The 144179-nt window shown below is 32.2% G+C and overlaps 3 protein-coding genes and 1 non-coding gene across 5 annotated transcripts; 2 read left to right on the plus strand and 2 right to left on the minus strand.

The window, feature by feature from the left end:
* Positions 1–25676: 25676 nt before the first annotated feature.
* On the minus strand, positions 25677–48448 carry LOC124371913. 2 transcript variants are annotated; one of them, XM_046830284.1, is made up of 6 exons: positions 48201–48446; positions 40940–41213; positions 38875–38994; positions 30427–30501; positions 26282–26426; positions 25677–26030 (listed from the first exon to the last, which is right to left on the minus strand). In XM_046830284.1, exons 2-6 carry the CDS (start codon positions 41187–41189, stop codon positions 25787–25789), a joined length of 834 nt encoding a protein of 277 aa, XP_046686240.1. In that variant the 5' UTR covers positions 41190–41213; positions 48201–48446; the 3' UTR covers positions 25677–25786. The 2 variants fall into 2 exon arrangements, with proteins under 2 accessions (XP_046686240.1, XP_046686247.1); XM_046830291.1 differs by lacking the exon at positions 38875–38994 and having other exon boundaries at positions 48201–48448.
* On the minus strand, positions 41707–41777 carry Trnaa-ggc. Its single transcript has one exon. It is a non-coding gene; the product is annotated as a tRNA-Ala (tRNA).
* A 4900-nt stretch (positions 48449–53348) lies between the features above and the next one.
* Positions 53349–77048, plus strand: LOC124371924 (solute carrier family 25 member 44). The gene is made up of 5 exons (XM_046830298.1): positions 53349–53842; positions 59027–59313; positions 61619–61805; positions 69366–69493; positions 76682–77048. The coding sequence occupies exons 1-5, from the start codon at positions 53674–53676 to the stop codon at positions 76871–76873; spliced, it is 963 nt and encodes a 320-aa protein (XP_046686254.1). The 5' UTR covers positions 53349–53673; the 3' UTR covers positions 76874–77048.
* A 7276-nt stretch (positions 77049–84324) lies between these two features.
* LOC124371934 (probable cytochrome P450 6a14) lies at positions 84325–86597 on the plus strand. The gene has a single exon (XM_046830307.1). It carries the CDS (start codon positions 84489–84491, stop codon positions 86073–86075), a length of 1587 nt encoding a protein of 528 aa, XP_046686263.1. The 5' UTR covers positions 84325–84488; the 3' UTR covers positions 86076–86597.
* Positions 86598–144179: the final 57582 nt, after the last annotated feature.

Consider the following 144179-nt stretch of genomic DNA (forward strand, 5'->3'; position numbering starts at 1 on the left):
TTTATAAGGTTGTCATTTTGTAACATATGTATTATAATAATAGTGTCCATGGAATAACTAATGTGGTGGGTATAATATGGAGACATAATGTTTTCACAAATTTCTTTAAAACTTATTTATACGTGTTAGAACTTCACTGTAAAGTAATGAAGTATACGGCAAATTGAATCGGAATTGTATTAACGAGTCTTCTTTTAACTACCTGTAAATTTCAAAGCTTCAAACACTTCATGGACAATTAAGTTAGCTGCTTTATCAACAAATTCTATACTGAAATAAAATAAATTTGAAAATTAAATTTAATGTAATATATGAAGTTTTGAAATCAAAGTGGTGTCCAAAATGTACGATTAACAATTTTGTTCCTAATTTAGTCTTTGCCTTCAAATGGAAGTCGGAACAAATTCTAAAGAGCGTATAAATATATAAAATAACAAATATTTGCAATAAAATACGAACACTTATATTTGATTTCCTTATGCTATTATTACTCCCTATCTAATACTTAAAAGTCTCGTGCCACGGTGTTTATGGTCCCTTCGAAACAGGAAGAATAATTATTATAATAGTTTGTGTGTTGGTTTGTATAAGTGGCCGTAAAGTATATTTAATTTCCCTAGCAATCCGGGTATCTAAAGTTGTGATAAAAATCCCACCTTGGTCTCTAAAGTTGCATTACAGCACAGAAATGTTATTATTTTAAAGAGCCTGTTAAATGTAATCAACTGTTCTCTGTGTAAACATTGCTTTATGACACTGCAAAAATGTCTTTAGTTAATTTAACAACTATTTTAAATTTGTTTACATTAATTTATAGTCTTGATAGCATAGAACAAGATTAATGGTAATAAAACTTATTATTTAAACCTTTCCTGTAACCGGCGTTGAGCATAGTGTAAGAAAACATCAACATAATAAAGTTAAAAGTTTTAGTAAAGAATACACTTTTAACTTATACTCTTTATAAAATATTAAGTATCCAGAGTTTAGTAAAAATATACTTTTAACTATACTCTTATACTCACGTGCAAAGCCGCGGGTAAAGAATTCCTTTCTAATAGAACTATCTTTGTTATAGGTTTAATGTTGTGTTAAGCGCAGAGTAAGAAATTATCCACACAATAAAGTAAAAAAAAATAGTACAACTATACTTTTAACGATACTCTTTGTAAAATATTAAGTATCCAGTGCTTATTCAATACTTTAATGTATATATTAATTACAAAAAACAAAGTTACTAGTTTTTACTATACATTTAAAGATTGTAATTAAACCCATCTTTGTTTCCTTTTTTCAGAAGTAGGCTCCTCAAACCTCTCTGTGTATATACTTTTAACTATACTCTTCTACTCACGTGCAAAGCCTATACCCTATGTATATATATCCTATATATATATATATATATATATATATATAATATATATATATATATATATATATATATATATATATTCTTGATCGGGGAAATAATGCAAAATAAACTATAACCTAAAAAAGGTAAGACCTGAGTAAATTTCAAGGGCCGTAAAATATGCACTTTTTGACATATTGCCTTGAACATGTCCAAAATATAATTCACTCGAACTAGAAGTGCTCATATACATGCAAAGCCTACGACATTGAGTGCGAAGCCACGGGTACTGCACTCCTTTCTAATAAAAATATCTACGTTATAGATTTCATCTAGTAACAGGTGATATCATCGTCCAAAGGGTTTTGCTATGGTGCTATCTTTGCATTGATCGTGATGAATTTTAGCTTAGCTATGGCGGGAAAGTAGCATGACGAAGAACCTTTTGTGCTCTGCTTCTAACACAAACTTTGAAAAGTGTTGATATTTTGATAGGGATTATCTGCGTTGAGTAAAGTCAAAATAACTTTACCCATAAAGTTTTGTCTCGTTTCACCAGATAAGTATTGCTCTATCACATCTCATTTCCATTCCAGAACACAATCAAGCCTGCCTCATTAAGCCGCCTCTCCCCCTGGGTCAGATCAGGCTCAAAGATACTTCGGTTTGTTAGATTGAACATTAAACAATGTTGTCTTCAAGATGGATTTAGATAGCCTTGGGCTTAGTTCCCCTATTGTTTTCAGTTTGTTTTCATTACCTGTTTAGGGTATAGATATAAATTGCGCATTTATATTTCAACTGCAGTTCTGATTTTTAAATACAATAAATAAACTTCTTTTACAACTCTGTATTTTATGAACTTTTTAGTTTAGTTCTCATATTACTACTAGTTAATTTACATTAAATATTCTCTAAAAATTAGATATATTTGATATAGTCCTACGTGAAAACTTTACATTTGTTTACTTGTTAAACAAGTTGAATAGTTTGTATTAAACCTGTAACAGATGCAAACGTACCAATTGGTGATTGTTTTTTTTTTAGAGTAGTTCAGTTTTGTTTAGTTTCGAATAATAAACATCAATTTTTGGATAACTTAGATGTAAAATAGACTTGCATGTAATATAATCTTACGGTAGAGGATAAAGTGTAATACGGTATATCAGCTATGTTATAAGTTACTTAATTTTAAAAAAGTTATTTGAAACTGTTGTGATAGACAGAGGATAGCTAGCGATACATAAAAAAGTAAAAAGCCCTGTGTGGATGAAGGTTATAATTTGGAATATGTCAGTAAAATAATTATATACCCAGATAAAAACTATGCCTTAACGTATATCCGTTACCAACGTCTATCTATTCAGAAAACCCCGGTATGATATTTGTATATTACTAATGTTTCTGTATACTGATGTTTCGTATGCCTAACGTGTACGTTGAACGGAACTGAAATGAAACAAAAATTCAATTGAAAAATGTCTTTATTAAACACAAAGAAAAACATATTCAATTGTGAGGTTAGGACTATTAGATCCTCTCTCACACCATATATACTATAATATTATAAGGCGAATCGGATTCTCCTTAAAAAAAAAAAAAAAAAAAAAAAAAAAAAAAAATACGGATTTGTTTCCGTAATGTACGCTACTCGTAGACAGAGTCACAATTGATGGAGCGTGGAAGACTCCTTCACTGGTCACAGACTGTTCTTAATTTTCAAGTAGGCGTGAATACAATTTTTATACTGTATTGTATGTAGTTAATATCCTCCCTATTCAACTCATTTTATCAGTCATTCCTTGGATAACAAGAAGATAGGCCAGTTTTACACTTTCCTAAGTTTGTTAGGATTGAAGGTGGCACATTCTGAAGCCTAATTAGATAATTTTTGTTTTTATTAGTATTACAATAAATTAAAATTATTTACTACTACTTTAATTTTCATTGTTGACTCTATGTTCGAGACTGACTACAAATATCCATAGCAACAATGAGTTTTATTAAAAAACTTAGCAAACATTTTGATTTTCGGACTTATTTTAAATATGCTTTTCATGAAAATAAGTCTTGCAGAGATGTGCCGTGCCCTGTGATATATATAAAACATAATAAATCTTAGAAATAGTACTAAAATAATGTGAGAATGTTTTAATAGTCTTATGGCTAGAAGTATACCAATGTGATGTTACGTGAGATACAGGCGCATCGAATATGAAAGAATTAATTGAAGCAGATGCTGTAGCTGCTAATGTGGTTGCGCTCAGCTTTTATTGCAATAACAGTCGTGAGAAAACCAACTGGGTGCAATAAACGTTAAAGGTCAAATAAAAATACAAAAAGGCAGACTGCTATGACAAAGGATGCTCGCACAAAAGTGGCTATAACTCTGCTGTTACCAAAACAACAGGGCTGGTTGTTTTAGTAATTTTGCAGTTATATTTAACAAAGGAGAACACATTTTAATTACGCAATTAATTCATGTTATTCCAATGACAACTTATAGAAATAATTGTGTCATTACTAATATGCTATTACATCTGTTCTATTCTGTAATACATTCCTTTCCGATGGTAAATGTTAAGGGTAGAAAAAGGGTTATAAATATGTTTGTGCGCGTGCACATTTGTAAGGTTGGTAAACAATTCTATCCTACCAAAAATACTTTTGTATTTTCAAACATTCTTTCTAAATAATTTATATTTTGAATAATTTCTAAGATTTTGCAAAGTAAATACAATGATTACTAGATATTATTACTGTTAAGTATTATTGCGTTAAATAACTTGTTTTTTATTGCCTAATATGAAAAGGCTACTTTTATTGAACAATAATTATGTATATATTTTTTTGTGCAATTTATACTCTATATTCGCCTTTATTTATTTTACTAAACTGTATATACTGCAATAATTCTATATCTCTTTCTGCGGCCTAGTGCCTACAATACCATTCCTTACTGGATTAAAATATTCACGTACAGTGACAGACCAATGAACCATTGTTTCACGAATCAGCTGTTTACTGTACACTCACCAACCAATCACAACGGTTGACTTATCAATTGCCCACCTTGCAAGCGACTGCACGCTTGCTCAGTGTACGCTCAGTCCCGCCTGGGGCACTCTAGCCACTGCTGCCAATACTTACTCAACACGTGACTTTATGCCCCATGTTCTTACTCTCTCACTTAAATATTAGTTTATCTCTATTTGTTGTACATTTACATTTACATTAACATTAAAGTCAGTGCTCTGGATTGGCAATCTCTACCAGAACGTCTCTGCTCCCGGACACCCGCGTCTACCGTGCTCTACAGGACTGGCCACAGTGTTATGAAACTATTCGTTTGCGGTCGTATTGTGCGTGAGTGAATCCGTGAAGGACATCTTCCGTCTTCACGCCTGCCTACAAGACAGCAGCCTATTTCCACACTTCCTGATCACAACCTGGCCCTCAACAACAGCAGACTACGGTTACCCTCATGAAAACAAAGGTAACTGTTTATTTTCTGCACTTTATTTGAATATGCACTGTTCATAAACTCATTATGTGTAACCTGGTAAACTCTTGTTAAAATCAGTGTGTTCGGCGTCTTCACTGCCTAGAGTGAAGTGGTCCTTGTTAATCGAGCCTCTAAAATCTTATTCCACGGTTCTCATAACCAAAATCCATTCTTTTCAATTACATTATACCATCTTTCATGGCCCATATTTATAAATCTGGCAGCAGATAAAATATATACAATTATAGCTTTACAACAATCGATGTAGTCTAAAAAATTGGTTTCAGAGCTTAGTACTAAACCGAATCATGTGTATTAAATTAAAATGTATTGGCATTGGTACAACAAGGTTTTCTCACTAGTATGTATATCTGATAACGTTCAACAGTTTTATCACCTCTGCGTTTATTTTTAACCCTCAACAGACTACATCGATTTCAAAATAGAATTTTATTGCGGTAACAGTAAACTTGCCATTCTCTCATCGTCAAATGTAAAGAATAAAAGTGTGTAAGGTTTATCATTATTCTTTAAGAGTAAACTTAAGGTCATTACACAACAACCAGCTTTTAGCGTTGGATGTGGAGAATCTCAGATTTCTCCCCCATCTTTAACATCAATTGCCATTTATTGTACTCTCGAATAATGTGATAGATATTATCATTATTATCCCTCTTTGATGGTGATATGAAAATTGTCAACGAAATCCAAAGCCAAGAGGACTGCGATAATGTATTGCAGTCTATTTGTGGATTTGGAAAATATTTGTTATATTAAATTCATGGCCTTTTAACTTTGATGAAATAGCTTGATAATCATTCTTTTGATCTTTAATAGATTCTAAAGCAACGAAAACCACCAGATACTGGATTCTGCTAGAGTCTGTGAGGTGCCAGAAAGATCTCTAACCTATGTTAGATTAAATCTATGTTTAGATATTAATCATCAGCATCTCTGACATTTTTAATATGTTGCTTTGCATGTTGACATATTAAAACACCGCATTATATTGTGTAATCTCACGTTTTATTATTGTAGGGGCTAAGAGGCAGGCTAACGTTTCCTTTGGGCTTTCCTATTGTAGATACTATTCAACGCTAATTTGTATGTGCAGGATTAATAAGAGGACCCCGTTGGGTACTAACCGTAGATTTTGGATTATAAAAGTATCGATAACTGTGACATGCTTTAATAGCAAACATCCGAAACATACAACGCTCATCTCTGATGTGAAAATAAAAATAACGTCAAAATTTATCAGACCATAAATATTCTTTGATGCAATCAATTCTTCGCTTTAAATGAGTTGTCAACATCTGCACTTTGCTCTGTGAGCAGTGAGCTCAAAACTTGGGCAATTGTAATTCTCTGAGGAAGTTTTTATTGTTCTATGTTTCAAAATAACAGCCCACAAACAAACCTCCAGATTCAGAGGTTCGCATAGAGTCAACCGATCCATTTTCCAAAAAAAGATCCACCTCAATTGGTGCATTCCTAAAATGCTGCTTGATTTCAAGTTGAATAAGTTTAAAGTTGCCTAGCATACTAACTTGATATTTATGTAATAAGCTTATACTGTCTAATTACTTTATATATTTAAATATTTTGTTGAAACAACGCCAAACCACATGTTAAGTGTCTTGATAAGTTGTACGTCTACATAATAAAACAGCCATCTTCCACTGTTTAAACACGACGAAAAACAACACAACACCTCTTGTGGTCTTACACAAACATGCCGTCGGAACTCGACTGCAATATCCGCTCAGTGCTGCAACCTGTAAGAAAAACTCTCCACGATAAATTACGCATCCAAGACAAAAATTTTAAAATTTTTGATTATAAGATATATATTATGTATATATATATATATATATATAATTTATATATGTATTATGTATATATATATATATATATATATATATATATATATTATATTAAGAATATATGTATTAAGAACCTTCGCACCAATATTGGGCTCTTTTTCCCTCTCTCAGTGCCTGTCCCCTACACGGTGGAATAAGCGAATAAGCGATGGTTGATATTCAGTATTGGTGGGGATTTTTTTCTTTATAGGGTTTTCAGTTTTTCATAGTGACATCATTAGTAAACATATTTGTTTAAGTTTTAATCCATTTTGAAAATGTGTATACTGCACTCAATCGAAATAAAACTATATCTAAATTAGTTAGTCAGTGTAGTTCTCAAAACATTAAGTCGTTGTATTCTTAGTTAAATTCAGAAATCACAGAAAAGAATATTTAATTGATAAGTAGAAAATTATTGTTATAGTATAGTCTAGTTTATTGACGCATCTAATGTTGCATTTCCATAAACAAAAACAAATCTCCTTATTTTTATCATAAATTTATTTGTTATTACCTCACTGCACGTTCACTAAATTGCCACTGTAAATCCTCCAGTAAAGATAATAAAATATTAAATAAATTTCACCGATCGTCAAAATACAGGTTTCTTTGTAAGGCACACTATAATCAAAATCCTGCATGAGTAACATTTCTAAAAGTTTTTAAGTAAAATTTACTGAGTTTTTAAAATTCTGAACACGTTACTTGAAAACACACACACGCTGTATTTATCAAAGTTATAAACTTTATTTTACACGCAACAAAAACTGAAGTAAGTGTAACCTTTAGAGTCTAGGAACTGCCCCCCTTAATCAACCTTAATATGTGTATAATCTACACGGATTTCGATTGGATCCAACAGCAATATCAACCAAGGACCAACTGCAATAACTTAAAATCGATTTCAGATTTCTTGTCTATACATTTAATTACAATCACATTTTTTATTTACTGAATATATTTTAATTTAACTTGGCCAAACAATATCTTCAAAAGCAATATACAGGGTGTCCAAAAAGTCCCGGGTCGGTTAAATATTTTTCAAAATATTTTAAATAGAGCTACAAAACCTTACACAAAGTTACTGGACATAAAAAATCTATTTTATCACATATTCAGTGATCCGCTACTTCCTCAGGGGGGCGGCCCGCTAGGAGTCAGAAGAAAATCTTAAATGTAAGCATAGGTTGATACGCATATCAAATTAAAGGTCTATATTAGTAGAGTACAGAGCCGCAAACCCGACCTCAAACGGACAACCGAGTCAAAAATGACAGCTGTTCAAAGATGGCTAAGAGTTTGCAACTTAGGTTAATGTAACAAAATACACTGATGAGCTTTTTGATTTTAACTTTACTAACCCAAAAACTGTTTACAATTTAATGAGTTATTCAAATGACCCTCAAACACCTCAAGAAACACCTCATGTCCATTTTTTAATGTTAGGATATTTATTGTAATATATATATATATATATATATATATATATATATATATATATATATATATATATACTACAATAAATATTGAATAAAATTTAATTAAATTTTTGTGGGTTTGTTCTAGCTATTGTGAATATATATTATTTATATTAATTATTGTGATCAATACAGTGAAAATACTGACATTGTCGCTAAATGATTTCAGATAACTTCCTGCAACAAAATTATTTTATGGCTTACTTTATTTACAATACATAACTCTTTTGGCAACTTTAAATCCATAAACAAACCATATCTTAAGATTATGTAGATTATTTAGAATATATTTAATATAGTCTTCGTTTCGAACTACAAGTGACATTGAAAAGTAAAAATTAATATTGTAAAAGATAACCTTATTTATTGTAATCTTATAAATAAAAATAAATAGCAAAATGTGTTGCTACCGTTAATCTCGAGTAAAGCTTTTGAACAAATCGCCAAATTGTGTATGTAAAATAATCGTTGAAAGCAAGGTTTATACGAAGAGAAAGGTTAGAAATATTACCTGGAATATCTTGGGATTCTGAAGAATTGGTAGTATTTTATTTTTATAATCCTAATTTAACTGACATGAAATAGCTGTTGACACTTTAAATTTAAATTCCGAGGCTGTAACATTTGTTGAAATTTAAAGTTTAGTACAGCGCTTGATCAGTAGTATTGTAGATAGCAAACACAAAGTTAATATCTAACTTTTACTCCACGTCGCGCTATAAACGAAATACAAACATCTTTGCATTGTAAGTAATACTACTTAAACACTGGTGTAACACCAACCTTATGAACAATGCTGAGAATATTTTCATGTAAAGTGCTCGAAACTGGTGGGACCCCTTAACATTTTGATATAGCATGTTTACAGTGGGTTGAGGGAAAACATTGAAAGGGACACTAAAATGCCTCAACGAGACATTCTTTCCAGATTAAAAACAACTAGATTTATATAAAGTAAAACCTTATAACAAGTATATTGAAATGTTGCATGAACTTAGTAAGGATTTCTCCTTATACTGGAAGTAGGTAGGATTTCCCCTAGACAGTATTAGGTTGTTAATTTCTACGTATGTATGTATATTTTATCCTTTGGGACTACAAGACAAATTCAACTATGGTACTGGAAATATATATACCGAAAGTAGACGATTGTTTACCGGAGTACGTTTCTAAGAGCTGCATACATACGAGTAGATATTTTTTATCAGGATAGTAGGCCAATTGGTTTTTAATAATATTTAGATTTAATCACCAATTTCTTACAGGACCACTTGTTATATAAAAGTTATCTTAAAAAAATGCTTTTTGTTTTAAATAAAATAAATTAAATTAAAGCCAACTTGTTGGCTCAAAATTGAAATCGAACTGAAAATTATACTTTCTATAACGTTCAAAATAATAAAAATTTATTATTGAATTAAAAATAAAATTTACTTTCTGTTTATTATAAAGAAGCTATATAAAACTGAATCAAACTTCACTAAAAATATCCTCGTACTTCATCTTTCACTTCCTGTTACTGTTGGCACAGACTCAATGTGAAAACTACAATTGAATGTTTGTATAATTAAAAAATATTTACTACAAATGTGAAATCTTGATGTATTAAACTTATTCTGACTGTTGAATATTAAATTATTAAATATTGCAAACAACGTTTTAACGTTTTAATTAAAGTTGAAAACTATATTTCACACTTTAAAAAATGTGACTACAATTTGTACTTGCGCTAAGTTTTCAGTATGATTCAGTTCCCTCTTATCCAACTTGTATCAATATAATACGATATTCTCTCTAAAAGAGGGTTAATATTAGTTGACAACAAATTTCTCATACGACAATTTTAATTCGACTATACAAGTTTTTACCCAAGCAAATACCTTACAGAATGATTTTGGAAAAATGAAGGAAGTGTCTCCTTACACCATGGGGTGCACCACTCAAGTAATCCACCGAACACTGAAAAATCGCTGAGGTTCTAGAGTTGGTGTTTTATACTGACCCCTTCCCTAACCAAGACTACCACATCACCGAAGCCCTTGATTGGCCTCTGGCTATCTTATCACAAGGCTAAAGAAATTAATTGTCAATTATTCAACCCCTATTGTAACCAGTTATCGTAGTCGACTTCCAGACAAACCTTTGCCTTTCTGTACTATTCCTACTTTGCGGACCCTTTCTTGAGATATTACATTTTTTAATTTTACCTATTTTTTGACAGATTTCTTTATAATATGAAGTATTTTTTTAACAAATTGTCATACATAGTTAGTTGTTTATTAATTTAATTTTAATTTCTCAATGCAACAAATGCTACACCTATCTTTTTTGTAAAAGTAATACGGCTCCATCATACTATAAGTGATTTTACTAAGGAGTAGGCCTATAAAGACTTCGATTTGGAAATTGCGTAATAAGTCGTGTGTAACAGCTAGTTATAAAATATATTTACATCTCCAGGATATACGATGCGTATGTTAACAATACGTAGAACTATTTTGATATTGGAGTATTTTGGTTGTTTATTTACTCTCAAATGTCGTGTATGTCGTTATTTACTCCTCATCGACCAGTGCCTACAGCACAGCTATCTGTGTAGGAGCATTCAAAAAAGATTCTTTTTATATGTAAGCTGAAAGTGAAAAGAAATTTTAAACCACTTAAACCATTTCAATCACTTAGCTTTAACAAAATTTATAAATTGAGAATATCAACCTATTAGTCATAATGAGACGGCAATAATATCCTGCCAGATAAGTTGTCTGCAAAAAGCGAAAGCGCAGTAAGCAAACCAAACACTAACAAATAACCAAACACTCCTTCTCGTAATTCTTGCACTACTAAAAATAAATATATTCCTGATGATAAAGCACTCTGGCGAAGATAATTTAAATCTCCAATGTCAAAATAATGTGAAGTAAAACATATATTGCAGTAAATTAGAAAATATTTTACCAAAATAAGATCTTACAGCCCGAAGCAAAGATAGAAAAATGAATTTGTAATATTTTGTGCCTTTAACTTGGATTTTTATGTAATATTCCTCATATTTCTATTTGACCTACGATCCTGACAAAGTTAATATAAAACATACAAGTATAGCAATTTTGTAACTTTTAAACTCTTATCTTGCTAGTATATAGTGAGGCGTGATAGTAACGGCCAGGATGATGTATCTAAATGGCTAAACACCTAAATAAAAAGTTAAACACTTTTATTTATTGATAATTTGGAAATTGCAGCAATTTAAATACAATTAGTAACTTGTCATAAGTACGTACGTACATACTATGTGTGTGTGTGTGTGTGTGTGTGTGTGTGTGTGTGTGTGTGTGTGTGTGTGTGTGTGTGTGTGTGTGTGTGTGTGTGTGTGTGTGTATGTGTGTGAACATTTATTATTGTTATTGTAGAAAATAATGTAAACATTAAGGCTAACTTATCAGAGACGGAATTACGTCGTCAATTAAAATTTTTTTAAAGTACATTAGTATTTTGAGCCTTTCTGTTAGCTCATTTCATTGTATATATATATTTGTATATATATATATATATATATATATATATATATATATATATATATATATATATATATATAATTAAATATTTTAGTATTTATTGGCCATTAATTTTATTGCACTATAGAGGGGGCCCTATAGATTGAAACTTTCAAAGAGATTTCCGCATTCCAAGGTACAGTAATGTATAAAGGAGTGATTTCTCAAAATGAAAAGAAAATTTGTTATAAAATCGTAAAACTCCGTCAATCACCTGACTATGGTAAGTACAAATGTAAATAAAGGGTGTAGACTATTTAATGTAAATAACATCTATACATATAGATACATAAATACCAACGAGTTAACACTTTTCGCTGTCAACATAAACCACCTTAAAGTGTAAATACCACCTCTTCTATGAAAGTAATCAAACCGCAATCTGTGAGGCACAGGACAAACTGGTAAGTCAACTAGCGGCAGCAACAAAGTTCAAAGCAAGGAGAATAATATTTATCACGCTCTGGCGGAGCACAGAAACACACATCGTTGGAGCATATTCATGCAGTAATATCTGTCACAAACTTTGCTAACAGTAGTTCTGATGTTAATTCACAACCACAAATCTAACATTTGCTTGCTTGCTCTAAAACCATTACCAAGATAAACGCAAAACATAGTTTTAAAACTATGTTAAGTCTTATAAATGCAAATTAAACATGTAGTAATACTTTATAATGTACTTGTACTATTTGTGATGGTTTAATGTGTTAAATGACTTCTGCAATACTTAAACACTCAAGACAATATTGCAATTAACACTTTTTTAACATCGTGTTAAAAAAGTTACACCTGATCTGAAGGTGGCTTCTATAACTATGGAAAGTAAAACAATGTAGAATTAGTAATTTACTTAATAACTAATTGGTCAGTTACTACAGAAGTGAATATTCGTATCAGAACCAAATTACCAAAACCGTACAACAATTCCAGTAACACGTGTTACTTACAATTAAATGTATAAGCGTGTGTGAGTGTGTATTCTTTAACTATCATAACGGGTTTTATTACTGACAAAATCGTTTGACCAACAACCCCACATCATATTCAGTAAAAGAATTACTGTATAAATTTCAAAAAGAAGAAGAAAGTGGAAAAAGGAAGAAGAGAAACAGACAGATAAAACGACATAAAAATAAAGAACATTAGTATCACAAGGCAAAATGAAAGTGCTATAATGAGTATTTGAATGGAAAAAAGAAAATTCTCTCCACATTTATTATATTTTTTTATCTTAAAATGGATTGTTTATCAGGTTTGCCGAATCATGACAACATTTATTTACAATACATAACAAAATGGATTAAAGTATAATATTTAAAGCCAGAAGAGTACTCAGATTCTGGTTGAAATTTGCATTTATGTCTACCGTATTATATAAATGGAAATGTAATTTGCTGGAAATGAGCTAAATGGTAATGGGTAATGTAAATGAGGATCTAAATATCACAGTCCGAATAATTTGGGGAGAAGATCGCAGGATCAATGACATTTTTATAACATTGAAGTCTATTTATGAGCTTTTTTTAAATAAAAACGTTGATTCTGAAGAATTTCATGACTGAGAACTGCAATATTTCATCTGATAACATTTTTCATATACAAATAAATTATGCCCTAATTATTTGAAAAATTACATAAAAAACCTAATTAACCACATTTTTTGAACAACTATTGCTTTTACACATTTATTCTTTATTTTATTTTTAATACTTAAGTTCTCATTAAAATACTACAACAAAGCACTTATGTATGCACTTACTTATGAAAAGTTATTAATTGTATTTAAATCGTGAATTATGAATAATTATTGTGGTTATAAGCTCAATAAAATACATGAAGTACTAAAATAAATTAATATCCATCAAAACACAATTAGTAAGTTCTGGTTACAATTAAGTTTATGGTTTGTTGTTCTGTATTTATATTCAGATGGGGTATATTGCTTTGTGCACAATCAAAATGAATCACAAGAATATCTGTCTGTATTCTAGGAATAAAAAATAAAACCTCGTCAGTTTGTTGCTGCGCTCAATTGCCAATAAACTGACGAGGAAAAATGAAAGTTATGGCTACAGCAAGTGTGTGTTAAACAACGCATGTGGAGCTCAAAAGATCTGCTGCCCGTGTTAAACAATCCCGGCTTTGTGTGCAGCTCCGCGGCTCTATCCTGAATAACGAGGTTGTTATTGCTTCATTATTCATACCCGGAATACATGTTCGTACGACATAAGTCACATGAAAAACGTATCGGTACACATCGTATTCGTGAAAATATTTACTGAGCATAAACAAACTTCCTCATACAGGTTGTCGTAAAGGATGACTCCTGTTTATTCTTTTGTTTGTTTGTTTTCAGTGCCTACATGATTTTAGTGTATTCAAACTTTATAAGCTGCAGCTCGGTGATTATGTTTTAGGATGGGAAAATAAGCAATTGTTCAAACCGTGACTACAGTGACGCTGATTTCTCAGCTAACAAGGAAGACTGTAGCGACAAGTAACTGCTAAAGAAACCAAGTTAATTTATTGAGCTTTGTTTAAAATGATGAAGGTAATACTACAAAATATTGAGATTTTCATTACTCTATAATTACTCTCAGATTATCAATACTCTACAATTGCATTTAAAAAACAATGACACCAGACCAGTTATTCGTATTATAAATTAGCATTCTACAAACTCCAAATATGTTTCAATAATATTTTTAATTTTATGGAAAAAAATATTATAGAAACATATTATTCTTAAAGCAATGTTGAAGGGATATGCTATGTTGTATGGAGAGCACCTAACCGGAGTGTGTACGGCAAAAATCAATTTCAAGCGTTCGTTAATTGATTACCGCACAGGTGGAGCCAATGATAAGGCTTGTACAAAAGATAAAGTCAATGTTTTCCTCTTTTATTTTACTGTAAAAAATGTGACGACTAATTCATTTGTAACTCTATTACTTTTACGTATAAGAAAAGTTATCACCACGCGCATGTTTAGGCTGAAATACATTTTTGGACAAAGTTCTATCAAGTGAGGCATTACAGTATAATATACTTATTTTAATTGCCATTTCAATCTATCAAACTTTAGTTTTAAAAGTTGGAAATTCTAACAGTTTTCAGGGTTTTATCCTTGTAATTATTGCACTATTACAGATAGCTTGTGACTAGTAAGAGTGTTTCTTCCTGTTTTTTTTATAACGGCAATGACATTTCTTTTCGATTCACCAAATAACCATCAAACGTATTTTTTAAATGACTAAAAATAATGAGTTTGCTTAATTCAACCTGTTTCTATAACTACACTTATCTATCGTAAGTCTAGCTATAGAAACAGTAACTTTTACAAAGTTACTAAAGCGATATTGATAAATCTTTTAACGAAAGAGGACTGCCCCAGATTGGCCCCACTCTAATTTTTTTAGAATTGGACGATAATATGACCAGGAAATTAATTAAAAAGTTTAAATATAGAAACCTTATAGAAAAACCAGATAAAGTAATTTGCCTTTTTTTAGAATTACCACCAGTTACCTCAGAATTGCCACTTTCAGAATGTTTATTCAGAATGGAGCAACGGTGTTACGTTTATTTGAAGTTTCCTAATCACTATAAATTACCTAAAAGTTGCTATGGATGCAGTTTGTAAACAGAACGTGGTTAAGTAGAACAAGTAAAAAAATATAGCTCAAATGGAGAGCACTGAGTCTCCCAGTTACAATGGAGCATGTAAAAATCCAAACGTAATGATTTCTTCCAATAACTTTGGCTGATTACAGGTAATGTCGAAGTCATCACGGTATTAAGGTAAGTATTTCTAATAAAATGTGATGAAGATCTGGAAGTTTTATGAATTTTCTACAGATAAGGAATTCGTCCTAATCAGGTACCAGTGCCTTTTTCTACTGAACAGACATCCCATCGACATCGCCTGTAATTATTTCCCGGCGTGCTTAGTTAGGTCTCTGTTATAGTCACAAACTTCTTGGTAAGGATTTGCGGTGGTAAAGTTATGTAATAAGAATAATAAAGTCCAAAATGCTATTGGGATTTAAATTAAAATAACAGTGTTGCCAAAAGCTAATCCCATCGACGGAGATTCCAACCCTGAAGCAAAAATACCTACTAGACGGATTTTGGGTAGATAGCGATTAGTCCCAATAATTCATACTTTAATTAATCAAAGGATACTAAGACACATATTGCAGTCTGAGATAGATTTTATCATTAGAGGTCTCTTTTAGAGGTTAAACACTCCCAAGCATTTTCTTTTACAGCTTATCAGCATTGCGTTTTGATTAAAGGATTTTCTTTAATTAAATTCACCAGGTACCCTCGGAGATGTTTGCGGATATATTGCAACATAAGATAGAACCACATGGGATAGTTCCCAACTATTCCCTGATAGAAGCTGCAGTTTGTTAAAGGAATAGGAAACAACGGGATGCAGAGGTGTAATTTGTCCTAATAATTCCGCATATACATTAAAATTCCTTTACATAACAGCTGGCAAGCCAGTTTCATTTTTTAACGATGATGCCGCTGGTGGATACAAGCTTGTCGATATTATAAATGGAAAGTATTGCAGTAGTGTGGGTTTATTGATATATTCTTCGTAACTTTAGGAACGTCTTAGGAGATCTCTAAGTCTAAGTTAGGGTTCTTGATAATACCCTGCTTCGGAAGTCACAAAGTCTAATATATATATATATATATATATTTTACCAATGGAGGCAATGTTTAATCCATGAACCTTACTGCGAGGTTATGACGGTAATAAAATAAATAATCAAAATACTCTAAATAATAACCAAAATAAAAGGTTCACTCGCTTGTAATATATAAAAAAGATGGAGTTGATAAAATGCTTTAAAGTTACTCAGAACCGATAACGTTCAACTTCTGATTATGGACTTTAATACGATTATAGTACTTGTTATAATCGTAACAAAATGTTGTGATATATTATTATTCCATACCATGCTTACTTATTTTGAACATTAAAAAAAACTATTCATTCTGTGTAAACAAGGTACGCCACATCACGAGCCGCGTAACAGGCTTTGCTGTGGTTGAATGTAAAATGTAAAGCTTATAGCTCATTTCATTCTTGAGATGTCCTGCGGGCAGACGAACAGACAGATAATCATCAAGAAAAGATATTTTTACATATCTCCGACAGACAAAAGAGAAATTATGCCACTGAGTGACTTCAATGACGCTCAGCTGAATACCATAGACGGACATGCAATATCAAAAAATAATAATTTTCTTTATACGAGATTCGTTAAAAATTAAAGTTTACGGATTAAATCTCATAAGATACTTTGCGAATAGTTATCATGTGTTATAATGTCACGTATTAAAATTTAATATGTTTATACTCTGTTTCCAAATTTATTTATTACTCGATGTTCTCGTTACCATAATGGCTACCCATAAGACAAATGAAGAAATGATTACTAACGCTCAACCAAATTTATGGAATGAAATGCACATATCATCAAACTCCATACCTATATCGAAATAAACCTTCATAAAAACAATTTATATGTTCTTGGGATATTGTGCGGTCAGTGATAACACTCAGTCAACTAAAAACATTTCATTCCTTTGAAGGTCATAATGTTTACTTTAATAAAATATTTGGTATAGGTGCACAACTAGCTAACAAAAACACTTGAACTTTGACAACAAAGTATATGAACACTAAAAATATCCATTCCACAAAATAGATTGGAGTATTTCTGGTACAGTTACATAACGCACAATTATTACATTTATGTAACGCTATTACAAATTTGCCAAGACAATGAAACACGCGTTATAAATAGCGGGCCGCTCGCAACTGCGGCATTCTGGCGTGGACACGGTTTAATCCCTCTCCGAGTGGAGGACGGTTTCTACGGTTACGTGGCCTAACAACAACCAAGTATTCAGAACTGACACATATCACCATCTCACTCTAAAACGAAGAACTAAGTCTAACTTTGTCTGTTCATGATATAAATTATGTTGTGCACTGAGTTATCAAGAAATGTTGTAGTCTATACAAAAAAAGTAACAGGTCAGCGGTTTTCACCGAACAATGAGCAGATTACCAATTAGATCTCAATAACTAATATACATGGTTTAAAGCATCTACAGTGTGACAGAAATGGGAGACAAAAAATATATGTGAAAAGAAGTTTCATTAGATAATTGTATAACTTTCAATACGAGTATGATTTAAAAAAATATACTTGTACACGTATGACAAACTTGTATAACGTATACTTGTACATAACGTATGGTATGAATTTTGTCAATTATAATTAATTAGGGTGCTACTAAGATATGTGATGTTTTATTGTAAATATAGCCTACTGTAGGTCTAACTATATGTTTAGAGTATTGTATATTTTTTCACATATATCTGTATTATATATTTGAATTTTGAAGATTTAAACTAATTTTATTTTGTTAACATATTATAGTATAAAATGTAACTCTTTAATTAACTGTTACGCCTGTTTTAGTTTTAAAATGATTTTATTACAAGTACAATCATATTTATTTGGTATATTAAGAGAAAGCTGAAACTAAATATATGCCAGAAAAAATTAACAGTTAATTTAAAAATTATTAGAAAGATCTTGTTCGATTAATTTTGACTGTTTAGAACTGTATTCATTCAAACTGCCAACCTAAATATTGACGAGACCTAAGTTGAAAAGTTACTTATCAGATAAATGACGTCATCTCAGCCTAGGCTGATACGGACACCATTGTGAAACATCTATCATCATAATAATCTCGCTCTTTTACATTTCTCTCGAACCATTAATGTTTATTGCCCTCCTTTTACTATGCTGATAGCTATTTTATATAACCTTGATATCTTTCAGGCACAATATGCTAAAGAACAATACAAGTAAAGCTATAAATGTCTGTAGTAATATCCAGTAATACAAACTATTTATAATTGGTTGTCAAAATCAATCTACTGAAAGTACAGGAGTTGATGATAGAATAACGATAATATCATTATATTATACTATGATATACTTCAGCCATACTCGGTTGTCAAAACCAATTTGCTGAAAGTAGAGCAATTAGTGAAATAATAATAAAAGTACTAATATTACAATATTATAATACAATAGTATTATTGTTTTATATTAATCCAATATTAGACTCCATTATCAGATTGTGTGCTCAGTTTTTATTTACGTGTGATAATTGTTTTAAATGAATTAATATTACTATTTAACCTTTTGACAAACACAAGGAAATTAAAAACGATATATAAATCAAGGGGCAGCGTATAGATATGTATCAAGTTTAAAATAAAACCAATACAGTGATATTATAAAAGTAAATAAAAGAATAATAAATAATAAACTAGTTTGAAAAATATGGTCAAGGAAAGTTTTGCAGAATATATAAGAAATTAACATAATTGCATCATCTGCGCTACATGTAGATTAGGGTGAACAGTTCCCTAACAAACAGAAAATATGGAGCAAACTACTGAACTTATTATTTCTATATCTTACGTTTCATCCTTTAACCCACTAATTTAAAGCTAAATCACGTAGAATGTTAATGTAAATAGTCATTCCGACTGAGTCGGAAAGAAGTATCCAGATTTTGTGATAAGTGAAATGTTATTAATTTATTCTCATAGGATTTAAATGTACTCTATATCTCGAAATCCGTTCGGAAAAAATGTTGTAAGTATTAAAAGACAGTTTTTAGTTTTTTTTTGGCCCATACATAATGTAGTTATGGAGTTTTTAAAGTTTTACCGCTATAACGGAAAAATGGCGTAACAAGCTGGACAGTAAATGTAGTCGAGGTATATAAGAGATCAATCTTTGTACCAAGTTTGAATTTGTTTCAGCATTCCTCTAGCCAGTAAAGTTGATAGAAAAGTTTCTATAAGATTTACATGTAATTAATATATTTAAAAAATTTGAGATACCAAAACATGTTTGTATCAACTTTAACTTGTTTGGGCTTTTTTGGACTGTTATCTTTTTTACAAGCTGCTTTTTAAGATACGCACGCACACACGCCTGCGCTCACACACACACACACACACACACACACACACACACACACACACACACACACACACACACACACACACACACACACACACCACACACACACACACACACACACACACACACACACACACAATGTCCCGTAATTAATTACCAAAACTTTACCAAGATTAAAAAAAAGTGGAAAACAAACACATTTCATCCTATCTTGCTTAGTTTTTTGTCTGTCTGGCTGTATTGTGTTTTTAACAAAATAATCTGAACCAAACTTTTTCTTAGATCTACACTAATAAGGTGATTAACATTACAAAGTTATTTTCTAAAAACACATTAAGCCAGACACAGACAATTATCTATGCAAGATATGACTATAACAATATGACGAGATTTATTTTTTCCCCTGAATTATACATTGGTAAAGTTTAGGTCATTAATTGAGGGAAAACCTCTATACTACGCTATGACTTTGTACAACCAAAAATAACCTAAATTAAGTCTAATAAATATTGAATAACAAAGATCTTATGCTCTGCCGAGACTTAAACCCGGATTTACCACTTTACCAGCCCAGCGATCTACCACTACAACACTGAGGCTTTACATTTTACGTATCAGTTATTTGTATTTGCGTTACTGTCACTTAGGTGTTTGATAACAAAATTAACATATTATGAACGTAAGACAAATACTGGTCAAATGACTTTTAACATTCAGTAAATCTTTATAAATGATAATAGTCCAATTTAATTAGAATATAGATGGTTTGTATAAGGGAATATTATAACGGGGTGGTTTGGGGCTCTGGGGGGTCATATTCGGTGAAGTTATGCAGAAATCTATTTAGAAATCAAGTAGTTTTCAATCCAGACAATCACAAACATTTAAAACTTTATACAAGAGATGAAACCTTTCGTTTCATTCTTTGACGGCTGACTACGATACTGAATTGCAAAGGAAGTACCATAGTGGATCACAGTATCGTAGTATCTGGAGGTACAATGATTAAATGCTATTTTTAAATGCATACATAACAAGAAACTTTAGAGGAAATAGTCTTTCCTATTGGCAATACTAATAAAATAACACGCAGTTTAGCACATTTAATATATATTTGCCCCCCACCCCCCCCCCCCCCCACCCCCCCCCCCCCCCACCCCCCCCCCCCCCCACCCCCCCCCCCCCCCACCCCCCCCCCCCCCCACCCCCCCCCCCCCAAAAATCTAGTATGGTACAAAACATACTTAGAACAAAGTAAATTAGAGCAACCATAAGTATACACTTTTTATAACATATTTTTTCTTGATTGTGGGAAGAAGGCAAACTCAATATTGGCATCAGAAATATAATTCACTCGAACCAGAAGTGTTCATACAGGTGCAAAACCTACAAAATTACGTGCAAAGTTGTGGGTAACTGCTAGTAATAGTATATACTTTACTTAAATAATAAACATTCTACATAACTTTGAATTATGCACAACTAACAAAATAGTGCCTACCATTTGTTTCAGAAGCTGCTCTGAGAGAAACCCCATCTTCCACAGTTCAGTTTAGTTCATTACAGGAATTTCAACAAACAGATCCATGTTAACACACTTAAATTTGTTTCTTTCAAAAGTGTTGAATTATGTTTTGTATTTTTGCATAGGTTTTTTAATTGCTGTCTAATTTTTTATATGATTTGTATTTTTTAAATTTGAAACCTGTGTCTAAAAAGATTCTTTTTAAATCATGTTTTCTATAAACTAGGATAAAAATCCACTACTACAAAGTAATAACCAACCAACAAAAAATAGTAAAATACTTATATATCTTTTACCAAATTTATTGTTGTTTTCATTTCTGATGTATGGAAAAAATTATTTCAGTAAATTTCTTGTATGTTATTGAAAAGTACATACATTTAATCTGCTTAAGTTTATACATTTTTCAAAGGTATTGTATACCTATTTCATTTATTAACAATAAGTTTTTATAATCTTTCATTTTTTTTCTATGCAGTCATAAATGCTTGTATTATTGTTTAAGCATAAATGTCCAAAACAAAAAGAATCCACAAAGTAAACACATGAAAATACCAAAATATGTATATTATATTAAAAATTTCGATAAGGATATTACCGCTTTCTACCGTTACGCCTAATAAGGGGAGGGGGAGTGATTATGTTTCTAACAAGAGAAACTTCACTATTGTGGAAATAATCTTCTTCAATAGCACTCGTTATTGGGTTTCATTCAAGAATGGTCTTAAGTGATCCAATGAGATAAAAATAAAATTTTTTAACATGGATAACAAACCATTAGAACATAAAAACATGACGAATATGTCTCAAAAAAACCGACTCAAAATATCAGTCATCAGACAGTACATTGGTGACATGACTGTATATTTCACAGTAATTAAATACTTGCTTTATACTTTGTTATGAATCAAATTACAAATAAATACTGTATTGTTTATGATTAAAACGATATAACACAAAAATATGGATTATTAAAACTTTATAGCTTCTTATTATGAGATGTACAGTGCAATTGGACACCGACACTTTTAAACTTCAATAAAAATAGATGTTGGTGCTGAATGGATTAAACAAGAATGTTAACTTTTTAAGTGCCAAGTTTTATTGGTGTTGGTAGATTTTTATTGACTATTGCCAGGTTTATTTGCTGCATACAAAACTGCTCCAGTCACTGCAAATGTAGTGTGTTTCTCGCCCAACATGATCAATTTCAGTGATATCTTCATTTACCAAACTACCATCAGAATCTCTTGATTCATCACGTTAGGTCGTGTTTGATAAATTGAGTCCGCATCCCAATCACCATCATTCTCAGATAGGTACACTGCTGAATGCCAAACTCACAACAACGCATCTGGACAAATCTAAAATCGATAAAACGTCTTTTTTTTTATTAATACAACAAATTCCTGCCATACTGACTGAACCACAATTTAAATAAATATAAAGTTAACTTGCAGTAGCATCTACATAAACAAAACTGAAAAAACTAGAAAACAATGACATTCTGTTTCTAATGTCCAGGTAAAACTTCACCATGTGCGTATGTGATATTTCCTTAGTTGACCGTAAGAGTGTAGTGGCAATTAAACAGCACTAATGTGGATTTGCAGATAAACACTACTAGAGGCCAATGTGTATAATCTTACAGCTGTCAGATTCAATGCACAGGTGTGGCAGTAAAGGGGTTAATATGTTGAAAGGTTTCTATTGGAAGTCTAATTTGAGGTTTTATGGCATATTCTAAAGCAACTGAATACATAATATTAATAAGTAAGGTAATAGAGTTTCAATAACATTTTTTCATATTGTAATACCTGAAAATGTTTTACTTGGTACGAATAGACATTAGTTAAAAACTAAAGAAACTTCCAACTAAAATATGTTATTTTTGTTGATGTAGATATATACACAACTGCCCTATGCATATATATATATATATATATATATATTGTAAAATCCTCAGTAAACAAGGAAAAACTTTATTTTGACAATCTATAAAATTTGAATGTTATTACTATTGTCTGTCTCACTATTCTCTACCATTGTTTCAGATATATTATAAGAAAGACATTGAAGAAGCTCAGACTGAAGCAAGCACTGATAAGGATACCACTTAACATGACCCATGTGCCAGTTCACAAAATGAGACAACCTCCTTGGGTCCCTTGGTGATTTAATAAATTGTTTTCATCATTTCTCTTTTACTTATCTTCCTGTTGTTCTCGCTATGAATTCTAGTAAGATGTAGAATCTTATCAAAATACGTTGTTGTGTATACTGCATTTTGGAGGAAATGAGATGTTTTACAACTCTAAATATACTTTTCCTTAATAAATTACAGTTGTGGTCTAATTGATCTATTAAATAAGCCCACACACAAGCCTCCACATGAACATGTTTCAAAATCTACAATTCACAATTTCCTTGAGAAGATTTAAATTTATTAGTTATAAACTAAAATCATTGGATGACTTTAAGTCTACTGATAATTAATAAGACATGATTTTGCAGTTGATATTCTAAAAGAAAAATAATTATAACCCAGTTTTATAATCCTTAATGTTTTCACCAATAAAGTTCATATTTAGGGAAATAGAAAATCTTACGTCTTAATGGACCATCAGCATGACACTCAAAAAGTAAACGTTTATTGTGATCTATCTAGAAATTTTATTAGATTCGTTTCCCGGAACCAGAATAATAAAGTTTTATTTTACAAACTAATATTTAATTTAATGGTTTTTATGTGTTTAACATTTAAACATACGTACATACATAAAAAAACATCAACTGTTACCTTGTATCTGAAATTCATTTTTTTATATTAGAAATTCATCCAAGTTATAGAAGGAGTGTTTCAAAATCCACACCAAAGAATGATGTTTGGTGTGGATATTTATATATGAGTATTTCTACAGAATTGTAGATCTTCAACAATATTACTGTATGGCTATTCAAGCTTTCACTGAAACAGTGGAAACTAATTGCATCATTATTTTAGTTCATGTGCTATATAAATGAACTTCATTGTTAAAATTGAAATATTTTGGATTTAATAATTGGATATATAAATTATATATGTAAAGATTATTACTGATATTTTGATTTACCAACAAAAAAGTTTAGCTTTTATTTGGGAAATTAAAATGTCCACCTCCCACACAAAATATTAAACCATATTGAAGTAATTTTTTAAACTGTTTAGAAATAGGTAAGGCAGTCCTCACCTATGTTTTAAGAGCAGCATTCCAATTTAACAGGTTATCTAACTGATTTCCCAAAAATGTTCCATTGTTGACATTATTATCATGAGAGGCCGAATTAGGTTTCAAACTAGAGATTATATTTTTTGCATTTTCTTCATCTAAAAGAAATCCATTAGATCCAAACCAAAAAAAAGCACATTGTAAAGATTCTTAAGACCGTTCTGAAAGTTTACGAACATTATTTGTAATGTTAACCACTTCATTGTCTTGACGTAATATTGAGATAGTACAGGACGAAACAGAAATAGAACGATAGCTCACTGGTTGATCTTTTCGACCTTTTTATACATATGGTAGGTTCTGGAACAGCACAGCAACTTTTGATATTTCATGGCAGGCAAAGTTCTGGGCTCCTCTTACTATAGGCCCAGAGTAGGACAGGTCTTTCCACTGTGGGCAAATGCGATGTCTCCCACACTAATCAAGTCTGGTGTGTTTAAATTTATTTTATTAACACATAATTAAAATTAACTGGTAATAATGTTGTAATTAAAATGTGTCATACACTTCCTACTTTAAAGACACACTGGACTATATATTTCCAAAACAAACAAATAGGCAAGTTTTTATTGTAACTGTTTCATAATCGAAAACCAAAAACACTGTAATAGCAGTTAAAATGTTAATAAACTATAACAAAAGGTCAAAATTATTAATGCTTATTCAGGCATAGTCTGCTTAAAAACCACAAATTCAATAATAAAATTAAGAGTTCAGATAAGAAAAGCATCTCTAACGGAAATCATATTTAGAATTATATTTAGCTCTTCTATGCTATATCTACCCTGAAAATCCATTAGCAAAACTAATTTAACATCACAGTGAGTAAAAACAAACAATAAAATCAAAAGTGTAAATCTCAATTTGTTAAATAGTTAAACAAATTATTTGTATCAAACCTTGGAACAATATTTAATTGTATTGGTTTGTGTAACAATATTTGTGTCTGCATCTAAATTCTTCCAATTTAGCTTTGTCTTTAAGAAACATAATATTCAGATTCTTTACACAGAAAACATAAGTTATTAGTAATTATTTACAAAAAATCTAAAGGGTTTGTTTTCAAATAATATACACTGGAAAGTGTTTGATCGTTATTTATTACTTTACGTCTATATTATATATACACATATTTTATATTACAATGATGCAGTTAATTTGATGCAAAGAGGTAAAAGAAAGCTTAGAGACTTATCGCTGCTGTTGGTTGTTCACGCGAGGCAAGCAGGGAGGCTGGAGGTTGCGTTGAGATTCTAGAATTCTAACAACATTGCTGTTTATGGAGGTAAACATTTGTTGATTGCTTTCTACAATCTTTTCTAATGATTTACTAATTTTAACTAGAGAATCACCTAGCCTGTCGACAGATGACGTTAGCCTTTCAACAGACTCTCGTAAATGCTTAATTCTGTTGGGGTCAGACTGGGTGTCATACCTGTAAGAGACAAAAACTTTAGATTAAAATACTAAAAAAGGGTAAAAAATACAATTTCTTCCATATCTAAAACCACACGACATATTTACATGACATGTAACCTACAGGTCAATCTAAACCCTATTTGTTCTAAAAAAATTATTCATAGAAACTGCTTTCATAGTTAGAGCTTCTCCAAGGTTAGAAGATTGATGTTTGACATATTGGCACCTTGACATGTCTGGTTACTAGATAAGGCTGTTCGTACTTACCCACTACTGGGTGTGTGAGTGGCGTCGGTGACTACAATACTGTCAACAGTGGCACTGGGAGAGCAAGACACCTCTACAACACTAACAGGTATCGAGGCAGTGCTACCACCACCACAACTAAGGTTATCTTCCACTGCTGCCACTTCTGTAACAGTGCATAAGTTGTCTTATCTCATCTTCCTAGATAACAACTGATGATATATGATAATAGGTCTTTGGCCACTTGCACAATGCTATAGTGTAATTGACTGAGTATTAGGTAAGATAAGGGGAAATATTACACACATAGTGCTAATAATTAATTAAAGTCAATGGAAAAATTATACACCTCTAAACAAGTAAATAGTAACTTGTTCCATGCCGGTCAAGTTTATTGCTCGACAGCAATACATCATATGTAAATGACTAATTGGTTTTGAAAGTACTCATAAAATGTATATTTTTGGTAATATTTAGTACAATTAAATAAAGTAAGAAACCATTTTCAATTTCATATACCCACTACTTATTTGTACAGATGTTAAAAAATTTTAAAAATTAAGACCAAACAAACCAATAAATAAATAAACAGATAAATATCAATAAACTTAAATCTAAAATAGAAATTATATTCACATTTATAATTCCAATGAGATAGCCTATATGCTGATTTTAATGTTATGCGTCCCAGTGTTTATATAACATGTGTTGTATACCAAATATCCTAAAGAGTTTATTTCCAAAAAATCTAGTGGTGAACAACCAAGCTATCATGATATGAGTGTTTTCACAGGATGAATCTGTATCATCTAATTTTTAGTTCAAAATCGCTTGACAAAATTCATATCTTCAGTTACTAAAATAAGAAATGAGGAGACAATTAGTTTTATTTTTACTGAATTTTCTATAACTAAAAAATAGAGTTATCAATTTTATATTTACACACAAAAAACTGTTTTTTTTTAATGTTGGTGCATGGTTGTTAACTTACACATAAAATAAAAATATTCACTTCACAATAATAAAAGTTAGGAGTACGCCCTGTCACGTTTCCCATAACAGGCTTCCCTGTGGTTTAATGTAATATTCAAGTCTATAGCTCATTTCATTATTGACAGCTAATCATACAGCAAAGAAATTTTTACATCTCCCGGCAAATTCCAAGGAGGTGCAGAAAGACAACTTCAACATTACTGGAGACTGATGACACCACCTTTACTACTAAATATCTTGTTACAACAATCGACCAAGACCTCATCAGGACACCACATATGTTTGTAAAAAGCTAAGCTCCAGACTGTATGTGTTACAATGAGTAAAAAACATAGGCAACTCCTTGACAACTAGGATTGCTTACTTTTCCTTGTTTAAAGCCTAAATCCGCTATGGAATGGCAGCTTGAAGAGGGATAATCTCTTCTGACAACCTACAACACATTCTTTTGAAGGAAAAAAGGCCAAAAGAATATTCTGTAATCTTTAACCATGAGAAATCTGCAGAGATACTTTCAAGTACTTCAAAACCCTAACAGTTATAAGCCTTTACTTCCTAGAAACGGTAACACATATCCATATCAATGCTCCAGGCATAGCTGACAAAGGTGAACAATTTCATCACTACAATACCAGATTTTCCACTGACTACTGCTTTCCTGTGCACCGACTCTGCAGCAATGAAAATAAGGTAAGTTACATCGATGCCAAAATGTGGAACCGTTTGCAAGACAAACTGAAAAAAGTGGATCAACAATTCACACACCACTTAAAAAGACCTGGCTCCACAATTGACACTTCTACAGCATCGAAGAATTCATGAACTGGAGAACTCAACCGGACTCTTGAAAATTTACTCAGGATTGTACTTACTGCTCAACTTAATATAGTTCACAGGAGGCCTCACTTTTGGACCACTGCCCCATTAGGTTCGACATAGAGGCGGGAGTTGAGGTGAACTTGACCCACAGGGTTCCAAAATCCACCATCTGGAGGGAATACAGAGTGTTGCTAGCACCCTATCAGAAAAATGAATTTGAACTAGAAAGGTCAGCTCAACTGGTAGAGCAAACCATCATAAAGGCCTATGAGAAAACCTGCTCCCGTAGACAAAACAGGTTAAAGAAAAATGTGCCTTGGTGGAATAGAAGGTTAAAAACACTCAAAAACAAAACTTCTCAAATGGGCAAAAAGGACAGATGACTTGATCCCTTACTAATATTATCTAAATGAATACAAAAAGAAATTACTAAAAATAAAAGAAGAACCTGGAGGAACTTTTGCAAAAACATTAACAGCCTACTACCAGAGGCTGCCAGGCTTCATAAAACTTTCAAATTGATCACTCTAACCCTTTAGGGTTCTTAGTAAAGGCCAGCATGCATACATTGACGGTAAGTCAACTACCACCACTCTTCACAGCTTGGTGGAAGCGGTGGAGGACACCTTCAAAGAAAAGGGAGTCCTGCATATCAATCCATGGAGGCAGCTCTGGAACAGTTTAAAGTTCTCCCAGATGCTACTTGTATTAAGTGGATAGTAGCCCTCCTCAAAAGTAGACAAGTCACAGCAAAAGATCAGGGATGAATCGGCTACTATCATAACCCAGTAAGGCTACCCTCAGGGAGGGGTTCTGTATCCCCTACTGTGGGCAATGGTGTTCAATGACATCCTAACTAATGCATAAAAGAGGGGAATAAGAGTACAATGCTACGCTGATGACCTGGGCTTATGGTCAAAGGGAAAAATAAAGGCACACTGGAACGCCTCTCTCAAGAAGAAGTCTACATTTTATGAGCAACTAGTGTCATGGGGAAAGTCTACGGATTAACCCATCAAAAACAAGTATGATAACATTTACCAGGAAAAGAAAGTTCCAGCTCATACAACCTGTTCTGGAAGGTATCAGGATAAAACACTGTCGCAGTCAAGTATCTGGGCGTAGAAAACGACAAGGCCCTTGGGGCCTGTAAAAGACTCTGGACTGAAATGGGGACTGAAACTCAATATGATTTATTAGATCTATGAAGCCATAATAAAACCATGGTCACATATTGTTTTAGTGTGGTGGCTGAAATTAGAACAAAAAACAGCTGCCAAGAGGTAACAGAGACTTCAAAGGTTACAGATTCCAATGTATCAGAAAGAATGGTTAAGATATTCTGTAACCCTTTCAAAACCATACAGAGTCTATTAATAAATAGAGCAAAAAGGAGGCATACTCTACTAAAGGAATCCAGACGTTCTATACAGATAGTTCATGCCTTGGCTCTAGGAGAGGATTTGATATTTACGGACCAGGAGTTCACCTACCTGTGCCCCTTGGAAAACACGCCATGGTCTTCCAAGCAGAATTATTGGCAATAGAATCATGCGCCAGAAGAGTCATACAAATGAGGCCAAAAGAAACAGAATATTTAATCCTCTCCGATAGCTAGACCACTAAAGGCACTTAACGCCTGCTCGTTTGACTCAAAAGAAGTTTGAGAACACAAGAATTTTCGAGTGGAACTGGCAAGGAAGAACCGAGTTACACTCAATTGGGTGGCGGGCCATGAGGGCATTCATGGAAATAAAAAAGCAGATATTCTTGCCAAAATAGGTACAGATTCCCTTATGATAGGGCCTGAGCCAGGCTCTAGAGTAGCCTTCTCCTACAGCAAAGCTCTTGCAAAAGATTGAGAAAAGAGATCCAATAACTGGAGTAGGTCCTCCGGATTAGGACAATTAAAGATGTTTATCTCTCATGCTAAAGGGTGGGCATCTCTCCTAGAATAAGGAAGATATAAGATTGATAGTAGGGGTGCTAACAACATGGCCCTCTTAGAAAACATCTTGTGAAGGTGGGTCTTAGTCAGACTGATGGAAAAAACTCTGTGGAAAAACAGAAGAATCAGCGGAACACATATTCTAAACTATCCTGCCATATATAAAAATTGGAAATATTCCTAGGGCTTATCTTCCTGGAGCTATCTTCTCAGCTCCAAGGATATCAGAGAACAGGAGCCCTTAAATGTAAGTAGCTACTGTAAATGTCTCAGATTTTGAGGGCACAAACATAAGGTAGGTGCAAAGGTCTTTTTAGGACTATGTGCGGAGACTACCGTCTCTTTTCCTTAGAAGAAAAAAGGACATAATTTCACTTTCAATACGACAAAATGTAAATTAACTTACTGTTGTTCTTAATTTCCTCGCCTGTCGCAGGTCTGTGGATATCAGCTGGTTCAGAAATACCTCTCCTCAAAACAGCTGTAACAAACAAACAAAATATTTAGAAATCTTTTAATAAAAAAACCATATTTAATTTAATAATATTATTCCTTAAAATTAATTGCATTAACCCTTTGAATGTATATGTATGAATCTGTATAAAAAAATTAGGTTGGGATTTTGAAGAAATAACATGCAAAAAGACTACTAAATACTACTAAAGAATTAATATCAACATACTTAACACACTGATTACACCAGATGCACTAGTAAATAGGTTAAGTATGGCTAGTGAAGATCACTCAGTATAGACACTGAAATATACCACCTACATCTATTTTAATGCTATTTAGGTCATCTTAATTATCAAAGAATATTTGAAAGACTTTATTTTAAAATAGTTTCTATAAATTTTGATCAAAACTACACTTAGGGAAAAGTTTATGATTTTAGCAAAACTGAACTGAACTGTATATAAGAAAGATAAAGGTGAATAGCACAAATATTTCAGTATGTTAACCCTTTTAGTGCCAAACAAAATTTTTGAAATTTGTACCAGGAATGCCAGGCGTACACGTGCATGTTTCTACCAAGATTGCCAGTCACGTTTAGCCAAAATGTACCGTAATTCTATAAACAATTGTAACTACACTATTTTTTAAGATAAATTCATGGGTTTTTTTTTTGTTTTTAACTTAAATAGTTGTATTTTGTATCCTGCACTTTATTTGACAAAAAATTGTGTACATTGCTTTAAAAAAATGTAATTATTAGTATTTAATTTTTTTTATTTTTTTACTTTTTTGAGTTTAACTTGTGATACACAACAGTAAAATGAACATTGGAAAAACATTGATTACATCACTGAATTCCTACTTTTATTCTATTGAAATTTACAAACTTTCAAACTGATAAATTAAAAATTGTGAAAGAAAGAACATCCAAAAGTGTGCTAACCTGGAAAAACACTCCGTTTTGCCTAATCTGTTAAATGTCTTCTTGTTTTCTTGAAGGTCTTAACACAAGAGTCAAAATATTTCACAGATCAATAGGCTAGTAACTCTCTTGAAATAAATAAATATTGTTCTCTAGGGATCACTTAAAATAACAAGTAACTATTTACATAAAAATGTACAAAATAGAAAATTTGAAGAGAACATTCAGCAGAAGTGTAGAGGGTAACACTTGGTGTGCACTCCTCTCTTACATTTAACACGCATATAGGATGATTTTTTTCGTTTTCCTCCTCATTTAGTGCTTGCTACGCTACACACACAACAGTTTTTTTTTCCTTTTTTTCTCCAATTTTTTCAAAAAATTTTCTGACGTCAGCATTACCACCACCACCACCACGGATGCTTGCCATAGGTCTAGGACTGGTGGCACTTTCCTGCAACTGAAGCCACTGATCACCTATCTCGTCAACAATGGATACCAGAAATTCTAGATGTGATATAGACTTTGTAGTGTTTTGCTTGTATAATATAATAGGCATTCAAAAACATTCTGGATAAGAGATTGAAGGTAATTTTTTTCCAAACTTTTCCTATCGTCCAGGTATTGGTATAGCATTTGGTCTGATCCATCAACCCCACCCATATTAGCATTGTAATTACGTATCATTTTTGGTTTGTTAGATATGACAGTAAAATTTCCTCTGCGTTTTACTTTACGCTCTGAAGCAGCGACATCATTTGTAGACAACAGCAAAACCTGCTTTTTTGTGCCTGCTTTTGTCTGTAGCCAAGAATAATCATTTCACTTTTCCTCATGTATTTTGTTTCTCCAACTTTAAATTTTTGTATCATTTGAGCAGGGATACCTTTACGGTTGTGCCTTAGAGTGCCAGTTATAAAGGATTCCTTAGAACATAGATGTGTTGCCAATGTCAGGGAGGTGAAAAAATTGTCCACAAACATGTGGTATCCCTTATTGTATAAATTAGACATACTCATTAGTTTACGAGAATTGACCTTTTAGAAATTGCTCTTGAGGAATTGAATCCCGATGTTGTAGCTCTTAGTGAGCACAGTTTGAACGAAAATGAAATTTCTCTGCTTAATGTATGTAATTACTCAGTAAGTTCTTTTTTTTGCCGTTCTAAAACTACACGAGGAGGGGTTATGGTGTTAACTAAAAATGGGATCAAAAGTAAAAATATAAGTAAATTTTCAATTGACAAATTAATAACTGAAAAGGAATTTGAATGTTATGTTTCAGAAATTACCATTGCAAATGTTGTTGTTGTAATTGTTTGCCTATACAGATCTCCAAATAATAGTCTAATCAATAACTTTTTTGAAAAACTGGACCAACTGCTGAATGTTCTCTGCAATAACTTTGGTAACATTATTATCGCTGGGGACATCAATATAAATATTTTAAATAATAATCTGACTTTAAAAAGTTTTAGAAATATATTAACTGAACATGGAGTGTATTATGCAGTTAATTTTCCTACTAGATTTAGTAAAGAAACTGCAACATCAATTGACAACTTTATAACCAATATTGATAAAAAATATATAAAAGTGGAGGGGTTTATCACAGCAGTATCTGATCATGACGGGCAATTGATGGAAGTTGGTAATTTTTATGATACAGATAGCAATAAACATAATAAATATAGAGAATTAACAAGAAAATTTAGCGAAAGTAATATTAAAACTTTCTTAAAACTTTTAGGATCAGAAAGTTGGATAGATGTTTATATGTCTGGTGTCAATGACAAGTTTCATACTTTCCATTCTATTTTTTTGCATTATTTTAACATTTGTTTCCCTAAAGTATCTAGTCTAAGACCTAATTGCATATCCAAAAACAATTGGGTGACAGAAGAGATTAAAAACGAAAGAACAGATTTAATTGAGCAAGAAAAGATATATAGGAAGAACAAACAAAATAATAACTTAAAGCAGCTAAAAATTAAAAAAACGTGATCTTAAACTAAAAATTATTCAAGCTAAAAAAAGATTTTTTGATAAAAAAATAAAATGTTTCCAGTAACGTTAACAAAACAACCTGGAAGTTAATTAACATGCAAACTGGTAAAAATAAGAATTTAAAAGAAAACATTATGTTGCTTAATAAAGAAAAACTGTTGTTGGATCCAGGTAGAGTTTGCAATGTTTTTAATAACTTCTTCATCAATGTTGTGGATCAGCAGATATCCCATGGTGATGAAGATGTGCCTAAATCCTCAAATTATTGTAATAGAGATTGGAATCCAAATTTAAAAGTATTTCGATTCAGTCAAGTTACACAACAGCAAGTTAAAAAAATTGTCAGTTCATTTAATAATAAATATTCTACTGGTTTTGATGAAGTACCAATTGTAATAATAAAAAAAGCAATAAGGCATTTATTAAGACCGTTAACACACACTATAAACTCTTCTCTAATATCTGGTAAATTCCCAGATGAACTGAAAACGGCTAAAGTAATTCCTATTTACAAAAAAGGAGATCCTCAGGTGCCGGAGAGCTACAGGCCAGTATCATTATTATCGACGTTTTCTAAAATATTTGAGAAAGTTGTTAATGAACAACTGTTAAACTATCTGTCGGAAAATGATTTTCTTGATAATCAACAACATGGTTTTCGTCCAGGCAGGTCAACAATTACTGCATCAGTAGAATTTGTGCAAAATTTAATAGAGGAATTAGATAAAGGTAATAGACCTTTAGGAATTTTTATGGATTTGACAAGAGCGTTTGACAGCGTAATTCATGACGAACTTATAAATGTTCTGGAAGATTTAGGCTTAAAAAATAAAGAAATAAATTGGTTTCACTCTTACATCAGTAACCGTAATCAATACGTTGAATTATCATACTTAATAAATAAAGACAAAATTAATTTTGTATCCGAAAAAAAACTCATAAAGTATGGCGTAACACAAGGTTCAATTTTGGGTCCCTTACTATTTATTTGCTATATAACAGGACTTTCTACAGTAGCAGAGGAAAACAATATGTGTTTATACGCTGATGATGCAAACGTAATTGTCAAAGGAAATGATCCCAAGGTAATTGAAACATCATCTCTTAATTGTTTGAATAAAATTAACTCTTTTTTAACTAAAAAAAATTTGTTACTTAACCCCAGGCAAAACACATTTTATACCCTTTAAAACACACCAATCGAAGTTTAATTTTCAATATGACATTAAGATAAATAACCAAAATATAATGGAGGTAGAGGAAACTTGTTTCCTAGGTCTAATAATAGATCAAAATTTAAGCTGGAATCAACATGTACAAACCGTAATAAAAAAAGCATCATCTGGCCTGTACGCCCTTAGGCAAATGGCAAACCTTTGTAACCAGGATACTTTAAAACAAATTTATTTTTCTTTAATACATTCCCATATAAGCTACGGGATCAGTGTATGTATATGGAGCTACTTCAAATAAAAACCTTGAAAAAATTCTTATACTACAAAAAAAATCAATACGGTTAATTCTAAATTTACCATGGCAAGCAACCGTTAAACATTTATTTGCACAATTAAGAATTTTAACTGTTTACAGTCAATACATATACGATACAATAACTTACACAAAATTTAAAAATATACCTAACTATACCACTCATAGATATAATACTAGGAGTGGTATAATTTTTGAAAATCATAAATTAGAGCTGTTTAAAAAGAAAACTGAATACGCTGGTACACGATTTATTCAATACATTCCTATTGACATAAAAAAAATTGAAGGAATCAATCCGTTTAGAAATAAATTAAAAAATTATCTCATATCACGATCATTTTATTCTTTTGAAGAATTTTTTGAGGGCTTGGGCCATTAAATATAAATAAAAATTGAGTTAATTTTAGTTGTTTAAATTAACAATATTTATGTTAAGTTAACATAAGATTTTAGATAGGTTAACCTGTATCTGTGATGATATTAGTCTATCTGTATTTGTGACACTATTATGACTGTATTTATAATATTACAGCTTTGAATAAAGATCTATGACTATGACTATGACTATGACTATCCACTACTGTAAAGCCTAAACCTTTTTCTTTTACCGTTGTCTTCTCATTACCTTTGGCTCCTTTGTATACAAAAAAACTTACACAATAATGAGTGGTAGCATCAACCAACATCCAACTTCACACCCCAACGGTGATGCTTTTTAGGCATGTACTGGAGAAGCTGTGAATGTGTTTTGGTTGCAATCATGCTTTCGTCAATAGATAAATTTTTATCTGGTGTAAAATGTAATTTGGAAATCCAGTTCATGTGATCAATCAGTGGTTCGAACCTAGCACAAGGATCGTAGTTTGGTTGGCCTGACTTAGGTAAATTTGTAGTATCCACCAAGTGAAAAAATTTCAGTATTGCCTGAAAACGGTTCCTCGTCATCATTCTAGGGAACCAAGGAATCAATTGACTTTTAAGAGTAGACCAAAAGGAAGCGATAGTGTTTTGTCTTTTGATAGCCATATTTATCAACACCAGAAGGAAAGCTTGCATTTCGTTTACAGTCACAGGTCTCCAAGATTTTAGCCTACTGTGTTCTTTCAATCTATCGCGATTTTTATCAATAAAGTTCCTGGCGTACTTGTTTGTAAACCGAACCATTATTTCAATCAAAGGAATGGTAAAGAAAATTTTGAAATAAGCACTTGGAGGAGAGTTCATTGGAGGACAGTGCTTGACTCCTGGCTGTTCCTGAAGTGTATGGAATGGTTAGGCCTGTGTTCAATATCATTGGTTTCATTCACTTCCACCCAGTCAGGTTCATTCTCAGAGTCTTCTGCAGAGCTACTACTGCTATCCCTATCGTTAAGCCTAGATCTTTGAGGTATCATCACTCTATGGCCTTGTTGGTTAGGCCTAGCCCTATGACGACGTGATCGTTCACTATCAGATGAATCACTGTTAGATTCATCTGAATTTGTATCAATTACCAAGTTTAGTCGATTCAGTCCTAAACCTTGATTACCTGAGGAAGTTGTCGGTCCAACGGGATCGTAGGTCGGGTCATTATCTGTATCGTCAACAACTGAACTTGAACTCGACACTTTTTCATTTTCTGAAATTTCACTCACGAAACCGTCTGAAAGATATTCATTTTCTACTAATCTAGCGATAGTATTATCACTAACAGGTGAATGAGAACGTTTCATTTTGATAGAAAGAAGTCATTAGTACATCTCACTTCACTCAAAACACTCACGAACAACTAAAGTACAACTGTAAACAACAACGACAATGCTGTCTAATGTTGACAGCTGAGAAACGAAATGCACAGAATAGCCAACTTTAAAATCAAAATATGGCTACCTAGTATGACTTATAAACTGGGTAATGTAATTATCAGAAAGATTGTTGTATTGCGATTCTACAACATTACAAGTATGTTTATTTTGACTAATTAAAGTAATTTTTATTTTTTTTTACAAAACGTCTGAAAATACGGACGCCGGCAATCTTCGCCTAAACTGCCAACGTCCGAAAAAATTCGTTTATTGTATGTGTGTTTCATTTTATCCACAACAATGCAGTCAGTAACTTCAAATATAATTCAATACCTTTTTAGCAGTAATAGTGGCCTTTATACTAAAACAATTTAATTTTAACCCTCACAGATATATAATATTTTTATTTGATTTTTTTACACAAGGTATCTTTGATTTATTTGCGATATAGCACAGGAATTATCAATTGTAAATAGCCTCTTACATCACATTTTATTTATGTTTTTAACACACAATACAATATTTATTTAAATACATACTTTTGTCATGTTTACAGATTTGATGAGTTTAAATTATATTAAAACTTCTTTAAATCTCATAACCCCATTCAGAGTTGTAAAGGTTTCACACAAAAGCAATTTCAATGGTTAACATATTGATAATGCTGAAATCCGAGAACATTTTTTACTAAAAACTAATATAACGTTTACACTTAACATAGCCATAGCATTTTGATACTCTGTTTAAAAATAAATATAGATTAGTAGTAGTACACGATTTTTAAGTATTAATAATTTTGCAAATGAACTCAAATTATTCAAAAGAAATAAAACACTCACATTAAACACCAACAGAAAATATAGCAAGGCATTCGGAATTCATGAAAACAAACTACATCAGTGGCACCAGCTGCTCACAGTGTTGTAACATTTTCATTTAATAATGCAACTTCACAATGGGAAAAACTTATTCTTTGCCATTTTTGAAATATCAAGGTTAAAATAGCTTTGGCAAAGCTTGATAACTAGACTGACAAGTTAGAACAATACCTCCATACTATACTATGATGCAAATGTTATCAGAGCCAGCAAGATTCAAGAGGAAGTGAAACCAACTAAAAAATTTGTTATCACATTCATAACTGTTAAAACATTAAAATTACCATTGGAGTCACACATGAGCCCTATAGACAAGTTCAAGAAGATTTTTGTATGAAGTCATAACTAATCGTATGAATCCATTAAAAGTCTTGGTAGTATCAACTAATCACAAAATCTTCCTAATGTTTGGTACTGAGGTCAATATGGAGGAAATATAGAGTATATTTTATTCTTCGGTCATACTTCTTGACTAAAACATTTCTCAAACTGACCGTGGAAATTCACAAAAAACCATGATACAGTTACTGAAAATTTTTATCATGATGAAATCTCTGATACTATAGAAAGGATTTACATGTAACTCTTGGATGCTTACTACGAAACGGTTTTGAAAATGTTGTAGCCTAACCATGGTAAACCATTATACTTTTAATGACAACTATTAACACGTACAGAACTGTTAAAACGTTAAAATTACCATCAGGGTCCCACAAAAATCCTATAGATACCCTTAAGCCTTTTTTTATACTGTCAACCATTCATGAGAAATTGTGAAAATCATGACATCATTCATGTGAACTCAAAACTCTTCAATATTGGATAAGGTTTGAAATATAAGTTGAAAATTGAATAGGTATGTTAACAATGATGAATGTAAGATCCTCAATAATATCAATACTTAGGCCTAATCCCACACTGCAGTATAGTGCCAGATTTCAAGAATACCAACATTGTAACTATTCCCAGAATTATATAGGCTAGTATTTTTTTATAATTTTATTCTTTGCCTGATAAAGTTCCTGTTTATAAGTTACAGTTTTACCAAACCAAACCTAAAACAGAGTAAATGGCACACAGTTCTCAGCCTAAGACTATGGGAAGAACAATTTCAATATTCATACTCAATAGTATAACACGTTGAGAGCTGTTAACCTATCTATTGTTGATGAAAATGGATATTTAAATTACCCATTCGTAGGGTTAACTCAACAACATTTAAGTGATCTATTTCAATTCTATCAGTGTAAATTAGATGTATATCAATCAGGCAACCGCAGAGCTACATGGTTTTCCATCCACACAGCTACAACTTACTTTTGTATGGAGGAATAACACCATTCTCATGAAGAATCTCTAGCAATCTCTCATCAATTTGTGGCTTAATCAATGGACATTTGCTTTCTTCTGAAAGAGATTGTTTCAAATATCGCAGCACTGCAAACAGAAAAGCATCCAAATTCGACATTCAAACTAGACATATATAGACTATAAAATTCTGAATGAAAATTAGTTACTATGTACCTACCGTATAAATTTTCTATAAAACATTAATTTAAATATCAGTAAGATATAATGTTATCAATCGTTTTGGAAAAATGTTCATGTAACAGTTTTCCCGATCTTCAACTCCTTATGAAATTAAAAAGATACAAAATGGTGGCTAGCGGCTTAACAACACATTTCCTGACCAATCTTTATAGGAAATTTTCTGTTCGCAATCATGATTAGTATCAGCCACAGCACCCTATATATATATATATATATATATATATATATATATATATATATATATATATATATATATATATATATCTGTATATATATATATATATATATATATATATCAATTCAATTTATATGAACAGCAATAGTCTAATGACTATTTCAAAAGACAAATTAATAAACCAAAAGTACATGCTCCGTCAGGACTCAAACACGGATCTCTCACTTGCCGAGAATGCTGACAAATCACAGAGCTCTTACTTCATATCTATATATATAAAAATGAAACTGTTCGTGTGTGTAAACAGCATCACTCACAAACGGCTGGACGGATTCGCCTAATTTTTTTTTAATTTGTTCGTCTTGATCTGTAGAAGGTTATAGGATACTTTTTATCCCTTTCCCGATTCAGGATTCCGCCCCACTGGTTACAGAAATACCCGTAAGAAATCCATTGCAGCAAACATATGTTATTAAGTGAAAGAGTCTTTTCAAATTTTTAATCAGCTGTTCTTTGTAAACATATATAATGCGACAAAAAATATATTTATATATAAATTTCTTTACACTTATAGTTTTAAAGCATAGAGTAAGCTTAAGAGAAACGACAAATTTTGTTTAAACTGTTTCTGCAATCATAATATATAAAAATGAATGTTTGTGTGTTTGTCCTTTATAGACTCAGAAACTATTGGACCGATCACTATGAAAATTTGTATTTTTCTATGTAGAAGGTTTATACGCAATGCCCATTGATGTAACTAACCACCAGGCTGTACTGCAAGATATAAAAGTTATCAAAGCGCCTGCACATTATAAACTGCAATTACAACACAGTAGTTACGTATATTAAAATATCCAAACACTATTTGAAGGCAAAGAAAATATACGGGCAAAGCTTAAGAGACGCGTGCGAAGCCGCGGGAAACAGCTAGTATAGTATAAATACAAATAGAATTCTTACTTTTACTTTTTATAGGTAACCATATAGGCAGTGAGAAAAATGGTGAATAAACAAATAGAGTATAATACTAAGAATGTTTCTCACGAGACTTACTTTTTGAACAATAAGTTACCAACAGATGTGATTATTTCACTTTGATGGATTGGTTTTTGACCATGTTTTAAAGCTTAAACATTATAATTTAACCTGCAATATTATCTCTCTAAGTAAGCTACACAGCAAAAGGTTCACCAATATTTTCCAGTGTATTGTTTAATGGGTTGTGGGATGGTGAAAGAATGCCATGTACCATGTATGGTGGTTCGTAAGCAAGTTTATCATCTTGCTTTCTAGGACCAGAAGACATAAAACTGTTTAAATAGTTCAAAACTGGATGACAATGCAATTGTATATCATTTAAAAGTATATATCCATGTGAGTGTTTATATATAACTAGAGTTGCACATTTAAAACAGAGTGAATTTCCAGTACCATTACTTTCTGAATATGCCTCATAATATCTATAAGTTTAAATCTATTTGGAAATTTTACTCAAATGTACAATATTATTTTTATGAATAATGGAATGAGCCTCCTGAGCTGATTGACAAAATAATATGTTTAACACTGTTTTAGGAGATAGATAACTCAATATTAATTTCTAACAACTATTCTACCATAACAAGATTTATTCACAGAACAAAATGTGCTTACTTTTCCGTTTGGCACTTGACTTCATATCTGAGACTTTCCGTCGCACTTCTGTGTACGTTCTTTTAGTCGGGGAAATCACATTGACGTGTTCAGCTATTTCCAACCAAGCTTTCCTCTTCTGCTCCATGTTCTGTTGTGGACTAGAATTGTTTTCCAAAATATTTTTTCTTCTTATGTATTCTTCCATTATTATATGAATTTCCCTGTTGGTATAATTGACTGCTCTTTTTGATACTTTGTTGCTTGTCATGTTGATAGCCCACGTCGCAACCCCCTGTAACAAAGCACACATTATATTAATACTTTCAATGCCTCAATATGAATATTAAATTTAATCCAATTAATTTCTTAACTGCTGTTAGATAACATACAGATTACAATAGGCTTTGTCACATAAGTCAATTAAATGATAGCACAAGCACATAAATAAAATAATAAACATTTAACTTCAGTATAAATTTGATGTTGTAAGGTAAATTGTTTTTCAATCTAAATATAAATATAAAAATTAACAAATATAGCAATTAACAAATAACAAAATATAATATATTTTATAATATTTATATATTACACCTAAAATATATGTCTTCTGATGAGAGGTTGTAGAATTCGTGTAAACTATAAAAAGTATTTTTAAAACCATTCATTAAGAAATAATTTAAAACTATTTTCAGACAATTATTTAAGATTTAGAGGTAATTTGTTAAAAAGCTTTAAGCCAATATATAAATATATAATTTCAATAAACATTGAATCGCAAAAAGTACTTGCTCCGCCGGGACTCGAACCCGGATCTCTCACTTGCCAGGTGAATGTGCTACCATTACACCACAGAGCCCTCACTTTTTACGATTCAATTATTTTTTATTTGGCCGTATCTGTCACATATGCGTTTAAATAACCAAACTAACATATGATCGGAAGACCAAATACCTGTCAAATGACTTTTATTTATGTTAAATTTGTATAAATGGCAATAGTCAATACACAATACACAATACACAATTACTTGGGAGGTCATTAATAAAAACAATAAAAAGAAATGGTCCATATACAGCTCTGGGAACCCTAATATAGTTTTTGCAGATTTGATTGTTGTTAATCAATTTTAACCCTTTTTCTTTCATCAAGTATGGCTTCAATATATTTAGCTCATTTTGCACAATACCATAAAAATTCAAGTTTTGTGATGAGAATATTGTGAGACACAATGTCAAATTCTTTACTTAGACCTGACAATGTTGCATGAGTGTAGGTTTTTCATCAAATTTCTGAAGTGTATAGAACACTATATTTTCTACAGCATTGAAGACAGAAAGACCTTTCTTAAAACCATACAGACTTGATGGCAGAAATTCATTTATTTCAAAATAATTATCACTTGTTGCTTAATTATAGCTTTTCCAACTTTTTATATAACTTAGACTAGTGATATTGGTTAGTAATTAGTTTGAGAGTTAATATTTTCTTTCTTAAAAACAGATATTGTAATGGTAACTTTCAGACACTTATGTTGGATACCCTCAAGAAACATCTAGTTTATCAAATAGGCCAAAGGACATTGGCCTTTATATAGGCTGCCAGTATCTCACAATAGTGCCAATTGCACCTTCTTACTTTCCCCCCCATTCATGGAAGACTGGATATAAATTTGTTATCTTGCATCAGGTGACTTAAAAGCCATTTGGGTATTCTTATACTTAAACAGACTCAAAAATTACTTATAAACATAAAAACATCTTATATTTTATATCTGATCTTAAGTAGCGGGATTCCAGGACCATGTTAATAGTTTCAGTTAAAAAATGTTCAAAACTCATCCTGTGACAAACCAATTAAAAAAATATATTGTGGTTTTTTCATAAAAATATGATACTAAAGAATAAGAATTGAATTATTTTATTGGCTTTGCAGAAATTTATTTAATCCATATATAAATATTGTTTATAACTCTATACTCTTTACATCTAGAAAATTTTGGGGGTATAAATCATGCAGCTCTTCTTGATAATGCTGCTGTGCTCCCTTAGCTTGAAGTTACCTCAGCCACCAACATAATGATATGGTTTCAAAAGTAACTTTTCTCTTAACAGTTTATTCGATTATGATGCACCAGTTATCACCAAACGAATTACTGAAGCTCCTACATCCTGTATTTAAATGATTTTATTAAAAATCTTCAGAAACAAAGAGATTCTGCTTTCTTTGTAGCTAAGCGGTCTAAGTCCGATCTGGATTGGGCTGTCTTCAAATGGCTTAGAAATCGCATTTAGCAGCAAATTAGAAATGCCAAGGTTAGATTTTATCATTGAACTCTGTCAAAGCGTCAATCTACCTATGGAATAGGATCATAGACTTAAATAGCATAAATTGTCACTTTGTCAATATTCCTGTTGATGTATCTGGAGCTCGTGCCTGTATGCTCGCGAGCTTGTGGCTGCTCCTTATTGCGGCACCAGCCACCCATTTTCTTTCACTCCTGTGAATGAGGGTGATGTGCTGTCTGCTGTTTTCAAGGTGACCAGCAATGCAGTGGGGGTTGACAAAATTTCTTTGTGCTTTCTAAAGGATACCTTGCCAGTCATATTACCAGTATTAGTTGCTATCTTTAATCAGTCCCTACATTCTTCTCCATTTCCTGATGTATGGAAATATACCGTAGTCTAGCCTTTGAAAAATAAAATATATAGTCCCCAGACACTGTCTGATATCCGGCCAATCAGTATTCTTCCCTGCCTATCAAAATGTCTTGAGAGAATGCTCTATCTGCAGTTCACATATTACCTTAAAAGCAATAATATCCTAACTCAATTTCAGTGAGGATTTTGCTCAATCATTGAATGCTTGATCAATTGAATATATTTAAGTTATAATTTATTTTGTTTCATATTAATGTTCTTTATATATAGCTCATAAATCTTTTTTATTGCTAGAAAAACGACGTCTTAGCAGTTCTTACACAGATAATTTTAAAACTAGATTAAAAATGTAACTTTAATATAGTTGCAACAAAAATGTAAAAATATATTAATAGTAGGTTATAAATAATTGTTAAAATATAAATAAAGCCTAATACTGTCAAACATATATAAAACCAGTAGGCTACATCTCAAAAGCAAGTATTAAACATGAAATATTTTGGGTGAAAATGACAAAAGTAGTCACAGAATTTACCTGAAACTTAGTTTAATTAGAATCTTTTTTGTTTCGTTATTACCGGTATTTATCTGTTAGGTACGCATACATATTGCATGTAAATTTTGTTATTTTTACTGATGACTACATAAATCACACTGCGAAGATACAATGCCTTAATTCTTAGCTTCATTCAGCAAAGTTGTTTTGGATACTACAATTATTATGAATCATTACTATTAATTGGTCAGTAATGTATATTAATTAATTTTTAGTTACCAAATCACTAACTTGAGAATTTGCATATCAATGTTATTGCAATAATATCCAAATATTGTTTTGTATTTTCATTCAAAATGTATCTAACATAAGCATTTTCAATTTACCTAGTGTAATAGTCTAACTGGCTACAAATTTGACACAGTGTTGTGTGTAGTTTAAAGTAACTGAATATATTTAAATTTTAATGTATTTCTTTTATATTAATGACTAACATATGATTGGAAGACTAAATACCTGTCAAATGACTTTTATTTAATTTAAATTTGTATAAGTGGCAATAGCCGTATTTAATTTCAATAAACATTGAATCGCAAAAAGTACTTGCTCCACCGGGACTCGAACCCGGATCTCTCACTTGCCGGGTGAATGTGCTACCATTACACCACAGAGCCCCCACTCTTGAACGATTCAATTATTTTGTATTTGGCCGTATCTGTCACATATGCGTTTAAATAACCAAACTAACATATGATTGGAACACCAAATACCTGTCAAATGACCTTTATTTACATTACATTTGTATAAGTGGCAATAGCCTTATTTAATTGCAATAAACATTGAATCGCAAAAAGTACTATTTAAATTAAATTTGTATAAGTGGCAATAGCCTTATTTAATATATATATATATATATACACACAACACTGTGTCAAATTTGTAGCCAGTTAGACTATTACACTAGGTAAATTGAAAATGCTTATGTTAGATACATTTTGAATGAAAATACAAAACAATATTTGGATATTATTGCAATAACATTGATATGCAAATTCTCAAGTTAGTGATTTGGTAACTAAAAATTAATTAATATACATTACTGACCAATTAATAGTAATGATTCATAATAATTGTAGTATCCAAAACAACTTTGCTGAATGAAGCTAAGAATTAAGGCATTGTATCTTCGCAGTGTGATTTATGTAGTCATCAGTAAAAATAACAAAATTTACATGCAATATGTATGCGTACCTAACAGATAAATACCGGTAATAACGAAACAAAAAAGATTCTAATTAAACTAAGTTTCAGGTAAATTCTGTGACTACTTTTGTCATTTTCACCCAAAATATTTCATGTTTAATACTTGCTTTTGAGATGTAGCCTACTGGTTTTATATATATATGTTTGACAGTATTAGGCTTTATTTATATTTTAACAATTATTTATAACCTACTATTAATATATTTTTACATTTTTGTTGCAACTATATTAAAGTTACATTTTTAATCTAGTTTTAAAATTATCTGTGTAAGAACTGCTAAGACGTCGTTTTCTAGCAATAAAAAGATTTGGTTTTCCTTCTTAGAGTAAAAGATTTGGTTGTCCTTCTTAGACTAGTGGATATAGTCACGGCTCTCTGACCGAGAGATCACAGGTTTTAATCCTAGGGAGGTACAATCATGGTATGTCCGGAATAATAGCCATGTAATCTAGCAAAGCCAAGAGCTAAGGCTAAAAAGAAATAAAAAAAAAGCTTGATTCTATATTATTAATTATACAGCTTAAACTTAATTCATTGTGGGCTAATGGCATTCATACTACCCTTCAGGGGATATTTTTCTCCTATGAAAGTGGGGGTTAATATTGCTAACTTAAAAGAATTTTATATCTTCGTTTTATTATTCGCAATTACATAATAAATCAAGCCTTAAAATGTGATAAAGAAGTTTACACAAGACCGTATTTTTAGTAGCACTAAGCATATTTAGTAATTTAAAGCCTATTTCAGAGATTATCTTTCTCATATAAAAGAGTGGCCTGGTAACACATTTTTGTCATTGCTTTAATTTTTCACAAAATTATATTAACTAGCTGGACTAATAAATAACGATTATTTTATTTAAGCCAAAATTTCATACACTTATTTATTATTTACTAGCACTTACCCCTGTTTTGCCCAATATTCTTCTGCATTATATTGAATTTAACATTCTATGTATTTGATTGAATAATTCCTACGATTTCAGTAAAATTGAAACTATTTTAAATCAACGTGAAGAAACATCAAAGTTGAAATTCTCAGCTTTTTTAATCAATATGTAAATATTATGTATTGATGATTAATACTTATTTATATAAAAAGCCGGGTCTGCTTATCGTACTCTACTCAAAGCATTTATTATTCAACGATTTTATGTAGTTCAAAAATTGCATTTAATTTAATATCTGGTTTACTGCTTGGTGATTCCACTTGTAGTTACATATAGCTTCACATGCAATTTCATAGGCTTTGCATGTGTATGAGCACTTCTGGTTTGAGTGAATTATATTTCTGATGCCAATATTGGGTTTGTCTTGTTGCCAAGATCAAGAAAATCTGTACAAAAATGTATATTTATGGCCATTATAACTTATTCAGGTCTTAGTATTTTTTTTTCTTCCATTGTTGATTTTGCCTTGTATAACGATCAAGAAAAACATAGATAGATACACAGATCTGAAAAGCCTAAATCTGTCCAAAAGACAATTAATATGGGTTTTTTATTTAACCCTAGAAAGCTAACGTGTTGTATATCTTACGACTTGAGTTCTGAAGTTTTCATGGAACACCCCCTTGCGCTGGGCAAGTAGACTCGTCCAGCCACCTGCGTTTGTAAATATGTCCAGGGGGGGAGCTTGCCGCTAGTCACTTTTCAGCCGTCAAAGTGGGTGTATTAGACAGTGGTTCATAAGAAATACGATACATTAGCTTCTACGCTTGGATTTTCGGAACTTTATAAAAACAGTTGTGCGTCTTTTTTCTCCTTTTCTTGTGTTTAATTGTTGCTAAAGTAGTGATTCTCTATACGTGAAATGGAACGAAGTAAATTGACTGAGACTGAACAAATTTTAAAGTATTTGAATGATGATGAATGTTTGACTACAAGTGACGATTCGGAAAGTGAGAAAGATGAAGTTGATGAAGTGGAATTCCAAATTGACAGCGATGACACAGATGCTGATCCATCCTTTTACCCTGCAAAGAAAACTTTACAAGATGACTTCAGTTCAGATGAAGAACTACCTCCACCTCCCCCCCACGAGGAAAAAGAAAACTGCACCGGCCTGTTATAGGGGCAATGATTTAATTGTTAAAACTGTAAATGTTTAAAAGTTCCACAAGTAACAAAAGAGGAAGAAAATTTCTCAATGTAGAGAATTTTTAGTGCATCCTATCATAGACCTACAATAATGTAATTTCAACTAAAACTTCGCTAAAACATTTATCAAAGTTTTACAGTCAATAATGTTACTATATTGTATCATGGAAACTAAGAAAAACTCTACGAATCTAACTACCGCACTTTTACGAACATGCTCAGACTTACCATACCTGAGGACCTACCGCACTACCCAAGAGCCTAACACTCTAGCCGAAGCCCAACGTAAAACCTAAGAACCAACAGCCATAGTTGAGAGCCTACACACATAACTAGCCCTGTGAAACAGCCTACTGCCTTACCCGAAGGCTAACCACCCTATCCAAGGATCTACCTCCCAACTCAAGAGTTCATTCTGACACTCCAACCAATAAAGATGTCTTTTTTTCAGGAAAGTTTTTATTAGTTTTATAGTTCTTTACTTAATTTTATTTCATTAATACTTCTAGCCTATCTCATTTACTTTTTAAGCGCTCTTCAGTTGAAAAATCCACAATAGATGCAAGAAGCCTAGGTCTTGTAAATTAGTCATGTTCAAAGTATTTTGAATTTTATTTGAATATTAACAAATATTAGAAAAGAGAATGGTTTTAATAAATAAGATCACAACTTTCAAATAAAATATAAATTGTTTTCAAAGACAAATATAAGTTTATATTAGTACTGAGTAGCGAATTTACATTTTAAAAATATTATTAACTTACTGGCAAATAGGTAGGACTAGGTCTAACACATTTTAAATACCACTTCAGGAAGTATCTTTTCCATGAAACACTATTGTTAGTTGAATTATAAAAATCGGTAAAGAAGTATAATAAACATTTCACTGCAATGTTATCAGTTCCAAAGAAATAATAATAATAATGAAATTTAAACAAATTCTAAGTAAAATTTAATTTAGATTTTAGACGATATAGGTTATGTTCTACTGTCTGTCTGGATTCAAGCTTTTTATTGGTTGATTCTTAATACCAATCTTCCATTGGCTCTTACGAGCTCCTTTCATTCATATAGTTTTCAGTCCTTGCCATGGAAATCCTTTGTTTGTAACGTACTAGCCTCTCACTTTCATAATATATTTAATGAGAGTAATCTTTTTGTGTGTGTTTTAATCCTGTAAATTTCAAAATAATTTTAAATTTCAAAAACTAAGTATTAAAAAAATTCTATTCAGAATACATAATATACATTTTAATATTTTTATGTATTATTTTAGTTACTAAAGGTGATTTAATTTCCAATGTTAAAAATTAACAACATGGATTTAAATAAAATTAATGCAGACTGATTTATGTATAAATATATTAAGGCTTGCATAATGTTTGAGTATTAAACACTTCACGATAAGATATTGCTTTCAATTTTTTTATTACTTTTTTATTTCCAATGGCAATGCCAATACATATATGGTAATATAAAAGATGGTACAATAAATATATGAAACCTGTGGTATTAGAGATGAGAAAAAGTTCATGAACTATTATAACAGTGTTCAAGCAGATTGTCAGCTAGTATATCTCTTATAGACAATAACAAAAGAGTTAGTGGAGAATCATTAAGGAAAGCCTATAACAAGAATAAACTATGACAAAGTATAAGAATAAATTTTACTGTAACTTACAAGAACAAATCAACTATAAAAAATGACAAACTAATTTGAACATCATATGATTTATGTGTGAGTTTGTGCATTCGTGCGTATGTTTCTGAGAGAGTGGATGTTTGTGGAAGGAGTCATTGTTGATGAGTTAAAAGAGATGTCTCGTCTTTGCTTTTGAACCTTCGCAAGTTTTCGAAGAAGTCCACCTCTATAGGAACGGAGTTACACTTCCAGTGAAATCTTGCGATAGGTCCAGACTTCAAATCATTTGTTCAGTAGTGGTTGTGTACAAAGGGATCAGTAGGCCTGGTAGCTCCTGGTATCCATAAGTTGACTTTTGCAAGAAGAACAGAGCAGTCAGTGATTCCATTCAGAGTTAGTAGAGGAATACTAAATCAGCAAAGTCGCAGCGTTCCACAAGTGGACAGAATCCAGCTATTTCATAAGGTTGTCAACAGGAACCTTAAGATACCTCCAGCCCATTTTGGTGCCAACCAGCTTTACAAACCTCCTCTGAATTCTTTCAAGCCTTGTGCTGTGATGGATGTAATATGACTTCCAAACCACAGAGGCGTACTCACGAATAGGATGTAAAAGAGGCGTATAGAGAACAACAATAGAGAGTTCGGACAACCACTGGCAGCTGCTCACAAAAAAAAACCCAACAACTTGCTCGCGGTACACCAAATTGTTACTTGTTACGCGTTACATGAAAATATCCACTAATTTACGGACAATCAAGGAGCGTATCAATTAACAACTTGTAAAAAAGAGAATGTAATAATTTAAAGATGCATCATAGTTAATTAAACTAATCATTTTATTATAAAACGAGATATGTCATTCTATCTGGATGTTCAAAATCAAAAGGAAAAAAAAACTTAAAATTAGAATATATAAACTATTTTCATGCCTATGGCTTTGCTCAACTTAACCAAGATATTCCGCTTTTTATGTCTCATCATTAAATATATATTTTTCTTGTATCTGAAACTCATTTTATAGATCTTAACGGTTTTAAAGTTTAATATTTTATTGTTTACACCACAAATCACCCAAGTAACTCGGCTCAAGGAGCTGTTAATTAGAAAACATTATCAGGTGACCAAATATCATGAAAATCATGTTGAAGCAACAGCTATTGTCGTGAATGACTGGGCAGGCGCTCTAGTTATTTCTGTAGTTTGTTGACCACCTAAGCATAATATTAATGTTCAACTGTTAAATCAATTCTTCAACACTTAAGATCCTCTATTCCTGGTAGATGGAGACTTCAATGCCAAGCAAATAACATGGGATTCTAGGTTAATTAAGTCTCATAGAAGAAACTTGCTGAAGTCTATGGATAGCAATAAAATTTCAATTGTTTAGCAACATGAGAACCTATTTATTGTCTAATTGATAGAAATAAAGAGTCTTGACATTGTTTTCACCAGAGGTGTTTCTCAAAATTATACGAATATTGTTATATGGTATCCCTTGAAATTTCATCAGATCATACTCCCACGATAGCAACAATAAGCGCCCTTGAGTAGAAAATAACCTACTCTAACTAACAAGTACACTGGCTGGAAAATTTCGTAGCATATAAAATAGCAACCTAAGAATCAACATTCCTTTCCGCTGTAACGAAGACGTAGATAATGTAGTCGTATTATAACTGTTTTGTACAATCTTCTGCTTAAAAATCTACTCTCTAATTGATAAATAAAAATATATAGTCACTTTAGTTATCCCATGCAAATTAAGTAAAAGAATAGCTGAGAAGAGGTATTTGGAACGTGTTTAGCAAAATCCTATGAACAAAAGACTTCCACATAGCCTCGCATTAATTGAAAGTCATACTTCAAGATGTTAAAACGTGAGAGGTTTAGAGGTATTTCCTCAACTAAGTGTTGGAAAAATAAAGTTAATAAAACAAAATATATCCATATCTCTTTTCGCTTTAAAAACAAAGGAATTGACCACCAGCAACTTATAACAATGCACAAAACTCTCTCAACAGTATACTTATGGAATTATCTAGATAGACATCTCACATGGCATACGCATATATTCTGTAACAAATGATTACAACTCAGCGTAACATTTTCAAAAATGTTTCGGCTATTTGTAAGGCCATCGCACTTATCAATGGAAAATAAATAACTTTTATGTAAAATTATTTTCAAGCCTGTTTGAACATATGGAATTCAGTTATGGAGAACTTATTCCATATCAAACCTCGACATCATCCTGCACTTTCAATATAGTCATAAAGAAAGATATTACAAGCTCCTTAGTACATTACAAACGACATGTTTGTTAGAGACACTGAAATTCCTTTCATAAAGACGACATTTTCAGAATGTTTGAAAAATATTTTGTAAAGCTAAAAACTCATGACAACCACTTACACGTGACATTGCTGGACAATGGTAATCATACATATAGACTGAAAAGAGCGGACTTTATAAATGTATATTCTAGCTTTTAATAGACTGTCATTGTTTCTCATAATGTTTTCATTTTAGTTTACTTTTTGTGTTTTATTATTTTTAATCACTGGGCTATAACTGACCATTGCTATTAAATATATCATATTTATTTATTGTTTCTAGCATTTAAGAACAGAATGTAAATACAAATAAATTTATTAAAAAAACATATTTTGTGGGTAGATTCAACTAAAATACTTTGAAACTATACTCGTAGGTTATAAAAAGTGACTTGTTAAGAAGACAAGCCATTTCTACCACTCAACTTCATGTTGTATGAAAGAAATGTACAAGAATCACGAAAAAGTACATTAATACTTAATAAATAAGTAATGCAGTTTTTGCAATAAAGCTGTCTGGCGAGGGAATTTGTAAATAACGCTATCATGCTAAATATTTTGTAAACATTCTAACCATTTGAATCTTATAATAACAATATCATTTTAATAGATTAACTGTAAATAATTTGGTTTGGTTATCCTGGTTATTATCAGAGTTTACTCAATATATAATGTTTAATACTTTTTTCGATAGACATTATACAATTAAAACATATATTGACGCAATAGCACGCAGTGTAAAAGCCAGACCACCATTTGAGAATGAACTAAAAAGTCCCTTAACATAATCTCATCATAAGGACTACTTTTAATGACACTATATAATGTCTCTGTCAACCATATTGTATTGAATAATTTCAATACTAACCAAGTTTACAGCCTAAAATGGCGAATATACCATCCCATTGTTGGTCTGTTTTCTTTTTTTCTTTTTAATAATATTGAAGTACACTATAAACAATACTAATAGTATAAGAGCATGTACAATCATACAAACTACAATAGTTATATCTGAGCGTTAAACATAATTATTCTAATTTTGATATCCATTGGCAGTTCATAGGATTTATTAATGATTTGAATTAAAACACTATTGTTTCGAGAAGAATATGCTTTATAACATATCGGTGTGTGGGTAAACATGATTATTGTCGTAATTTGATCTAGTTTAAACTAAACCTGGTACGGAAATAGTACTCATAACTTGGATAAGTTTGTAAACAGTTTCAATCAATTCATCGTTACAATCGATACATGGCGGCTGTTCAAATTTGCTCAGAGTGTTAATTATTTTGACATTTCCACAAACATAGATGAAGAAATAAGAAACATTTATAAATTTCAAGCAATTTGAAAACCTGTTTATCTGTATATTTTTGACGCTTGTTTATGGCGGTGGCATGAGTGTAGAAAAGGTATGGTTAAATCACAATTATTAGGCACGTATAACCATGTCCAATAAAAATCTAAATGTAAAAGTGCTTTACGATTCTCAGGTCATACATTCATTTTAATAATTATATTTTCTTAATATATATATGTAATACGTCTCGTGATAATTTCCAGATGGTATTCATACTTCGAGATTTATATGATCACATCTGATTATTTTAATTCATTAGAAATAAACCACACACACATTTTGGGATCCATTTTATACGCTTAAAAACACAAATAATTTCAGGATTCCAAATGTTGACTTTACTAAATATTAGTGTGATGAGCATACCAATTACTAAAGATTCGTGTTACGCACAACTCACCATCAATAATGTACTACCAATACGGCAAGACATAGTGCATCTCAGTTCGATATTTCGAAATGAAGGAATTATGAATGAAGTCTAAATTTGTTTAGTCACCGCAGCGTCGTCGTCAGCAGGGAAATTTGAAATGTTGTATTGAGCTGGTCATGGAGGTCAAATCAGCTGATCGAGTAGTTACTCTCTTCTGTTGGATCAAGGGTTAGGTTAATGGTAAGGAAGTCGTCTGCTACTGTCAGTAATTGTTAATTTCATGGAATTTATGGAGTTTTAAACTGTTCATCCTTTAAATCAGCAACTAAAGTTAATATAATAATGGTGCTGTTAACGTGACCAAGTGGTTAAGATGTATCCAGAAGCTTTGGGTTTGAGAGCGAAGAATAACAACCTGAACACAGTACAGCAGTGGCTGTTGTCCGTTACGTTTTTTGTGGTATTAATGTCATGTTTTCATTACTAACGTCTTTTAAAGTATATTTTTATTTACACATTTTGCCATGGAAGATTCTGCTCATTATGTAAGAACCATAGAATGGGATATGATGGACAAGACCAAATTCTTCCCTCTGAGTATGCTAAGTTCTTTTTGTGTTAGAGCAAGTTTATATCCTCTTACGCTAATAAAAACTAGGTTACAAGTACAAAAACATGGACAGATGTATAAAGGTAAGAAAGTCAAGTGTGCTTTTAGTTTTACTAAAACATGTAGTCAGATATATTAGACATGGTCATATATATGCTAGTTCTATATTCAAGAAATTAATAAAAAAAAAAATAATCAACTTAACATGTCTGTATGTTAACATGTTGATGCAATTAGGTTCTAGTTACACCAACCCTTAAATAAGCATATAACTATATGCTAGCCTATATACTGAATATGAGATTTCTTTGTCAAATGTAGCCTATCTATTTAAAAGTTAGGCTATTAATATTTAAAATTTTACCCCTCGGTGGACAGCCATAAATCAGCAAAATAGATTAAGTTTTTAACTTTAGAACAAAAACCTGTTTACTAATATATTTTGGTGTAAAACTTGGTGTGTGATAGTAAATTTGGACCAAATAAGGCTACAGTATAATAAGTGGCCACCAACACAATTGGATTATGTTTATCGATCTTAAATATTGATACTATCGAATACGATATCTGACCTATAGATATTCATAAGTAATCATTGCCAGCTTTCTTTATTTAACTAGCGACATCATTACCAGCTGTTGCTAGTGATATTACCAGCTGTTGTTATTTCGTCTATGTAGGAGAAGGCTAGTGACAACAGGCACAATAGCGCTGAATGTGCAGATATTGGCTCAAAATAATTTTATAAACCTTGAGCAATGTTTTAAATGGTTACAAGATAATAACCTTGCTCCTTTAAATCCGAACTGTCCAGTTTGTATTGACGAGATGAAAACTAGAATTAAGCTTAAAGGTAAAAATTGAAGAAAGGTAAGAACAAACATGACGTATCTAAAAAAATCAATATAGGAGTTATACACGAAGCACAGGTAATGCATTTAGGCATTACAGACCATTCTTTAATTTCTGTAACTTTGTAGATATGTACTAAAGCACCAAAAGTCAATCACGGATTAGAAAAAATAAATTATGAATCGTTATTTACTGAGCTAGGTGAAATGGACTGGGATGATGTTATAGGTGAATCATCTTTATCTGGGCTTTCGAGTTACTCATTTACAAGATTAATACAGCAGTTAAAAATAACACCCACTCTTACAAAACCACAAGTAGAAATAAAGCAACTCACACCATGGATAACTGAAGTCTTGTGTAAACGTATTAAAATCAGAAGAAAAATATGTAACTTATTGAGAGCGAATCCTCATGATGAAAGAATGAAATTATATTACAGACGATACAGAAATAGTTTAAGTGCTGATTTAAGAACTAGGAAAGACGAATATTACATGATTCTGTTTATAAATTGTGATGGAAACCCTAAGGCTCAGTGGAAATTAGTAAATAACTTAATAGGTGAAAGTAAAAGCAAACCTTCAGTTAGTGAGTTGGTTGTTAATGATGAAAAAGTTACTGATAAACAACAAATTGCAACAGAGTTTAATAGGTTTTTTCTTAGTATTGCAGATAAGTTGAGAAGTACTATCAACTATGCAAAGGTAATTAACAACTCTTATTACAACCACGCCTTTCCCGAAGAAAGTTCACCTAGGACAATATTTTTAAGACCAACTAATCAGGATGAAGTTATGAAGCTTATTAAAGACTGAAAAACAATAAATCTTCTGGTTCAGATAATATTAGGGGTTACTTGTTAAAAAAAGTACATAATTATATAACCCCAATCTTAACTTATCTTTTTAATTTAGAAGCATTCAAGGAGTTTTTCCCCAATGCCTTAAAATAGCAACAGTTATTCCAATATTTAAACATGGCGACAGGATGCAAACTAACTGCTATAGGCTAATTTCTTTATTGTCTACGTTCGCAAAAATATTAGAAAAAAATAATTAAAAAAAGATTAATTGATTTTTTTCAAGTCTACAAACTTTTTAAGTGAAAATCAGTATGGGTTTAGGCAATGCCTAAGTACAGAAGATGCCTTAATTGATTTCATGGATAATATATACAACTCTGTTAACAGTGAAAATAAATGTGCTGGTTTATTTGTTCACATAACAAAAGCTTTGATACAGTTGATCATGGTATACTTTTAAATAAATTACGGTTGGCAGGAGTACGGGGTCATGCTTATGAATGGTTAGTAAGCTACCTAACAAGATAGAGAACAATATGTGAAAATTTATGGCAAATTTAGTGAGTGTGACATTATTAGATATGGAGTGCCCCAAGGTTCAGTTCTTGGCCCAGTCTTGTTTTAGTATATATTAATGAACTGTGTAAAGGCAGGTTACATGGCCGATTGACAGCGTTTGCTGATGATACAGCGCTATCGTACACTAATCCAAATCTACTAGTAATTCACAACTGAATGCAGGAAGATTTAAATTATTTGCGTTTTTGGTTTGATAAGAATTTTATGATATTAAGTAAAAAAACAAAATACATTGTTTTTGATACAAAAAGCAAACTAAATTTTGAAAATCCACTATGTTATCATGACTTAGAATGTAAAAATAATAGCAACTGTAATTGCTTAAAGTTGGAATCGGTGACTCAAATTAAATACTTGAGGTTTAATAATAGATTCAAATCTTTCTTGGAAGAGCCATGTAAACAAATGAAAGAGAGAGAGAGCTGGTGAGAACTGTCAGGAGTTTTTACTTGTTAAGGAACATTTGTGCAAAAAAAGTCCTGATTAACATGTATCATGGCCTAGTTGGATCTCGATTAAGATATGGACAAGCATGCTGGGGAGGCACTTACGTCAGCACATTATATCCTATCATAATCCTCCAAAAGACCTTCCTCAGAATCATAACCAATTCCCGTTTTACTGATCATTCCTGGCCATTATTTATGGAGTTAAAAATTCTTCCCTTTCGTAATTTGTATATTTATAACGTTCTAAAAATATTTGTTATCAGAAATTCAAAAAATTTTGACGAACGGAATTTACATTATACATTAAGAAGCTATTCTGTTTTTGTTCCTAAATCAAATCTAACTATGGTTTAACCATTTTTTTCGTGGAGTGCACCAAGGATATTCAATTTAATTTCTAAATATATTGATAAAAATGTCTCCTTAAACGTATATCTTAAAAATTTAAAATCGTTCCTTTTAAGTTTATCAGATTGTGAAAGCTTTCTCCGGGTAATTTCTTAAGAGAAATGTCCATGTCATAAATTGGCATAGGGTACTCTAGGAACTGCTAGGCTGTTAGTTTATAAGCACTTTATGTATTATAAAAAGGATTTATTACTTTTAATAATGTATTTATAATTCAATTACTTGTTTCGCGAAGTCTTTTTATTTATTATTTTTATTAGTTTTGAAATTATGTGCACAAACTTTTATATCTGAAGCTATGTGCATTGTAGTAATGCAGCACAGCCATCCTCCAAGTAGTTTTTTGTTAATAATAGGGATGGCTACCCCAAACAGGCTTGCCTAAAGGGTATGTCTACTATTTCACAGCTTTGTAGATACCTAGAAAAGTATTTATAATTTAAGAAAAACTGTATAAATTAATCAACAAAATTAACTTCTCTTTATGTTAATGTCTATTTCAGTTATTGTTTATTTCAAGAAATGTATATTATATCGTATATGTACATCATATTCTATATGTATATCATATGTGTGTAAATGTATTAACTGTTTATCATAGTTGTGGAATAAAGATTTTTTTGAAATTGATCTAAAAATGATCTTAAGAAGACTTTTTTTAACATTCTAAATTTGGTATTATGAATATAATGAAAAATCTTGTGTACTATTTTAGTGGAAATCAAAGAAACTATGGCTTTTAATTATTAATGAATGTACTTTTGATGGCATCAATACCTGAAAATGCCATTTTAGATTGGCTACAGTAATCGTAAATACTACGTTTCTTAAACATTGTTTAAATATAGTTTATTTATTTTATGCAATTAGAAACTAATATATTTATATTACATATAAAAGTATAGCTTCACCATAATATGATTTTAAAAGCATAAAACTTAATTCAGTTTCACTCAAATTTAATTCAAAGTAAAATTGTGTTTGAAATACTTTTAAAATTAAAATCATGTGTTTCGTTTCTGACTAATGGTGGCAAGAACAGTGACGTTTCACAAGCAGACACATTTATCCTTGAAAATACATCAGGTAATTAAATGTTATTGTTTTGTTGTAATTATATGAATGATGTATTTAATTTGTAAATTATATTAATATTTATACCTTAATTTATAAGATTGAAAACAAGCAAATCCATATTGTTCTTTGAAATATCTATTACATTATTTTGTCAGACATTTTGTTTGAAGTCTTTTGACAGTTTGCTTTCAGTCGGTTGGATAGTCATGGATATCGATGATTCAAATCATTCGATAATCATAATCCAATTGTGTTGGTAGCCGCTTATTATACTGCAGCCCCAAATAATTGTTTAACAGTTTTTATGGAAAAAAGCATGCTGAAAATCAGCAGAATATGCCACTATTTTTAAACTTGGGAGAAAAACTTGTATTTTCATTGGAACATGCTTTTCTGACTCATTTTGATATTAAACGTTTAATAGAAAGTTTGCACGATCTATTCTGGGGATATAATGAAACTACATTAATAGAAAGAGCATACTTTATTTGGCTTACTGTGAAAATAACAGATCATTATGATTGATTGGTTCTTGTTTTCTTCCTTTTCAAAGGAAAGGATATCAGCAAGATTGAGGCTACTCTGTTCTTAATACTTGTTATTGCATTATATAATCTGTATTTGTTCATGTCAAATAATCAATGCAATGTAGGCTATGCTGTAAAAAGTATATTTTTATTTTTACTTCAAACTTATTTAGTTAGTATTCTCTGATTCTTAACAAGACAAACAATATAACACTTTATACAAATTTTTAAAGTTTATAAAGGGACCCTGTAAAACCTACAAAAATCAGTGCTCATTTTAGAACTTTAAATAGACGCATCCAGGATTAAACTACTGTACAGTGAGTGACTTTCCATTAGCTATAACACAAACAAAACTTTCTCTGTTGGTGATCTTGAGTATCAACCATCCAGTATGCATTGGTGCCTCTGCTGCACTCAACATGTAAAGAAGTGAGTAGATTAGGAATATTACGTATTTGACTAAAAGCCTTGATTATAGATCCTTCTATAATCAAGGCTAAAAGTAAGAAAAGGAAAAAAACTCCAAGAAATTCTGTACAACAATTCTGTAACAATGACTTTTTTCAGGTATGATTGACGCAGCTTGTAAAATTTACCAAAGTGAAGGTGCCAGTGGTCTTTACAGAGGATTTTGGGTCAGCTCTGTTCAGATAGTGTCTGGAGTTATGTACATAGCAACATATGAAGGGGTACGACATATTCTCACACAACACAATGCAAGTGCTTCTACAAAATCTCTTTTGGGAGGAGGCTGTGCTTCAGTTGTTGGACAAACTGTAATAGTGCCGTTTGATATTTTATCACAACATCTCATGGTCCTCGGAGTAGCTGAGTCAAAGTACAACAAGAACAAGGCGAGTATTAAAATTATAAACAATGTTTAATATGTTTTGCTTAGATATTTATGTATGGTTACAGCACAGTAATAGGTCATGTTTAGAAAAATAAATTTAAGTTCTATAAAAATGTGGAATTTACAATTATATTAGGAGTTATCGAGAAATGATATGAAATTACGGTATATTTAATTTAACACCTTCACTATATCATGAGACATATATGACTTTAGTAAAGCTAGATAGTATCTAGATACATTGACTGGAGTCACTGTTAAATTATGTTTTATATTTATACAGCTTAAGTTGTAACCTTATCTCATCTGATCAGCACAGTCAGTCAGTTCAGTCTGCGCCATGAGTAAAGTGTGTACTAGCGTGGCTAAAAACATAATTATGAGTGCTTAAAATGGACATCGTAAGTGCTTTGGTTTCGAAAACTACAAAAACTTATGAAATAATGTACAAGTTTATAAATATATGGAGAAACAATATCCTGGAGTGTTATGTATGAAGTATAATCCAGTCCACCACACCTCTCCGGCCCTCACCCCTCCATGTGTGACCCATTTCACGTCTAATAATCTAAGCCAAACATTAAGAATGGACGTCTGTTTGGACTAACAGATGCTTCTTGTGCTACTAGAAAACAAAAATTTCAATTTTAAGATATATTTATGAGTGCAACTATGTATAAATGGTTCTAAAACAATTTAGAGATGATGGAAAAACAAAGATTTAGTGGGCAATAAAGGAACTGCATCACCTAAATAAAATCACAATAAATTGTGTTAATTATGTAACACGGTCTTCCTAAAACTTTTTCAGAGATTCTTCATACAACAATTTATGCCTATTCAAAAATACTATTTTATTTGTACCAAATTTATAACTACTATCATACTCAGTCAGTGAAAGTAACAAATTTACTGTGGGTAAAGATTAGTCTACTTTTAATATTTTTGTTTTCATACAATCATTGCCCAATATGATGAAAATTTAATTTACTGCCGCACCCTCAATATTTTTCACCCAACTATTTCATATTATTTCAGTCCATAATAAGATCTAATGAGCTCAGACAAGTGGAAAAAAGAAGAAAACAACGTTATTGATAAGGCACATTTAGCCTACTCAATTCAAATAACAGTATTAGTTGATTTTTCAGGTGGGAAATTCTTATAACATAAAAATGGGAATGCAGCAAAAACAATTAAAATGCAGGAAGCCTAACAAATAAAAAAAGTTATTTGTATAATAGTATAAATCTACCTAACTAACACGCTCTAGGTACCAGATCGTGCTGTGCCCATGTGTTTCAGTGAGATTAGTGTGTTTTCTTTTTTGTATGTTTATAACTGTGTACTTAGAACATCTTACTCGTCTTGTGTAGCAAACCATAGTGTTTTGTTGCAGCATTAGCTATCAAAATTATGGTAATATGAAATTAACCGTAGGAGTTGTGAATACATTTTCAATGTTATTACCTTATTGTATGTGTCCTCCTAAACAAAATAAAATAACATTTAAGAGCTGAAAATTTCAAGTAATGAAGTCGTAGAGCATTAAAATTGGAATTACTATTCTCAAGTAGAGCATTGTTTGATTGATCTAAATGTGTGTGAGTGTCCTGTAATCTGTGTGATATGGCTGTGAGTCAACCTCAATTTATTCTTTGTTATTGACGATGAAAGGTATGAAAGGATAATAAGATTTTTGACATTTGCCATCGTTATATATTACAAAATGTATAACACTACGTTTCAAGGAATGAATCTATCCTCTTTGTCAGGTGAGAAGACAATTATTAGTAAATATACATGTACTAAAAAGCTACAATTTGTGACAATTGGTTATTGCTTTTGTCAGCATGTACCCTCTTTTATTATTAAAATTATAACAAAAAATGCACGGAAGTTTTGAGATAAAAGAATGTGTTTGATTTTCTTACCAGCTGAGAATAGTTTGTTTTGGGTCGATACAAATGCCTCTGGCTCATCAATGCAGGTTGCAACAGTACCTGCAGTGATGGCACACTGATTTCAAAAAATAAAAAACATCCCTCAAGATAGTATGCACTACTATCAATAATTAGTATCAAAGTTCAAGGGAGTCTGATCTCAAATGTCCCTGGCCCATCAATGATAGTATCCGTCACACAACAGATCAAAGTTCAAGGGATTCTAATTAAAACTTTTTTTGGTGATTACAGAATTTCACCTGTAATTAATTATACTAGTTTTGTTAAAAGTTTTATTGGTTGTAAAAACATTATAGAATATTGCAAGGAGTAACGTTAAAAAATATTTATTTTTTGTTTCAGGCTGTACTCAATCCTCTCGGCATATTTTTGGATCCGAGGAAATCAAAATTACGTTTAACACTTGACATTGCTCAAGCAATATACCGCACAGATGGCATTAGAGGCTTTTATAGAGGTTATATCGCATCCTTGTGCACATATGTTCCAAATAGTGCCCTCTGGTGGGCCTTTTACCACCTCTATCAAGGTAATTTTATATTATCTTTCATGTTGTTCTTCTTGTTTGTGTTATATTTAATTTATAATTTATTCCCCTTGTACTTATACATGTTTTAAACTTATATTAAAATATTTAATTCTAAATTACTTTTATATCTAATTGTTTATATTCCTAAGGTTTCATGCTATTTTGTTACGCTATACAGTAATGTCACTGTTTTGCTGACAGGTAGTATCTGTATTCTTCTTTAATTTGTAATTCCTATTACCTGTCATTGTTTGTTTTGTGGATTATTTTTTATGGTTTTTTCTGGGTCTTGCCATATAAAGGGTGTAAATTAAGTCCTGATACGTCTGGATATATTCAAAATGGATTGAGATATCGATGTACAACCTTCACAATGATTATTAAAATACTTGTTTGGATTTTTTTGAGTGATAAAAAATGTTTCCCCCCTTTTCAAAGGAGGCTACGGTGGTGGGGAGAGGTAACTTTAAATTTTAAAATTGTAACCCCTATCTTGTGACATGTCATTTAACAGAAACACAATGATACTTAGAAAAAACCTCTACGCCTTTTCTAGTAAAAGTTATGGGCAAATAACACACAAAAAAATAATCTGTAGGGATAATGCCAATGTCTTGTGCATTTCAACACAATATATGCGTGATATCTTATAATAAGACTTTGAGGTACCCAGCTTATCCCTTTACGTAGTACTAATGTTTCTGGTGTGCTTAGTTTTTTTGATTCTTGCATGGTTTGGTTTTGGTGTCTTTTTCTAGGTGGCATTACAATGTAATGGGTTATTTACCAGTAACTGTAACTAGAATCGTTGTAGTGACATTTTGTTCATGTCTTTCTCTCTCCCCTCCTCCCTCTCCCTCTCCCCCTCCCCCATGTGCTACAGACTAGTGTTAGGATATCATATCAAGCATCATTAATTGGAAGACCATATATACCATACCATAAGGTTAAGTAATTCATCCATGCAGTGTTTAACCATCATAGAAGAGTACTCATCTTGACGAGCAGAGGGTTTGGGTTTCATTTTTGTTACTAATGTTTTCAATTCTCTTTCAGAGGAAGGTTGTAGTACACTTAGTGATATCCTGACATTCAGAGGAAATATTTTTCTTACTGCAGGTATTTTCAGAAGATTCATTTTTAGTGTTTCATCTGCTACAGAATTGAAAAATGTATTAAATCTATAAGTAATTTCTGTTGTGTCCTCAATTTTCGAATTGGAAATTATAATGTGGTCAGAGTCTAAGGTATTAGAGGCTTTCTTTTACCTTTGATTGTTTACCAAGGTCCAGATAGTTTTTTTTTATTGACAGATCTGTTAAAATAGTTGGTACTTTGCTTGTCGTCTTAAAGCCTTTAGCTTCAAGTTATAAATTTTTTAAAAATGATTTGCCCTCATCTTACCTTCTTCTAGGCTGTGAAACAGGTACTTGTCTTGAGACTGCAAGCATTGCCCTTTCAGATTTGTTTCAGCGTCATACTTGCGTTTTACTCAAGAGGTGGATCTCACACGAGATTTTTTTAAAGGGCTTTTAAGCTTCTTCTGCCAGGGCCGCTTCAAAAACCTATAACCAGTCATGAGTAGCAAGAAGCATTTTCAGAATCTCTTAACTCTCATCATTATAGTGCTGACGTGTGGATGAAGTTGGTAGAGTCATGGTTGCTTCAAAATCTAAACTGCAAAATTATCCAGTGTGATCTGAAATAGCTGTAGGAATTATCTGAACATTAATATCATCCTGGCTGCATATCAGGCTGAGGATATGCAAACTGTATAAGTGGAAGAGCTTGTGTCACTGGTAATTTTTGTAGGCGGCAGCAAAGCCCATCAATATAAAAAAATAATCAGGAACTCATTTAATGTCTTTGAATCATTAGAAGTTTTTAGGCGATCAACATTGAAATCTCCAAAAATGACTTTATGACATTGAGCAGTCTATGATTCAAAGATGAATGTGAGTGTCCGGGGATAAGGTAAAAAGATTCTTTATCATGCTTGGGAGATCTATAAGCATCCGCCACACACAGTTTTCTTCTTATTAACTTCAATTGTAAATGCAGATTCTTCACATACCAAGGGCATGCTAAAATGTTCTATATCTAGGGTGTTTACTTCATTGGAAAGACTGTCATGCTTATATATACAGCAACTCCTCCCTGTGATGTATTTATCTTGTTAAATGCAGAAAGAATTGTGTAGTTCAGAATTCTTGTTTTAAAAATATTCTCTTTGCTTTGCCCATGCTGTGTGATTATTAGAATGTCAGGGTGGAGAGAGAAAAAAAGATGGTTTAACTTTTCCATTTTATTCTCCTCCTCTCTTCTACATTTTGATATTTACAGTACATATTGTACGTGATGTACATGATTATTTTTAATCATCAATAATTCTATATTATATAATAAATTATATATATAAATACTAACAATGTTTAATGAGAAAGGCTGTTATATTCTATTTTGTTTTTAACATCTTTGTTTTTGTATTTTGTTTTAAATTTAAAAGAATATTTGAAAGAAAATTATTTTTCGTTTGACTGTCAAACAAGAAAAAAATTAGATGTATATTACTTTATTTAAGAAATAAATATCTTTCTTTCTTTAGTTTTTACTAATATTGTCTATGATGCAAGTACTATTCCTAACAGATGTGTAAATAAAGATTTATGACTATGACTAAAAGGATCCTGCTGATTATTGGGATATATTTCCATGTCAACCAAGTAATAGGTTTTGGAATCAGTAATAGCATAAATCTTTGTGCCTTATTTAGCTGGCTTATTTGTAATATGATGTTAAAAACGGTAATTGCCTTAAAAAGGCTTAAATATTTCATTTATTGTTACAAATGCTAGATACATACGTTATACTGTATATACACGAATAAAACAATTTACTAATAATAAAATATTTCTGAACAAAAGTCATCAACAATAGCTAAACACAAACAAAGTAACTTGAGTTGTGATAAAATCCTTATAGTGGACAGCCATGTCGTCACTCACGTGGTGGGAAAAAACTCACTGAGGAGTCACGCGGTTGCTTGTGTGGTGAGATTCCTACTGACCTAGTTTGTACAGTAAAATGTTGAAACTTCACTTGCTGAACTACTAATAGGCAAGGAAATATGCATAGACTGTGAGCCGCCACCTTATAATCTATTTTTTCCAACCATAAATTTTCTCATAAAGGTGGTGGGATAAATATATAACCAAAAAAATAATGACAAAACGTATAGATCTTGTAAATAGTTGTTCAACAACAACTGTACAGCTAATATGTAATAAATATTTAAGACAATTCATTTATAATAGCTGATAGTTTGATCAACCCAGGTATCACAACTAGTGCTGCTAACCATTAGTACCCTTTGAAGTACCTTTGGCAAGGTTTATTGTGTGAGAATTACCCAGTCTCTATAGTACCTGAAGAGACATCAGAGAGATAATAAACGTTCTTACTTAACATTTTTATTCAACAAATGAATTTGAATATTGTAGTAGAAACCTCAAATATATTACGTTAATATGATTATAACTGTTGTATTTAAAGTGATATATATATATATATATATATATAGGTATATATATATATATATATATATATATATATATATATATATATATATATATATATATATATATATATATATATATATATATATATATAAATAGATAGATAGATTATATTTGTAAATTTAAGTGATAAGCATTTTTATATTATTTTCCAAACAAATCCATTACAATTTTGCAAAAGCACTCTTTTGTTTTTATTCCTCTTATACTCACAAATTGTTAATGTGACAGGTAATAAAATTAAGCATACTTCTTTCAAATACCATTCTTCATTATGTCTAGCAGAAATTTAGATAATCATATAATTTGACTATAGCAAAATCCACTTAAAAGTAGCTAAAAGTAATTACCATTTCTACTATTACTTTTTACTATAGTTATAGCAAACTACTTGTTTTCAGTTAGTAATTGTAGTTATAACTAGCTACCTTTTAAAAGTAGTTTAACTTACTCAACACTAAAAAGCGTTGTCTTAATAATGTGAAAAAAGCTGTGTGTTTTTTCAAAGAGATGCCTTTCAGTTAAAAAATTATCTTATCTTCAAGTTTTAAAATAATCGAAGAACAAGTTTTATTTGAGTGCACTCTTATCTCCCAAGAGTAAAGTAATTACATCATGTAATGATCAGTACTAATTGACATTGTATTGATTGTAATTTTTCAACCAAAGAAGCCTACCTCCAAACTAAGCGAAATATTTTTATATCACAGTTTAAATAAAAATCGAATGTATTCAGTTTCCTGGGTCATAGAAGCTTAATATATATATATATATATATATATATATATATATATATATATATATATATATTGATATTACAGAGATCTTTCCATCTGATGGTGAATTATTTTTAAGTTATTGATTTAAAATGTTAAATTTGTAAGTTTTATGTGTTTAATCTGTAGATAGGTGTGATCTAAATCTTTCTTTATTTACCTACTATCAGTTACCCACAATTTCGTAAGTTTTGCACATAGATGAGCACTTCTGGTTTCAGTGAATTTTATTTTCAACACCTGAATTGACTTTGCCTTTCCATGATCAAGGAAATATGTTAAAAAGTGTATATTTATTGTCATTGTAATCTATTTCAATGTTGGTATTGTTTTGTTTCTGAGCTAATTTTGCTTCTTTCCTGATCAAGAAAATATATATACATACACAGCTTTGAGTAGCCTACTTAAAATATAACTAATGTAGGTTTCATAACAGTCTTTAAATGTAAGGTTGGACTGTATTGTCTCTTATATCAAGACTACATTATCTCTTATGTCTGTACTGCTGGCAGTTGCCCGCTGCTTTGCACGCAATTTAGTAGGTGTAGCTCGTGTATGACCACTGTTGGTTCAAGTGAATTATATTTCCGACGCCATGTTAAGTTTTCCTTGTTGCCACAATCACGATTATACATGAAAAAGTTTATATTTATGGCCATTGTAATTTACTTTGTTCTTATTTTTTTTGTACCCTATTGATTTTGCCTTCTTTCCCGATCAAGAAAATATATATTACAGATCAGAGAAGCTTATTTCTGACAAAAGTGAACTTAGATAGATTTTATACCAGTCTTTAAATTTATAGTAAAAATTAGATAGTAACATTGTTTTTTAGATCTAATACTTAATATTTGATAAAAATGTACAGTTCAAAGTACATTAACAATGACACTACGCATTTATTTCTCTGTAAACTGAAAATATTTTTAATATTTTAGAACATTTAGAGCTGGAATCGGTACATTAGTTTACATTAGTCGGGATCGAGCACAGTCATTCCCGACTTCTTCAAAGGGAGTCTTTGGTATCAAATTCTGACCATTTTATGTTTTAAGGCGTTTTGTAAGGTAGATGAGTACTTACCTTATCGCTTGAATTTAATACTGGGTTAAAAATATTTGTTATTTTTTAGAGTGTGTACTTTTTATAAATGTAAACAAATTGAAAATAATAAACAATGTTTGCACACAACAGTTGATTACATTAGACTTGCTATTTCAATTAATATTTCACAAATTAGAGACCAAGATGGGATTTTTCACCACTTTAAAGACCAGTGGGGCGTAGCCCAGAGGGATTTTCGAAATAAGAATAGGCCTATATTCATCCCAGGGACGATAAGAATGTTCATGTAAAATTTCAGTACAATCGTTTGATTAGTTTATGCGTGAAAGCAAAACAAACAAACAAAGGCACTTTCGCATTTATAATATTATTAGGATAGTCTATACCTTAATTATTCATATAACAATTTAGTTCAACCATTGATTATGTGTACGTATCAGCAATTGGTTTAATATACATTAGCCACTCTAAAAAAACATTAATGTCTTTTTATGTCCCACTCTGTAGTACAGTGGTTACGAAGAGATAAATGTTTGAACTGTCACAGTTAGAAGAAACAAACTGATAAGGAAATATATGACTACCAAAAAGGACATTATTTACATTTGTAATGGTGTATTTAAAAGCGAGTTTCACTTATCCTTAGACAGATTTTGTGTTTAAAGGATTGTAGCAAGGGATGAACTCTATCATTTTCTTCAATTACATTTCCAGCATCTGTTTTCTACTCATAGCATGTATTTTTGTGTAATTGTCTATGGTTATCAAACAGTATATAAATTATTGTAATATGAATGTCTTTAAATGTGTTCCATAAAGAAGGAATAAAAAAGGGTTGGTAAAATAACATTTATTTTAATCTTGTACAAATGGGGAGTTACACATATTTGAGTTGACAAATTGTTAAAAATATGTTTGACTGTATAAGGAAATTGCAAATCAATGAATGTGGCTCCCATTATAACAAATAACGTTGTGCTTTATTGGGTAGAGCAAAATTCAGTTGGCCTTGCTTTTGACAACAATAATAGTAAAATTATTGTCGCTCGCTAGCTAAGATTATCGATTTAAAAGTGTTATTATTAGAAGTAAACCTTACGTTCAAATTAAAATTAAATTTAAGTATGATTTTTGCAAAAACATATATAAATATAACATTTGTTTTCCCATAAGCTTTTGTTTGTAGTTACATTAAATTTTTTTAGTTTCTTTGCATATAGTACAAGTATTTTTCTAAATAAGCTTCATTATACTTGTGTATCATTATAGATGTATTACTTTAACTAAATTTATACATTTTACACAAAATCTGCTGTCCTAAAATACATTTTTGAATTGAAAACTATTTATTCCATTTATGTGAAAAACTTGGGTCACTTTGGTAGTTATTGGAAAGGGCCCTACAGATGAATGTCACAGATTAACAAGTCTGGGATGTAGGATGTCCATTTTAAAGCTCATACTTATCACTAACTGCCCAGTGTTTCCTATTCTAATCTATTCAATTTTTGCCTTGTGATTCGTCATATGCTTGGTGTTGTCATGCAAAAGATTAACATTTCTGGTTAATAGCTTCTTCCTTTTCATTCAAAATGACAAGTTTGAAGCATCCACTAAATCACAGTAATATACATAATTACATGTTGCATAATTTTACTGTGCATTGACTAGATAAAATTAATGTGAAAAACACCTTGTTGATAAAAGTGATTATTACTTTGTCTGGCCAACAACTGAATCTTTTCTTTCAGTGGTGCATCTTTACAACTTCTCCTTCACTCAATGTCTTATAAAAGACTGTTGTGAAGTGTAATTCCTAGTTGATTTCACGGTATTTCAATTTTCTGTCATGACAGTAGTAATTAGAATTTAGGCTCCAAAATTTGTCGATACATACCACATGATCAGTTATACACATGTTCAATAAATAATCTGCTCTTTAAACAAAAATATGCTTCTTTGAGAAGATAAATGTTCACGTGATGGCAACTTCCCATCACTAAACCCATATGATGGATAAAATATATTTTTACTTTTCACCATTCAATTATCTGATTGATTTGCGTGTATGGTTTTATGCAAAAAATGGAAGTATGGTCATACTGTGATAGAGAAGATATACTAATTTTATGTCATGATTACAGAGGAGCTGGAAAAGCTGTTCCCACCCGACACATCTCACCTGATGATCCAGTGTGTAGCCGGTACCCTAGGCGGTTTCACCACTACCCTTATCACCAACCCCATGGACACCATGCGAGCTAGGCTGCAGGTAACCTCTTCATACATTTCCATTTTCCCCTGATAGATGACTCTGTGTGATTACTAATGGCAAATGTTTTAAATAAAAAAAATTACAATGAATATATTGGAATTTCTTAACTACATAAAAAAAGGTTAACAAATAAGCAAATCAAATCAATTCAAACCAAATCAAATAATTTATTGTCAGTACACTACAATAGTGTATAACAACGTCAACAAGTTATAACAAGTGAAACAAGTTAAAGAAGCATACAATTACTAGCATTGTAAAATTCATTTACACTGTATATACACTTCTTAAGCAACATGTTTTTTTATGGAGGTTTCAAACCTAGGCCTAGATAATTTTTTTTATATATTTAGGTAAAGCATTGTACAATTTGATTCCCAGATACCTAAAGCTACTTTGCGTGCTTGTGTATTTACACTTCATCAGCAACAGATCATTCCTATTTCTCGTAAAATAGTTATGGTTATCACTAAGGCTAACAAGGTCATTCAAGTTATCTTTAACATAAATCAAAACACTTAATACATAAACAGATGGCAGGGTTAAAATATTAAACTTTGCAAACCAAGCTTTACAGTGATCTCTGTTAGATACACCAGCAATCAATCTAACAGCCCTTTTTTGCAGAAATAAAAAGTTTTGTTGCATACTGTGTATTGCCTATGAACATAAGCATAGTATACAAACAATAAATAATCAGTTGAAATTGTGCCCTTTAATGCCCTAATTAAGAAAACACCTTTAGCAACTCGAGAGGCTATATAGTTAATATGATCATGCCACTTGAGATTCGACTGAACATTTTACTTTAGAATATGATGAATTTATTTCATGTGGTTGATCTTTTTTTATTGCTTGAAGACTGTTATTGCTTATATATATTGTCATTTTATAACCTCGATATGTGGGTCTTTCGGCAAGTATGGTTATACAATACTAAAGGGTTGAAAGGGCAAAACTAATAACCCCCATCACTATGAACTTGAGGATTTATTGTGACTTAAGTCCAGGTCATCCTGAAACTCTTTATAAACCTCAAGATGCGCCTAGGAGCAAAAAGTCTCACTTAAGCGGATTTTAGAAATGCCCTGTGCAGGTGTCTCTCTCTACCTGATCAGGGCAATTGCTTCACAGCTACAAATGATGTGTACAGCAATCTCCCTGGACTCCCTGCAGAAGCGACAAGTGGGTGCCTCTCTTATTCAGAGGTACCCATCTTATAAAGGTGCTAGTTAAGGCTAAACATGCTGGTATTTGCAGGCAGTCATTTTATGAACAATAATTTTTGTATAAATTTTAAAATTTTAATTTTTAAAATTGGTTAGTAGTTTAATTAGAATCTTTTTTGTTTCGTTATTACCGGTATTTATCTGTTAGGTACGCATCACCACCGGCCCATTGCAGCCGTGCCATATCTCCAGGTATCAGCAGTCCTCGACCTTTTCTCATAAAAACTGCTCACATACATTGACTGCTAATAACTTCCATTACTAAGGTGTCTGTCAGTCCTGATTTTTTTTGGGATGGTCCCGATTTTTGAGGTTGGGTCCTGTAATTTTTAGAGTGTCATTTGGGACGGCTGTTTGTCCCGAATTTAGATAAGGGATTGCCATTCATCCCATATTTGTTTGTCATTTCAGAATAATTCCTCAAATATTAATTTGTGTAATCCAAATTTACTAAGTATATTACCGAAAATCTTAAAATGCAGCTTGTACAGTTATGAATGAATATCATTTGCCACTTTTATTTTTTACTCTTACCCTCTCACACTACCTTGTACAAACGTACAGCAAAGGAGTGGATGAGCAAGGAACTGGCTCTGTCATCCGGCCATCAGACAGCGGATAGAGTGTAGTATATAGATAGGAAAATTTGGGTGAATCATTGTTTCAGCTTTGTTTTAACATTTAGCCGCCATATCAGTGGAGTCCTGGTTCTCGTACAAGTTGGAGTGTTGTTTGTTGTTGTTTAAAAATCGTGTTTTAATTTTGCCTGTTTTTTTTTTAACATATTTTTTGTAAGTTTTTTAATTAGTTTTATAAAACCGAAGAAAGAGATGGTGGCTGTAAAAAGTGTCAGAGTAGTTTTAATGTCAAATTACAAAAAGGATTCTCTTTTGTAAAAAAAGTACAAAAGTACCTCCTATTCAGACGTTCGATGTAATACTTGTGCTTTAAGTTTTAATATAAGCCATGGGAGATGATCTGATATTAAACTACATAATTGTAAATAGTGACAAGCACAAAAGAGCAATCGCTTCTGTAATGTCTAGTTCCCGTTTTACCTCATTTTTTAAAACTAAAGAAGCTACTGGGAAAGAATTGCAAGTGGCTGCTATTGAAGGCGCATTTGCTTACCACGCGGTTCAGCACAATCAATCTTTTAGATCAACGGATTGTACATCCAAACTAATTCAAATGTTAGTGGTGCCAAAGTTTTCTTCTGCCAGAACTAAGGGAGAAGCCATTATTACTGGAATTTTGGCTGATGACTGTGTAATGACTGATACATCCAGTCACAATCAATCAATCATATTTGATAAAAAATATCCCCAGTCCTTCTCAGATATTTTAAAGCTTTTAAAGGAGTACAAGTTAAATTGTGGGAGTTAAAATGTTTGTCTTGTGAAAACTCTGACCTTATAAGTGAGTTATTAAATGGAAGTTTGGGCAACATAGATGCCAAAGAAAAAAACAGTAGCACTACGCACTGACAATTGTAATTTTGTAATACAAAAATATAGAGCAACCCCAGCCATACTACGCATTTTTATGATGGCATGTATAAAGGACCTCTGATAAGTTGGTAAAAGAAAATATCTATACTTGAAACTGGTAAGAACATGGTTGTAGTTCAAGCATGAATTAATTGATTGTAAAACCTAATGGTAGAACATTGCATAAGCTGTAGTAGCAATACGTTTTAAGATATTTAGGTTAATATTTTAAATAACATATTGCATGTAAATTTTGTTATTTTTACTAATGACTATATAAATCACAATGCAAAGATACAATGCCTTAATTCTTAGCTTCATTCAGCAAAGTGGTTTTGGATACTACAATGATTATGAATCATTACTATTGATTGGTCAGTAATGTATATTAATTACTTTTTAGTTACCAAATCACTAACATGAGATTTTGCATATCAATGTTATTGCAATAATATCCAAATATTGTTTTGTACTTTCATTCAAAATGTATCTAACATGAGCTTTTTCAATTTACCTAGTGTAATAGTCTGACTGGCTACAGATTTGACACAGTGTTGTGTGTATATATATATATACATATATATATATATATATACAATTATATATATATATATAATTGTATATATATATATATATATATATATATATATATATATATATATATATATATATATATATATATATATATATATATATATATACAGGGTGATTCGGTTAGTGTTACCGGCACTTTCTGAGCTGATTGTACTATAAAAAATAAAGAAAAAAGTTCATATAAACATGGGTCCGGAAATGCTTCCTTACTGGGTTATGGCCAATTGAAGATTTCACCAAAAAGTGTGTGCAGGAGGTCAAATGATGATTTGCCGCGTGTTTATGAAGAGATATTTATAGGCGAATGCAACTTTTTCTAACGGATTTTTAGATGAGAAATTGAATAAAGTTCATCTCATAGCTGTATCTCATTTAGTTTTTTTGTTATACTACAAAAAACAGAAATAAATTAATTTTGAAAACACTTTTTTAAGGTTTAACGGACAATTATTTTGTTAAATAGGCATTGAAGACCCACATTTTTACAAAGAAACTTGCTGAAAATTTAATTCTGAATAAAATTATGTGCCACACGGCTATTAACAGCGAAGTATTAGTTTCTGGAATTTAATTTTACAACAAACATTCTACCAAGCAAGAAATTCCAAAGCAAAGGAAAACCGCATTTTAATGACATAGAGTAGCCTACACATAAGATTTATTAGGATGCAATTTAAATTAAGTTTTAAATAAATTATTGTTTTTCATCTAAAGCTTATAATACTACGTACCACTTTCATAACAGGTGTTCAAAAATCAGTCCTTGTACTTCAATACACTTAGCAGCTCGCTTTCTGATTGATCGAGTTATCCTCCGCAACGCTGCACGATTGTTTTTGATTTGTGCGGCGGCATCTTCAATTCGATTTATTAACTCTTCACGTGTATTTACTTTTTCCTGGTACACCAGGTTCTTCATCCAACCCCATATACAGAAATCTAATGGAGTTAGATCTGGTGATCTTGGTGGCCAAGTGTGTGGTCCACCGCGACCAATCCATCGCCCGGGGAAACTGCTCGTTTAAGTGCATTGTTACATTATGGGAAAAGTGGGCAGGGGCACCATCATGTTAATAAATAATATTGCACCTTGCTGCTAATGGAACATCTTCTAATAATAGTGGTAGTTGTTCTGTAAGGAATTCTAGGTACATGCGGGAAATTAGATGTCCTCGGAGAATGAATGGTCCTATTAATCGATCATGAATGAGTCCACACCATACATTTACACTAAATCTGTGTTGAAAGTTGCGCACGATTGTACTATGTGGATTTCCCTCTGCCCAAGTGTGTTCATTGTGAAGGTTGTTGACGCCATCTCGGGTAAATTGAGCTTCATCAGTGAATAAAATGGTTCTATGATGTTGACGGTTTCTAATTAACCAGTTGCAAAATTCCAATCGAAGAGGAGGATCTGTTGGTTGAATACTTTGAACTTGTTGTTTATGGTAAGGGAACATGCTATTTTTGCGCAAAGTTCTCCATACTTCAGACTGAGACACTGCGAATCGCCTAGAAAGACGCCGTGTACTGACACCAGGACTGCGTTCAGTAGCCATGATTATAGCCTCTTCCATATCTACATTATTCTGGGCAGGGCGATCCCGATAATTATTAATACTAGGAAGTTTACCTGTTACTCTTAGGGTACGAAATGATCCACTGATCGTTTTTGGGTTTGGAACTCTGCGATTAGGAAATCGTCTTCGGTATTCTGCAGTAGCAGCGGTTGCATTTCCGTCACAAACGCCTAAGACAAATACCATGTCGGCATATTCTTCCGTTGTAAATAACAAAGGCATTGCAATTGTGATAGTAAGTTACTTTAAAATACACTTCACTAACAAACGAGTAGTAAATTAATTGTATTAAATTGCACTCATTAAACTAGTACAGAATTGGTAACAAATAATTTGGATTCCTCAATAAATTGCAGTGTATTGTTGAACAGCTGATTTGTGATACCAACTTATAAAAACATAATTTACCTTCTGTAAAGCTAACGTGACAAAGATATGTAGGTACATGATGTAACCATTTGGATAGTCCTAAAAAGTAATAGTATTATTGTTTTTTAGTTGAGCATTAATCTATTAAAATCGTATTTACAATTGTATGCTAATCAATTATTTGTGTACCTTATATCATTACATTACGGTGTTTATTTACTAAATACGTATTTCTTGCTTGGTAGAATGTTTGTTGTAAAATTAAATTCCAGAAACTAATACTTCGCTGTTAATAGCCGTGTGGCACATAATTTTATTCAGAATTAAATTTTCTGCAAGTTTCTTTGTAAAAATGTGGGTCTTCAATGCCTATTTAACAAAATAATTGTCCGTTAAACCTTAAAAAAGTGTTTTCAAAATTATTTTATTTCTGTTTTTTTGTAGTATAACAAAAAAACTAAATGAGATACAGCTATGAGATGAACTTTATTCAATTTCTCATCTAAAACTCCGTTAGAAAAAGTTGCATTCGCCTATAAATATCTCTTCATAAACACGCGGCAAATCATCATTTGACCTCCTGCACACAATTTTTGGTGAAATCTTCAATTGGCCATAACCCAGTAAGGAAGCATTTCCGGACCCATGTTTATATGAACTTTTTTCTTTATTTTTTATAGTACAATCAGCTCAGAAAGTGCCGGTAACACTAACCGAATCACCCTGTATATATATATATATATATATATGTGTATATGTGTATATATATATGTGTGTGTGTGTGTGTGTATATATATATATATATATATAAAATAAGGCTATTGCCACTTATACAAATTTAATGTAAATCAAAGTCATTTGACAGGTATTTGGTCTTCCAATCATAAGTTAGTTTGGTTATTTAAACGCATATGTGACAGATACGGCCAAATACAAAATAATTGAATCGTAAAAAGTGAGGGCTCTGTGGTGTAATGGTAGCACATTCACCCGGCAAGTGAGAGATCCGGGTTCGAGTCCCGGCAGAGTGAGTACTTTTTGCGATTCAATCAATCAATCAATCAATCAAACATCTTTATTTCATAAAAATGTACATATCGTACAAGAAATAGTGTCAACAAAGTAATTGGTTTTAATTTAAACATTTACAATGTCTGTGAACAATAAAAACAAATGAGATAAAACAGAAAACAAGAACCTCTTTATACACAAAATTACACATTCTTAACTAGGTTCGTGCAGATTAGTTTAGGGGTTTTCCCCTTCTTCGGGCCAGAACAACATTAGTTCTAAATACAGGTTTTTACAAACAATCATACAAACATTGAGCCTACAAATAAAAATATTAAAATTAAGTGTTTTCACCTTCTTTCAACTTTTATACCTGTTCTATTAGAGTAGTCATTAACAATTTTCTTTTGAATAAAACGAAAAGGGGAAAAGCACAATGTATTTCAATGGTTTCTTAGAGTAAGTAGCTCTTCAGTTGAGTAAAATGCAGATTTTATTAAAAAATTTTTTTAATGATTTAAGAAATTTGTTCGGATTTTTCTCTTGTTTAATATTTTGCGGTAAACAGTCAACAAATTTGTTTCCTTTAAAAGAAGTTTTCTTTTCGAAAAAACACAATCTATGTTGTTCAACTTGTCGATGTGATCTAGTATTATATGTATGTACATTTTTCTCTATTGTAGTTTTATTATTTAAAAGTATGAATTTTATTGTCTCAAAAATATATAAGCTGTACACTGTAAAAATCTTCAATTCTGAAAATATATGTTTAACAGATTCAATATATATAAATTGCTGCAGAGGAATCCAAATGTTCAATCTCTTGTTGCCTAGTCTGATTGGCTGTCAGTTGTCACAGTCATGCATGGGTGCATTGTGTGAAATTAGCCGAACAGTTTTGAATGATTACAGGTCCACAGAACTGACACAATGTTGAAGACATTCCAAGTGCTGTGGGATGAGGATGGGATCCGAATGTTGTCCAAGGGGCTGTCAGCTCGGCTAGTGCAGTCAGTCTGCTTCAGCTTCTCCATTATCCTTGGATACGAGACAATAAAACGCATCAGCATCCGTCAGGAGTACAAAGAGCTGGTGCGATGGTAGCATTTAATAATCTTTTGTATGTTTTTATTTATATCTAAGGTATTAATAACTATTTGTAAGTATGTAGAAAGTGATGTTTTTCTTTCAATGAATGCATAATGTTTATGCACAAGTTACCATGAAATAAATAGAGAAAATGTGTGATGTATATCAGAATTAAATATTTTTATTTTCATTAGTTTTTTTATTAGTGAACCTTAAATTATACAATTCCTTTACTTATGGAGGTTCTGGCGTCAGTAGTCAATGGCCAACATAAATATATATATATATTATTAAAGCTTTCTAGGTTAAAGTATTTTTCTCCCTAATATACGGAAAATAACAATGTTGCTTATAGAAACTTAGTACAGTAAAGCATTGATAATCCAGATTAACTGTGAATTTATGCTTTCTGGGTTATTGAACTATCCGGATTAAAAAAAAAATGATCCCTTAAAAGGCCGATATATGCCCTCTACGTAAAAAACCACTATAATTGACTGTAATTTACTCTAATAGGAAGTTAATTAAGTATTTGTATCAAAAGCATAAAATAGCACTCTACAACAAAATACATCTGAGTGCAGCATTAAAATTTCTGGAAACAAATATACTACAATTTGGAAAAGTAGTGTTTTTATTAACATTTAGTAATACTACATAGTGTTTGAACTTTAAACAAATTTATTTATTGATTTGTGAAATACAGTAGTCATTTGATTTGCAGCTAAATCCCTCATTTGTCTAAGAAGAATAAGTTGGGGTGTTGCATTTTATAGAGTTGTTTATTTAGTTTTTATGAGGTTGTCAATACCAAGAATGTGAAGTTGGCATTATGCTAAACACATTCTTTGTTACATTTAATAAAATGATAAAAATCAAAGGTACCGATAAAAAGAATTGTAGCTGAATTGTATACATGAAGAATTAATTCTGTGTATGATATTTGGTATCATCAATTTTCTGCAGTTTTATTGTAAAACTTGTCTTAAACACGTTCGCTGCTAAAAATTAAGTAATGTATGTTGCTAGAGGCTAATTTTTTTTTATTAGTATTCACTTACCAATTTAGTTGTTGTGACACGGGTTGGTACAGAAAGGTCATCAAACACCAAAAGAGCCGAATTTCGCCATTTTTGAAAACGTGCAGTAGATCTACCGCACACGCTCCTGGGGCCAGTCTCTCTTCGAAGCGCGCACCGTCTTCCTTATTGTTTTTGAAAAAACAGACCACTAACGATTGTTTATATAATAATACTGGGAACAAATCACTTAGTATAACTAAAAATATATTGATAAAAAACACTAAAAACTACTATTTACAACCCAACCATCCTCCCCAAGGTACGCTTCATTAGTCATGGAAATTGGTCAAAACAATGTGGGACACACAACCCAGGCTGTCCATCACATTCTAAACACTGCCACATCACGTTTTCTTTCTGCCATTTGCATAGCAAACTCTGCACCTCTTTTGTTTACTTCTCTTTCCACAAGCCACTTTTTCTGTAATCCGTGAGGGTACATGGGGGACGCGGCGGCGCTTTCAGAGGTCGAGGAGGCTCGGGAACGTCCGGGAGTAGCTTGTCAATAACCTCCAGACGGAAGTCGTACAATGGCATTTTGTTTTCCTCCACTTGATGTGCGAACTTCGTTATAGAGATAGTGTGCATTCACTAACATCATCTGAATTACGTGGACAAAAATCTTTTTATACCACCACCGCAGTGTTTTCCTTTCGCAAGGATAATATGACATCATTTGGTCACTGCGGTCCACGCCTTTCATAAAATGGTTGTATTGAACAATTGGTAGTGGTTTTAGTCTCTCCAAACCACCTCGATTAATTGAATTCACCATGTCATTTTTCAAATTCAGTGGATATGTAAGAGACAACGCGTTTGTCTTTCCATTTGGCGACAACAACACTTTCGGCGTAGCGGGCGATGGTTTCACCCTTTTTCAGGGTTGCCGATTTGACTTCAGGAGATACGTATTTTCTGTCCAGCCGAAGAGTTCCAGTGCAATATGTATTCCTACGGAGCAGGCTTGAGGCAAGAGTAAAACTATTATAATAATTATCCATAAATAAACTGTGGCCCACAATTGAGTTTCCCTTGCATCAGCTTCAATACAAACATTGGCTGCATGCCCTTACCACCGTAATCATCTAAAACTCCGCAATACATACAAAAAAAAAAACGAAGTATTAGGCCATGGGGGTCACACAAACTGTACAGTTTGATGCCGTACTTATGGCGTTTCCCTTTTATATATTGCCTAAAGTACAACCGTCCCCTCCATAAAACCATTCCCTCGTCAATGCACAACTTTTTTTGAGGATAATAAATTGAGTCCATTTTATTGTTGAAGTAGTCAATTAGAAACTGTACTTTAGAAGCTCTGTTGTTTTGGGTTAGGGTACCTTTCAAAATTAATGCATCGCAAAATAAGCATGAATTTGTCCCTGGCCATGAATTTGGGGAAGCACGTTGAAAACAGCTTACAAGTTTTCCAATAGTCTTGTATTCGGGGGTAATTGTAATATTCCCATGTGCAGCAATAGGGCCAATAAAACATTTGAGATCCTCCACGTAATGTCTTTCCATTTATGGATTCGTGAGCCTGGGGTTTGTAGTAGGTCCACAGAATAACTCCAACGCGTATCTATTCGTAGTAGCCACAATGCCCTCCAAAAAAATCACATCCACCAGCAACAAGAAAAAATTGATTGGGGTAATCTCATTAGGCAAAGGGACTAAAAAACTTTTTCCTCTTTTGTAAACGGTACATCTTTCATACCTATAGTTTGAGGACTCCATTGTGGTGGTCTTACGTCATAGTCTGGGTCTTCGACCTCTGACTCATCAGTCTCGTATTGTTCATCGTCGAGGTCCGGAGCATAACCAGGACACCAGGGTCGTCTTCATAATCCAGAATCACTATTAGCCACAAACTGACGTCTATTCTGGATTCCACTAGTTCCCAGGAGGCAAATCCATGTCTATTGTATTATAAGAATAACACTAAACACACAACAAAAACGGTAAAATTTTGAAGTAGTCTAAAAACTAACCACAAAACGCTAACTGAGAACGGCGACCACAAAAACGCGGGGAAAAGTATATCCCCACGAGCGGCAAAACGGACAACCATACACGACGAGTGCTGAGAGCACACTGACTGGTTTCTAAACAATGGCGCTGTGCAGTAGATCTACGTCATGCGCGCCTGGCGCGAGGCAGCCGTGCAGTAGATCTACCGCAACCGCATTGAACGTGTTAAACAAATACATAGAAAATTACTTTAGCACAAAAATTATATTTTATAGCTAAATAGTTTTGGTCCCAGTAGTCAGATGTTTGAATGGTATTTTTTATTACTGACTTGCTACTGATACATACAAATGTTTTCCTATATATATATAAAAAAATGAAAATATTACCTAGTAAATACAATCTAAAAAAACATAGAATGCTAATTTTTACATTTAATGAACATTTCAATTACTGCATACAAATGTAGAAAATAGCTAATTTTAATGAAAACGTTTTGTTTTATCAAAATAACACTCATGTTTTGGTGACAGAAGATTTATTTAAATATCACAGCCCTACTTCCATGAGATGTATCTGAGAGGCCAGACAAGAGGGACTCATTGTCTTCTTGTCATCTTGCATCATCCTCTGCCTGCAACCCATAAATAACCAGAGGGAGGGTCTTTATTCCTGATTATATGATAAATTAGACTCATTGGTCTACTCTCATTGTTTGCTGGAATTACATTCAGTATCAGTTTTACGCCTTAACATATTTTAGCCTATATATAATTTAAAACTGTTGATTAATAATTTTATCTGGAATTGAATAATAGATTTTTAGTTATTTTTTTATATTCACACATTTCAACAAAACAATTAATATACTGGGCCATTATTACCTTGTTGATTGTGATATCTAGGTATGTATTAAGAATTTCCCATTGGTAAAGAACTTCTCTGGAAATATATATAGGGTTAATAAAAAGTCTGGAGACCTCCTGTTAATATTGTAACAGCTCACACAAGGAAAACTAAACTATGCACACTTTTATGTCATGTTATGGAGTACTTTTTGGACATAATTACTACTTTGTTCACAAGCCCAAAATGGTGGACTTTATGTGCATTGAAGGTAGCATTAATATGTACTACTTCATTGGTTTAAAAAATATGGGTTGCAAAGAAATATCTACTTTCCCTAGTTTGTAACCTTTTATGAATACCTTAAAAATGAAAAGTCACTGATTGGTGGTTAAAATTTACAAATTTTAGCTGCTTACTTATGTTTAGGTTGTAAATAGTTATTTCTAATTCTAAAATTTCCAATTGGCCAGCATTTTATACTGGATTAAGATAGAGACCTCTAGTTGTGTTGTTACTGTTTTTTTTTTATCAGAACCTTCAAAGTGAGAGGTGACTCAATGGGGCTTATCATTAAAATTTTTAATTGCCCCCAAAATCCCTTATTTTGGGTTGGTGAATGAAATAGTAATTATGCCCAAAAAGTACTTCTTAACATAACATAAAGGTGTACAGAATTTAGTTTTTGTAGTGTGACCTATTAAAATATTAACAGGGAGACTCCAGACTTTTTATTTATCCTGTATATATTTGAGGATTTAAAAAAGATTGATGTTAAGTACAATAAATGAGAGCTGACATTGGATCAGACCCCAAAGTAAATAAGATCAAAGTTACCAGATTGATGTATCTAATGTATCTAATAAAATTGAAGGCTTTGCCTTAAAAATTTTCCAAAGTTACCTGAAAAATCGCAAACAATATGTAGTAAGCAACAACAAGGAATCAAGCAGCCTAGATGTAAATTGTGGTGTCCCGCAAGGGTCAGTGCTTGGCCCCATACTTTTCATTATTATGATCAATGATTTGAGTGAATGTGTACCTGCGGATGTCGTCCTCTATGCTGATGACACTACAATCATAAATAAACAACCTAGTAGCAGTCTAGCATTGGCACATGCTAAATCAAATCAAAATCTCATTCAAAATTGGTTGACTGCTAATGAATTGGTATTAAATACAAATAAAACAGTGACAACCTTTTTTGGCCTTAAAGAAAAACCAGAACAACACACAGAAAATCCAACTTTTTTGGGCTTAACCCTTGATCCAACATTATGTTGGCATCAACACATAATTGGTCTCAAAATTAAACTTAGCAGAAGCATTTATGCCTTAAAACGCTTATGTGGTGAATTGGACCAGAACGGGATCCGCACTGCCTATTTTGGTATTTTCCAATCACATATTACCTATGGTCTTGTTGTATGGGGTGGAGCCTCCCATGCCGAAGAGGTATTTATACTACAGAAAAAGGCTATCCGTATCATTGCTGGAGCTGGTAGGCTTGATCACTGTAGGATATTTTTGTACAGCTCAGGATTCTCACTCTACCTTGTCTGTATATAATGCAATGCTTGTTGTATCTTAGAAAAAATGAAGACAGAATTATGCTCAGAAATGAAATCCACTCGTACAATACAAGAAATAGCCATTTAATAAATTTACCTCCACATAGACTTAGCAAAAGTGAAAAAAACCCTCTGCACATTGCATCTAAATTCATGAATAAATTGCCTATGGAAATGAAAAAATTAAAAGACTGTTCTTTTAAATCAAAATTATATAATTTCTTGTTAAATAATGCATTTTATTCAATAAGTGAGTTTTTATTGAGTCAATGGACTGACAATGACTTCTTTAACTAGTGAAGTACAATTATAAATTATACTGACCTGCCTATGTATTTGTGTGAAATATCTTGTGGCCAATAAATTATTCTATTCTATTCTAAATTATTCTATTCTAATGCAGTGGTAAGTGTACATTTTCAGATATCCACAGTGTACATCGGATGTAACAATCTGTATCAGAGATAACGCACTGACACAAACAATAACGCATATAGTTGAGTGTCAAAGTGGAGAAAGAAAATAAATAATGATGTTTATCATATATTCTACGTTACAAGGTAAATGCTGATGTGATTATCCATTTGAAAATTAGCCCATTTGACATTTATCATGGAAATGATTTCAAGAGTTATTCAATATATTATTCAACCTTACTGCATAGCAAGGTTGAATAATATATTTATGCACAACATCGTTGTATAATGCCATTCATGTTTAGAAACGTCATAAAAGCATGTACATAATAAATTTATACATATATGAATTATTAAGGAAATTTCTGATTTAAGCTGTAATTTGATTTATGTTACTCTTTTTTTCATTACTGAGGAATTAAGCTTCAGCAACATACTAAGAGCTGGGGTTAAAAAGTGGTGAAGAGTCAATATCTTGTAGCTTTCAGAGCTTCAATTTACTCTAGTAAGTCTGTATACTCTCTGTAATAACACCAGATTAAATAGGTATAGTCATGTAACTATTAATTCATTAATTAAAATAAAAAAATAACCACTTATTCATGTAATATTATACTTTTATTAAATATTAATCTGGAATATTACAAAACAGAGATATAATATTCAGCAACTAAATATGTGAAAACAAAGTGGAAGTTGGGGAGAGCTCAGTTTCTATTAGCTGTGCAGAGCTGCTATGGAGTTGTTTAACAAAATCATAACAAGAAATATGTGTTAGTGATTGGAAAATGTATGTAGTTACATACACTTTTCATCTAAAAGTGTTTTGAGAGACAAATAAAAAAAAATTGTTTCTCATGTATGTTTAATATGATTCACATAATGAGCCTCAATAGTAATTAGTTAGTGGCCAAGTAATGTAATCTAAAGCATACATTTCAGATTGTAGTTTATTGAACAAAAGATTTTTACGCTATCCAATTTTTGATGATTATGTTTTCAAAGCATTGTGAATTGAAATTTTAAAATACCATAATTAAGTATTGCAAATTTATTTTAAATGTGTATGGAGACTTTACTACTGAAGCCACCTTGAGGAATATTTGTGCTTTTATTTTAAGCTGTCAAGTTGCACCAAAGCCTTCATTGTAGTATGAGATTGGATCTCTCTGATGACTGAATTCCACTCTCCAAACATCATCAACAATGGATCCTGAGCATGTCTTGATCCCTTTGGCTATTTACAATCTGATTACTTTAATAGTGGAATGTGGGTGTAGTTCAGAATGGAATGGTTTGGACACATACAAATGACAAATGGAGATTGTATACCATAAAGGACTTTATAAAGACATTTTTGAGAAATTAAACAAAATTAACTTCTAAATTGGAAGGGGACTTTTTTTATTTAAATGCAAAGTTTTACTAGAATTATCTTAAAAACTAAAAATTTTTATTAAAAAAATAATTAAATATATTTTGCATAAATTTGAGATTGATTTGTTCACAAGTATGTTAAATGCAGTTAGATTTGTTATAACATTATTTTACTGTAAAAAAGAAAACAATGATTACATCTGATCCTTTACTTTTATCTATACACCACCACTTATGATAACATAATCACATTAAGAAATTATCAAGACAGTGGTTATCTTGACCTAGTAGAGCCAGCCACTTTATAAGTTTGTGTGTTGTCAAATGGTTGGAGGTAATGTTTTATTAACCTTTACATATTAGTAAAATGTGTTTACTAGTGTCAGTTATAGTTTTTATTTTGATTTCTTTTGCATTAATTTTGTACTGGTACCAGATAAAGAACTTTAAATACTGGCAGGACCGCAAGGTACCTTTCCTAGAGCCTCACTGGATATTTGGAAACATAAAAGATCCCTTTTTAAAGAAAATTTCTTGGGCAGAATTTGCAACAAGGTGCTATACAGAGTTCAGAGAAAGAGGATTTGGAGGGGTATACTTGTTCAGAAAACCAGCAATAATAATATGTTCACCAGATTTGATAGATAGAGTTCTAGTGCACGATTTTTCCCACTTCCAAGAGAGAACAAGTTTGTGGAATTCTCATAAAATGCTCTCTAAATCACTTGTACATGCTAAAGGAGATGAATGGCGAGTCATGCGTTGTTATTTGAGCTCTGCTTTTACACCAGAAAAGCTTAAGGTTATGTGCCAACAAATCTTTAGCTGTAGTGATAATTTCTTGAGACAGGTTAGAAGTAAAAAACTATTTGAAGTGGAATCGTTGGTGTTTGATTTTACAACAGAGGTTATTGCGAGTTGTACCCTAGGTGTTCAAGTGTTGTCAGGTTCTTCCGAAAGTGATAAATTCTGGAATGCTATAGATCTCATATTTAACACGTCTCCATTACATATGCCTAAGACCATCTATGCTGTTATTCACCCTAAAGTATTCAGTTGGATTCATAACCTCATTATGCCCAATTCTTCTATTCAGTTTTTTATTAATTTCACCAAAGCTCTGATTAAATGCCGTGAACAAAGCGGAATTGAAAGAACAGATTTGTTACAGTTGATGTTGACATTGAAGAACAAAGAGAAGAACAGAGCTTTAATTACACATAATTCAGAGAGAACAGAGGAGAGTGTAAACCAATTAAAATATAATTCCTATTCTGAGCTTAACTGTGGTGAAAAAGTTTTCACAGATGATTACATCACTGCACATATATTCAATATTTTGTATGGAGGCACAATCCCAACTGCGACTCCATTGAGCTTTGCTCTCTTTGAAATTGCCAGAAATGAATCAATCCAGAAGTGTATTCGTGAAGAAGTAGAAGCAATTGTAATCAAGTATGGGGGCTGGAACTATTCTGCCTTTCAAGAAATGGTCTACCTTGACCAAGTAATTCAAGAGACTATGAGGATTTACAACTACAGCACTTTTCTGCTGAGATCAGTGACGAAACCGTACAAATTACCTGGAACTGACATTGTTTTAGAGAAGGGTGTATTTGTTAATATCCCTGTTTCTGCTGTTCACATGGATCCCCATTACTATCCCTCACCAGAGAAGTTTGACCCAGACAGGTTTGCCGGAAATAAGTACAAAACGAGTGCTACGTTTTTTCCATTTGGAAATGGTCCAAGAACTTGTATTGCTATGAGGTTCGCTGTGCTCGTTATTAAAGTGTGTATTGCAAGGACCTTGTTTAGGTACTCGTTGACGGTGAGTGAGAAAACACCATTACCTCTTAGATTTGATATAAATGCAATATTTCCAAAAGTTAAAGAAGGGCTGTGGTTGAATGCTGTTGAAAGAGATACAAATATTTATAGTACTTTAGTGTAGTGTAAAGACTTTTCAGTATTTTATTATTGATATGCTCAGAAGAACTGTAAAACTGTATTGATATGCTGTAAAGACTACAACGGTAAAATAATGTGTGTGTAAATTTATTGCAAAATAATTTTATCTCAGATAAAAAGAGTGTGGCATTTACATCCTGTATATATCAATTCTGTTCACCTCTAAATTGGAATGTTTTATTAGATATTTTACAAGTGTTATTGTTTTATTGGGCATTGCCCAAGAGCAGTTTGATGAATTGTAACAAAGTCAGAGAGATTAGAGTACTGGTGCTTATCAATCATATACTGCATTTAGTTATCGTATCACTTGGAGTTGCTGACATATTTTCAGCCTTGCTGAGTTTTTTATGCATTTAGCTCTTGTTTTAAATAATTGTAAGAAAAGAAAATAAACATATTAGTTGTTAATATACGTACAGGTTACAGGTATATAGGTAATTGTACAGGTTAATACAATTATGGTAGAAATCTACAAATAAAATTACTGCTTCTCTTATTATTATTCCTTGCCTGCTTGGAATACATATTTTTAATTCGTATAAGTTTAGACGTTCTCGTTACTGCTGAGCCAGACTGATGTATTTTTAAAAAGTACTGCCACACTAATACAAGGTTAGGGAAAGTAAATAATTATGCTGTTTAATAAGTGTTATTCATTGTGATATAATAAACATGGACATATCTTCATGTATATTATGCAGTAGATAACTAGATGGATCATCATGATTCATATTTTACCTGGTTAAGATTATTTACAGAAGTCTGGATCCTAATGTTTTACTTTTAATATATAATATTAAAACAATGGTTAATGTATCCATCCTCCCAAAAGAAATTAAGATGATGGGTCTGGACCTGCAATTTCACATACACACAACATTGAATTTTCACAAATAAATTGATTTGTTGACATTTTTTAATTATTATTGCAGACTCATAATGTACTGTTTAATCATAATTCTCTATTTCCAAATCTCTAGGACAATAAGGAGGTAAATAACAGTGACATGGAATTGCTGCAGATAAAGTTAAAAACATTGTGGGCCAAATACTGCTAAAGCTGATACTTAGGGCAAACATAAGGAGTCTTCTTAATTAATAAATCCTAATTAGGTTAAAAATAAAAAGAGGATTTTTAATAGTCGCGACGGCTCCTCCCATGCTATTTATATGGACAAACATAACGACACATAGGTATACCGTTTAACTAAAAAGTATTAAAGATACCGACTTGAAATTTTTGGTGTGCGATTGTTATTACTTAAGGCATAATTTCATGCAATTTGAGTGTTATTGCATAAATGGTTCAAATTATAAAACAAAACTAAACATTGCTTAAAAAATGAATAACCGGTAAAAAAGTTACATATTTTTTTATTATAGCCTATATTGGTTAAAATTTAACAACAATGCATGGCATTACTCACCATAGTATGGAGAAGGTATGTATAAAATTTTAAGATGATAAGTTGAATAGTTTTTTAAATAATGGTTCCTAAGTTAAAAAAACACAGGTTTCGGGAAATTGAGTTTAAAGTCAAAAAATCTAAACACTACTTTTAAAATCCACCAGGACAGTAATCAGCACTTTCACTCTCTTCTAGTTTCTTCTTCGAATGCCTCCTTCTTACTCTCTTCTTCTTGTTTTCCTCTCTTACTTCTATATTGGCTCTTTTTATCCTTTCGCTATGAATGTTCCGTAGGCCTTCGACCATAAACTTTCCGGGTTGAAACCCCAGGAGGACATTAGTTTTGGCTATGGATCCCTCATTGAAGCATGACAGCATCAGTTGCACCTAATTTAAGTACATTTAGTCCTACAAAAACAGTTTTTGGCAATCTGTGCCAAATAACACCATTCAGACTCTCGTTCGGGTTCTGAATTTTCCCGTGTAAGCACCGTTTCAAAAGATTTGGATTTGACAAATCTCTAAAAACAGGTTTGATCAAATCCATGACAGCATCTGGCAAAGAGTGTTTGTGGCTGTAGGCTTCTCCTTTTTGTTTCTGCTTATTGTACTGACACCATGTTTCGCTATCATTAGGACACAGCTGGTGCTGAGGCTTCTCGTCAGAAGATAATTTATGGTAAAAGGTGGCCCATATCGCTTTTTGCATAGCCTCAACGCCTTCTGCATTTTTCCTAATGGCTAGGCCTTAGTAGCTTTGCAACTGGTCTATCTCTTCATTTGTTAGTCTTCCTTTTCCTGCCAATAACTTACCATCGCTCAATTTCACGCCTTTATTTTCTTTCTTCAACTTCCGCAATCTGGTGCGTACACGTTTCTGTACGTGTCCAACACATTTTAACTTACATAGCCTATACTAACATTATCACTTTATGGCTTTATGATTATTTTACAATGCAGAATATAAATAAACCAATGTAGCCAACCTAAGCAGAAAAATAATTCCAAAGTGAAACACTATACTATAACAAAACACTCCTAACGCAGGCCAGTCTTAGAGCGAGCTTCAAAATTGAGTGTAAGGGTTTACTAAAAATTTTTTATATCAATAACGAAATATAATAACTATAAAGTTTTATATATATATATATATATATATTCTTAATCTGGAAAAAACATAGAATTAAAAAATATTATTTTTAAAATATCCATTTTTTTGATATATTTTCGCGACTGGCTCCCCTTAATATATATGAAAATACTAGCGGGCCCGGCGCGCTTTGCTGCGCATTTCAATAATTTTTTGCAAAAGTTGCCCGCGGCTTCGCACGCAATTTCCCGTTGAAAACAGTACACTATATTCACTTATTCTTTTTCTATCACATTCTAAACATTGCTGAGATAATTGATAGTCGTTCCATCGTGAGCCTCTTGGGCGTATTATGAAGGTATGTACCATATTCCTGCCTCTATCTAGCTGTTACCCACGGCTTCGCACGCAAATCTTAAGAACCGAAGTCCTTATATTACTTAGTAAATTTTTTTTTTTACTATAATAAATTTTAGATTAAATTAGTTATATCTCCGATGCCACGATTGAGCTTGCTTTGTTGTCTCGATCGAGAGAATATGTACACACGGAGTTTTGAGAACCATACTTCTGTCAAAAAAAACAACTAAGGTTGATTTTATAACATTCTTTATATTTGTAGCCAACGTAAGATAGTAATTATGATATCTGCATTACTCTTCTGATCAAGCATGAGCATGGTTTATATTAAATAAATATTGCAGTTAAAGGTGAATTTTTACGTCAAATTTGAATTGTATTATCTGGATAGTAAAGTCTATGTTTAACAGTGATTGCAAAAACAGTTTAAACAAAATTTGTCGTTTCTCTTAAGCTTACTCTATGCTTTAAAACTATAAGTGTAATATATGTTTACAAAGAACAGCTGATTAAAAATTTGAAAAGACGTTAACATATGTTTGCTGCAATGCATTTCTTATGGGTATTTCTGTAACCAGTGGGGCGGAATCCTGAATCGGGAAAGGGATGGGCATAGCTTATAAACCTTCTCCGTGGAAAAATACATATACGTACAAATTTTCATCATGATCGGTCCAATAGTTCACGATTCCATAAAGGACAAACATACAAACATTCATTTTTATATATATAGATATATAATACAAATTATTTAAATATTCAAAGGATTTCAAGTGTATGAGAAGTTTGTTGAAATAGTTGATGCACATCTCGGTTAAGGGAAGGTTTTGCAAGGGAGAGACTCCATTTAAATTGCAATGGTAAGTACATCAGTAAACTCGGCAGGTTATGATGGTAGCGGTTCTACCTTGGATTATATCTCAAAGCTTATCTATTATGTGGTTGTATAACCTCAACGTAAACCATTCTACACCATCCAGTTGAATGTATTTACTTAGTCAGATTGTGTTTGCTTGTTCAATGACTCTTCTAGGCAAATGTAAAAGGTTATAATATTAATTAAATGGAATGACTAGAAAAGAAGCCTTTTGGAATTTGTGGAGCTTTCTTTTTCAAGGGAATTTCCTACACCAATGGCATTTTAATGAATTCTATTAAATTCTTTTAATAACAAATTATTTAAATCCATTTGCTTAATTGACTTACATGGAAATAATTACCATGACCTCTCGTTTAGAATGTCACAGCCTTCCTCCACACTACTGTAAAATTTATGGTACTACCCAGAATCCTTGATATTATATATAATTTCTGTTTTCCGTCAATATAACTTTTTTCAATTGTTTTATATGATCTATAGTAAGGCTATATGTCCTCTCTTCAAGTTTCTACTAATCAAAAATATTTTTTTCGTGCTAAAGTATAACCAATTGTACAGAGATACCAAGTAACCTATTCCAGATCAGCCCTTGCCTATTCGCTTACTTCTATTTAAGAATTGTAAGTTCAAGTTATGGTAATAAGATTGCACTATGATATACTTTATTAGTCATATACTTGATCTTTTATCTTTACCATGGTTTACTGGAACTTGAAAAAGGAAGTATTGTCATAGTTATAGACCAAATAATTCGTTCATTACCACCTTGTTTTATACACAAGATATGTTTAGGGGGATAACATCTAATTACAATGTTACTATTGATTAAGTATTATTTGGTTATTAATACGTTGTATGAATAAAAGAACAAATAAATACATTTTGGTACACACTGGGCAGACAACTTAATTACACCCAGTAACACAGAGGCATTGTTTAGTACTGCATACAAGATTATTATTGAGACATGAGATGGTAGATCGCTTCTCCATACATCAGCTAGAAACAGCAGCTGTCAGAGAGACTTGTGATGTATGACATTATCGTCATTGTATTGTGCCGTATAACACCTGCATTCCTTCATTTACATTGTATACATTGATGTCGGTATCCGATGAAGTATAGGTCAGAGAATGGTATTCCCAAAGCATTACATGATTTATACAAACTACGCGTAGCTCAAATACAATTCGATGAAAATATTTAGATTGTATTAAAAATGTGGTATAAAGTAATGGATTTTAATACCATCTGTTACTTAATTTAATTTCCTAAAAACAATCGCAATTTTTAACAAAAATTACTATCTGTACTACAGGTTAAAAAAAATCAATAATAAGACAAATTAACATAATTGTACCTTAAATTAAGTTACAGATTTGTGTAAATGAAACAATGATTTGTTATTTTTAAAAACAGCAGAATATTTTTTATAAAAATGAGAAATTTAGTTAACAAAACAAAGGTAACGTAACATTACACCTTTCCGGTCGGACCTACACGAAGCGGCGGAGCCCACCTGGTCTCTAGTAGCCTCCCATTCTTCTGTCATCTAGCATCATCTGGTAGACTTTTTGGCCATGACTAGACCACCAGAGTTAACGTACTATAATTGGAGCTAAATACAACTCATCAATATTATCTGTGGTCAATAAGATATGTCTAGAGGTAACTATAGAGGGTTGGGAAATTCCAATATAATTGATTACAACTCTGAACAAAAGCATATAGTAGCTATATAATACGCTTTAAAGAACATAACTAGCTGCAAAATTCCTGCCATACATTCCCCATAAGAATGCAAGATACATTCTTTGGAAAGTCAAGGATGCTGTTAAAAGGATAAGGAGATAACAGTCTGAATAGTTACTAACTTCTTTTATTCAGAGAATGTACCATCTCTTCCACAGCAACCATATTGTTATGTGTATCCTCCACATAAGTGTTTTATTCAGAGAATGTACCATCTCTTCCACAGTAACCATATTGTTATGTGTATCCTTCACATAAGTGTTTTATTCAGAGAATGTACCATCTCTTCCACAGTAACCATATTATTATGTGTATCCTCCACATAAGTGTTTTATTCATGGAGAATGGAGGCATTTAGTCCTTGACAATATGATTTTTGAAGGAAGGATTAAAGCAAATATTCACGTACTTTAGCGAAAAAAATGCCTCTCAGGCCCAAAACGCATTGTGGCCCAAAAGTCAAACTTGATAACAGAGCAGTTTGAACGTAAAAAAAAATCAGACATGTACCTGGAAGTCCAAACAGATCAGAAGAAGACAAACCATGTGATTTCACAATACCAACTGTATTGCATTGCACATGAGTGTCTAGCGTCATAATTAGAAGATGCAGTAACAGTTTATGTAATACATTCCATCACTCTATCATTAAGGAAACAAAAAACTAGGGATAGTACAAGTCTGCGGATGAAATTACTCTTAATTTAGTTTATATTATAACAAAAATCCTTATTTGATAAATGAATGAATGAATCCTTGATGAACACAGAATCAGAAATATGTAAACAATTCTAACAACAAGAAAAAATTGTCAACATAATTCAGGATTGACCTCGAATACTTATTTTGTTCTGCAGTATATTGCTAGATTGCTAAAACACTGAATCATACACAAGTGTAACTAACACACGTTTACATGTATTTTTTTATTAATTTCTTTTTCATTAATTTACTGATCAACAAAAATTACTAGTCCTATACAAACTTTAATTAATTATTTAAGAATTTTCGTACTGATGTGGTTAACCGTATTGATAAGTATACATATCAATAAACTTGCAGGTTTACTCGAAAAATATATAATAAATAATTTGAGAACAAAACGTATGAGACTTGTTCTTCAATGTACAAACTATGTGCTAACTGAATAAAGAAGCGAGACGTGATTCCGTGGAATGTGACGGCACTATTCCTTTGACATTCAAGACATGGTTTTCATCTTTAATTCTGAAGCTGTTTTTGCTCCTATGCATACATCAGTAATTTAACTATTTTTGTGTCAGTGTGGTAAAATGTAATATTGTTAAATAACTAGCCTCCCTGGGTCGTTTATACCTTTTAAATTGTTTACATTAAATTAAATCTTCTCAAAATGTGGCTGAAATTAAAAGATATTTCGTAGAAACAACCCATGCCCCCTACGTAACCATGCCTACACAAAACAGTTTGGAACTAATTACAATTTTAATCTATGATATGCAATAAAAAAAAAAAAAAAAACAACAAAATCAGCCAATATTATCCCTCCTACACGAACTCTAACAATACAGCGAACTACAGTAGAAGGGACATCGGCTCTCTTCAAATGTGGACATAAAACATGGAGCAGCACGTTTTATTTGTGTTTTCCAGTCGACACAGTTATTAGTGAACATTTTTCTACCACCATTCACCAGTTTTCTCTTTTTTACCACTAAGCTCATTCTGTAATTCAAGCTATGCACATTATTGTTTACCTAACTGTTGCAATTACTCGTAAAAATTTGTTTTCTATAAATACTATATTTGTAACATAAAAACACAGGCAAAAATAGATAGTTTTGAAAATACAGTTAAATTGTTTTCTAAAGGTTATGACCGGCATTAATTGGACCCTCCTGGGATCAAGAATCAAACTAAAACACAATATTACGTGACAGTATCTTCGCTTGATGTTGTACACTGCTTAGTTATACCCTGGGGTGAAATAATACCCCCGTACAACCAGCCTCAGGACAATATGTACTGCACTATAGATTATACTCACTACAGTAACAACAGATGCGTCCCACTGTAGTCTCATGAGAAACGTGCTACAGATGTGGTCCTGTCATCCCTTTACTTCTACATTCCTCTCTCAAGTAAGTAGTTGGTGAAATACATGCTGTACGATCTGAGTTACGAATGTTACGTGTAAATACATGAATACGTTTTTATAACTTTAGCAAGACTGCTAAGAGAGCGTAAGATATACGACACTGCTTTTTCTTGTACAAGAGTTCCTGTAATTGTATGTTGAAGACAAATTGATGTTTGCTCATTATTGCCCAGAATAGACGATACATTAGCCTTGTGGATGAAAACTTAAATTCAGGAATTTTTTCAATCAATCTTTACAGGCACTTATGTTTTGACTCCCTATTTACACAGACAGTAAATAGGTAAAATAATTGTTTTCGTGGAAAAGTAGCCTTTTTAAATTCAAGTAAAAGATGAATTATGGGCTCACTTACACAAAAAAGATTCGTCCAACTATATACACATTAAAATATTATATATTGATATATTATTGTTATATTAATATTAATAATAACAATATATTATTATTATATATTTTTATATTATTGAGATTTGTACATCGCGAGTTTTTACCAGATTAGAAATATAACATTTAAAGTATGAAAACGGAAATATTTTATATTGGAATCATCACGCAAGCGGCTTGTTTTCAAATCCATTTTCTGTCCGTTTAAAAGTACAATAATAGTACTAGATCAACTTTTATGTTCAGGACATTGTGGAAACGTAGAATGAATATTAACATGAAACTAACAATTCCAGGTGCTATAAGATTCAGTGGGCGAGGACTCACAGTAAGCTGGGCACTTTATACAACCTCTGGCGTTGTCTGACTTACCTTTATTATTAACCACGAAAATCCACGTTCCGTGTATATACAAATACATTGGACTGATAAAGTTGTCTTGTTTCTTCTTATACAAAGAGGAATTTTAAAACGTTCGTTTTAATTTTGTTAAAATAAAGAAATTAATTAGTAGAAAAATGAAAGCACGTTTCAAACGGAAATAAGAAATAGCCTGAGTAGTGAATCACACACGCTGGTTTTCAACTATGTAAAGACTCTTGATATAATAATAATAATAATGAATAACGCAATATTTAACAATAAACCTATGAGTGAGCACGATTTTACAACTATAAGATTTTTATGATTAAATACAATAATATGTAGTAGATTGTTCTGGTAAAAAAAAACACACAAAAAATCTCAGTAAAATAAAAAATGTACTATAACTAGCAACACATGAAATGATTAATGATAAGAACTGAGTGTCACAATTTGAATAGGTACCAAAAGTTGGATCAATTTACATGTGCCGCTGTAGGTAAGAAGGCTATTAAGGGGAATTCCTCGAGTGAAAAGTAAGTAAATTATAACGAAGCAGATTGCATATTGGTACAAACTAAAAGGAAAGAAATAAGAACGAATAATAAGAAGAACCAAGATTTTAACATTTTTCTATTATGTAATTGGCATCAAGTTGATAGTCAGAACTGCAGGATGCAAAACACACACACACACACACACACACACACACACACACACACACACACACACACACACACACACACACACACACACACACACACACGATCTTTTTTAGACCAGTTCAGAACAAAACAACCCATTTTATTTAGATTTTTGGTATTTATTTACAATACCGTGACCATGGAAAATGGACTTTTTTTCATGGGTTGGGCATTTATAGCCTAGTATTATTATCACAGGTGCATATAAACTGGGGGGAAAGAATATTATTGTATTATATTGATGCCTTTCGGGCATTATTGCGTTAAGGAGCAGTGGTATCACGTGATCTGGGATTCGACTTTTGCAAGCTCGAGTTAATTTTTCTTCCTAAAAGAGCAAGCAGTGCGCAGCACTGCGCAGCGGGCAGGCATCGTTGACAGGATTAACGTACTAGTCACTATAATTTCAGTAACTTATCACTTACCTTAATGTTCATTGCAGTACTTTCCACACCGAAAACTGAAGTCCAAAATTCGTTTACAACGAGTTCGTTGCCACACTTCCTATTACCACAACGCCTAGTCCAGTTATAAGCCCCGTGGTTTACATAAAATTGCAAAACTCCATACTCGTCTTTACGAATTGCTTCCACGTAAGATAACGAACATCCAACACAAAGGTGTGCCATTACCACTACTGAACTAGGAGGTTAAGAATAGACACGGAGGAACAAAATAGTTCAAAATGGCGTCCCTTCTTTAATTTAGAGAGCCGCGGATTAATACCAAACTGTCAAATATGGATAGTGTTGCCAGAGGTACTGTCAAAAACAGAGTTTTCAGAGAATTTAAAAAAATCGTAACTCCTTTGATTTTCGTTGCCGACGCATTTTTTCTTCACTATTGTTTTCAGGAAAAAAAAATGAACATACCTTTCCATGGTCACGGTATTGTAAATTGATACCAGATTTTTATCTTCTTACTAGGGTGTGTAGTGAGAACTAGGAAGGTACAGTATATGTTCTTTTCAAAGGTTAGAGGAAACATATCAATCCGAGATGAGAACTCGGTTATAACTCGTTAAAACCAATTAACGGTGAATTAAAAATACCCAAATTGTAGGCTACTGTTTTGCCCTTTAATTTTTTGTAAGATTGTTTTTCACACTTTAAATAAAAGATTTTTATCTTATAAAAACCATTAAAGTAACCCTTTTCAAATAATTATTTTGAAACTATTTTGCTTAAAATTGATTTAAATAACATTATTAAACATTTAAGACACATTTTGTTTAGTAATTTATAGAAAAAACAAAAATGTATTTCACAATATAATTGTCCAATTCTGCATCTTTTGTTATTTATTTACCTACGCACTGTTTTTCACCTATTCACCTCTGATCTACATAGGCATTCCAAAGGTTAACTTGAAGTGGTGGCTTCTTGTTCTACTCCATTTATTTGATAAATAACGAAAAACACAACAAATAACCTATCGCTGATGTCCGCTGTAATCTCGTCCATTGAATCACCATCATTCTCCGAGTGTAACTCATTATCACAGACCCTGATCAGTAATTTATTTGAGCTTATTATGTCAGTTGCACACTAAAACGTTTCAATATAACCATGCAATACAAATAGATCTATTGACACATTGGTGATAATTGTCTGCGTCGTATAAACAATAGGGAATTTAAGGGTTTACAGAGGAACTCAAGAAGGTGCTGAAATCTAGTGGGGAGTGCTAAAACTACGTTAACGGCGGTCACTAGTTGCGGTAGAACGTCTTTGCTAATACAACAACGAATAAAAGAGTACAATGAGACAAATAAGTCCAAATGTTATGACGAAGACAACATTTTGAAATATTACGTCAAATATATAAAAGGAGTCGTTTATTTGTTATTTTTGAGAGTGGAAAGTAGAGAAGAAAAATGCACGTTCAGTTACTACAAGTAAGAAGGTTTCTCTATCCTCCCTTACCATTCAAGCTCACCTTACCTCATTAAGTACAGTACGGATTCATCCCGACTCTGTTGCTTTTGCAGTTTCCTTACCTGCAGCACTCAACTGGTCCCCTTCAGCACACTTATTCTCGCTTTTATCGTAAAATATCTTTTCACTGAAAATGTTATCCACGTTGTAAAGAAACTTACAATGTGAGATTGGGAGATTTCTTGATAAAAGAGCACAGTTTCAAGAAAATTTCTAAGATGTTTCTTTCTGTTTACTTTCTACGAAGTAACACTATACCTAGTTCGAATCACACTTCATTCCTAAAGGAGGAACCTATCTACATTAAGCATTATTCTACCAGTCCTCGTGGTATTTGAGTTCTGGCCATTGTGAGGATCTTGTCAAACAGAATAAGAGGAAGAGTTGATACAGTACTAGGTCGATATTACAGATAAAAGAGGTGGTCACAGACGGGATTTCAACCTGCGCTATCTCTATCTAATTCATACCTAAAGTCCAACAATAGACCGCTCAGTTATTGGAACTCCTTGTCGATATTTTAACTTGTTAAAATTTACCTGTTACAGTAAAAGAGGTGGTCACAGACAGGATTTCAACCTGCGCTATCTCTAATTCATATCCAAAGTCCAACAATAGACCGCTCAGTTATTGGAACTCCTTGTCGATATTTTAACTTTCAGTGCATGCTACTTTTTTTACCTTTTTAAAGTGCTTCTGCGTCTGGTTGTGCATTGATTAATTATCATCGGAGCAAACCAAACAATGTAAATACACTGGTGGTTGTTAGCATTCTTACCAGCTTTTGAAATCAACTTGAGTCGATCCTTACACAGTAAGATTAAGGGTTGAACGGATCTATTTAATATTTTATTGCGACCTTTCAGTACTCAAAATTACTAAAATTCATGTTTCTATTTGGGTGGCAAATGTGTTCGGTATTAACAGATTTTATTTGTTTTCGATTTTGCGCAAAATAAGAAAAGAAGATGGAATTGTGTCTTAAACGTATGTCGTATTAATTTCCGTAGATGTAAATTTTCAAATTTGTAACTGTAGATGCACAGTTGAAGCCGAATTATAAAGTTTGAGTAAAACTCTGGCGATATGGAATTGCAGGTCATCATTACCTTGATATAATAACATCAGTATGAGTTCATTAAGTGAGATGATATAGTTTCAAACTCAACATTCTGTTGAGTTCACAGTTAGCAGTATACTTAAAAAAGTACAGTTAAATAATTATTTTCAATATACCAATTCATAGCCTACATTGTAACACATCACTCATATTATAACATAGAATTAGATTAAAATTTCTTACGGGAAACATGAAAGAAACAAAATCTTTTTAATTCGCATTTTTATTATAGCGCTCACAGTATTGGAGGTCTCTTTTCATTATTCACTATAAGGCGAGTCGCCTGTGTCCTAATTATTTTAAATTTAATACGGATTGTTTATAAAAAAAATGAATACCAGCACCTACATGAATCCCTTAAACTTGTATTAAAATAAACAAAATCGGGGCATGAATCAAAATCGAGAAATTTATTATTTTACAGCAATTTACTTGGTGAATAGAAACATTAATACTTTAGTTGGTTTGGCTTTTGTATTGACCATTTGCAGGTACTACCTGTAAGAGAAAATGTAATTTCTCAACTTAATTAATTTAGTAGAAAAATTAATTTAGTTACAACTTACTAACACATGGTATGTGGCCAGCAAAAATACAATTTATCATATCTACAAAACCACCAGAGTAGCCGGATAAAAAACGATAATTATACAAATATAATAGGCAGTCACTTTAACTAATTACCCATTTCCCATAGTTATCAGACAGTTTTAGTAATTTGTTTTTGTGTTTATGGGACTGTTGTGCATGCAATAGAAAACACACTATTGCACGCGACTGATAATTGCAAGCTTGGCTGTACAGCTTTATTATTTATCAATAATGTAAATATAATTAAAAATGTTAAATATCATGTTATACAATCATGTTACAAGAAATAATCTTCTATACTCAAGCGAAGTTTGAACAATATACAAGGTGTTTACTAAAGGTGTTCCAATATTGTAGTATTTCGTTCTAGACTTGAAAATGAACAAAAAACTTCATATGGAGGTATGTCCTAAAACTTCATAACACATAAATATACAAAATTTAAATACAAAAATATTGTCAACAAGTATACATGTATGTGTGATGAATTGTTGTTTCATCACACATACATTGCTTCATCATTCGTTCTTTAATTGCACTTGTCACCAGACTTATACTTTCTAATTGCCAATTAATTAGCTACCTCAGCGACTTGCCATGTACTTGCCTACATGATGAAACCTGTTTGACATTAATATACTTCTTTGTTCAGCTTTAAACTGATTAAAACCATCTATTTTTATATGCCTTCAGGAAGGCTACTAATCAGCTTGACGCCAGCCTGAAAATTGTAAAGCTTCAGAAGCTGCTAGTCTATGTTGCTGAACTCTGTAGTTTTTTCTGCTTCTAGTCCCATATTAGTGAATATCCCTGTCCTGTACCAAAGCATACTTTGATTTACAGTACAGGATCACTTCAAGTATATACAGTCAGTCAACTCCAGCAATCCAAGCCTCATAAAGGTATTCGGGCACGACTCTATAAAATTCAAATTTGTTATACTGATATTTATTTTGGGGTTGAAAAGCTCATTTGAATTTATTGAGGGCACAAATTCCTCAAACTATGATTCTATAGGGCAAGTGAGGGGATTATAGGTTGGCGATAAGACACTGAAAGGAGAAAAAATTATATGTTCGGAAGATCATAAACGGTGGAGAAAATAAATCTTGACCAAACATCTCCACTTTGTTATTCCAGACCAGCCCTGGGATTTCGAGAAATCTGTTCCCAACTCAATGTGAGATGTTATTTCTTATTAATCAGTCCTGGTTTACTTAAAAAAGAGAATATCTTTGAAATAATTAATATTTCCATTCTAAATTGATAAATTAACATTTTTACATAAACAAGAAACAATACCGGCATTAAAATTGATTCCTCATGGGACACCATAATATGCCATTTCAACTTTGCTTGAAACAGTGTTACCAATATTCACACACTGTTATGAGTCTGTCAGATACAACGAATCAAGCTATTTATGTAGCAGGCCTCAAACATCCCACCCTCTGACTGGTGAAAGTGTTTCATGATACACACAGTCGAAGGCTTTAGAGAGGCTAAGAAACATGCGGAACATGTGTTCTCCCTTCTCTAGTGGGAAGAAAACGATATGAATGAAATTGAAAATTCAATCAATAGTTGATTTGTTTTTTCTTGAATCCAACTGCTCCGGATTCAGATTCGTAAATCTGTAAAAAATCTATGAATTTTGAAATGAAAATTTTAATATCTTCCCAGAGATGTTAAGAAGATCCTAGAGATCCTCGTTAAGATCTGAATAGTAATAATTTAATCTAACTAAACGTTTCGTGTTAATTAGGCTGATAAACAAGTAACAAATTATATAGTAGCATGACACGAGACTGGCGAGGCCGATTCACATTCATCACTTGTTGGACTATGTGGAGCCGGCCCCTGGAGGCAACACTTTACAAATTATACCCAGTTGTCTAGTAGGTGGGGACTTTGATAAAGACCACAGTAATTCATTACTCCATTGTGTCCATAGTATTTCAAGCCTAATTCATTAAAAAATGAGTGATGGGTAAGTAAAGTATAATTGGTGAAAAATGTGTAACCTTGTTATAGTCTAAAAGAATGAGTGTTTTTAAACAATTGTAGTTTGTATTGATGACAAAAATGCTAAAATACTGGCAGTACTAACAAAATATCTCTGATTATGCCAAACAGTAAATCACAAGATCCATTCCACATTACTCCTAATGGATGTTTCCTGTGGATTCAGCGCAGCTCCGAACGAGTAGTTTCACGGAACGGTAAAACTCCAAAAGAACGTGGAATATATGTTTTTATTTGATTACATTTTTCGAATGAATTATACATTGAAAGAAGAGAACAAGGAAAGTATATGTATGTGGAAATTGTTATATATGTTTATTTGTTTTTGACTTATAATTTTTTTAAATCACTAAAGTAAAACTACCATTCTTACCATTCTATAAAGTGGCATGTAATTAAAGGCCAGTACTGTAAGTGCTCTCTTAATTCTCTATTAGCACTATACCCTCTCCACATATCGTTATCATCCATTCGAGCCTGCCGATCACAGATTCTTCCCCTAATAGGAGATTCCGATGAACCAATGATTGTCTGGAGATGTCTTCTTTCTTCTCCCTACATGATCCATAAGAAAAAGTGTAATACTGAGGCCGTAATTCTCCTACATACCGAGAGGACAAATTGTTGTTTCATTACTTGAGCAATCTTGAGCAAATTAGCTACGAATTATTAAAACTGGTGGAAAAATTGGTCAGATCAAAATTAACCTCTGTATATCCGCTCTACAAACTCCGTCTGATCAACATAACATCTAGTTTTCTTTATATTTTCTGTATATTATGACATATAACTGAGTCCAATACAATTACAACAGGGTATTAGTACGACATACCATGTTTCACGTAACAGGCTTCACTGAATCTGCTTGCAAAACTTCAAATTTATAGCTTATTTACTTCTTGGGATATCTTGTGGACAGGTAGACCAACATGCAAACAATCAGACAGAAACAGAAATTTTTACATCACTTCTGGCAGACAAAATGTTTCATATGCCATCATAGAACCCATTCTTGTCTATATCAAAATTAAGGTTTATTCTAAATTTAAGGTTACAGATGAAACATCCCTTGAAATATCTCGCCACACAATACATTCACATTTTTATTAAGTTAGGTTTCATAGCAATGTTAAAATAGTAAGTTTTAGTGAGATAAGTATAAGGTACTATAACTCAAGAGAGCTGAAATCAAATATTGCCTTTTATTTATAATATTGATTTGCACTCTATTATTTCTTGTATCCCTATGAATAAAAATGTAAGAGATTTAAATCTCATATAATTTGACTTAGTTTGTTTCGAACTTTATTTATTCTACTATTTTCTCGTTACCATCGTGGCTACCAATAAGACCAGTGTAAAAACATTCGCTAGCACTCAGCCAAATCCTATGAGTTGACATACACCATCATCGCACTCAGTATATTGCTCATATAAAAATGAAGCTTCATGCACACTTTTAAGTCTACAGGTCAGTTCGTTTTTATATATGGTGTGGACAGGTAGACAGATCCAGCCTTTTGAGTTATAGGCTTCGCTAACGCTCAGCCAATTACATATAAAACGAATGCTCTCTTACACTTAACCACAGAAAAAAATAAATATTGTGTGATATAATGAGTGTAAAAACCTTAAAATTAAGACCATCAATTGCTAATTAGTTTTATATGTACGGTAATTATCTATATATATATATATATATATATATATATATATATATATATATAAAAGAAAGTTGTGTTAGTTACACTATTTATAAGTCAAGAACGGCTGAACCGATCTGGATGAAAATTGGTAGGGAGGTAGCTAAGAACTGGGAGAAGGACATAGAATACTTTTTATCCCGTTCCCGATTCAGGATTTCGCCCCACTGGTCTCTAAAAGTTACAGAAATATCCGTAAGAAATGCATTGCAGCAAACATATGTTATTAAGTGAAAGAGCCTTTTCAAATTTAATCAGTTGTTCTTTGTAAACATATATAATGTGACAAAAGAAATATATGTTTATATCATTTAATTACTATTTTAAATTTCTTTACACCTATAGTTTGAAAGCATAGAGTAAGCTTAAGAGAAGCATCAAATTTTGTTTCAACTGTTTCTGCAATCACTGTTAATCATAGACTTTACTATCCAGATAATACAATTCATATTTGACGTAAAAATTCACCTTTAACTGCAATATTTATCTAATATAAACCATGCTCGTGTTTGATCAGAAGAGCAATGCAGATATCAAAATTATTATCTTACGTTGGCTACAAATATAAAGAATGTTATAAACCAACCTTATTTGTTTTTATTGACAGAAGTATGGTTCTCAAAACTCCGTGTGTACATATTCTCTCAATCGAGACAACAAAGCAAGCTCAATCATGGCATCGGAGATATAACTAATTTGATCCAGACGTGATACACGCTCAAAGCTTAAAATAAAAACCATACGCAATTTAGCTTAACATCTGAAGCTCATAATCATCAGACTGTAATAATATGTACCTAAAATTGCCTATTTTCGTTTCAAAATTACATAGAGTGCCATCATTTATTACATTGTATGTGCGCTAATGAATTCCGACTTTTTGACTCCTGTCCACGATGGTCTAATATAGTTCAATTGTATAAAAAATCATGGAATATTGGAGAAAAATTCCAGTTATTTCACAGGTGCATATTGAGACTGTTTCAAAATTTAAATCTTAAATAGATCATGAGCTTGGAGTATCTTTCAGTGACTATCATTTATCTCAGAAGGGTAATAACGATATTCAAAAGAAATATGCCTCCTATGTCCCAATTTTTCTGTAGGAAATCGTGTGCGGAGCCGTGGGTATTTGGTTGTAATTGGTATTTTATTGAAAATGATTGAGTTTTCGTTATGAATGAGTTTTCGTTATAAAATACTACGAATTTATTGACGAACTAGCTGTTACCCGCAGCCAATTGCGCATAATTGCTTTTACTAAGTAATATAAGGACTTCAGTTCTTAAGATTTGCGTGCGAAGCCGTGGGTAACAGCTAGTTTTATATAAGAATCGACGATCTGTCACAGTTTAAAGAGACCTTCTCAGTAAATGTGACACATTTATGTAATAGTTCACATAACAATAAAAGTGGAACTGTTGGTAGATGTACAATATGGGGAGCGGCTTTCCTTCCGTCACCAGCAAGTTCCGGTCGCCACAGCACTTCCGTTATTGCTATATCCATCAGAGAGAGTACTTCATTGCTTGTCTGTCAACAAATATTATCATGCTTTTTATTATTAGAGTAAACAAAAACATATCATTTAAAGAAGTATGAGTAATAAAATGATGCACATAAATAAATGTCATTAATAAGTAAAACTGCAATATGGCGGCTCCCTTGAGCCATCAACTTGTCCTTGTATACCGTTATTGTTCATTCATTACAGAATGTACTATTTCTTTGATTTGTACACATATGTAAGGTAATTTATACTATTCAGCGTAGTTTCCAAAGTATTAATGAAATTTATATTTTGCTTTCTCTGCAGTACACAATAACAATAGAAGAATGTATTGTTATAGTAAGTAGGAAGTTCCACTTTAAACTTAACTATACAAACGGAATGGTTTTGATTTAAGTTTTCACCCGGTTGGTCTTTGTATATGCCCGAATGTTTATATGTAAAAAATTCCTAAAAAAATAGCAAAAGTTATATTTTATATATAAACATAACCCTATACTTTTAACTTACGGTTTACCTCCCCGTTGATTTTGACGATCACAACTAAGATTTTATGAGTTATTCATTGAGAAATAAAAACTAATATGTCATATATCTGTTTTTTTCTTAAGAGATATAAATATGGTGTATAGAATATTATATATTTTTTCTATACCCTATGGATAGAATGCGTGAGAAAAGCCAGTTAAAACTTCTTATATGTATGAATCGTTTATATTCATAGTGTTTTAAACTACGATATTTCCATAACAGGGACAATATTTCACCCCACATTACGAAGCTATGTGGTTTTTAAAATGAGAAATTTGACAAAACGTGTTTTGTTTTTTGATAATTTTATTGAATTTTATATTGTAAGATCCATCCTAAAATGAATAATATTTATGTTTTTGATTTAAGTGTATCTTAAGTATCATAGATTATTTTGTTGATGGAGTATCATATACTGCAACACTCAGTTTAAGGACCTCTTACAGTGCCGTAACAGGACATAGCCATGTTAATATTGAGCGCCCGCTGTGCATTGTCCCTGGGGCGTGTTTCCTCTAAATAGAGTGTGCTTTGCAGTATCTTTGACATTCACATACGATAGCAGCATGGCTGCATATGAACTTGAATTGTGTGTACGCTTTAGTACCGTATTCGGTTTGCAATCTTTGTATAGTAGGCTATGCTAGGTTATTACATATTTCTATACAATAACTATATATCCTAGCTTATTTTCGTCTTTAACATAGATCTCTACAAATTAGTGAGGCATTAATTACTATTCATGAACATTGTACATTTAATTTGAATTTGAAACCTTATTTAATAATGTTTATTATACGATATGTATTATGAAGTCATTAATATTATTTTATAAACATTAATAAAACTTTACATCAAATATAACTTAAAAGTATAGAAACATTTCTTATTCTTCTATACTTAGAGATAAATCTCCTGATTTTCTACTGATCTTTTTAGAGTTAAAATCAAAAATAGGTTTTTTTTTAACTTCACGATGTTAACTAAAGATACACTACGCACCTCGCCTAACACTGAACTGTTACTCTAATTATATTGTCTTATAAATAATGCACTAAATAGGACAGTGTCTGTCTCTACACAAATTATAGCAAAACGCTGTGAACTCAATAAAAACTAAAGGTATTGTTATTCACATAAAATGTTTTAATATCAGTAAATTACACAATTACAAATGATCTGTTATTTATATATACAATTATTTATTATAATATATTATTTATCCTTACATAACGGTAATACAATTCTTGTTGACAAAACGCCTTGAATGTTGAATATTACATATAATGCAATAAAACTGCCATTGACAAAACATTTAATGGATTTTATAAATACTATATTCTCATTTTCAGGGATGAATGACTTAGCTTAAAATTAATATAAGATAACACAAAAGTACTGTTGAGGTAAACAGAACCAGTAAATAAAAACTAAAAGTTAATTTAATTAAGTTAAGGAAAAGATATTTAATTTCAATAGAGTTTAATAGTGTAAAAGTGATCTGAAATTCCTTAAAACACTTTTTGAATTTAATTATTGTAATTAGATGCTTACCTTCCATTAAAAGCTACTTCTCACAATATTTGGGGTAAATTTTGAACTTATTTATTTTATTCGTCTCTTTGGATTGATTTTCTTCCTTCCGTTCTATCAATATTTGATTAATTTAAAACCAAATAATATTACAACATATTATGAATATAAATTCTTTCAATATTAAAAAAAGGCGCGCGCGCGCGCGCGCGCGCGCGCGCACACACACACACACACACACACACACACACACACACACATATGATTTTAATATTGATTGGAGTCTTGTTGTTTATGGTATTCGGTTAAATGATTCCTGTTTTGGTTATGTTTTTAGTTTTTTGTTTTGAGTTCTATTTTTTGTTTCATTAAATTAGTGTATTTCGGATGAAGGGTTCTGAAAACTCGAACATATGAAATATATAACATGTGACTTCTACACCTCCACAAAAATAGTCTCATATCCATTGAAATTTAATATACCACATATTATAAAATTTTGTAATACTAATTTCATATTTTTGATGCAAATATTCATATTAGAAATGGTATAAAATCAATTTTGCCCTTATAAAATTAAAAATTGAAACCTCAAACGTATTCTATAAAGATTTAGGTTACACAAGATATCCTACACTTTATCTTTGCTTGTTAGATACAACGATGTGATATTTAACATTGGCTCATCTACCAAGGCATTAAGGAAAATTGAGTTCGTGCCAATGTGACCCAAGCATGGGATACAGCTTCCGTTATAGGCAGAACGAAACATTGCAATTGGCCATAAATGTCTACACTTGTAACAAAAAGATCGTATTGTGGGATATAGTTTGAGCTATGATATATCCCTAATTACAGATAACGTTGTTCATAGGTGAAACTAAACAACAAAATTCTTCTAAATCTATCGTCTATTTCGCTTCATTAGCGTGTCCAATTGCTTTAAAAGTTTTGATGGAAATCCCAAAATTTGTATATTTATGTATAAAAAAACTTATAAAAATGTGGTATGGGTCTATAACTGTGTAATACAATACACAGTACAATATACAATAATGGGTACAATACTGATCAATTAAAGACAAGTGTCAATAAATGAGAGTTTAATGAAATACTCAATGTATTTCACTCAAAATGTACCAGTGATAAACACGCAACCCTGTCGTGTCAGGTGAGCGTTAAATGTCGAGTATTATAACCAACCACTACTCAACGGTGGAAATGTACTCGGTTTCAAAAAAAGTTTTTTTTTCATAAAATGGGAAATCCATCTTTTTTACTCAAATCTATGGATTCATTCATATATATATATATATATATATATATATATATATATATATTTATGTAAAAAACGAAGTTTTTCCGGTTCACTGCGTCCTATTGGCCATACAGATGGAGTGCAATTTATTGTATATCACTACCATATGTCATATAGAATGTGATTTCCAACCCGTTAAATTGTTAGGAATGCAATATTGATGATGGGTATATTGATAGAGTAGCTGTTAATCAAATGTTTCTGCTAGAGCTCCAGACGTGTCTATCCCGTTTGACTCAATTGGCGCTTATTGAATGTTAAGTTTTAAATAACACGTTTTTCATAAACCTTCTGGTTTAAATTTGGCCCAAGCCCATGAAACCATAAAACGTCCATAGTAGTTGTACGTTGTATGGAGTTTACACGAAGTGCTCAGAAGGTAATCCTTCACGAGCCATGGTCAAAGTGAATTTCACAAATTGCCCATTCCAATTTAATAAATTATTGTTAAATCCTTTCATAAGCCTTGAGCTCTTGTCATCTTTGGTTGAACACAATAATTAATTCTCCTTTTTCACTTAATCCATACCCCAACCTAGGATGTTTGAATGAAATGAAATGAAAAATACCTTTATTGAAGAGGCCGAGTTAGGGCTATCAAGCCCTCTCTACCACTCAACCCCATTAGCATTAGTACGATACAATTACGGTAAATTATTAACTTATATTTTAATTATAAAATAACAAAATTGCGTAACTCCTTCACTGCTGGTCTATATTGTGTTCTTGTCTTGTCTGGAGGCTACTTCGCACTAGTGCGTCTGCCGCAGTCAACGTGCTAACCTATACAAAATTAAACGAACTTAAAATAAAAAAAACTATATGTTGAAATAAATTATATATATATTTATGTAAAAAACGAAGTTTTTCCGGTTCACTGCGTCCTATTGGCCATACAGATGAAGTGCAATTTATTGTATATCACTACCATATGTTATATAGAATGTGATTTCCAACCCGTTAAATTATTAGGAATGCAATATTGATGATGGGTATATTGATAGTAGTTTACACAAAAAGAACATTAGGCCAATTTTATATGAAAAGGGGAAATTTAGTGAATTACAATAATTGACAGCTTTTAGAATTGACATAATTAATTTGCCTATTAGAAATTCGTTAAGGAATATTTTATGACTAGAACGTTACTTTAAAAAAAACAATTACAATTCATATTCTTTAAATATATTACTGATATTATAGTTGTGTAGAAAGTAATAGGTACTCTAGTTTAATTATAAAAGTAAAATGATATAAAATGTTACTATAAACACCTTTTATTATATACGTCATACCACGATTTGCGTAAAAAGCTTTGCTAAGGTTGCACGCAAAATATCAATGGTATTCCTCATTTCATTCTCGAGATATCTTGCAGGTACGTACACAGACAAAACATCATATAGAAAAACATTGTTACATCCCTTCGGCAGGCAAAAAAGAAATTGAATCAGTTCTAATTATTACAAATGACGCTTAGCCAAATTTAATGGTCGGACATGCACTATGAGAAAACTAATTTTTGTCTATGTAGAAATGAAATTTCACACATTTATTGCCTGCAGATAACCTTTGTAGAGACACCTTGCCACCTGATACATTCACATTTTTTCATTGAGAAAGGTTTCATTGCAGTGTTTAAATAATAAAAGTTCCGGTTAAGCAAGTAGGGTATTACAAATAAATAAGAGTGCTCTGGAATCTGATCGTTTTCATCAAACTTTAACATTGATTTTCACTACTTTATTTCGTTTTTTTTTTTTTTTCCTTTGGGATATTGGGGTGGATTCCTAGATCCTCACACGTCAACCTGAGCTTATTGTGTGCCCCTTTGATGTTAGAGGGGTAAGCCTATCTTCGTGCCCTTAATTAGGCTAAGAAGCTTTTCCCCGATACTAGCATCTGGTTCGTCGCCTGGTTGTTTATCACCGAAAAGAGCCCTTCTCCTTGCTCCCAGTCTCTCACAGTCCAGTATTATGTGTTTTGCAGTCTCTTCAGACTTATTGCAGAGTCTACACTCCGAGTCCTCATTTCGTAAACCTAGAGTGTTTAGGTGTTTCCTGAAGTGGCCGTGTCCAGTGATCAAGGCAATCACTTGCTTAACCCGATCCCTCCCCAGCCCCATCAGCCATCTGGTGAATCCGGAGCTAGAATCGGCAAGCAGTCTTTTGCCGAGTGCTTGTCCTTGGTGACTCTGCCACCGCAAGCGGTGTGTCTTCCTGGACCATTTGTTTATACTTTGATAAGCGGCTGACTTGCTTATACCACAACTCGGTTCTGGACCGGTGTATGGCATGCTTGCTCCGCTTTTGGCAAGCCTGTCGGCGCATTCGTTGCCACCTATGCCTGTGTGGCCCGGTACCCAACCAAGACGCACACAGTTGCGTGATCCAAGCTTGCAGAGAGTGTTAAAGCACTCCCACACACAAGCTTGGATGAAATGCTGTTGGATTCAAGAGCTTTAAGAGCTGCCTGACTGTCTGACATTATACAGATGTTCATTTCCTGGTACCTTCTGGTGAGGCCTAGGTTGGCACAGGCTAGGATACCATAGATTTCGGCTTGAAATATGGAGCAGTTCCGACCCAAACTGCCGCTAAGGGCAGTTCTAGGGGATTGACTAAACACTCCATATCCAGTTCTACCCTTAATAAGCGAGCCATCCGTGTACCAGACAAAGCTCTTTCTTATTGTTGGGATGTTATCTTGCGATTTCCACTCATCTCTGGAGTAGAAGTCAACAGAGAATGGCTTATTGAATACGAACTCCGTTCTCATTGTGTCGGAGACCATTTCGAGAATAGCGCTTGGGTTTACAGCTTCAGTGATGGCGCCATGGCTCGCGTTAGACGCGCCATTCCTCCACAAGCCAGCAACCATCAGCCGATAAGCTGACTTACGCGCTTCAGCTTTTATATGAACATCAAGAGGTAGAAGTCCTAAAGCCACCTCGAGGGTCGCTGAGGGACTGCTCCTGAATGCTCCGGTTACAAAGATTGTGCCAAGCCTTTGTAAGCTTTCAAGCTTGGCTTTGGCAGTTACCTGATTCACCTTTGTCCACCAGACTAATGAACCATAAGTGATTTGAGGCCTTACAACTGCTTTGTAAAGCCATAGTGCTATATGGGGTTTTACGCCCCATGAGACTTTATTTCGTACTTTTACTGTATGAATAATCTAATGTCTTATTATGTCACAAGTAAAAAACTGATGTGTTTATACTCAGTTTATTTACATATTTATTAATTAATTCTACTAATTTCTAGTTGCTGTCATGGTTACCCATATGACCATTGTAGAAATATTTGTTTAACGCTTAGCCAAATCTCATGGAGTGACATGGAAACTCATCTATGTAGTAATGAAGCTTACTGCAAAATTTAAAATCTAAAGGTGAAAGTCAGATACCGTTTTTGAGATATCGTGTGGACAGACAGACATACATACATTTTACAAGAGATATATAAATAAATAAAAAGGTGAGGAAACTATCCACAGTGTTAGGTTGGTAGATAAAGCCTACACTGGCATTATACAAAACACTTGAAAAGAGAACAAAGCCAGAATTATTCAAACTAATTCACCAAAAATATTTAAAGTAGAAACTCTCGAGCGTTTGGAAAACAATAATAAGGAAGCGAGGTGATACGAAAATAATACAAATTTTCTACCCTCATAGGCGACAGACTTCGTTAACGCTCAGACAATAAAGAATGCTATCCCACATAAGTTGTGTCTCAATATGGGGAATAATTATAAAGATACCACACAAATGTTTTGAATAATGTAATAACATTCAATCACCAAACCATTCAAATATCTAGCTAGCATTTATAGGCATCATTAAACATGTTCTCATGTAGGGTAATCGAGCGAGAAAACGTTCTTAAATGTTTCAAATGCCTTATAGGTAACGTGAACAATTTTAAAGGCTTTTAAATACTTGGCTTTGTTTGACGTGTATAAGTGAAGACAAGGAAACAGACAAGTAGCGACAGAAGCAGTAAAAGTAGCTGCGGCAGTTGCCGTAATCGCCGTTCCGGTAGACACGCTCAGTCTACTGAATTGTGTCCGGGGATCGCACATTTACTTTTATGTTGAGATACTGACTTGGCTTCCGACTTCCACTAATCACTCCTCGCGTTATATTTGTTGTAATAATTCCTTTCATGTCTTATTTCTCAATATATATTAGAATATTACAAGTCAATATTACAACTTATTGAATTGTAAAGTGACATATACTAAATCCACACATCCAAATCAGTAAATTTGTTCATAGTTCATTTGATAAAGTTTGTCTGTAAATTTGACGGTAACAAAAATTATTATCACTCAAGCTTTGTATCAACTGTTAAATTGTTCATTGCCTAAGTGGAGGGGAACAGCTGATTACATTCAAACAACAGGAGGCTAAACAGTTTCTTATATTTTATTTATATTAAATGCGTATAAATTAAAATGTTGACGGTAATTAGTGGCTCTGGAATTATTTAACGCGTCCATTATCAAGCCATTCAAATAATATTGTGTTGGATGTACAAGTGAGTAAGGCACATGCACGTTATTTTCCAAACCTCACTCTAAGTAACGAACAAATAAATCAAGAGTTAACACGTGCCTGCTTATTCGCGCAATCTTTGAGTGACTTATGTACTTCATAGTAACCACGACAACCTCTCAAGTTATATGTGGATGAGGTAAATTGTTACGGACTTGTTAAACGCAGGACAGTGGATAGAGCCCCGCTGACAGCATATGTATAATTTTTGAAACAAAGAATGTTATTTATTTTAAGTCCAAGATTGTTTTGGATGTGTTTAAAACAGTTCAAGAATTTTAACTCATTTTCAGTTTGTTCTTATTTTAAAGTATTTTTTAATCTATTTAAACACTAGAGCAGATTAAGATTGCATTTAAATCCAGAACTATTATTTATTTATTGTTATATTAAAAAGAAATCAATTTGTTGATTGAACAATCTAAGAATAACAAACCTCTTATCCACTACAAATACAGCTACTACCTTGTAATTTGGAAATGAGAATTAATTATAAGAGTGTTGAGAATCCCAAAAGTCGACCGTTTTTACAATTGTGTGACTCCATCTAAAGACAATCTTTATGAAAATGTTTAGCGTACATTTTCCTTCTGATAGCGCGTAATCATTCACCACGTGGTAAATAAACGCCATAGTTCTGTAAAATTTAGTGGTGTAATACAGGATATATTCTGTATTCTTGACGTGTTAATGCCCAGCTCTGGTATAATCTATGATAGAATAATCGTAAAAATAGATATGTTTTAAAAAACTAGGTCAAATCATCGTATTGACAAAAAATACAACTCAAGTTTTTCAGAAATTTGATTTAATTAGAGTTAATATGACAAGAGTAAATAGAAAAGAGATATTTTTACTTTAAATGAAACTCATTTGTATAACTGGAAAAACAAAACGTCAAGAAGAAACAATGGCTCTGACAATAGTCAACTTCGGAGCTGATGAAAACCGGACTGCTCATTGTATGTCACTGGGAACTTATTGTTGTTTTATTTCGAGATTTAAAAACTTATTCTGAAAGCCTGGTAATAAACACTAATCATGATATATGGCGTAGTGAAAAGGAATGAAAAGGAAATACAAGTTTATATTTCAAATGTCGAGAACAAAATGTCTGCATAGAATCGAAAGTAAACCTTTATACTATAAGCGTATGAGTAAACCTCATTACAATTGACAGTATTTGTTTGATGTAAGTTTCTTCTTCCGATGTAAGGGATAAAATTTAAAATTCTTACTACTATGTTCATTTCAAATTTCTACATAATCGTTTATAATAAGCTTGATATAATTTTTGATGTTTTCGGACTGTATTCTAGAAAATAATGAGTCGTTGAAGCCCCTGTTTTTTCTGAAGTCACAGTAAACATATACACTATATCAAGGGACCAACCAGTTTGGATTACTTTACGTGCAAACGTTCACAGCTTTGTTCATTAAAGTGAACTTTATAATAACATTTAAATAGTATTTCCAGTTCATTACATAGTTTAAATTGATCACTGGTAAAATCTGTAATAAAAACTAGATAGTAACTTTGTCTTTGCAGCCTTCACGGTACTACTGATCAAGCGCTATGTACTTAATGTTTTTTAATTTTATAATTAATTTAAATATAAATAAATGTTTCTGTATCTTAAACTTCAGCTGAAAATTTCATATAGAATTTGGATTGTGCTTCATGAATATTATAATTATTGTTTCAAATTATAAAATGATTTACCCGAAGAGCCGGTGACGTCATTGGAGGAAGTAGGTCTAGGCTTAACTGGTTTTGGAGTTGAAAAATCACGAACTTTTCTATTCATGGTACACTATTTCTTAAATCTGCTGATATATGGACATTTTAAATTTGGAATGGAACCAAAAATAGTAATAAACACCAATAACTAACCGCTCAAGTAATTACTTAGTTCATTTACCACAAAAAAATTCGGCATCTAACATCATAAACATTACTGAGCATAAAAACAATAATAAAAACAATTTAGGTTCAATAATGGTTTAGACAAAAAAAATTAATCTATTCTATGAAATCTGTGTACCAGAATATGCAAGACCAATTATTTACCATTTCAAGCTTTAGAAAACTGCAAATTGAAAAGAATCATTTGTGACTGAAGAGTTTCTATTAACTGAGAAAGGCCAAGGATATGATTAAGTAGAAATTATAACCTAAACCTTTCCTCAAATGCTGTTTGACTTTACTGTGAAATGTTATGGAACTTTCCATATAAATTCTCTAGCGACAAGCTTTTATTACAGTAGTCTTCTTCATGTAAGTATACTGCCGTCATTACGGTGATGTCGTTAGGTAAGTACTGTTTTGTGAATGCAAACATCCGTTAGACCACCTTTTATAACGTCACTGCAGTTTAATATTTTCTTCTGTAAAACTTAAAAACTTCTGTTGTAAAACGTCTTAAGTAAAAACAAAGAGTTCCATTACCTTAATCTCAATACATAAATGTTAATTTAATACAATATAGATGATTCATCAAACTGTACTGTGTACTGCTTCTTTAAACTATAGTCCAGAATAACTTGTGGAGGAAAAGTAATTAACTGCATTTTTATTTTAAATCTATCTCATAGTTACGTTTAAACCACTACCTTGTGTATCCGCTGCAGGTGTTTTTATTTTATGCCATGTCAAGAAGGAATTCTCAAAACTCGGATTGTGTTTGCGGAAATTACTGACCAATTTTAATAAAGTTTTAATTTTTTTTTGTCAGACCACCTCAAGAGATTTAAGGTGACGTTTTTATATTTCACACTTTTCTTGTCTTCAAGCACCACGAGGTCCACAATTATTATGTATTTTTCGCAGATATTTTATAACTCTTTAGTTTAACGTAGTGTTTAGGCTAATAAATGTATGACAGTATCCGATAACCTTCAAACATCTCATATTACTAACTTTTAAATAACTTGTTATTCGTAGATATTAATGAATCAGTATATGTGCATTGTACGTTTATGGACGATGACGTAATATAACAGCCACATTCTATCGACCGTGGATTCTTCGTATTCCGAAATGCCCAAAATGTTGTTCTCTTTCTCTATGAAAAGATAATACCATTATATGGAACTATAGTATTATTTGCTTTCGCTATGTTACTATTTTTATTGAAGAATAGTTTCAAACCTTAAACACTTTCAATAAAACTTTGTGAATAAACTTTTCTGACGGCTATAGTAATGCATTGATAGTACAGGTTATTATTTGGTCAGGGCTTAGTGTTTGAGCCTGGATTGAAAACTACTGGAGGTCCACAAAACTATACTTACAGGCAACTTAATTATAATTTTAACGTGTATTGTATACATGGCCAATAGAATAGCTGTTTTTGTAATAGTTGTAAAACGAAGAAAGAAAGAAGTTATAGTTATTCAATTTGGTTGGAAAGCTTATTTACACCCAGTAACAATGAGAGGCATTGATTGCTACCGCACACAAGATTATTATTGAGACATGAAATGGTTGGTCGCTTCTCCATACATCAGCCGGTAACAGCAGCTGTCAGAGAGACTTGTGATGTATGACATTATCGTCATTGTATTGTGCCATATAACACCTGCATACCTTCATTTATATGTAATATATTATTTTGTTATTCGATGAAGAAATGTGAGATAAATAGTTTATATGTGTTTATGTGTAACATTAGCCTAATGCATTTAATGTATAACTAGATCGATTAACATCCCTTAAAGTAAATATTTAAAGTCGTCCTGGAAAAATACTACAGGACTCCAAATTTTTCTTAAAATGTATTGAAATTTTTTGAAATAACATTTTAAGATTTATTTCTATTTATTTTAAAAATAACTTTTGAATTATACATCTAAATAACTATCCAAGCATCTACATTTAAAATAATTAAGGATTTTTATTGTTAGATAAATGATATTAATGGACGATAATAGCTTTAAAAATGTTTAACACATATTGTCATATAAGGACAAGGCACCAATCATTTTGTTACAAGTGGTTGAACTCGGGAGCGAAGTACCCTAAATGTGGTGACAAAGATTTCACTATGTAACTTTGTTGTCACTGAGACGATTGCACTCGCGTGTAAGAAATTAAAAAAAGAAATATATTATATATTTCAGTTAACAAAGTTTGAAATAGTTTAAAAATATATTGTATACATTTTCTCCATAGTATGATCCTTTCAGAGAGACTCCTGTTACTCAAGGAATTGGATTTGTCTTTGTGGGAGATTATTATCAAGAGTAATTTTCTTGTACAAATACTAATATATTATTACTCATGACGATCAGGAGAAGAGTCCTGCGATTTTCCGGAAACGTTTCCAAAATAAGTAATTTGTTTATAATACATATAGAAATTAGCGTAATTTATGCGGTCGTATACCGACGGTAAGGTGAACAATAGTGTACAGCGCGGGTGCAAGGAACGAGCGTGCGGATACTTTACACTCTTATATCTCGCCCAAAACTGAGTTCAAAATTTAAAATGCTATAGTTTCAGGTAAAAAAACTCAATTACTTATCTTTTCCATTGGCAACGATATTCTTGGCCTCTGTGCCGTGTGTTATATCTTTATTAAAACGAAATAGTCTCAATTGCCTATATATTTAAATGGAAAACGTTGAGGGATTTTTAAGTAGTACAATTTTGAATATTAAATAAATGTATGTACAGGTCCAGTTTTATTAAAACGTATAAAAAATATTGCAACTTATTAGAAAAAAATTCCGAGATAGCTTTTGTGTTTGTATTTATTCAACACGTATTACGCTAATGAATATATGATCATTTCAAATTGATGCGTAAAGGAATGATAATAAATTCATTTTTCTACTTAGAAACAAAACCAGAACTTTGTGGAGTATACATGAGTACCACCGTAGGTTCTGCGTTTTACTTGTTTAAAACTTTGACACTATGGATTTGGTAGGCAAGAGGACTGCTAGTAATGATAAAATTAGGAATTGGTAGTGTGGACACATTTTAATCCTAATTGATTTTTTTTTATAACAAGTTTTGATGAACACAGCATTAGACACATTTAGGCTATAAAATTTGTTGTAAAGAAAGTTTTAATAATAACTATGAGTCACATTATTTAGGAACGACACTGAAAATACTTTTTAATTCTATATCAATAGTTATATGTGATAGTACATTTTATAAGGAATGATACATTTTTTTCGCTATTTGCTGCATGGAAACACAATACAAATACATTCAACAGATATTTTGGTTTGATATCGAACCATATAATTTATGTGGTGGTATATCCAATATTGAACAGCATAAATATCAAATATAAAATCAGATACATACTGTAATTTATAAAAAAAGCGTATATGGTGTTAATAATATATATATATTATTAACACCAAAATCATTCTATAACAGTAAACGATTTAGACAACGAAGAAACATAAATAATTTAGAATATTATATATCTACGACGAGAGTCTTTATAAGAAATGCGCGTAAACAAATAAATAAACGAGATGTGATCTCCATAGAATGTTACTTAGTGTCAAATTCCTTTGACATTCAAGACTCGCTTTTCTTCTTCATTTCCAAATCAATTTCCAATTCTATACTAAAGGGCATTGATGAAAGGTACACCACAATATGTACCTTTAGTTTAAGTATTTTTGTGTCATAATTATTAGCCTCCTGAAGCACTTGCATGTAATTTGTATTGCTTATATTAAATTCAGTCCTAGTTTACACCAATAAAAAATTTTTTGGTTAGCTTAACTAATAGTAAAAATTTGCTATATATTTTTGGCGTGATTGTAGACTTGTGTTTCTACGTGTTATGTATTTACTGAAATTAACTTTAGATTTGTGTGAATTAAAGTGTTCACTAGATTTCCACAAGATGTCTTTTAATTAATAATAACAACAAAAGAGTTTTATTATTAATAATTTCATACAATACCAAGACTTAATTATTTATCGTTAGGATGCCAAAGGCAAGATTGTACCTATTATAAATATCTGCTCATTCAATAAGCTGAATACAATTGCTAAGCTTAAAAAACCATAAGTATGTTAGTAATTAGGTTTTTTCAGTTAATTCTCGTATGAGACCATAAAAAACACGATTGATATATGTTGGTATGTATATTTATTAATATGAATGTTTCAATTGGAAGTTTTTCTATATTTTGCTGTATTACGGATTATCATAGTTTTCTACAAGTTAAATACGTATATACATATTTAACAATTTTAACGTATTTACGTATATATTAAATATTTAACCAATATTGTTATAATATTTTATTTGGTCTTGTAATAAATATAAATTTAATCGTGAAATATACCGTCTCAAGAATTACTTTACAAAGCGGCGCACAAATAAAAGCTATACCACTAACTACACTTTTATATCCAGCCATCTGCGTTGCAACGTATTGGGATGCTGCGGTTATGTTGTAACTGTGTGTGTGTGTGTGTGTCTGTGTTTTATATTTTACTCCATCACCAGAAGACTACTGGACCGATTGTACTAACATTTTACATATATATGCCTATTGCTATTTCGAAAATCCCTAAATATGAATACGATGGGTTCCTACACCTAACATATTAAACTATTTAAAATTTCAACATGCTCTATGTCATTAAGACGATTATGGATTCATATTTATGTTAATAATTATTTCAGAATTATATAGACGGTAATGACGATGACTAACTATAAATAGTCCACATTTTAACACATTAATTGTTTTAAAATGAATTAATAATTAATGAAAAATGTATATAATAGTGTTGACATAACAATAAAAGTGGAACTGTTGGTAAATGTACAATATGGCGGGGAGCTTGCCTTCCGTCACCTAGTTCTGGTCGCTACAGCACTTCCCTTATTACTTTGCCTACTATGGAGAATACTTCATAGTTTGTAAACAAATACCCAAATACAATGTCATTATTTTTTGAAAATTGACAGGTAATATTAATGATTTTAAATAGGTATGCACGAAAAAATACAGAAAAGAATTAATTATACTAATATATACAGCTGCAATATATCGCCAGCTTCCTTTGCTTCATCAGAATACGCGTATTTTACTCATTCGTAGAAAAATTAAGCTATTGTTATTATTTGGAGCGTTTACGATATTCATTTATATAATTCACATTTTAATTTCCCTTCTATACATTTAATAAGCACAATAATCATAAATAGAATGTTTAATTTCAGACTTTCCGCGTCAAAAAGTGGATTTGAAAAATTCAATCGTAACAGTTGTATTGTATTTCAAATAACTTTATGTTCATGAATGCTCGGATTCGGTCTTTATCTAAAAGTTTTCTAAGGGGTTATTGGGATAAAAATATCTGTTTGATAACAACTAAGATTAAAAGTTTTATTGAACTTTCCTCTGCATGTACTCGTATGTATGTCATATATCAATTAGAAGCAGAAAAGATGGCGACTCGCTTCTGTGAAGGATTTGTACTTAAATAATAAAGATTAAACTTTGTTTTATGTTATTAAATGCACGTAAAATCGTGATAGTGATTTTGTGAAACATATAGTATTGTTATATGGTTGACTTGTTAACCTAATTAATGTATATTACCAATCTTAGATTGATACCAATGTTAACGTTGTTATTTTCTTATTCACTGATTATATAAGCTCAGTCTTTTCTTCTAACTTACTCAATTTCATATAAAACACGCAGTCAGTATTTTGAGCACCGGGTGAAGCAGTACTTAATGAAAGCCCCAGCATTTATGTCTCTACTTTCCGGTTTATCATGTCGATCCAGAACTACTTTACTAAATTAGTCATAGTTTCCATAGGCGTATCTATGATGACATAATGGGGGGATGAGGGAGTTACCACTACCGGAAATTCTGGAAATTTTCCATGCATCCCAGTCAAAATACGACCCGGGAAACTCCTCCGGAATACGATAAAATGCTATAATATTAACAATTTTAAGTTTGAAAGAGTTGAAAGCCTTCTAAGAGCATATTATTTTTATTTAATACCCCAAAAAATAGCTATAACTTAAATCAAAATATTTGGAAACCTCCTGACAATACATTAAAATAAGCAAACAGCTTTATTTTTAAGGGCTTAAAACTGCTGTATCTAGTCAAATCCTCTACATTTTACCTTGAATTCACACAATATAAATTGGGCTTTCTCGTATGTATTTTGCTTCCCAATGGGAATTTACTTTTACTATTTAAATAATATGTATTGTATGTTTAAATGTTTATTTCAAACCGTGCCATCTATGATAAATAGGTACTAGCATTTAAACCCGTATATATTTTCATAGAGAATATATTTAATGTACATACAACTACACAATTAATCGTGACACGAAATTCCTGCTTTTATAACAGTTGAGTGGTTGACATTCACGCACAGACGTATCAGACGATCGGTGTGTCTTGGTGTTAAACAATAAAATATATATTTAAAATACATGTCTTCTAGATGAATATGTTTCATAGCACAATGTTTTGTTACTTTGGTTGTTAATTTCGGGTTTTACACTTAAAGTATGCCACAAACTCATGTTAGCGAAAGGTAAATAATATAATGATGAACGACAATTCTGTGTTACTCCTCATAAGAAAGGCCCTAATACTATATTAGATATTCATCTTAAACGCGCGCGCGCACGCGTGTGTGCCCGCTTTTGTATCTGTAGATGAATATTATTGCACTTTTAAAATTAATACAGTTATTAGAAGATTATCAAGCGATTCATATCTATCTTGATTTCTACAATAAACTGCATTTAATATCTCTACAATAAGAATATCTATGGAAACTAATGAATGAAGATAAATTTTCAAAAAATATTTGTAATATGTTAATTTGTATCCAAGGTTACGAGTGTTTTTGGTTAAAGATTTAGCCGTTTACTGACGTAATAAGTCGAGTTCTCGGTTTTTTCAAGCTTTCAAACGTTACGCCACTTCCAATTTTAACAAACAAACGTATAAAATCAAGAGCGACATCGCCAGTAGAAAACTACTGATCAAAATCTACTAGTTCTTGGGCTTTTTACTCACAAAAGAAGGCAGCGGGAACATCGTCAGTAGAAAACTACTGTATCAAAATCTACTACTTCTTGGGCTTTTCGCTCATAACTGAAGGCAGCGGGAACACCGTAAGTAGAAAACTACTGTTTCTACAACTACTAGTTCTTGTGCTTTTTACTCACAACCGAAAGCAGCGGGAACATCGACAGTAGAAAACTACTGAATCAAAATCTACTAGTTCTTGGGCTTTTTACTCACAACCGAAGGCAGCGGGAACAACGTCAGTAGAAAACTACTGAATCAAAATCTACTAGTTCTTGGGCTTTCTACTCACAACCGAAAGCAGCGGGAACATCGCCAGTAGAAAACTACTGTATCAAAATCTACTAGTTCTTGGGCTTTCTACACACAACCGAAGGCAGCGGGAACACCGTAAGTAGAAAACTACTGTTTCTACAACTACTAGTTCTTGTGCTTTTTACTCACAACCGAAGGCAGCGGGAACACCGTAAGTAGAAAACTACTGTTTCTACAACTACAAGTTCTTGTGCTTTTTACTCACAACCGAAAGCAGCGGGAACATCGACAGTAGAAAACTACTGTATCAAAATCTACTAGTTCTTTGGCTTTCTATTCACAACCGAAGGCAGCGAGAACATCCCCAGTAGAAAACTACTGTTTAAAAATCTACTAGTTCTTGGGCTTTTTACTCACAACCGAAGGCAGCGGGAACATCGCCAGTAGAAAACTACTGTATCAAAATCTACTAGTTCTTGGGCTTTCTACTCACAACCGAAGGCAGCGGGAACATCGCCAGTAGAAAACTACTGTATCAAAATCTACTAGTTCTTGGGCTTTCTACTCACAACCGAAGGCAGCGGGAACATCGCCAGTAGAAAACTACTGTTTAAAAATCTACTAGTTCTTGGGCTTTCTACTCACAACCGAAGGCAGCGGGAACATCGCCAGTAGAAAACTACTGTATCAAAATCTACTAGTTCTTGGGCTTTCTACTCACAACCGAAGGCAGCGGGAACATCGCCAGTAGAAAACTACTGTATCAAAATCTACTAGTTCTTGGGCTTTCTACTCACAACCGAAGGCAGCGGGAACATCGCCAGTAGAAAACTACTGTTTAAAAATCTACTAGTTCTTGGGCTTTTTACTCACAACCGAAGGCAGCGGGAACATCGCCAGTAGAAAACTACTGTTTAAAAATCTACTAGTTCTTGGGCTTTTCACTCACAACCGAACGCAGCGGGAACACCGTAAGTAGAAAACTACTGTTTCTACAACTACTAGTTCTCTAGCACTTCACCTTAAGATCGAAGAATGTCTGACGAGGCGCTTGAAAAAATGATGATGGGTGTATTGAAGCTCATCCTTAATGCTTATTTTGACATGGTCTTCTTGTATGACATTTTCCATTTGAGATTGTAATGAAATAAATTTGTGAATCTAAAATAGGTTTTGTTTTTGTATATTGAACTACAAAGTATATGTACATTAGAAATAACCATTTGCAAATCAACCCTTTAATATTCAAGAGACATTTTAGGGTTTAATTTTTTTCCGAACATGAAGTATGAGGTACGTGGTCCATTTTTAGAAGTAACTGACTTGCAATTTTAATATTGGATTTTTAATAACGAAAAAGTTTTTTTATGGGTACTAGATGATTGTCATATATCTTTTATACTAAAATATGAGAAGTTACAAATTATAATCTGGAAATATCACCTCAATTTTATTAAATAACATGATATCTTATTAACACGAAGGGTATCTAATATAATTTGATGTTTGATTTTCGAGTCATTTGTGGTTTTAATTAATCAAAATCTGAATACGTTTTTATTGGATTTCAAAGTTATTTTCCCCTGAGAGAAATAAAGAATGAGATGGAATTCAAGAATTTGAAAATGATAACACGTAGAGTTAACTCAAATTGATGGTCCAGATGAGAAAATCCAACAACTTATAGGCAGACAAGTTCTGAGCACACTATTCGTAATGGCTACAGTTTAGACTAGGATAAATTCTAAATTTAATTTACAATATTTTTTGAATGGAAAAAATAAAATTCAATGACCTCTAGTTTCTTAAGTTGTTCTTCTTTTATGAAGACCATTTGAATAAAGTGTCACATGATCATATTAATGTGTAAAATAAATTAGGCTTCATTAAAAAACAGGTTTTTTGTAGTTAAAAATAAAATGTTGCTTTACCTGATATGAGTGAGACCTAAAGTACTGGAATATCTCTCCTCTCTAGAAATGGTAGCAGGTATTCCATTATGATTTTTACAGTAATGTTTTCTCTCCCAAAAGATACTGAATAACCCATTACTCTTAAAGCAATGCCATTATTTAGCACGTGCAGTTTTGTTTAATTAGATTCATGAAACTCAATTAATTAAAAAAAGTATAAATGCTTTACAACACAATATGCTGGTGTGGACATTTTTAGGAATCTCGTATTGGTTATGCTGTTTATAAGTTGCACTGTACACTGTAAAAAGTAAATGTAAACAGCATTATATCTTGCAGAAAACCCATGTTTCAGAGGTAAGGAAAGCACAGGAACACATTTGTATAGTAAGAACAAGTCTGAACTTTAATTATCGGAAAGGAGATATAAATATTAACGAAGTAAATACCGAGGCTCAATAAAAGACACAAAGTATTAACCAAAGCCCAATTATTTAATAGAGAAATATTCTTTACCACAAGAACGGTGTTATTCAGTTTTATAGCATAACTAATGTAATATATTCTTGTAATTACCATGATATATAATGCAATTAAGCATTGGCAACCTATTCAATTCTTTTATTACAGATATTTTTAAAGATGTTATTACTTATATTATTTTTTACTATCTGTTGTGTTTACAATCTTCTTTTGTTGAAAAGTCAATATGTAATTCAATACTTATTCTGATAAATTATTTTATTTTAGGACTAGTATGCATGCAGCGACAGTATATTTATTTATGTAACCCAAAATTAACATTTGATATATTCTATGAATTGTCACATGCAACTGAATCTCAAAACGACTGCGACTATACATCTTATCATATATTGAGATAAATCTGATCGGATACGGCTATATATCTGATCGTATACTGAGACACATCTGATCGTACACTGAGACACATTTGATCGTATACTGAGATACATCTGATCGTATACTGAAATTGTTACTGACAATACTTTCTGTAAAAGGTTTTATTATTTATAAGTTATAAGTTATTAATCTAAACAACTTTATGTCTTTCATATTTACAAAGATACTGTAACGCAAACTATCTTAGATACATATGCACAAAGCATTTTCACAATAACAGTACATGAATTAAAACATTAAAAATTTCAACGCAAATTATGAAAAATAAATCTTTTTTTGACTAAAATCAGTGAAATAATGTAGTTACGAGTATTACGTATATTGTTCCAACACATTTCAAACCTGTAATAATAACAGGTGGTACATGTAGTAACCCTTAAAAATATTTTCGATTACATTTTATTGAAGTCATCCTATTTTATAAAAAGTGATATTAACAATGACAGGTAACTAATTGTTGTTACGATTCTACTATGGACGTAAACTATTTCATTATACTGTGACGTACCACCCTTTGAAGAGTACAATAACTGCAACTCACCAAAAGTAGTCTTCCTGGGTTCAGCTGGAGGATGGGCTTCTTGGCTGTGAGAGAGAAGTTCAACGAATAACACTTGCTTTAACTATTAACTTATTTTATTCCACATCCAATATTAGGGCTCAGTCTAAGATTGACCATAGCACAGTCTCCGCCCGGCGCGACACCGCATCTTACTGGCTCGCCACCCCCGTTCCGCGATGTCCGCTGTCTTACCCGACCACGCTGTCTTACACACCTCTGTAACTTAGCGGTGACTCACTGAACTGTCCCACTCTGACTCCTCCCCTCTACTTCAGAGGACTGCAAATGGTCCCTGTCGTGATAAATTCCCTTCTTGAACGGAAGCTATGGTTAGGTACCCCCTTCTCGGATCGTTGCGCTAAAAACGCCATCCTATAGGCTCTCTCTGAAATTGGACTAGACAGGGTATTTTATAGTAACGACAGATGCTAGCGGAATAGCCGTAGATGGTTGTTTATTACAAGAAAACGACCGAAAAGAATTAATCCCGGTAGCCTAGTACTCCAGAAATTTCTCTGGTGCCGAGTTAGGTATGCTATTTACGAAAAAGAAGCGTTAAGTGCGATATGTATAGAAAAATGTCATGAATTTTTAAAAACGAAATCGTTTAAGTTATTTACTGATAACCAGGCTATGTTCGCAACCACAAACGAAAGGTAGGGAGACTTGCTTGGTGTATAGAGAGGATTTTGAATTTGTCCTTCAAAGGAGAATGTATTAAGTTCTACGGATAATGAGATAGCAGACTGTTTGTCTGTGATGTTTGAAAGGGAAGGATGCGAACAGGTTGAAGCAGCTGTTGTGAGCGACCTTGACCGAGTGAACGACCTCGATCGAAATAAGGTAATAACTTATTGCTCGCTGCCTGTAATTCAGACTCCTCCCGAGGGCGAAAATCTAAACAAAGGCCTATATCTAGTTTAAAGCTTAAAATATATTTTAAAAGTAAGAACAATAATAAAGACACTGGTGGTTATTAATAAATGATTTACCATTAACTATTAATGACTTAGAAAAATACGATCTTCTGGTTGTGGATACTCATAAAATTGTTCAGTCCATCAAAAATAATAAAAAAGTAAATGTAATATGCCTAGCAGTATCCCTGACATTCTTATAAAATAATATTATATTCACATGTGCAAAAAAGTCACATACTGTCAACTTTAGAAAATTTTGAAATTTACAAAACTGCCAAAATTAATCCTAATTTATTATTAAATGACAAAGATTTCCTAACAATAAATTTACTATTCGATAGACTTTTAAGCGATATAAATTTATTATACATAAAATTAAACAAAAAAAATTTGCCAACAAAAACGTATGACTGTTTGGTTTCAATTATTTATTTACTTAATATACCTTAACCTACAAGTACCTGATGATGAATTCATTGAATTAGAAATGTACATTGTGCAAAATATAATCTAAGTAAAAGTGTATTATTGTATATTAAATACATGTAATAAAAACGACAATTGCGATCAACATATATTTTTATATAAAAACATTATAGATTTAACCATAAATTTGCTGTCAGACAACTCAGTTTATTTTATACCGAAAGAATTAAAATATTTGTGTTGTTGTTATAATACCTGGCAGATTTAAAAATTAAAATATAAAACAACTGCTGTTAAAAAAATGTTTGTAGTTATTACAATTTTTACTATTTATCTTATGAACACTATATTCATATATTAAAATATAAATTGCTTAGCACGATCTTGTAATTCTTTACATTGCTGTATAGTAAAAAAATAATGAGTTAAAGTAATAAAGTAATATTATAATTTTCAATAGATTGTAGTATTTTTTTAAATAGATTATAAAGTATTTTAAAATTAATTTCAAATAATGTTTTATGTGAATTATTAATAGAAGTTTCTTTTGTATTTGATGCTACTCCCACTTACAGTATGTATTTTAATTAAGTTTCACCTATAACTTAAATTATCTACTTTGGATTTATTGCTTTTTCTATTGTTATGTCACCATTTTAGTTATTTTAAATATTCTAGTAACTCCACGATATAATTTTGAGAAAATATCAATTCTTTCCATATGAAAGTAAAGTGTAGGTGTATGCTCTTCTACAGGAACGTTTACACATGGAGTGGGAGTCTGCTAGCAGCAAACATAACTTCTCCATTGTTGATACGGTTTGACCACTGCCGTAAATACAGTGACGTCAAAGTCAGCTGACCGTAAATCCTTAGACACACGTCACTCTGTCGACTCTTACTTGATTTATACAGAGTGTCTCGTAAGTAGCCTATACGAGAATATTCAAAAGTATGAAAGTTCAGCCAGTGATTAGTATATTCTGGTATTTTATTGAACTATTGACTGACTAAAATAAATTTAAAACTTAAAAAATCATAGGCAGTTCATAATAATAATTTTGATTATTATAACTATTTAATAAGAAAAATTGAACATAATATTGGTTTAAAAATGTTTCAGATAGGGAATATTAAAATTTGAAACTCAGTAAGAAGATAATAACAATGACTTAGTGGTGGCCGGCCACCAATGACATGACTCTCGGAGACCGGGGCTGACAGCAGAAGTGTTGAAGCAGCCATAACCGCAGTCCTTCCCATCGGCTTGACCACTGACCACAAACCACTTACTGTACTACACAAATTAATTACTGTCCGGCCACTTAGTCGGTATACATACAACTAACTTGATTTAGAGTTGTAAAGCAGGCAGTTTACTGCATTATTTTCTTTATTTTCAGACAAAATTCTTTCCAGCGTGTACGGTTGTAAATATTACGCATTTAAAATCTCTATATTATTATATCCTGCTAATATATTAGAAGAGGTATAGATCAATGATAATTCAAATTTAAAATGTCAAATAAAACTATTAATCCTATTTTACATTATAAAAAAGAGGTATTACACCATATTTTACAATATCACGTTAACATTTTCATTTTGAATATCTGTGCTGTATACATTACTAGATTGCTCCATAATGTTTGGTATTCGTACATTTACTAATAATTTATCGCAAAAAGAGGATTGCCATTTGAATATGTTGAGGTAGGTGAAGACCCCCCTTCGTGTAGCTTTTTGTAAAATTGTTAAATTAGATCGAAAGGTAGCTTAAACGGTTATAGAAAATGTTGATAGATATTTTAAATTTTGTAATACTATAATGTTCACGTTTAAGCGATAGACTTTTATTGGAAAAGGATTTTGTTGGGAACCAAACAACCTCCCACGTGTAGTGTAAATGACACAAATACAAATGCGCCATCATTCAATTTATTTGATTTTTGTGGCAAGATTCCTTTTGATAGTTACCTCCTCAACTATGTCAAATATTTAAAAACTATGTTTATATTGTGCAGGTTGCCTACCTTATTTTGACGAAGGGCTCGTTGTTTACTGTTTGTTTTCTCTCACCTGACCTTGTTATCATTATTGTAAAAACCAGCTTCTAGATAGTTGTATGAAATTGCATGATTACGTGATTTTAAGCTGTCCTATCGCGGACATATAAATTATATTTTTACATTGTCATTCCTTACATAAATCTAAAACTAAAAATCAGGACATACAGGTGTTGAGGTTTAACGCCGTTTTTACGGGATATAACTCGATGTCATTTCAATACAATCTTATTTAATTATGCTTTAATACAAATCTACAAAATTTTGTACGTGGTAAACAGACTAAAATCACAACGATATCTATTTAAACTCTATGTTTATTATTTCGGTTATACTTTATAAATCTCAGACCTTTCAATTTCAAAGACGAGCAATATGGCATTCTTCGTGATTTACCTGAGTACAACTTAACCACAACTGATATTGTGTTAGTTTGCTCGCCTGAGCTTGTAGGACTGCAGGTCCACGCCTTTTTTTGCCGAGGGTTGGACGTCAATTTTCTGCAGGGTAGAATAGTTAGTCCATGCCGAAACCCGTGGACAAACTGTCCTTTCAAAACTAAACTGGCCGCACGTTAGTTTTTCCATCTGTTCTCATTCTTCATTCTGATCAGTGATGCTTCTACTATATACGCACAATGTACTGCTAATACTATACGTAGTACATGTTAAATGAAATGGAGAGTAAAGTTATTGCAAAATTCGTTCAAATAGTGATCCAGGAACGACAGGAGATAATATTCTTCGTTACTTGTAGTTACAAGCGACTTTCCTTTTTCGAACGCAACAAATTCTTTTTTTTTAACCATATTAGTGTAATCCCTCTTTAAAATAAACCGTTTAAACCGTTTAAAATTTGGAATATCATTAGTTAATAAAAAAACACAAATGCTGTAAGGTATTTGAAAGGAACACTATTACAATTAATTTTGAAACTAGTAGTTCTCCGCGGTTTTACACGCAATTTCGTATGAACACTTCTGGTTCGAGTGAATTATACTCGTATATCCGACGCCAATGTTGAGATTTCCTTGTTCCTACAATCAAGAAAATATTTCTAAAAGTATATACTTATGGCCATTGTAATTTATTCCAGGCTTAATATATTTTGTGCCTTATTTGATATTGCCTTGTTTTCTCGATCAATGAAATATTTAAACATACAAAGGTCTGAGAAGCCTATTTTTAACTAAGATGTGTTTTATGACAGTCATTAAATGTATGGTAAAATATGTATAGTAAATCTTTCAGTATAATACTGCATTACGGTACTCACCAAGCACTGCACACCTAATATTTCCTCAAATGTACAATTAAAAGTAGATTTTGCTAATACTTAATTTTCTTATCAATTATTCAGAATACTTTTCTTTCTCTGTGTTCAACAGTGGTTTTTTAAAAAGGTTGAAATAAGAAGTGCTGTATCAAGCTTATTCTATGCTTTTATGACCAAATGTAAACAATTCGAAAATAAGTGGTTAAATTAATTATGTATATAACTGTGCTACCAAAGTTTACATAGTTAACTAAAATTAACAGGCTTTTTCAATCTATACTATGTAAATAAAATAAAATGTAATCGTTGTTCTGCTAGTCGGGACGAAAACTAATTCCAATAAAGTAAAGACCATTATAACCGTTATAGCCATTGTTAAGTTAATGGTGTAACTAACCCGACTTTATGTATATAAATTTTGTTTCATTCTTTCTGTGGCCTATGCTTGGACCATGGATCCACTGTCCACCCCTTAAGAAGTAGGCAAGAAATGGTCTCGACAGTTTTACGACGTGGCCCTACAGTCCGTTTACCCTCGCCTGAGTGTTGTGCCCTTTTTTATGTTCCCTCCCGGTCACGTATGTTTGCTGAAATGACTCTCCTTTATACCTTGTATTGGTATGTTGTGTTTCCTTTCCCTTAACGACACCTTAGATTTTTTGACCAATCAATAACGTATCCTTCTATTAACTTAATAGCAATAAGGCTAAACCTGGTTCTAATATAAACTGCAAAAAAAAAAAACAACAGATTATTTCGGAATCTTCATTCATATTACATAAGAACAGACTACCGTAACATGTATTGCAGTAATTCGTAGTAAATCTTAACTTCATAAAAAGTTTTAGTTTAAATTGAACAGAATAAAGGTACTTGCTGGAGGTCACATTTATAAGTCCGTTTACTGGATTCAGTGAAATTTCCATGATCGTTTACAAAAGTCCTGTCTCTTTTTTTATACTAGTTTACTAGTTTTTATATTTATTGTTATACTTTCAATATGCATAGTTTGTTTTAATAGTTTCTGAAAATGTTAGTGTAAATACTCACCCAGATAAGAATAAATTTAATAACGTATGTGTAAAATGATTAAGTTTTATTTATTTATTTTTTTAATCAGTCAGACAAAACGTATTAAAAGGGTGTTAGAAAGGCAGAAAAACTGCTTGAAATATGTAAAACGTACACAAGTGGGATGATTACAAGTAATTTAAAAAGAATATTCCGCTAAAAACAAAGAATGAATTTGTATGTAATTCTTTTTGTTTTACGCGCAGTAAAGTTCACCCCGCTGGTCAGAACTTGTCCCGTAGTTCGGAGCACTTTTAATGGTTGTGTGAGAGGTGAGACAGAAGACCGGGAATAATTTATACCGTCATCGGCGCCGCATTGCGAGCATCAAATATTCACCTTAACAGCGGAAATGTGTCGCCGCCGCGCCTCAACCTTTCCCAACCTCGGTGGAACCCCATCTACTACACGATGTTTCTTGTCAATCTAAATATCAACATTTGATTCGATCAAACAATTTAGGTTGTACTATTACTTTGCTTGAGAACACTGATACAATGTTTTTATACATTAGCTTAGTAGCAATTTCTTCTAGAACGGATAACCCTTCATTTGTATAGAACACACATATTCCTAGAAGACAGTAGGATCTACAAATAAGATTAGCCAAACAACGATATAGATGATGCACAACAGAAAGCGACACGCACACAATATCAACCATCAGATACTGAGTTTCTTTTTATAAATCACAGCATCGATAATGTCTACGTTGGTTTCAAGCCCTATCAAAGCCCTAGTACTTTAAAATCCTTCACAGAATCTTCAATTATAACTTTGAAAGGTAATATAGGTTTTTACTTTTGCCGAATGTACTAATTTTTAACCTACTTCCAGTCTCTTTTTTACGTCTAGGTGTATCCTCTAATACCACGATTAACAAAGAAATTGAAAGTCTGCCGCAAACCATAAATAAAATAGCCTTCTTCTATGACACCATTATTTCTTAAATATGTGCATCGGTCCTTTCTCCAAGTTTGCAAAAGACAGCTGATAGACAGCGTGAACAATTTTGAATTAAATTTATGTAGACTGACAGAATTCATTGACTCTACATTTTCCTTAAATTACAGAAATCCGCTGGCCTAATCTAAAGAACCTAATACATTGTAGCGCAAGAACAACGTCTTATGTTTTGTAATTTTAACTCAATCGGAAGGGCCGACTAATTCAGTTCTAGACTCGCCCTCTAACTTTGAAGATATACGTTTTCATCTTATGTGTCTAAGGTATCTGTAGTTTATAATCATATCAAAGATCTGATGTTCAGTCTTCTAGAAAACACAAAAGCCAGGTTCGAATACAGAAAAACATGAATAAACTGTTCAATTTGAAAGTGGTTTATTCAAATTTAGGAACTTTGTAACCGTAATCAATAAGGTAGTGATTTATATAACGTTTAAAATCTCCATAAATACGAACTTTGCCATTTATCTTACGGATTACAACAATAGGTGAATCACATATAATTGGGGCTACCCATGGGTCAACTGGCTGTACATCACGTTGCCTTCTGCAAAGATAATGGCACTAATCTTGTTTGTGAATAGGCAACTGAATATTATTATCAATGCGTACTAGAGCTTTAAAAATAGTTTCTGCTCAATTTGTCTTTTACAATGTCATTTACTTACGTCATATCTCTGTTGTGACAACCTTCTTACCAAATTTATGTTCAGAAGAAATCTAGTCAATTTAAACATTATTTTCTTTAAAAACTAATATGAAAATCACGATATCCAATTTTTAGCAAACAGGTGTACCAACAGAACCTTCTATCACAGCAACATTCAACTCTGTACGGTTGGCCTTAACCGTTTGACCAGGATATTTATAAGAGTAGTTAAACTTACTGACACTGTTAGTGTTGAGAAATGGATTTGCTGACAACTGTCTTAGCTGCACCTCTGTCTTGTTCCTTTGTAAGAGGAACATTTTTAATTGTCATATTAGTTACATAATACAAATTACCATTAAATAGTTTGGATTGTATAATGTTACTTATTGGTTTTAAATCAGGTACTCCTGAACTATGATAATCTTTAGGGCCCTCTCTCTCGTTCTGGTCTATATGTAATACTTGTTTAAGCGAATTGGATGTTGGTTTTTTATTATACAATGCAGTACTAATTCCAAAAAATGTAATAGCTTTAATAGTAGTTTTAGATATATTATCTCCACTATCTATATAATTAACCTTGACTCGATTAGATGTTAAAAACCCCCGCTGAAACTTTTAATTCTATCACATGATCTACAGTTAGAATTTAAAGCTATACAGTGTCTAGATCTCCTATGCTTAGTTAAGCTACATCTCACACATTGAATACGAAAATCTAATAGCAGCAATACCTTGTACGGATGTCATAATACGTTTAGAAGACTGGACTTTGTGTACATTGTGTTTCAAATTGGGATAAATATGCACTAGTTTTCTTAAGCGGATTAGAAATTTTGATTTAACTGGTTAACAATTGTATTCATGTTTTTAGAGGACTAAGCTTAAGGACTAATAAATTTTAAAAATTTTGTTTATCAAATAATGGTTCTCATATCACCATACCTTTTCAATTCAAGTTAGGACAAATTCTAAAACAGATTCATATTACAATTTTCAGCCCCTCTTCCCTCGTTCGTGTTGGAGTGAAGCCAAACATTGCTACTTAAATATTTCAAAGCCGGAAGTTCCTTGCACATCTGCCACGATGCTTGCCTCCACACGGTTTAATTTTTCATCTCCTTTGTTCTCACCTTGAGTTTAACCAAAAGTATCCAAATACTGAGAAATGTAATTAAGGCTGGAGTAATGATTTTGACATACAAACTGTTTGAAGTATCTCATATATCAGTCATGGACCAGAATTTAAGGATAAATAAACAAGGCACTATGTACACATACGAAATTGTTTATAGAAATATAAAAGTATGTTTAAATAAAACAATAAGTATGTATAAATAAAAGTATGTAAAAATAAAAATTGCGTCAAACATGTCACAGTTGACAGGTATCAGTTACTTGTTGCTCTCGGCTTGTGCAAGTGTATCTTTAATTAAAGTGGTTTTGCTCGCTTATAAATTGGCGGATTTCATTGAAACAAAACATTGCCATAGAGATTTTAATAAGAAGGTTAAAATAGTTGGCTTTCAGTAACGTTTTATAACTATGCTGGTGCTTTTGTTATTTTACTTTTCAACAGACGCTAATTTGTTAGTGTTTAAGAAAATAACAAAACTATGTGTATTATCTGTTAAAACGTATTTGTTAACTTTGGTTTCTTTAACTGAACTAGATTTAAAGATAACATTTTTGTATGAAAAATACAAAATGGAGGAAAGCGGCTTGAAGAAACATTCCTCGACCTATGTTTATACGACATATTTTGTTTTAAATGATAAATACATCCCACACACACATATGCTTAGGATACCCTTTTGTGAACACCCTGTATATTTCAATTAACAGATAAGTTATAATAATACCATTTAAAAGTAACTTGTGTCATCCAGGAAGTTCCTAGATCTATCTAGGATATAAGCTATTGGGTTTAGAGATACTTGGTTTATTACAGTTCAACCATGTCAAGAATAAAAAATGAACTAAGTTGGAATTTGTAATACACTCGGGACCATCACTTTTGCTGTCTTCCGTATTGAGTTTCTTGATGATGTTGAAATTACAGAATGGATAAAAAAGTTATGCAATATTTGTAAAGTGATGGAAAATGTTACGATTATACCAACAAAATTGTTACGAAACTTGTAATAACTTTTGGTTTCATTTTCAGAGAATTTAACATAAATTACATTTGTATATTCATTTTATTGAGCTTTCGAATAATGTAGAGTTTTAAGAAGTGTTTGTTTTATTCGTAGTATTTTGTATATGCTGTACAAGCCAATTTAATATTTCAGATATTCGAAGAAAAACATTTAATTAATTCATTTGTTATCAATTACATTATACTTCAGTTTAATAATTGAGTACTTAAATTAAATTAAATTACAAGAAATACAACTAAGCTGAAATCAATAAGTTGATTAGTTCTAGTAGTTAAATTAATATTTTAAATTTACTATAAGGAGTTAATATATATAATACAAAAGTGTAATTGTATACTTACAGATATTTGTTGTGATCTCGTATCTGCTGCACGACTTTGTTCAGTTGAATAAATTAAACAGTTTGTAGAATCTACTGGAAAAATATTTTAGTATATAGTGAAAAGAGTAATAAATTTTAGCTGGGTTTATGCGTTTAAAACAACTAAAAACATTAATTTATTACTTAAGTTTTGAATTAACGTATATTTAGTTTAATTTATAGTTCAATTAATCTTTATTTAAATACGTGATTTTAAGTTAGGTTTTGTAATATAATTATTTGTCAAACATTAAAATTTATTTTATTTCATTCTATTGTGGTGATTGCTAACATTTAAAATTACATATATTCATTTAGTATTTTACACTTTCGGGTCCTTTAAAACTAGTCGATAATCCATGGCGTAACTCATCTAATTTATAATGATGTTGAAGGCCTATAGGGGTGAGAAAATATACTATGTATATTTCTCGACCTTTTTAAAAGGCATGTGTGTATCACGCAACATTGTTAAACCAGTTGTGAACAAGTGTTCTTCGGGATCTGTCACATAATTGGCTCTCGTCCTATTTGAAAATTAGAGCTTACAGATTGTGGATACTTTTTCAGACAGTCAAAATAGTTTATGGCGTCCCACAAGGATCAATATTAGTGCTAGTCTTTTTCCTTTTTTTTTTCAATTCAACAGGTTGTAATCATCAACCCGATATAGAAAAGTGATTTAATATGCTGACGATATGACTCTCTGCAGCAGATCAAAGTCAAAACATGATCTTGTTGTGGGGTCATTCATTGAGATGAACTCTTTCATTGAGATAAAGTCATTAATTGAGATGAAATTATTCATTGACCATTCCTCTAGAATCAATTTAAAACCAACAGTTCAAAAAACTTCTAGCCGTGGTGATGGTGGGAAGACTTTCTTCTGGAAGAAGCTGAACCCACTCAGTTTATTTCAATGTACCTTGACCGAGGGCTGAAATTAAACAATTAAATTCAAAGCGTTTGCTCTATATAAAACTTGAAAGAGTTTTAAATAAAAAAAAATCCTGTCAGAATTCGTTTTATATTAAACTACAAAGAGTCTTGCAAAGAGGCTTTTAGGGAACTGGGATTACTGACAGTATATATATTCTCGAGGTCATCCTACTCTGTCAACTTAAATGCGAGTTAGTACAGGCTAATGATGTCCATCAATATGGAACAAGAGGCAGAGACAGCTTTCGAATCGAACAAGACAGAACGACAGCTCTTGTACGCTTGCCGTCTGAAGTTAGAGTCAAACTAATTAATATCTCTCTGATGGTATCGAACAAACTCAATGATCCACAAAATTCAAAGCTGTTCTGACACATTTCCTGGTGACAAAGGCGTTTTATTCCATTAGCAAGTCCATGATAGGACGCAAGGGATGAACATTCTTGAGACTTTTGAACACCATAAGTAAAAACACGAAAAAATGGCGTAATATTCCATTGGTTTAGAAATAGATTTTGGAATATTAATTTTACTTCAGTAATAAGAGTATGATTACATTCGATATTGCATTAAATAATCAACATTTTATGAAACTTGTGATTGATTCTACAGGGTGAGTTTTAAGTCCCTTCCCCCCCAATTTTTTTTTAAACCGTATAAGTTAGGAGGTTTAAACTCCGTACATATTCGTTAGACCTAAATATCTTGTTTTTCATGGGTTCATTGACTCTCCACCTCCAATGGGGGGACGGTCCACGAGGAGTAAGCCGAGATTCTTAAATGTAAGCACAGGTTGATATGCACATCAAATTAAAGGTCTCTGTAAGTAGAATACAATGCCGCAAACCGGACCTCAAAAGGTTCATCCTAATGAAAATTACAGGGTGTTAAAATGTACAAAATAGTAATGTGTTATTATATGCGTTTTATCGCGCAACTTTTTAAAAGTTCATTTCAAAACAATTTTTCTATTGCTGTTTATTCTTTAAAAGAAACTTTATTTTGTTGTGTTTAATGATTTTAAGGGATCACTGGAATGGAAGTCCGAGATCTAGGAGTTAACTAAAGGATTTAATAAGAAGTCGATCATGTGTTGTGTCGCCTTGTAAGTATTTTATTTAAAGAATTGTTGTCTTACAAAGGTTTTAGACCCATTTATTTTTATTTCAACAGCGATTCCGGTTATAATATTGTATGATTCCGATACTAGTAGGTTGTTACTTACCCTTTTATTGTAGTAGATGCTCAAACTGATTGCCTGTTACTTCCTGACAGTAGTATAGTCTGTTAACAAATTCACTCCTTACACGGGTTAGGATTTCTGGTGTTACCTTCCTGCAGGCCTCAGTAATTCTGTTCCGAAGATCTTCCACACATGCGACTGGTGTTTAATAAATCACAGACTTCAAGTGTCCCCACAAAAATAAAATCCAGTGGGTTCAAGTCAGGGGACCGTGCCGGCCATTCTATTGCCCCGCGTCGTCCTATCCACTTCTCACGAAAATGTACATTAAGGTAACCACGAACATTAACATCGTAGTGTGGAGGAGCACCGTCCTGCTGGAACCTTACTTCTTCTCGATTAAACTTCCCAACATTAGTGCGAATTGTATTTTCTATTAATGGATGAATATTATTTTGGAGCATATGTAAATAACTTTCTCCATTTAAATTTCCGTCAATAAACAGTGGTCCAATCACGTGGTTACCAAAGAGACCTGCCCAAACATTTACTTTCTGGGGATACTGGGTATGATGTTCTCTGTGAACATGGGGATTAGAGTTATCCCAGTATCGGCAGTTGTGTCTATTCACTAAACCATTTACGTAAAATGTACTCTCATCACTAAAGCAGATATTATTTACGGTTGTTGGATTTGCTATAATTAGTCTATCCATAGTTTCACAGAACTGCAATCTTCTGTCCGGGTCATCTTCATTTAATGCGTGATGTAGCATAATTTTGTAGGGATGAAATTTGTGCTTCTTCAGGGTAGTTATTGCTTTGCGTTGTGATACCCCGATATTGTCTGCTATTTGTCTCGAAGAGGTTTGAGGATTTTCCACGACTGTACAAAGAACCTCAAAATCAACTTCTTCTGACAAAGGAGGAACAGCCTGAACGTTTTGCATCAGTAACGCTACCAGTCTCTCTAAATTTTGTTATTAACTGCCTTAAATAGGTTCTGCTAACAGGTCTTTCTGGATGGTTTTCATTAAATCGTCTCATTGTTTCGTGGTAATTATTCCCAGAAGCACCAAAAATAAACACCATGTCAACTTTTTCTTGAAGAGTGCGAGACATGTTTCTAACTTTAACAGCACTAAAACTAACAAGGTCAGTAGCCACACTGCAACTAACAAGGTCAGATACTTAATGGCCCAAGTAACTGAAACCAAACATAACATGTCTGCCAGATAACAAACAACTTTCACTTTTACAACGACACAGGGACTATGTCAAAGATTACATTTAAAAATGCAGACCCCAGATTCTGTACAAAATTATTATTAACAAAATTACGAATTATCCTTTTTTAATTCAGATTGTAGCACCGTTTCCAACGTTAAAAGGCAATGTTAAACGACACATCACATGACCGACTTCTTATTAAATCCTTTAGTTAACTCCTAGATCTCGGACTTCCAGTGATCCCTTAAAATCATTAAACACAACAAAATAAAGTTTCTTTTAAAGAATAAACAGCAATAGAAAAATTGTTTTGAAATGAACTTTTAAAAAGTTGCGCGATAAAACGCAGATAATAACACATTACTATTTTGTACATTTTAACACCCTGTAATTTTCATTAGGATGAACCTTTTGAGGTCCGGTTTGCGGCATTGTATTCTACTTACAGAGACCTTTAATTTGATGTGCATATCAACCTATGCTTACATTTAAGAATCTCGGCTTACTCCTCGTGGACCGTCCCCCATTGGAGGTGGAGAGTCAATGAACCCATGAAAAACAAGATATTTAGGTCTAACGAATATGTACGGAGTTTAAACCTCCTAACTTATACGGTTTAAAAAGAAATAGGGGGGGAAGGGACTTAAAACTCACCCTGTATGTGACTTTCAATGTACAGCAAATATTACGAACAAAAAATACCAAATATGTTCTTTAACACAAATACGATAAACCGATTTCAAACCAAATGTGACATGTTTGAGGTTATTAAAACTGGATTAGTTTTGTTTTCATCAATCCATCAATTCGTCATGTTTATGACAGACATTTCCATCCGTCATCTAATCCAGAGACAAGTGAAAGACAGTGATATGGCAAGCAAGTATGACAACTGGTCATCCTTTGGGACAAATATAACGTAGGATAATTTCAAGTTATAAAACGGGTTTGCTTTTTCACATATCAGTTATATTTATTATTTAAGTATTAAGAATGAACTGGGGGTTCAAAAATGATCGCAAAAACTATTTGTCAAATTTGCTTTATTTCTACGAAATGCTAAGTTCAAAACATTTATTACATACATGTAATTACTCTCGGAGAGACACAGTAAAAAAATTTAGTCTCTGTGATTCAGTGCTACCCTCAAAGACTCAAAGATGTTAATAAACATTATGTAAGAATGATCAAAATGACTTTATTCGCTTTAAGACTTGTATTTTATAAGCTATATATAGTAACTCAAAGTATTTACGAAAATTGTTATGATGATAACGTACATTCTATATGAGGAAAAATAATAAACAGTTCGAAGCTTTAATAAAAACTTGCTCTTTGGTTTTGTTTTGAAAAAGATAATGCGACTAGGCAGTTTTACTTATTCTGAACACAGATAGAGGAACCAACATTAACATTTCCATAGTTTATTTCTTTATGTCTGTCTAAGCCAATTGATTCTCCAAATGTCCAAATCCAAAAATATAATAGCGCATGTTTATATTTATTATGAATGGATATGTTTCTTTCGGATCCACGGATATCAAACGGTTTTTATCAGCTGTTTCATAATGCTTACGTTACACCGCTACAATGTAGCTTAATTATATTAGTCTAGTAAATGAAGGAAAATGCAAAATGGGAGGAGTAAAACAGTAAAACTAACTTAGAAAACACAGATTTCTGAAATATATCTCTTCTTTTTTCTCCTTCTCTCTCACTTTTTCTCGCGCACTCTGTCCACACTCTCTCTCACTTTCTTATCTCACTACCCTTTTCTGTCTCACTGACTGTCCTTTCATTTAAATATCAGGTATAATATTTCGCTGTTTCTCACCAACAGAAAGTTCTGAAAACTCTATGTTGGCCTATAATTCAAATTTTGTTATTTTTCGTGAACCGATGTTTTTTATTAAAGGGAACCAAAATCGTCACATTTAATGATAAACACAATACTTTTTTTCAAGATCTATAACAACCCCTCCTCAAAAGTTTCAAGTAGGGTAGTACAATGGTACACCATACATATTGTAGATACTTTGTGATATGGTATTTTAAACGTGTGTCCACTCACAAAGTAACCACACAGTTTGACGTGATAGTATCCCAACCATATTGTCAAAACTGTTTCTACGTGCTCTACTGTGTTAAGAGTTAGTTATATTTAAACATCCGCTAGTAAGAATGTTTAATAAAATTCCCCGTTTAATATAAATTATTTTAGAAAGAAAATTAGGCCACCTCACAAAAGCTCCAGCTTTAGACCATAATCGGTTACAGATGGAAATTAGAAACTGCTAGTTCTGTATACTTGTTGGTAGCGAAGATGTAACCAAAAAAAACTTTGATAGTGTTATATTTTAGCTAGGAAACTTTTACTGACTTAAAATACAACTAATCTATTTATGAGTAATTTAAAACATGAAGGTATATTCAAGTAATAGTTTACACAAAACTGAAAATATTGTACAGGCAAGATGCAACATTACATTTTAATACCTTTTGTTATACTATTTTACATTTTTTTTGGTAGGCCTAGACAATTAGCACATAAATGAGTATAATCACTCAGTTTAACGTGACAGTCTTTCTCATATGTAGGAACACAAAGCGCCGGCGTACTGTAGTGTAACACTGGAAGGCGGGTTTATATTTTACTAATATTATACCTAAAATGTTATTAAGATACCTAACACGTGGTTTGGTGTAATAGAACAATAAGTTTAAGACTACACGAATAAAAAAAATAATAAACCAATATTGTAAGGCAATGTATGTTAGGCAATTTTAAAATAATGTACAATGAAAATGAAGCTTAATTTTCAGATAGAGTGGCTATTGAAGAGGGTCATTGGATAACAACACCCTTATTATCGCACCTTTAATAATGTACCTAAAAATGAAATGTTTTCCGTATATTTTTGAGAGAAATTTTAGCTTTTCTTTCGAGAATTCGATTTCCGGATCTGACTGTGAAATTACACAATAAATACTTACAAAAAGTAATAATACATGCTAATACCTAATTTTAAACCACAAAAGTTTTTAAAATTATTTATAAGTAATTTTGAAATAGTTGTTTCCTATAAGTTCTAACGATTACTTATTCGGTGAAGAGTATTGTTTTTAATAAGAATAGTTGATTATGTTGACTCGAGGGAAACCCTAGTTTTTGGCATTATGTGATTGTCATGAGTAATTTTAATCCTCATAATTGAATCCTTCTACAAATAGCAAACAAGAAACCATTTGAAATTCTTCAAATAATTTTGTTTTTGTTTAATGCTCGTTTTTTTTTTGGGGGGAAACGATGGAGTAAGACTAAAATAAACAAAGAACAAGATTTATTTTTCATCTAAAAACCCATCAGAATTCTTATAGAACTACGTTACTAGTCAACCAATAAACAATAGCAGCTAACAATACAATGACAGCCTGGAACAGTACACTTTACTGACAGCTTTGCTCGCACGTCATATCATGTCCGCCGCACTGGTATCTGAGGTCGGGCAAAGTGACAGACTCATTCAAGGAAGATTCACTGAAATAAACCTCGGAATAATACCTGCCAATAACACGAGATAGCTAACATTGTGCGTTTTATAACACGATGTTTTTGGCAATTGTTACAGCGGTAACTGTCATGCTATTTAGAGAGGAAACTAGACATTTACAAAAAATCTATTAACAGACCTATTCAAGAAAGATTCATTGAAACAAAATCTCGGAATAATACCTGCCAATAACACGAGATAGCTAACATTGTGCGTTTTATAACACGATGTTTTTGGCAATTGTTACAGCGGTAACTGTCATGCTATTTAGAGAGGAAACTAGACATTTACAAAAAATCTATTAACAGACTTATTCAAGAAAGATTCATTGAAACAAAATCTCGGAATAATACCTGCCAATAACACGAGATAGCTAACATTGTGCGTTTTATAACACGATGTTTTTGGCAATTGTTACAGCGCTAACTGTCATGCTATTTAGAGAGGAAACTAGGCATTTACAAAAAATCTATTAACAGACTTATTCAAGAAAGATTCATTGAAACAAAATCTCGGAATAATACCTGCCAATAAACACGAGATAGCTAACATTGTGCGTTTTTATAACACGATGTTTTTGGCAATTGTTACAGCGCTAACTGTCATGCTATTTAGAGAGGAAACTAGGCATTTTGAGCCGGTTCAATACCTATATCTCCCCGGCTCATGTGTGTTTTATATAGTGTGTGTGTGGTTTATTGGCTGCAGAGGCGACTGATTTTGAAGGCGTTTGGCCTTTCCGGCAGAGTGGCGTAAAGACTCTGAGCTGTAGTGTACTAGTTAGGAGTAGCTCCTGTTTAAAATTTTGGTTTATTTTAGTAGTTTGTTAGATTTGCTGAGCTGATTCCTTCTAACATGTGCGGCTAGGTTTACGGCCCCTCACTGATGAGGTCCAAGGGATGAGCTGTTTATCTCCTGTCATCTCTCCATCATGCGTGGTCGCAGAGAACCTTCACTTTGCGCTCTGCTGAGGGACGGCCACCATGATGGACATTTCTGCTAGTCAAAATCTGTGATACCCTGCATTCTTTATTTATTTGTTATTGTTATTGTTGCCATTTATATAGTTTATATTTTGTTATTTAATTTTAAGTTAGTTTTAGATATTATTTAGTTATTTCTTGGATTTTCATTAGGAGCCCGCCCTTAGCCGAAGGATACCGGGTGGAATTTGGCATTTCTTGTTTCAAATTATGGCGTGTCTAATTTTTTGTATGCAGGTGCACCTGACAAGAATTGTTCGAGGTATATACTACTGCAGGCACTTTTTATTTTTTTATTTATAATATATATATATATATATATATATATATATATATATACTTAATTATATTGACTGGATAGGCTGTGTTTTCGTAGTAAATGAACCTGAGTATACTGACCACGGTGTTTTTTTTTTTTTTTTACCTAGTTTTAATTTTTGATCCGGCATCCCGTTCGCCACCATGGGCGCGCGTTTCCCTGTTGGTTTGCTGTGGGTGTGCGAGCGGCGATGTAAGGTTTCAATGGTAGCAGAGCGTGGTTACCTGCTCTCTCAGCTGTCCTCTCAGTTCTGGTTTTGTTTGTTGGTGTAGGTTAGTGTTAGGTAGGGGGAGGTTAGAGTACACATTTTTTTTTTTTATTAGGAGCCGCCCTAGCACAGGATACCGGGTGGAATTGGTTTAGTGTCTTGCTTCCTGCAGACTTACCCTTTGCAGGGAGCAGGGGACTCTAAATTGCTTAACCGCTAAATTTACCTAACTGTACTCTACTTCTCCCCTATCAATGTGTTGTTTTGTTATATTTATTGCTTCTGTGTTTGTAGGTTGTGGTTAGTGTATATTTGCAGGGTATCCTTCTATTAGGTAGCAGGTATTAAGTTCTTCACTTGGACCTCGTCAGTGTAAGCCCTTTGTGAGTTGAGTCCACTTAGTTTACTAAGTAATTGTTTGCGTACGCTTTGTTGTATTTATTTTGTCTTAATTGTTTTGGTATGGCGTTTTCCCTGGTGCCTGAACATCTGCGCAAGCCCGAGTTGGTTTTTGAGGTCCTGGCGAGAGGACAGAAGCCCGAGGGAGATGTGAGGGCATTAAGAGCTCAATTACGGGATTGTATAGCGTTGGACCGCAGCTGGAATGCAGAGTTCCAAATTAATACTGAATTTGAGTTTTGTAAAACCCGAATGGAAGAGTTAGAAGACGATATTAATTTTGAGTCACTTCCCATGTCCGGGTCAGCAAAGGCTAGATTGGCATTTCAACTTTTACATTGGCGTGACAGAATAGTTTTTACTTATGTCAGCTCCTAGTTTAGACTCTGATATTAAAAGTTGGGTCTTTTCGGCCAGTAACAAATTAAAACAAGCCTTAGATGGTTTGAGTGAGGTGCGCTCGGTGAAAGAGAAGGGGGTACTATTTACCGCTGTCACTCCAACGGAGGTTCCCACTACCATTACCTTTGCTAACCGTCCTCCGGCTCTTTCTTTCGAGCCTCCCAGAGTTACTATGTCTCCGATGGGTAGTGGCCCTCCTGAAGCGGCTGGTGAGGCATCATCTATAGTTGTGCCTTCCTTTTCTAGCTTTGGCAAATTGCCCCATCCTTTGGGGAGTGTTTTACAAACACTTCCCCAGAGTTGATGGGCTTGACACTAATTTACTTATCCATTTCCTTCTGG

This window comes from Homalodisca vitripennis, chromosome 1 (genome assembly GCF_021130785.1).
Source record: "Homalodisca vitripennis isolate AUS2020 chromosome 1, UT_GWSS_2.1, whole genome shotgun sequence".
Taxonomy (NCBI): domain Eukaryota; kingdom Metazoa; phylum Arthropoda; class Insecta; order Hemiptera; family Cicadellidae; genus Homalodisca; species Homalodisca vitripennis.

Coding starts and splice junctions, on each gene's coding strand:
- LOC124371924 (XM_046830298.1), top strand. CDS start 53,674: ATGGAAGATTCTGCTCATTATGTAAGAACCATAGAATGGGATATGATG. Junction 59,314..61,618: donor CAAAGTACAACAAGAACAAG/GCGAGTATTAAA, acceptor TTTTTGTTTCAG/GCTGTACTCAATCCTCTCGG. Junction 69,494..76,681: donor CCATGCGAGCTAGGCTGCAG/GTAACCTCTTCA, acceptor GAATGATTACAG/GTCCACAGAACTGACACAAT.
- LOC124371934 (XM_046830307.1), top strand. CDS start 84,489: ATGTGTTTACTAGTGTCAGTTATAGTTTTTATTTTGATTTCTTTTGCA.
- LOC124371913 (XM_046830284.1), bottom strand. CDS start 41,189: ATGACAAGCAACAAAGTATCAAAAAGAGCAGTCAATTATACCAACAGG. Junction 38,995..40,939: donor GTCAAGTGCCAAACGGAAAA/GTAAGCACATTT, acceptor TTCTGTTTGCAG/TGCTGCGATATTTGAAACAA. Junction 26,031..26,281: donor ACTCACACACCCAGTAGTGG/GTAAGTACGAAC, acceptor TGTCTCTTACAG/GTATGACACCCAGTCTGACC.